The sequence below is a fragment of the Phacochoerus africanus genome, chromosome 1 (assembly GCF_016906955.1).
Source record: "Phacochoerus africanus isolate WHEZ1 chromosome 1, ROS_Pafr_v1, whole genome shotgun sequence".
NCBI classification, from domain to species: Eukaryota; Metazoa; Chordata; class Mammalia; order Artiodactyla; family Suidae; genus Phacochoerus; species Phacochoerus africanus.
The window spans coordinates 29,464,209-29,603,170 of NC_062544.1; the positions used below are offsets into that span (position 1 = coordinate 29,464,209).

The following is a 138,962-nucleotide window of genomic DNA, read 5'->3' on the forward strand; positions in this document are numbered from 1 at the left end:
TTACAGAGACAAGACTCATGTTAATTATACAAAGACAGACAAATAAAATCACTGATTAAGGTTTCAAACAGTTGTTCTACATGAAAGTATGGGAGGATTGAGAAACTGAGGCAGCAGAAGTTGGAGCCATTGAGGAAAGGCTATGGAAATGAAATGGAAATCACCTTTGTTCATGTGATCCTGCTTAAAAGTCTTGATCTCTCCCTCCACCCCCCACCCCACTCTTGCCATAGTTATTTGTAGCTCTAGTCTGATTTCTTCTTTTCATTTTTTACTACTCATTTCCTACTAAAGGAAAACACTCATTCAGCATATTTAGAACCTGCACTGAGAGCAATGCATTATTACCCTAGGTCCTGAGGGTGGTCATAGCCATGGGAATGCACAAATATGAACAAGACATGGAATCCTTGTGCAGCAAATAACCTAAATGTTGAAAGTTTGAGAGATGTGAGGTCCAAAACAAATGGCCTAAACAATGAAATAATTCAGACTTGGAAAGGGGACTGCCATTCAGGAAAGATTTCATTGTGGTTAGTTTTTCCGCTAGTTTCTTCAGCATTCATTCACTCATGACTCCTGTCTACAAGGTGCCCTCCTCAAAGAGGCCACAGTAGTTGACCACAGGCCCAAGAGACATAAGCAACCATTAAAATAGGGGATAAACAAGCATGAGACATACACAGGGCCATGGATGTTGATGAGAGGGAATTTAGAAGACAGAGTTGGTAGCTTTTGAGCCGATTCCTAAAACTAAATAGGAGCTTACCAGGTGGAGAAGAAAGGAAAAGGAAGGTTTAAAAGGCACTGAGAAGAGTTAGAGCAGCTTGGTGTGGGGCGTTTGGAGATGAGGTGTTAAGATATACTGCTCACAGAGTGGAAAATCTTTGACTACTAGGCTAAGAAGTTTGGTTTTTTCCAAGGAGGTAGTGGGCAGCTGAAGAGAGATCTGAGCAGGTGAGGTCCATAATAAAGATCTTCGTTTTGTAAATCTCCCTCTGGTACACCGGTAGGGTGAACTAGAGCCAGATGGGGATGAGGGCTCAGCCAAGGACGCCGACAGCGGCTGTATCTTTGTGCCTGAGACTGCACCAGACGGGAGCCTAAACCAAGCAAGAGGAGTGGGGATAGGGGAATGGAAGGTGAAGAAAGAGTCTATATTCAGGACAAGGACGTACGCAGTTCTAGGAACCTCATAGCCGCTGGGAAGACTCGCCTCCCCTTCCAGATCCCTCTGGGGCGGAGCTCCGACGTGATGCCTGGGGAACCACATTTATTCTGGGCAGTCCTCACGTTCGTCCGCAGTTTTATGGGTCGCCACTCGGATCTCCCACACCTGAACTCTTTCTCGTGGTGCTAGAGGAATCCGTTCTCTTCCGCGCGTCCTTATATGCCTCTCCAGCAGAGCATGGCTAGACGAGATAAACCGCTCAGGAGTCCTCTGCCCATACTAAAGATGGCGACCTGCTGCGCTCACTCTGCGTGGGGGACCCGGTTCCAGGAGCCCAGTCTCACTAGGCGAGGCGCAGACGGAAGGGGCGTCTCTCTAGGTAACTTTTCGACCTTCCTGGGAGGGGACCTGAGTCGGGGGCGTGGCCTTATCTGAATTCCAACAGCTGATTGGCCTTTCGTCAGGTGGGCGGGGGCGTATGCCCTAACCCACCCCTCCCTTTTCGAACCGGAAGTGTCTCTCGGTCTTTCCAGCTGGTTGTCATTTCGCTCGGCTCGGTCCTGAGGAGAAGGACTCAGCCGCGGCTGCGGGACCCGGGCACCGGGAGGCGGTGGCGGCGGCGGCGGTAGCGGCGGCAGCAGAGGAGGAAGAGGAGGAAGAAGGAGAGAAGAAGAGGAGCCAGGCGGAGTCCACAACAACGACAGCGGGGACTTCGGGACCGGGGTAAAGCGACCGCGGCGGCGACGACGACGGCCCACACAACCGTGAGGAGAAACAAAAGCCTTCTAAATTATAGTTTTTGAAAAAATCTGGGGGGAAAAAGAGCAAAGGGGGGGAGGTCCTTCTTTTTTAGAATAACTGCGCTAGTGGGTTTTTCCTTTTTTTCCCTGTCCCCCCCCACCCCCCCCTCGCTGCGGAGAATCGAACTGAGAGAACTGAACAAACCGCCCCTGGGTCCCATGAGGGAAAAAAAACCCGGAGCCGCAGAGAGGGGAAGAGGCCGAAACCGCAGGACCTTCCAGGTCGCCCCCTTGGTCGCCGCACCCCCGGGCCGCCAGCTCGTCCTCGTCGAGTCTCGCTAATCCCTCCTGATCGCGACACCCTCGAGTGGGAGAAACGGGTGTTTCCAGCCCATTTCATGGGGGAGAGGAGGCCAGGGGGAGCCCAGGAACAGCGCCCGCAGCAAGACCTGCACCCAGAGCTTCAGGAACAGCCCCAGAGGCCAAAACTGCACCCCGTGAAAGAGCAGAAACAGGACCAGGAACAGCAGAAACCTCCCTGCAATCATCTTTCCATTAGTCAATGCTGATTTCGCCTCCCACCCTAGATAACCTAATATAATCTATATATATAAAATATAATATATAATGTTCTTAAATTATTCCTGATTTTTTTAACTAAGCTGCCAAGAAAAAGAACGTATTCTCCCTTTAGCCCTATTCTAATTTTTAATGTGAGTGAATCTAAACTGCTGAAGAAGCCCATATGTGATTGTTAAATTATATATATATATATATTTTTACTCTGCGCAATGCTTATTCTTCTACATTCATAGATGCTTGAGAAGCTGTGTTTTTGTCATTCATGTACGTTTTCCTTTGGAAAAAGAAAGCGCCTATTTTACTAACCAAAGACTTGATTTTTTACCCTCTTCATTTTTATTCCCTCCTAGAAATAAGCCCAGCTGGATTCATGTCAATGTTTTAAGATTTTTCTTTAGGGTTTGTTTGTTTCAGAAACCAGAATTCCAAATCTGAACTATTTAGGGTGATAAGCTGCGATCTTTGAGCTAGCTAAAAATAAGGCATTTCAAACAAGCAACTTAAATTTGGCATAGAGGATACACATACAAAGACGTGAGACATCAGATTGTCTTTTTTATTATAAGATTCTGAGCCTAAAAATAATAAATGGGGGATTACGGGTTTGGAGTGCTAGTGCAAAGCAATACTGGGAATAAATCTGCTTTTCCAGTCAGATTCCATCCACATCTGCAGCCTCCACACCATCACCAAAATGCCACCCCCAGCCCTGCTGCTTTTATAAATAATAACACAGCTGCCAATGGCAGCAGCGCCGGGTCAGCTTGGCTCTTTCCTGCTCCGGCTACCCATAACATTCAGGATGAGATCTTGGGGTCAGAGAAAGCAAAAAGTCAGCAACAGGAGCAGCAAGACCCTTTAGAAAAGCAGCAGCTCTCCCCCAGTCCAGGTCAAGAAGCTGGAATACTGCCTGAAACCGAAAAGGCAAAATCTGAAGAAAATCAAGGGGACAATTCTTCAGAAAATGGCAACGGAAAGGAGAAAATAAGAATCGAATCACCTGTGTTGTCAGGGTTTGATTATCAAGAAGCCACAGGGCTAGGTACTTCCACCCAACCCTTGACATCCAGTGCATCGTCTCTTACTGGTTTCAGTAACTGGTCAGCAGCGATAGCGCCTTCTTCCTCTACAATCATCAATGAAGACGCAAGTTTCTTTCATCAGGGAGGGGTCCCAGCTGCTTCGGCTAATAACGGTGCTCTGTTGTTTCAAAATTTTCCCCATCATGTCAGCCCTGGCTTCGGAGGCAGCTTCTCTCCGCAGATTGGGCCTCTCTCACAGCACCATCCTCATCATGCTCATTTCCAACATCATCACAGCCAGCATCAGCAGCAAAGGAGGTCTCCTGCCAGTCCCCATCCCCCACCTTTCACACACAGAAATGCTGCTTTTAACCAGCTGCCTCATTTGGCAAATAATCTTAACAAGCCCCCCTCTCCGTGGAGCAGCTACCAGAGTCCCTCTCCTACACCATCTTCTTCCTGGAGCCCAGGAGGTGGTGGATATGGTGGTTGGGGAGGTTCCCAAGGCCGAGATCACCGCAGAGGGCTGAATGGAGGAATAACGCCCCTGAACTCCATTTCGCCTTTGAAGAAGAATTTTGCAAGCAATCATATCCAGCTTCAGAAGTATGCTCGCCCCAGCTCTGCCTTTGCTCCTAAATCCTGGATGGACGATAACTTGAACAGGGCTGACAACATTTTTCCTTTTCCGGTAAGATTATGTTCCATTAATAGATTAAGATAAATAAGGAAATGCATGGTGTAATATCTCTGTAACTGAGAGAGTTTGAATTGTCTGTATTCATATCAGAGCTCTTCTTAGAAAATGCGTTAATTACCAGACAGTATTTCTGCAGGAGAGGGGTGTAATTTGGAACAAAATATTCAGCTGGGCTTTTTCTTTTTGGGGGGGGATTTCTTATTGTTATCTTCCCATAGGTAATCGTAAAAATTGGCATGATTATGAATACCAGGTAACTAGTGATGTCATAATTATTAACTGTAATATCCTTCTAGCCTGACAAGAGAATCAGGGTTGGTTTTTCCCTACGTAAGTGAGAATAAATAAGGTATAGATATAAATATATTTCATCATTGTGGAAATTAATGGACATTTTCTGCCTATGTGCATAACCACATAACCTCCCAAAATTTTTTTCTCCACTGTAAAGTAGTGATTTACTGAAAACCAGCTATTGAATTATAGTTTTCTCACTGGTTATATTTTAACCCTGAAGCCTCTCTGAACCATGCAGTTTGAATAGTCTGAATTCATTAATTTGGCAATTCCTGTTAAACCTTTTTGCAAATTCTGGCCTGCCTTGTGTCAGTAAGGACTGCCAGAGAAATGATCTAAATGTTTTCTTCATCCCCATTTATTTTTGAATACTGTGAAACTGTTGATCTCAGAGTGACTCTTTTATGATGCCTTTCACCCATTTGTTTATTTTCCAGTGTTAACACTAGGGGTGTAGATAATTAAACCATTACTAAAAATAGATCCAGGCAAAGATCACTTGTCTTTCCTGCCACCAGTGTATCCTTATTCTGCAAGAGTCACATTGTTTGATGTCTTTGAATTAATGAGCAAACAGTCTAGTTGGTAGATATTAGATAAAAGGAATTTCATAATTCCCTTTCATAAACATCAGATGCTCCACTAAATTTGTATACTTTGGGAGTATAATCATTTAGATGTGTTTAAGAAATTTATATAGGTGATGAGCTAACATTGAGTCAGTCTTCACAGTGAACCCCACAAGGTAAGCTGTATTATTATCCCCATTTTAGAGATAAGAAAAATTGAGTATCAGGAAGATATAGTAACTTGCCCAAGAGCACACAGCTAATAAGAGTACAAACTCTAGGTTAAAAAAGCGAGGATTAACAAATATATCTGTATACACGTATACATGTGTGTGTACACATAAACATGTGCTACATCTAGAGGGTTATTTTAGAGGTCTTTCTGCAGAGGCTAAAACAGATTTCACAATAGTCCCAATGTCTCCAAATATGATGTTAGTCCAAGTAGAATTATCTGTTTTAATTAGTAATTGCTCAGAGGGAGGGGAAGTTTACTAAGAAAACCCCGAGTCAGTCCAAAGAATTAAATATCCCTTCTCTAAAGATTCAGGTGTAATGGTTAGGATGTATCCTAAAATATTTGGTTAAATTTAGTTTTAGATTTTTTGAAATAAATTTTTGCCCAGGTATAAAAAACGCTGTTGGCTTTTGTTTCTAGAAAGCTGTTTTTACTGAAACCAAATAGAGCAATAATCGGGCTTTAGTGGTTAGGTAAAAGGCTGTTTAAGACATTGGCAATCCCATGAAAGTCTGTTTTTTAAAACTTGGTTTTGATAATCCTTTGAACATAAATTTAAGGGAAATTTAATGCAAAGGTAACTTTTATCAATTATTCACATATTTCTAATTTAAACACCTAAGATGGCATTCTTGACATTTTAACTGGATTAAGATTGGCTCAAAATTGAAAATACTTTTCTGTTTTGTTTTGCTACTATAAACCAACAGAATGAATTTATGTTCCCTCAGAGTTTGTTTTCCATTCTCAATTTACTGACTTTTGATAGAAGTTTGCTTTAGGAAAAATTAAAATTTCAGAAAATAAATACATATATATGCACAATATTAATATTTTATGGAGTTAATGAGATGTATTTAACATGTGAAATTTTTTCAGATTGTTTCTTAGAGATTAAGCAGATTTATGAAATAATAAAACAGTCTAAGATTGATAACTAAAAAATGTTAGAAACTAACTCTTCCCTTAGAATTGTTGTCTATTATGCTGAGGATGAGGAAAGGGTGAGTCAGTATACCTGGCTCAAATATGGTAGGATTAGAAACTAAATTGTTGATTTCTGCTCGCCATACCTACTATTTCTAGAAGAGTGTGTGTATTTCTGTGTGTGAAAGAGAGAAGAGAGGGGGAGAAAGAGAGATTGGGAGGTGGGGAGCTGAGAGCAAGATTTGGGGTGATTTGAGTCACAATGAAAATAAGTAATTTGAAAAAAATCTTATGACAAGAAATTCCTAACTGGATAACTGAGTATTGTGGTGCTTACTTAAATGAAGGCAGTTTGTGTGTGTGTGTGTGTGTGTGTGTGTGTGTGTGTGTAGTTGTGTTTTAAAGAATTATTCTTTTGAATTAATTTTTTGGCACCAAAAATACTGTTTTGAGTTGATATTAATTACTTGGTTAAATTTGATATAGAAAATTTGAAGGAACATTTGACTAGGAGCCCAGGCACCTAGGTTGTGGTCTTGGCCCTATCAGTGTCATAGCATTTTGGGGCCTCAGTTTCTTCATAAAATTAGGGGGTGAAGAGGAGTGACCTAGGTGATTCCTAAGTTCCTTATGACCATAAAGCAAGCTACTGTGAAATTTAAACTGCTGCAATCACAGGCCACATTTTTTTCCTAAACACTCCTATCTTATTTAAATTTATTACCTTAGATACTATTAATTTTAGGAGAGACATTTATAGATATTAATTCAATTTCAGTTGTTATTAGATATAATTCCTTAGGTGTTATAGAGAGATCTTGAAATTTACCACAGAAATTACAGAATTTACATGGCTATGTTATAATATTGGTATTCAATCAAAGGCCAGCATGGGATTATTATAGTAAGAGGAAATAATTAACCTGAAATGTAACTAATACTGGGCATTGTTTATTTTCATTTCAAATGAATCAGAAGGGTTTTTACATTTGTTTAATACAGGTTTGGGTACATACAGTGAATTAAAGTTAATGATGACATTTTAAATTAATGTTTTGGCCAGTCTTAACCTTCTCTTTTATCCATGTTTATGGAGCAGGAGCAAAGATTCCAAATATGTGAATAATCCTCTAAGTAACTGATATTACAGGCATTAAATTTGGGGATTTTCTTTGTATTAAATTTGTTTCTAGTTATTTTTGCTTAAAGTTTTCATTATGTGAATTCAGATAACATGCCTTAAATCCAGTTTTCAGATACAACTAAACCAGTGTATATGGAGTCATACATAACTAACATACCAATGATAGTCTGAGGGTTTTTTATGTATTAACTCATTTAATTCATTCAACAATCTAATGAAGTAGAAACTACTGTTGTTGTTGTTGTTGTTACTGTTCGCACACAAGGTGAAGACGAGGATGCTTCCCAGAAACATGTAAGATGAGAAGAAAAATTTTACAGTGAATATTGAACTTAGATAATATTCAGATTAATACTTTGTTTTTGGTACATACCATATACTGGGCACTCAGCTAAGTGCTTTTGCATACATTGTTTCACTTCCTATGTTGGGTTTCTCAACCCTATGAGGTTTGGTTTTATTGTCTTTATTTCAAAATGAAGAAATGATGTGACTAAAGGCATGACTTGACCCTTACATTAAGGGGGAAGAAAATCTACCCATCCTGCCAAACATATCCTGGAATCCTAATGTCAAAACCAAATAATATATCGGGGCACCTGCCAATAATTGTATTTGAATATAGCACTTCTTTGGAGTGGTGCCTAGATCTTTCTGTCCTTAAAGGAAAATAAAGGAGAATTGTGTGCTATATATCCTTGTACTCTCTCATCTTCAGCTCAGTTACGTCCCCATCTCCATTAGCTAAGAACCAAGAAGTAGGTCAAAAAAAGAGAGAGAGCAGACAAAATCTGTCACAGAGACGATCCTAAAACTTGATTGATAGGGAGACATTGTAGGATTTAGAGCCCATTTGCTCTTACTTGGTCACCATGGATTTGTTAAGCTGTCTTAACCAAACAAATAATTCATGTCCTTTAATAAATCTCCTTGCGTTGTCAGTTTATTGATCCTTAAAATTATATACAGCATCTTATACTTGAAAACAGAAAGTTACTACATTGCTTCAGTTCTGAAAAGTCCTGGTGAATTATTAAAATTAGCTAAAGTGCAACCGTATTACATTTTTTGTTTGTTTTTACATGTAGTCCCAAGAGGGATCTTAGAAGTAAGAAAGATTGACTTTGTATTTATTTATATTAGAAGTGGGGACTACTTATATTAGGAAAACTTTGGGAAAAGCCTACCAGTTGCAATTTTACTCCTTTTTGTAGAAAGCCTTTGAACTCGGTTTAATTGCTTTTCTGAGGGAATCAAAACTTGGGTGGAGTAGAGTTTTTTTTTTTTTTTACTGTTTTTTGTTGTGTCTTCGGAGAAGACGTGGAATATGATCAACACTGTTCTAATGTCTTTCAGGAAAAACCTGTTTATTGCAAGCCTACTGAATGTGGTTGTTGCTAGTTGCAACTAGAAAGATGCTACGTAGTTCATGAGTTTATGCTTTTGAGAATAGTTTTTGTTTGTGTTCAGGAGAAAGAAATGGAAAAGTAGTCTTAAGGTTAACATATATCTGTTTGGAGTTTTACAGTCTAAATTTATTTTCCTTATGACTTTTCTCTCTCTTGTCATAAGGAAAATAAGCTTAAAGTTCCATTATCACATTTTTTTCAGCGCTGTATTGTACCTCAGTTTTTGGTCCCATCACAGATAAAATAATGTATATAATGCATTTCTCTTTAAGGCAGGGCATTTATAATGTGAGCATTCATTTAAACTTTTCCTGACAAAACTCATATTTAATTGTTCAAAGAAAATTATTCTTGTAGAAATTAAAGTATATCTTTACCATGATAAATTTATAGCCATATATAATTTCTTCAAATTTATTATAGATTCTCATCATATTTCATAATATTGAAACAGAAAGAGTTTCAGGTTTTCAGAAAATTCTTAGTAGGTAGAAAGATAAAGGTATAGATCTTATTTTTAATCGATTTCTGAAGCTGAAACTTAGAAAATTACTGAGAGAGGGTGTTGTGTGAGGCCAAAAATGTAGTAGACCGAAGCACAGGCCTTGGATCCAAACAGCCTTAAGTTTGACTCTGAACTCTAATTGCTATGTGATCTTGAGCAAATCACTTAAATTTGGGAATACAGTACTTCATCAACATATTAATATCTAGCAGTGAAGGGTTACTGTGAGGTATTTTGAGTATTAGGTAACCTAATTATTTTATTTTATTTTTTTGCTTTTTAGGGCCTTACCTTCGGCGTATGGAATTTCCCTGGTTAGAGGTTGAATTGGAGCTATATAGCTGCCAGCCTATACCACAGCCACAGCAACACTGGATCCCAGCCTTGTCTGCAATCTACACCACAGCTCATGGAAATGCCGGATCGCTAATCCACTGAGCCATATCAGGGATCAGAACCCACATCCTCTTGGCTATTAATAGGATTCGTTTACCCTAAGCCAACTCCAATTACTTTTTTTTTTAATTTAAAATATGTCTCTCTTGTTGCCACAGCTGCAGCATAGGTTGCAACTGTGGCTTGGATCTGATCCCTGGCCCAGGAACTCCATATGCTGTGGGGCAGCCAAAAAAGAAAAAAATAATAATTAAAAAAAATTCTTTAAATAAAATAAAATATGGCTCTCTAAAATTGAGTAAAATCATGAAATTAATTACAAAAACTTGAGTATCTATGAAAGATTTTGAGCACTCCATATTGCTTATCTTATATATGCTCCATTTGTCAGACTACTCCTTTTGAATAAGCTAGATGCTAGCCCAGAACAAATAAAACATTTAGCAGAATTATCAATTTTCTTGAAGAGAAGTTTTGTATTTGTATGTATACCTAAACTTTTATTGGCATTGTCAGCCTGCATCTTTCAGGAGCTTGAAAGATTTTGCCTATAGTTGTAAGAAATTTAGAACATTTGATTGTTTTTGTGTACATTAAAAGAGACTATACTTTAATGGAGAATTTAGAATTGTGTTGATAAGAGACAGGAAAGCGTGCCACAAATTTGAATTGGGTATATTTTAGCTTTTATCCTGGAATTAAGTTCTGCTTTTTATACTAATTAACTTATTTAGCACATACTTAATGAGCACCTGCTATATTTGAGCACCTCCTGTTATGGACTAGGCACAGGACTAGATATCTCATAAAAATTATTTTGACCCCTAGCCTGGGAACCTCCATATGCCGCGGGAGCAGCCCAAGAAATAGCAACAAAAACAACAACAACAACAAAAAAGACAAAAGACAAAAAAAAATTATTTTGATTTGATTCATAATGTATTACTGATCTGTGCTATCTTTGATCCTGAACATTCATTTTTTTCTCATTGTAAACAAATTAGCAACTAGCCTAATAGTTATATTTCATTTTAATCTATGAGCCGTTTAAATTTTAAGGCAAGCTAACAGGTTCAACTTTAGGTATAACAGGAACAGTGTACAAATAGCATTTCCAAATAGTTTATTAATGGTCATATTTATAAATATACACCTGTACACAACACGTGTCTTTTTAAGTTCTGTAACAAAATGGTACCACAAAAGGCAAACTTTAGCCTGTGGGTAGCAGGTCTCATCATATGCCAAGGAAAGAAACTCAGCCACTTACAGGTCCTCTCTCATGTTTGCAAATTGAATTTTTATTTATTTATTTATTTTTTTTTTGCAAACTGAATTTTTAAAATGTGAGCAAGGGCAGGGACCGAACCCGCAACCTCATGGTTCCTAGTCAGATTCGTTAACCACTGTGCCACGATGGGAACTCCTGAACAAGTAGTTTTCATATTGTAGAGAATTTAGATTGGGTAGTTTCAATTTGGTGAATATTTACCAGATGTATCCCAATTATTGTTTTCTTATAGATCTAAAATAAGTTATATTTAATTCCTCAGTATTATACATTTTAAAGCCATATTTATATTTAAATATTATGCAACATACTTTTTTTTTTGTCTTTTTGGCATTTTTTGGGCCACTCCTGCAGCTTATGGAGGTTCCCAGGCTAGGGGTTTAATCGGAGCTGTAGCCACCAGCCTATGCCAGAGCCACAGCAACACAGGATCCGAGCCGCGTCTGCAGCCTACACCACAGCTCACGGCAAGGCCGGATCATTAACCCACTGAGCAAGGGCAGGGACCGAACCCGTAACCTCATGGTTCCTAGTCGGATTCGTTAACCACTGCGCCACAACGGGAACTCCCCGCAACATACTTTTAATAACAGTTCTTCCAGGTGTTTTTGGAGGAATGCGTCTTGTGCTAGGCAGTAAAATAGCTATGGTAACCTTTCTGTCTGTAAAAACCTTAAAAAAATCAAACAAGAACAGTTAATATAAGAACATTGCTACTCAGAAAAATCTCCTAATTATGGTATAAACATCAGATCTGAGTTCCAACCATGGCTCTGCCACTGTCTAATTCTGTGACCTAAGGCAAGCTACTCAACTTTCCTGATCTTTTATTTTCTCATTTCTTTTGTCTGATCTTTTTGAGGATAAAATGAAACATGTCTAATATTTAGCTTTCAAAAGATTCTGTTGGTATGAGAACGTGTCATCACATAGAAATATCAATTCAAAATTTTGCAAATAGCGCAGATTCTTAAAATGTGAAAACCATTGTATAACTAGCGTGTGATAATTTGAGCTTGATTTTAAAGAAGAATTTTGTACGCTGAACCATAATTTTTTTAATAAAGTCACTGTACTTAATAGTAGGAATCAGCCTAAATGATGCTCTCATTTTCTTGAACATTGCTGAAAAATTTAGTGACCAACTGTTTTTTTGTTTGGGGAAGAACAAAACAAAAAGAGGTGTGTTTCCTCTTTAGATACAGTATTTCCCACCCCATCCCCCAAGTCTTTTCAATTTCTTATGATAGATAAATTTAACTATATTCAATACTAGACAGAACAGTATGGCAAACTCCCATTTACATGTCCCCTGGCTTCCAACAGTGGACAGTCCTCTTTCATCTATTTTCCTAACCCTCTCTTCCTGCTTTCATGTTGTTTTGAAGGCTTTCCCAGATATTGTATCACTTCATCTGTAAATGGTTTAGTATGTGTCTCTACAAGATAAAGAGGGGTTTTTTTTTTCCCTTTAAAAACATACAAAAAATATCCTCTAGTTATTTTTTACAGGAAGATAGAAAGAAACTGAAGCAAGTCCCACATTTCTGTTGTACCTGCTCAGCCTGTTTTCACCACTCAACCTGGCGTGCTAATCTCTAAAGAAACCACTATTGGCCACATCTCCCTTCTGGGCCTAGAAGGGTGCTGGTGGCCATCAAAAGAGAGAGAGATCGATCCAACAAAACACCAAAACATCAGCTGATGACCAAAAATTTGGGAGGAGATTGTCCAGTTTTCCTCTTTTCCATCTCAGCCTTCTCCCACTTTCAGGTTTCTGTGGGCTCAGGGGAAGGATCCCCAGAAGGAGAGAGAACAGGACAGGACCGAGAGCTTTTTGGTTGAATTGTTGTTTGTTAACCTGTTTTTGTTTTCTTAAGGGGAATTGAAAGGTTTTTGGGGTCTTTTGCAGGCCTTTGGATTATACACGCTTTTTCATCTCTTACTCTTTTTCAACCCACAAATGTTTGATACTTTCTGTGGCCTGTGTGCTGGAAGTACATGACCAAGGCAGACATGCTCCTCCTCTGAAGTGTGCAGTCCGGTGACCTCTTGGCTTTGTGCCTGTTGAGAAGTGCCTTCAGCTCAGGAGCCTCTGGAGAGCTAAGGACATAGAGGTGGGAGCTGTGAGGGCCCAGAGGCTGACACTGGGCTCAGGCTGTCTTTTGACATTGCTGTCAGGGCTCACGAAAGAGAAGAGACCTTATGGGTGTTATGGGTTACAGAATACAAGCCTCAGTTTAGGAATAAAGATTGTGTACATGGCGACCATTCTCTCTGCCAATCAGGCCAACCCTGATCAGGCCCAGCAGACAGGGAGCAGAGGAATGCTGACAGCCAGTAAACAGCCAAAGATAGGGGAATGGCCAGAAGGGTCTAAATGACTTCATTCCTTAGGGCCGAGTTTCAGTAGTATTTACCTCTTGCCCCGAATAGCTGATTAGGTAGGGAAAAATCTTTTTTTTTTTTTCCCCTATTTTTTTTTCCCTGTGAAAATAAGCTACAGGAAGTAGCAAAGAACAGCTGAATTATTCAGATACAAACAATGCCTAATGTAATATATTCATTTCAGGCTCTTTTGCCATTTCATCCGAAAGAGAAGGGGCGGGGCGGAATGTTTATTTAGCGGGTCTCTTAACTGGCAGCATTGTGCATGATCTGTCACAGACCATATCTCATTTTTCCTCACCCCAGTTTTATAAGGGAGGTACAATCCTTATTTTGCTGATGAAATCAAGGTTCAGAGATGCTGCAGTGTGTCAAGATCACTTGTCTAGTAAGTGATGATTTAAATGCAGGGCTTGAAATAGATTTTAATTATTTTTCTCTGCCAGGCAAGGTGAAAATGAACAAATAGTTAGCAAGAAAAAGGGATCTATTGATCCAGGAACTCACTAATCAAGTCTAGAATGCCAAGTTGTGTTTTTAATATAGTTAAGTGGTGACAAGAAATATTTACCACTTTAAGGATTTCTGATGCTGAAAACGAGTGTGGTTTATTTAGTGAAGGTGGAATAAAAGAAAAATTTTTTCAAAGGCTTTCTAGAGAGACTCAATTCATCAATTCACATGGGAGCAAATGGAGCCATTGATCCAATCGAGTAATACACTGAAGACATTGATTAATTTTGTTATAGTTTATTATTCTGTTAGGGAGCACTTGGTAGCTTAAGATCTGTAAGACTCCTTGCCTCATTATAAAGTGGTCATTATGAGAAAGCACTGACTGAAGAGGGACTTTGGTAAGAAATATGAGATACTACTAAATGTGGTTTTTTTCTACTTCAGATAATTACCTCTTTCACTTTAACCTCTGACGGTTGTTCTCTGCATTCAGACCTTGTATACCGTGAAGGATTTCATACCTTGCCGGTCTTAATAGATTGAAATTTCTGGGGTCATGACAAGGTTCATTTAAATGGACTACTTTTCTGAGCTTCTGCTCTGAACTCAGACTCCACCACTTTCTTGGTGACTTTGAAGGCAATTACTTAAAATTAGTTACACTGAAATGGGAGTGTAATTGTACCTACATTACATGATGGTTGTGAGGAGCATAACATCATTCATGTGTGACACAACACTGAGCCAGGAGGGACGTGTTAGCCAGTTTAGGAATGATGGTGACAATGTATGCTACACACTTACTGTATGCTACACACTTGCTACAGTCTGTGATTGTGGGGATAAGCGGAGCTCCCAGTCCAGTAGCGGGACAGGGAGAGGGGTAATGGTGGGGGGGGGCAGGTAGTCTTAACAGAGTTTGTCAATATCAGACGAGATGTCAGTGTGCCAGGGAGATACAGGGGGAAAAGGGACTTGTGCTGCACAGGGACAGAAGGGTCATCTGGGAGTAGAGTCTTGAAAGTTGACTATACTGTCAACTTTTGATGTCTGTGGGCTTAAATATTTAATCCAGAATATTTAAATCTTGGATTAAAATTCCCTTAGTTACTTTTGATTAGTTATGGGCGCTGCTGGCATCTCAAACTTCCTATTTCTTTGGGCAGCTTGATACACTGGCATAGACTTTCCTTTCAAACCAAAGTACTTTCCTTTTCTTTCATCACCAGGGAATGTTTAAGCCAGAAAGAGAACCCTCCATAAACTGATACAGATACATAGCAGTCTGAGAAGTAAAGCTCACAGTAATGTATGTCTCTATAGGAAGATAATGTGTAAAGGGAGTAGCTGAATTTTGACTTTGGTTTTTAATAGTGTTACGTTCGATTAAGTACACTTTGTGTTTTAGACCAAGTCTAGTAATGCTAACTTGCATTTAAGAAGACAAGAACCAATAATGGAGTGGTCATGGCAGTTGTTTTGTTGAAATTGAACTTGACTGTAATCTTTTCCCAAGTTATGCATCTTAGAGCTTAGAAGAGAGGGCTTTGTTTTGGGTTTTGAGAGCAAAGCTCTTCTCTTCATAAGGAAACCTTAAAATGGTTGATGTAGAATATTTAGGCTGGACTGCATCACAGCTGTCAACCAGCATATAAACTATAAATGACACCCCCAAGTATCTAATGAAGTTAACCTGTACAATGGAACTGCTTAACTCAGCAGTTCTCAAAGTATGGTTCCTGGCTTCACTTGGAAACTTGTTAGAAATGTGAATTCTTGGACCGTACCCAGACCTGCTGACTGAGAGACTGTGCTGGTTGACCCAGTAGTCTGTGTTTTGACAGGACCTCCACATGATTCCAGTATACTCTTAAGTATGAGAAACACTGACTTAAATTATCCATCTGGATGTTTTATTTTTAAAAAGCTACAAAATGATAATTTTGGTTTGTGGCATAGTTACAGTCCAGTTTTTCAAGTTGATAGTAATAGACCAACAGGTTCATGTGCTTCATGTGGCTCCTTCTGGGATGTTATAAAACGCCATGTCATCAGTTATTTGCTGATGTAGGTCTTCCTATTTTGCTATGGCAGTCAGGATTTTTCAGGTGTATATTAAAAGAACAGACCCTATTCTTTGAAATAGTAGTTTGTTTTGTCATAGGGTTATTTTTATCAGCTTTGATTTTCGCAGTGGGTTGTGTGGTTTTACCTTTAGAAATTGTCCGGTGAAGTAGAGATGACAGAAACCAAAACCAATGAGTTACTGACAGGCTACTCAAAGTATTAAATACAACAATTAAGATTAAAAAATAAAAAGAGGACTATGCATTGTAATAAAGTTTGCTTTGATGAGCCTTGAAAATAATGGATGGTCTTTTATTTTCATTCACGATTATTAAGCTCACATGTTCCAGAGTCAGAAAGCTTGGGTTTAAATTATACCTTCTCCACTTACCTGACATTGATAAAGTTACTCTAAGCTTCACTTTCTTCATTTGTGAAATTGGATAATCACTGAACACTTAATTGATTTAAGATTTTCATGAGGAATAAATGAGATTATGCCTGTAAAGCATTAGAGTTTGATAAATATTAGCTGCCATTATTATTATTATTATTACTATCACTACCCCTTCTGCTCCTCTGCTTGGCTGTAGTTGCATTTGTGTTAGGTCTCTAATTTGTGGACCACATCTGTCATTTCAACGGGAAAAAGGAAGATGAGGCTTCTATATCTCTACTTATGTTTTTAGTATCTCTGATATCATCCTACATACATTTTGTTCTTTCTCTTGTCTACTGAGTCATATTTGCCAGGTACTAGCCAGCACGTTCCTGCCCCCAGAACGATCCTTTCTTCTAATGTATATCTTAATTAGTATGATCTTTTGACCACCATGCCACGACCATTACTTTACCCAAGGCAGCAAAATCTGCTTTGGAGTAAAACTTGCACTTGAATCCTAAACTGATCAGCTATGCAGTAAGCTATCTGTGCAATAAGCTGGATTTTCCTCAGTCTTAGTTTTAATCACTAAAACAAGACTAATACAATCTAATGTATAATAACGAAGTTTGAAGATTAATTAAGACAGTATTTAAAAAGTACCTAGAATAATGTCACGTACTTAGTAGATACTCAGTAAAGGGTAGCTCTGTTCTTCTCCTTTTTCTCCCCATAGGCTGCCAAAAGAAACTGGCAATGGCGGGTTGAAGCAAATAGAGTTGTCAGTGCCTTTTGTTTTATAATAGATTCCTTGAACTCTTTTCTTCCTTTTTAGGGCCGCACATGTGCCATATAAAAGTTTGAGGCTGGGAGTCGAATCGGAGCTGCAGCTGCTGGCCTACACCACAGACACAGCCACAGCAACTCGGGATCTGAGCCGAGCCTGCGACCTACACCACAGCTCATGGCAATGCTAGATCCTTAACCCATTGATCGAGGCCAGGGATCAAACCCACATCCTCATGGATACTAGTCAGGCTCATTACCAATAAGCCACAATGGGAACTTCCTAAATTCCTTGAACTTTTGTGGGAAATCAGGACATCCTCCTTCAACAATTTGTTTTAAGTAATTTTTTGAAAAAGACTTTTGTTTTGCATTATGTGTAGCATAATGAAAATTCAGTGACTGTCCTTTTAAGACTCTAAGAGTTCTTTTTCTTATTAATCAGTCATTGTCCCCACCTTTTTGTGGGCAAGAAGCAAGAAACTTTGATCAGTCATTCCCCTTCACATTTTTGGTTCCTGCCATACTTATCATAAGTTAAGCTGCACATCTTTAAAGAGGGCAGATTATTTTAAGATATCAGAAAGCTAGAATACAAACGTATTTTGGAGCCAAAAAAGGAACATTAGCGATCTAATCAAACTCTTTCCTCTTTCAGATCAGGAAAGAGGTCTAGAGGATGCAAGTGTCCAACCTCACAGGACATGCCAGGCTCCCTACTATCTAAAGCTCGCTTCCACTGATTCAGGCTCATGTTCATGTATTGGTCATCAGCTCAAGCTCAGTCAAGAGCTGTCACTTAACAAGGTCTCTGTTTTTATAGTTAATTTACTTTCTGGGAAATGTATTCTAGAAAATAGATAAATGGTTATGATATTTGACCCAATAGGCAAGTCAAAAAGGTAAAATCGAAGAATGAGATATGGAAATTAAAACATTTTTGATTTGACACTTTGTTTGTCGGGCAGGAAAACCAGCATTGTTTGTGCTATTCTTATTTCTTGGGTTTATTTGTGTCTACCCCTCCACCTACGTCTTAATGATGTGGGCATTACATTTTAGTCCTTTTTAAAAAATTAGATATTTTAAATGGACAGAAAAGATCAGTGAGGGAGTCAACAAGAATGATAAACTTTGGACCCTCTCTAACAATAGAATGTTTGCTTGATAAAATATGTGGCTTTGAACTCTTTAAATTGCCCTAGCATCACCAGAAACAAAGTGTTATACAAATGTAGTTTATAATAATTTTAATTGGGGGAATAAGCTTGGATTGTGGGGAAGAGTGCATATCAGACCAAGGCTGGCAAAATGTGGTGCTTGTGCCATTGGGTCTTGTGTTTTGCATTCAGTGATCCTCAGCAATCTCTTGAGACACTGTTTTCTTCTAAATCCAGACAGAGCCTGAAAATTCTCCCTAAGACACTGCATCTGAGAGTCAGTACCAATTGATCAGAGTTTGTATATTGGTATTCTATTTACCGACCTTATATTAAATCGTTACAAATGAAAGGAAAGCAAGTATAAGTGTAAAAAGGATAGAGGATTTTTTTTTGTTTTTTAATCCCACAAAGCATTACTGAAAATTTAAAAATTCATTTAGGATTTTAGTGTTAATGTACTCTACCAGTTTTCTAATCAGTGGTTGTTATTTTAGCAAAAATCTTTATGTTCTAGGCAGAAGGCTGGGGGTGGGGGGTGGGGGTGAGTATGAATGGGCTTTGCTAAATTTCACTATCACATTTAGAAAATTATAGGTGAAAAGTCCAATTGGACCCCTAGCCTGGGAACCTCCATATGCCGTGGGTGTGGCTCTAAAAAGCAAAAAAAAAAAAAAGAGAGAGAGAGAAACATAGGTGAAAAGGAGGCTTCTTTACTTACTGAAAACAGCTGTCATTAGTCAAACCAAACAAAAATACTGTGTAATAATCCTTACCAACTGATTCTCTCCAGTGATTGGCAAAATGCAAGTTCTGGAAATTCGCAGGTTGCTTACTACTTTGGTTGCATTAAAAAAAAAAAAGTGGGCCGAGGTCTCCCCCTCTGCCTCCCCCCACTGCCATTACAGTTATTTTGACTGCTTCCCCAAACCCCTACAGCTCCATAGCCAGAAGGGGGATATATAAAAGCAAACCTCAAGATAAAGAAATAGGAGAAAAGAACTATTTTAAACATTTAAAAATTACTTGGAAGGAATTCGTTCATTCATTCTTTGAGCAAGCATACACATACTTCCTAACCTGCCAGGTCCTTCTGGGGTGAGGCACAGTGATACAGATACGTAGAACCAGGCTTCTCAACCTGTTTCACGTCATGGCACACGTACAACATGATAATACAGAAACAAATCATCTGCCAGGGTGTTCCTGGCACCTCAGGCCCTTTGGGCAGTCCAGTGTGTTGAGGACTTGAGTATCTCAGCACACCATGGAGTTCTATGCACTGACAAGGTTTAATGTAAGACATAGTTCCTACCCTTGGAAAACTGACAGTCAGAAGACATAGACAAGTGAACGGACAGTGAGAATTCATGCCCCCAAGACTGGTCTTGTGTTAGAGAAAGAGGTAGTGGCTGGCCTGATTATGAGTGTGGTTCTTAGATTGCTGAAGGGAGATCAAGTCCAGCTACTGCAGTATGAGATAGTGAAATTTTATTGTAACTTCTTTCTTAAGTTGTGCCTCAAATACACTGTTTCCAAAAGACTATGCAATACAATTTTTATTTAATTCAGTGCTTGAGATGAGGAAGGATAAAAATGGAAGAGTTTCTGCTTTTTGTGAACATAAAGCTTAAAAAACCAATTCAGTGAACATAGCCTAATGTCTATGTGGTGGGGTGGGGTTAGGATGAGTGGTCCCTGTTTTGAGGAAGAAGAATAATAGTACAGGGTGCACAGTATTGTGGAAAGACAAAGGAGAGATGGCAGAGTGATCAAAAGTTGCCTTTCAAGAGGTAGACGTGGGAGTTCCCATTGTGGTGCAGTGGTTAACGAATCCGACTAGGAACCATGAGGTTGCGGGTTTGATCCCTGCCCTTGCTCAGCGGGTTAAGGATCCGGCGTTGCCGTGAGCTGTGGGATAGGTTGCAGACGCGGCGTGGATCCCGCATTGCTGTGGTTCTGGCATAGGCCGGTGGCCACGGCTCCCATTCAACCCCTGCCCTGGGAACCTCCATATGCCACGGGAGCGGCCCAAGAAATAGCAAAAAGACAAAAAAAAAAAAAAAAAGAGGCGGACGTGTTCTATCAACCTTAAAGTTCTAGAAGTTAGCTAGGAAAGTAGAAAAGTGAGATCCCAACAAGTCTGAAAAAAAGGGGATAAAATTAGATGAATTCCTTTAAAAAGCCAAATCTTTAAGTTAAAAGGTAATGCGAGAGAAAATATAATTGAGGGAGTTAACTGTTGTGGCTCAGCGGTTCAATCCCTGGCCTCGCTCAGTGGGTTAAGGATCTGACATTGCCTCAAGCTGCAGCATAGGTCTCAGATGCGGCTCAGATCTGGCATTGCTTTGGCTGTGGTGTAGGCTGGCAACTACAGCCCCAATTTGACCCCTGGCCTGGGATCTTCCATATGGCACAGATGCAGCCCTAAAAAGAAAAAATAGTAATGATCATGAACCTATTGATTGTATGTATAATAGTATAAAATGTCACTAGGTTAGATGATACCTGGTAGAAGAAAAAAAAAGAAAATATAATTGAAGAGATGGTTATGAAATTGTACTCTTCAAATTTCTTTGGAAGCCCCCCCCCCTTTTTAATACCTTTGCTGTAGTCTTTGTATGTGTTTATTCTTAAGGTGGGTCAGAAACATGTATTACAGCTTCCCCTTCAGTATTTGAAAATATTTTCATCAACTTTTCACCGTCAAGCTAGGCTTTAATTTTAGTTATCTCCAGTACTTTTTATCCTGAAGAATACCACAGCAGTTGGGTAGTTGTATATTTTCAGATTCCTCACCCTCTCGTGAAATGTATTTTGTTCAGCCAGCAGTGTTCCCCACACCCTATCTTCCCTTTAATTTAACTGGCAGAAAAAAATCAAGCATACTTTGCCACTTAGTGGTCTTACAGACATTTGATGACTATTTTCAGGTCTTGGCTTATAAGTAAATATAGCTCTTCTGAATAGCACGTGTTGCTTGCCACCTTAGTAGATTACGGCTGGAACAAGTATGTGCAGAAATGGCCACATTACTGCAATCTTATGTGGCAGTGAAAGATTATGAATTTTATTTATATATTTCTTTAATGTTTTTAACCATATGAGAATTAGTTTGTTTTTGCTTTGTTCATAAAAGTAATGCTTTTATTGAAATGATACTAGAAACCAATCAAATCAGTCTTTGCTGAGCCTTAGGTATGTACTTTTGTGGTTTTGGTGTTTTGTAAGTGTTAAAAATAAAACATAGTAATACTGTGCTTTACATAGAGAGGGAGGAAATTTGTCACTGGGTGATCAGTGTCCCATCAAATGCAGCTTACTCTCCTCTTTTGTAATTTAATGCTATTTTAAAAGCTGTTTGTGGCTGTTTGTGTTTACAGGATCGCCCCAGGACATTTGACATGCATTCACTGGAGAGTTCACTCATCGACATAATGAGAGCCGAAAATGATTCGATTAAAGGTAATTTTCAAAATGTAATTTTTTTATTTTAGTAAATAGTTTAAAATTTGTATCATGTATGTAACATGATAAATATGGAAGATAATATAGATTCATATTTTGTATCCAGTCAGTTCCATCAACTTTATAAATGTACCTCTTTTTTGTTAAGAAAAAATCAAATGTATTTGATGGACATCCACTGTAGGCCCTTCACAATACCAATTAAGGGAACTACAATGGTACTAATGAGGGCAGTTCACTGGAAAGATAGGAACCACTCCTCATTTTTTTAAATCTCAGGCAAAACCTGCTTAGTGCTGCAAACCTGTATGTCTATTTGCCAATGCCAATGACTATACAATACGAAGAGTTCAAATATTGATAGATTTTTTTTTTTTGGCCTAGTTTCCCATTTTTAAAAATGGTCAATAGGAAGTCTGTCGTGGCTCAGTGGAAATGAGTCTGACCAGCATCCGTGAAGATGCAAGATCCAGGCATCCCTGGCCTCATTCAGTGGGTTTAAGGATCCATGAGCTGTGGAAATGCTTGGGCTCAGAAATGCAGTTGCTATGACTGTGACATAGGCCTGCAGCTACATCTTCAGTTCAACCGCTAGCCTGGGAAGCTCCAAATGCCTAGGGTGCAGCTCTGAAAAGACAGGAAAAAACAAACAAACAAAAAAAACAGGCCAGTGGTCTCAAAGTTAAAAATGAAGCTCTGTAGTTCTTAAAATACTTTTTAAGTATTATGTTAAAAAAAAAAGTGCTGTTCCCACTTGGATTCTGTCTTAATTATTTTACCTTAAATAAGATATTGCAGTTTGACTTGGCCTCAGGTTCTTCATCTTTATAAGGGACTTAGAATTAGAACTACTCTTTTAATAAGGGATTTAATAATGGGGAGCTTTAAAAATAAAACACAGATGCCTGAGCCCCTTTCCAGATGTGGTGTGGGGCTTATGTTTTTTTTTTTTTTTTTGCTTTTTAGGGGCAAACCCATGACATATGGAAGTTCCCAGGCTGGGGGTTGAATCAGAGCTCCAGCTGCCAGCCTACACCACAGCTACAGCAACTTGGGATCCAACCGTGTCTTCCATCTACACCACACATAGCTCACCGAAATGCCAGATCCTTAACCCTCTGAGTGAGGTCAGGGATCAGCCTGCATCTTCATGGATCCTAGTCGGGTTCCAAAACCTCTGAGCCACAAAGGGAACTCCTTATGATTTTTCTTTTTTTTTTTTTTACTGTTTCAGGTGATGCTCATGTGTAGCCAAAGTTGAGAATGACCAGATTAGATGTTCTGTAAGGGCCCTTTTAGCTCTGATTTTGTGAAAACTACTCCCTAAAATAAAACACCTTCTGGAAAAAAAGAAAATCTTATTTTACTATACAACAAAGTTTTATTGTTTTTTTAAAGACATTTGAGTTGTTTGATATTTAGTCCTCCCCCTTAAGTTATTCATTCATTTGTCTACTTGTTCATTCATTTATTCATTCATTCAGTGTTTATAAGCCACTACAGCTTTTCACTGGGATCAAAGTGGCAAGGAGCCTGTTGCATCAAGTGCCTAGTTTTCCTTCGAGTTTGGTTTTCCATAGTACTTATGCAATAAAATTATTTTTCAGCAGACCAATAAGAGTTAATTTTTTAAAGAGGAATTTTTTGTGGTCTGGAGAGATGAAAAACAATATGTGAAAAAATAGGTTTCAATCTGATGAACTAACATTGAAATGGGATTATTTTGAAGGTCTTTACTGAATTCCTCAGGGAATTCTGGTGGGCTCTAATCTGGTTACATACTTTGTTTATGAGGAAAGATGATCTGTCAGAATTGGTTTTATTTGTGCCACTTCTTAACACTCTGACCTTAGCTAGTCTTTTGGACTCTTTGACCCTTTGTTTTCCCATCAGAAAAATGAGGGGAGTCTCAGGCCCTTTCTAGCAGCAGAAAAACTGTACACTCTAAAATAAAGTAGCTAAAGGAGAAATCTGAATAAATCTTTGGCTTGTACCAGGGTCACTTTCCTGGTTTTATACTGCAGTTATTTAAGATGTTCCCAGATGGGGATACTGGATAAAGGGTACACAGGATCTCTCTGTACTACTTTTTATAACCTGCTATGAATCCATGATTGTTTCAAAATTCAAAGTCAAGTACAGAAGAAGTTTCTAAAGGACATTTTCTTAATGTATTTGATTTCTTCAGCAGAAAGAAAGCCTCTTTTTTTGACAGCCTCTTATGTACTAGATACTAGGAATAATAATTAGAACTCATTTTCATGAAAAGTGCTTATGTCTCTTATTAGAGAAAACAGTTTACAAATAACAAGTATGAACACTTTTTACTATGGATGCTTCAAAGAGGTAAGCATCTAACTAGTATTTAAGAGTTTACACACATTATTCTAATAGTATTAATATTTCCTTGATTTATCAAATACAGTCATGACAACTCTCTCAGGTTTATTTCTTCACTTCTAGTTTGCTAAATGGCTTATTGCATTAACTTCTGCCTTTATTCTATATCCCCTTTAAATTTCTTCTTACCAATTTTTACCTAAACTAGGTTTCTGTAGGCTGATTTTGTAGAGATAATAAAAAATTAAGTGTGACGACAGAAGGAAAAAAAACCTGATTGACCTAATGTGGGAACACAAAGCTTTTGTAAAATTGTGACTTATAAGAGGAAGTGTGGCAGAATGAAAAGACATGAGTTTTGAAGTCAGATAGACCTGGATTTAAATTGCCATTCTGCCACTACAGTTTGCAGTGGTTGTGAGGATTAACTGATATGATGTGTCAGTAAAATCCAGCATACTGCCTAGTTCCTTAAGAAGACACTTAATAAATGTTATCGATTATTGCTAAACATCTATTGAGTCTGTTTTCATGCTTATCAAATGAGAAAAGCATTTTCAACTTAAGTGTCAAGGTGACTTAAGCATATTAAATGAACTTTGTGTATTTTTTCCTTCCAAGAACAATAAAGAATTCACAGATGAGTTAATGGTCCTAAAATGCCAGACTGTGATTATACTTGATTTTTTTTTTTTTAAACCAAAATGATGAACTTTGTACCATTGTTGTCTGTTGCTACCAAAATGTAGTTTTGTTCAGGGGAATACTTTATTTCTTGTCAAACTCTCCTCTGGTTTAGGTAGCTGATTCAGGAAAACTATGTTTAAATTTTTTTTTTTTTTTTTTGGTCTTTTTGCTATTTCTCGGGCCGCTCCCAAGGCATATGAAGGTTCCCAGGCTAGGGGTCGAGTGGGAGCCGTAGCCACCGGCCTATGCCAGAGCCACAGCAACTCGGGATCCGAGCTGCGTCTGCAACCTACACCACAGCTCATGGCAACGCCGGATCCTTAACCCCCTGAGCAAGGGCAGGGATCGAACCTGCAACCTCGTGGTTCCTAGTCGGATTCATTAACCACTGCGCCACGATGGGAACTCCAAACTGTTTAACAGTGGTTCTATTATGAGATTTTGTTTAAAGGTGATAATAAAAGTTGAATATCTTTAAAAAATGCATTTTCCTGTTAAAATAAGAATATAAAACTTCCTATCCATTTTGAAAATAAATAGCCTCTTCATAATGTTCTGCTTCCTTAGAAACAGAGAAAACAGAAAATGGACATTATTTCCATGAGATTAGTAGAGAATAATATGCCTTTTAGAAAAAAAGAATAAAAATTCAATTAGAAGAATTAACTTGAAAATTGTTATTTTTTAAACTCTATCATATGGAGGCAGATTTTATATTTGGGTTGATTTTATCCTAAAAATAATTTTATGAAATATGTTATGAATTACCTCCTTTATTTTTATATTCATTTGCAGTTCCTCATAGATATGTGGTTTGTGGGTATATGATTAAATAATAAAGCCTAAAATTGATACAAAAACTATCAATTGAGTGAATTGGTAAGGGTATGTTATTTAAATTTTTTTTAATCCCCCAACTTTTTTTTCTTTTGGGGAAAAAAAAGATCTCCCTTTATGAAATGGGTTTAAAATTTTATTTTGCCCAGCAACATCTCTATGAATGTGCTACTGATTCTAATTGGCTTGTTTAGAAACCTTTTTCTTTTTTTAAAGAAATGTGCAAAAGGAATAGTTAGCTTTCATTTCATAATTTATATATATTTTTAGTTCATTTAAAAATAGTTTTTCTAAGAATTTTAAGGCTACTTTCATTTTCTCCATGTACAGATGTTTACCTCTTTGAGAGGAAAAAGGTCCTCCCTCTGCTTTATCTTCCTGTCCTTTCACTGATCAGCTGGCATGTCCATATGTTATTTTTATCCACGAAATTATGTATTGCCTTCTCCATAACCAACACTGGTGATGATCTGCAGCAGTTCCTCCCCAGAGACTGAGTTCATTTTCTTCACTGCATACCCAGTCTCATAAGCTAAGAGCCTGAGCTACAGACCGATTTTTGAATTTTGATCTCCGAGGTGGCAGCTTGCGTATCGCTATAATAATTATTAGGGTTACCAAGTATTTTCTTCACCCGCACCGAAAAAGCCTCACTAGTATAGATGCTGAGATGATGATTTGAGGAGTATTGTATCTTACTGTTATTTGTGTTTTTATTCTCGCCTGTGAAATTGGTACTTATTGTTTAGAAATGCAGCAGCATGAAACCACATGCAAGTGCATCTGCTTTCAGCCTTCTGAAGCATAGGCTGGACACAGTGAAATAAAGATTCATGAAGCAGTATTACATTCACAGTACATTAGGAGACACCTCTGAAAATTCGGTGTTTTTTTTTTTTCCTGTATGCAAAGGGAATAAAGGTATATGGATATAAACCAGAAAGCAGCAGTTTATGGAATGAAAACAGAGGGAGGCAGCACAGGAATAAAGAGCCAAAAACTACTATTTGAAAATTACTATGTCAGACAGAATAGAACAATCCAGTTTCATAATAGTTGAGTATTTTAAATCCTATATATGAAAACAATTTAATATCCAATTTGCTTCATTTCACTAGAAAGCCAAATGAGACAGCAAAATTATTGAGAGAACAAAGGCAATCTGTAAATTGTCAAAACAGTATAGAGTTGTTCTTCAGATATTAATTAACTAAATTATGAATCAGAACATCACCTTATTTTTCCTCAGAATGTCGTGAAATTGGAGTCTTTCACTCTTCGTATTGTTACAGAATGTATCTTGCTTCCAGTTTTTGGAAGGGAGAACTCAACACATCTACCCATACCCCTCTGAGTTTCAGACATTTTAAATACTTAATTTGCATGTGGGCAATGATTGAATTCAGAAATGCAAGTTGTTTAAAGTGCCAGTCTTTTACATATTCCCATGGTGCCCAAGAAACCTTAGTGCATATGTCGAGTAAGTAGTGGGAGTGTGTTATATAGTTAGACAGTATTGCCTCACTTGCTTCCTGCATTCATTTAATCAGAATTTAAGAGCAGGATCTGCTCCAGAAATGCTATGTATTTAATTCCTGACTGAAGTTATTGTAACTTTGCATTTTGAAATTTTTTTTGAGTTTTTTCCCCTTTATCTGCACATTAAATTAGGGGGCCCTTCCCCCACTATTTTTCATTGCTATGAATTTGTTTGAAACAAATGCTTAAATGAGTGGGCAAGTGATAATTCCATCTGTGCCTCTTTGTTGCTAAGCAAAAGAATTCATAATAATCTCTAGAAGAAAATCATGAAACAGTTGAAAATTTAGTGCACAAAGCCAGTTTCGTTAATTTTAGAGATTTTTTTATGTCACTGTGAGAGAGAGTGACTATTGGGATAATTATGTAAATTCTGTATCTTTACAGTAGGGGAAGGAATGAAGTTAGAGCTACTTAACAAAGATACCATGAATAATAACCAGAACACCCTAAATTTTCCTTTGATCTTACCATTCCTACACTCCAAATTGTAGTCACGTCGGTCTCTATTTTCAAGAACATGTGTTTACTGATACACATGTTTTCTAACAGATATTGGATACTGACTTTATGTATACCAAGATAGCTCTGGAAACCTTTCATGAAAGCTGTTGAAAGTAGGACTAAATTTAGTAGCATTCAGTAATAAATTTGAGTTTCAGAGTAAGTATAGTTTAAAAAGGGGGAAAGAAACTGACTTAAGTCCTGTTGGTGTAATATAAAAATGATTTATTTGAAGTAGTGGGGAGGGTTATAATTTCTTAAAGTATTTAGCCTTTTTCTATTTAAATCAGTTTGCCTGTGGCAAGTTGAGAAAAGACAACTATGTAGTACTCTGCAGCCAACTCCCCTGTCACCCTTTTAAAGGATTAGATAGACATTTTTCTTCAGGGGATATTTAATGGGACATGATCCGAAGTACCATAAAGAAGACATGGATCATGCAAAACAGCTAAATTTTACTTGGGTTCATAATCAAATTTCTCCTTCCTGGCAAATTACCATTCCATGGTATCCAGGGTCCTCTGGTGAATTGGGGGATCTTTATTACAAGTCTTCAAGATTCAGAGTCCTCCAAGCAGCTGCCCCGCAAACCTGGTGGGAGCCCTCCTGAATTCCGCTGGTCCTTTCTTGCTGTGTTTGGACGATACCAAGTAATTCAAAGCAGCATAGCAGGGGAGTGGCTGAGGTCTCTGGAGAGCAGAAAATCACCCTACTCCTAGAAGCCTCATGAGTAATGGAGTAAGGCACATAGCAAAGAATATGATTTAAACTTGGCTGCAATGAAGTAAGCGTGTGGCTATTTAGAATCGAAGTGGTTTCCTCTCCTTCTGCATTCTCCCTTGCCTGATGGCTGAAATGGAACATCCTAAACAGCCTTTCTCTTCTGCTTAGTTGTGCGATAGGATGGGACCTGGGCTTCTGTGCTGAGGTAACTTCCTTTGTGAGGAAGAAGAGGACAAAGTCGTGGGGCATGATTTCCATTGTATTACTTGTACAGGGTGTATTCTTAGTTTGGACCTGCTGTCTCCTTTCTGACTATTGGTCAGGGTTCGGTAGATTCCTCACAGCCCTGTGTAGGCAGAGCTTACAAAGGTGTGGCTTTCAAACTGTAGGACTGTACTTTTCCAGGTGGAGGATTGCTGTTGTTTTCGGGTTTGGTTTTTTGGTTTGTTTTATTTTTAAAGGGGAGGAAGGGAAAGGAAAATACCTGGGGGAAACAAAATGTGTTGTTTGTGAACACTGATGTGCTCATAGCCTCGAATGGAAGTCTGCCTTACTCTGGCCTCTGAACCGAAACCAACTGGTTAGTACTAAATGCTCCTTCTACCTTGGCCAGATGCTCATCTGCCTGATTTTTGTATATAATATGTATTGGTAAGTACAAAGTAGTGGTCCTCTGTCCTCTGCTCTCCATGTGTTTGTGATAGAATATTGACCCTTGTTCTTACTTGTTCTGAAAATCATATAAGCAGTTGTCACAAAGGGGGAATTTGTCTTATGTCATCCATGATGTGGGTCCATAATTAGTCAAGCAATCTCCTTATCCTAATCCTGAACATTGAGCACAAAGAATCTTATTTGAGTCCATGAAAATTGAGTAGGCATCTTAAAACATTGTTACAACTCTGATTTTACCTGGGTGAGAGATGAGGGTACAGGGCGGGCAGGGGGAAAGTGACAGTAAATTTTTTTATGTTACTAGAAGGTTAAAGAGCCTAAACAGTTATTTCAAAGATGCTTTTAACTCATTAACTTTTTTGTCTTTACGATTGTATTGAGGCTCACATATTTTATGGCTATTGTGACTTAATTTTGCTAGACTCACAATCAAGGCAGGGAGTGGTTAAGGAATAAACTGTATGTGACAGTTAACACTTCGAAATAACCAAATCAAAAAACAAACAGCAATCAGGTAACAAAAAGTGCGTCTTGGAGTTCCCGTCATGGCGCAGTGGTTAGCGAATCTGACTAGGAACCATGAGGTTGTGGGTTCGGTCCCTGGCCTTGCTCAGTGGGCTGACGATCCGGCGTTGCCGTGAGCTGTGGTGTAGGTTGCAGACGTGGCTCGGATCCCGCGTTGCTGTGGCTCTGGCGTAGGCCGGTGGCTACAGCTCCGATTCAACCCCTAGCCTGGGAACCTCCATATGCCGCGGGAGCGGCCCAAGAAATAGCAACAACAACAACAACAACAAAGACAAAAAAAAAAAAGTGCGTCTTCACATTAAGTATTGTGTACATTTAATAAGTACAGATATTACCATAATATTAGTTTCCATTTAGAAGTGAAATCTGAATAACATTTAAGTAGTAAGGTTTTCAGACTTTGTCAACAGTTTGTCAGTGTAAAATAGTAAGGCCTTCTCTGCAGTCTAAAAAAGTAAAAGGAGGTCCAGAACATTTATAGAAATCTATTTTTGTTCATGTACCATGTCCAAATTAATAATAGTATATTTTACCTTTTGATAATGTCACTTATTTTTGTTTCTTTCCTTCTATATTATAAAATTCTATAGAGGTGACTTGCTGTTTCATTTCCTGACAGCTACTAGAGCAGCACTATATGCTAATAATCTGCATTATGAAAGCCCTTTTGATTATGTAATAATACAATGGTGAGTTCTATGAAGGTCTTAAGATGTTCCTTGATCTCTTTATATAATCCTGGAATATGTTATTGCTGACTTTGAAGGAGGGGAACCAATGCCACCTGATTTGTAGCTGTCATAAAAATATCCAAAATTTTCTTTGCATTCAGTTTAGCAAGAGGAGGCACAGAACAGTTGCACAACTGAGCCACAAAATTATTTCTTCCTGGCATGCATGGGATTTCTACCTGAATATTGTATGCAGTTTACTTATCAGCTGTATATGCCTGATTTGTAATTTTTAAATTTTTGACTCCTTGTTTTTCCCCCTCATGCTACTACTATGCTCCCTCCCAAAGTTCAAAGAGGGAAAAGAGTGAATTTGTTGCTGTTCAACAGTAAAAATTTGCAAAAGGAATACTTTTTAACTAGCTTTAAACTAGTTACTACTTTTTGAATCTGATTTGGAGATGGCCAGGCTACCTCTGGGCTTCATTTTTTTGTCTAGTAGACTGATTCTGATTTCAGCCCCACACCAGTGCACTCCATTCTAAAAGCAAGGCATTGTTTTATTCTGGGTATTACCTGGTAACCAGTCAATTAAGAACATTAGTGGAACTCTGAAGGGAAAGCAGTTCCATAATCTCTTTGGAATCCAACTGGGCTGATGCCAGTTGCTGTACACTGGGAAAACGGAGAAATCAGCCACCCAGAAGACCCTTTTTAGTTCTTGAGAAACCAACAATAAAGTGGAGCTCTTAATTCTGAAGAGCAATCATGATTAATTGAATTATAAAGGAAAAAAATCTAACTTCTGCTAGCTATGATTTTCCAAATAATAAATGCTGGCGTGGTTAATTACATAGAGATATTTAAATCAGCCACTTGGTCTCTGTATTATAAAAGATCAGAAGTCGTTAGCTTATATTAGATTTTCCCAAATTGTAGGAAATAAAAAGAGAAGCATTTAGGATTATATTAAGACCTGGTATTATCTTAAGTCAACCACTTCCCTCTAGATTTTGATTTCCTCACCTGTAAATGGAGGACTTGAACTTAGTGGTCTTTGAATCACTCTCAGCAGTTCTGTACGGTTCTTCCTAAGTGACAAAATTGAAGGTTTTTATGATTTAATGACGAAAAGTAGTGTATGGGTTTCCTGTGAATTTGGGTGTGGCAGCATTTAATATTGAGTAGCATGTAAGAAGGAATATAATCAGAAATCAGATTTATTCAGCTGAGTGAAGGCTTTGTTTCTAGACTGCATCTTTTCGAGATAGGCCTAAAGATACTATGTTTAGGAAACACTTATTTAAACTTGGCCTTATGTAATGTTTCTGCTCTCAATTTGTAGACCTCTTCAACGATGGGGATTATTTGATGGGGTCTATGAACCTGTTAGAACAAAGCATTCTAGAGAGATGATAGATTTGTCATGTCTGTTTGCATGATAATCTTTCAAAAGCATGTGGATGCTGATGTAATACAATTAAAACACATCCAGAGGTGTTGCTGAATTCATCGTAGCCTTTTATTATTAAGAGTTTTTGTTGTGGTTGTTTTACTTGTAGTCAATCCACTGGAGTGAGGCTTGAGAGCTTGTTAGGCTTTTTAGGGTGGGGAGTCTCTCTGAGATATTTTGATCAAAGTAGGTCTTAATAGTTATGAAAGATTATGAAACACTGCTGTAGAGAGAACTTCTCTAAATTGTTCAGCTTTAAATTCCTGCTATTAAAATGTTCCACATTACCAAAAAGAACATTTAAAAAAGGAGTTTGGAGCTCCCGTTGTGACTCAGCGGGAAGGAATCCAACTAGGAACCATGAGGTTGTGGGTTCAATCCCTGGCCTTGCTCAGTGGGTTAAGGATCCGGTGTTGCTGTGAGCTGTGGTGTAGGTCGCAGACCTGGTGTTGTGGCTGTGGTGTAGGCCGGCAGCTGTAGCTCCAATTGGACCCCCTAGTTTGAGAACCTCCATATGCCTCAGGTGCAGCCCTAAAAAAAACAAAAATAAATAAATAAAGTTTAAGAAATAAAAATAAAAAAGGAGTTCAATAGAGGAAATGAAGAAGAGGACAGAGAATGAGGAAGTCAGTTACCCTATCCTAGTGCTAGATTATCTTCTCTACCAGTAGCATTTTGGAACTTTGTCTCTGGCATCTAAAGCCATCTTTCTGCCTTTTGAGGCACGCCAGGTGTGTGGACTGTTTAGGCTACATCTGGCACTTGGGGAGCCATGTGACAAGAGGGGTGCCCCCTGGAGTTGGGTAACATGGCAGCTCTTGTTAGGAGGGGAGAGGGCCTTCAAGCCACATGGTTTGGAAGTAACTTACGTTTTAGTTCCTGCTTATGTTCTAGTTCCACAAACATTTGAGCATATTCCATGTGCTGGGTAGTAGTGGACCACAGGACACATTTGATTGCTCGTCTGCATATTTCTTTTTTGAAGTAGACCTGGACATTCTGTATAGGAAGCAGGGTTAACAACCAGTTTCAAGGGAAAGGGCAGTTACCTCTGATACCATTTCTCTGAATTTTCTTCTTTGCCCCTTCTGAGAATTATCTCTAACTTAAATCGTTACAGTAATCTTTCATGTGAATTTTTTTTTTTTTTTTTTTGCTTTTTAGGGCCACTCCCACAGCATATGGAGGCTCCCAGGCCAGGGGTCTAATCAGAGCTACAGCTGTCGGTCTACGCCACAGCAACACAGGATCCAAGCTACATCTGCAACTTCCACCACAGCTCACGGCAACACTGGATCCTTAACCCACTGAGTGAGGGCAGGGATTGAACCCGCATCCTCATGGATCCTAGCTGGGTTCATTAACCACTGAGCCACGAAGGGAACTCCCTCATGTGATTTTTTTGTGTGTGTGATCTCCGCTTTATAGCTGAAGAAACTGCAGTTCAGAGAGATACAACAGCTTTTGTAAAGTCACTCAGCGAACTGGTACCTAGCGAATCAAGATAGGAACACATTGCATCTGGTTCCTGGTTCAGTAGCTTAGGTATTTATTGTGTAGTGTTTATGAGGGGAAACAAATGTTTAAAAAAAAAGTTTGTCTTAGTATACTTCGGACAGTAGGCATTCAGGTTTCTTAATTTTTGTGTAGGAGACTGGGGACAGAATTGAAAATGTGTATTTTATCATAATCTTCTGTAAAAGATCCATACCTCACACCTGCTGATTTCTTATCGAGAGTGCCTTTAGGGGGTGGAGGTCAAAATAGAATCACTGAGGGAGCTTTTCCAAGCTGGCTTGTTCTTTTTTGTTGATTCTGATTCACCAAGTCTGTCATGAGACTTAAGCATATGTGTATTCCAGCAGTGATTCAGATAGACTGCCCTCCCTCCTCACCCCCACCCTCACTCCACTTTGAGAACCACTTCGGGTAGATGTATAAAGTCTAAAGCTATGGGGGCTGCTCATAAAACAAATACATATCAAGCAAACACTAAGTGCCAGGCACTATTTTAGGCCTTTGGGATATATCAGGAAATAAAAACTTAGACTCTTGGCCTCATGCAGCTTATCCTCCAAATAATTTGCAGACATCTTCGAACAGTCTGTTTATTATTTTTAAGGCTAATGAATAAGAGGAAGACTCAGTGCCTTGAGTACTGATAAAGGAAAATAGGACCTGGGCCTTTTGAGAAATAACAAAGGTGAAATTAGATTAGATGTGAAATCCAAGCTCATTCTTCTTTAAGATTCAGTAAAGTCATCAGGATTTATGTTAAATTAGAGATTAGCGTTAATGATAGGTATGTATGCAGAAAGCCAACCACTGACTTAGCTCATTGCTTTTTGGGGTTTGAACTTCAATAACCAGTGTTAAGAGGGGCTCATCTCATCTCTAAAGTTCTCCATCATCCATATGTAATTTAGCTTAGAGTCCCAAGGGATTTCATGAATTTGTCTTGATCTTCTTCATGTTGGTACAGAGAACCACTTCTCAAAATCGTTTTTACTGGAGTTCCTACTGTGGCCGTGCGTCTCTGCAACACAAAAACGAAGGCTAAATCCCTGGCCTGGCACAGCAGGTTAAAGGATCTGGAGTTGCCCCAGCTGCGGTGGAGGTCACAACTATTGTGGCTCAGGTCTGATCCCTGGCCAAGGAACTCCATATGCCAAGGGGCCAAAAAAGAAAGAAAGAAAAAAAAAATCACCTTTACTTTTGGGGGAGTTCTACAATTATTTATTTTTATTCACTGGTTCTTTTAAAATATGTCTCTTATAACACATATTTCTTTTCATCAGCCTTTTTGCAAGGTAGGAGGATTTTAATGTACTGCCTTGGCTTTGTTTCTAGATTACTGAAAACTTTTCTAGTACCCATTGGTCTGTTTTTCCACTTTTCTTTCCGTTATATTATCTTCTTTATCTTCTTTTTTTTTTTTTTAACTGACTTTGGCTGGTTTATTTTGGATAAAAACTATGCCTAGTTTTTTAAAGCTTAAAAAATTGCCATTAATCACTGGTATCATAACATCCTCTTAAGGCAAGTTATCTTGTTGCTCTGTCCTCTAAATGTAGCATCCAGAGTCAGAAGGCCTCTGGTAGGGATAAAAATAGCCTTCCTGCTGGCTGGTTTGTTGTTAGGTTTACTGGCAGTAGGAAATCTTTTGAATTCCTTAATTGGATCAGCTCTTTGCTAGTGTCTCTCTAGACATTCCCTTCTGCCTGAAATTCGTAAATGTTTTAGATCTTCCAACTTTGTACCTGCCCTGAGTCAAAGCAATCCTTCTACGTGAAACCAACCTTAAGCTATAGAAACATAACCCATTGACTTATCTTAAAGATAAATGTTAAATTTTTTGCCACCGTGACAGTCTGTTTTTCAGCTATCATATCAGAATTGAAAGATTGAATCTGAGCTATTGGTACAAAAGGAAGATCCTCCTTGGCTTTTATTAAAAGTAGCATTTTTAAGCTGAATTTTCAAAGTTTTCATTTCCTAATATACTTCTGCTTCTGCCAGTTTGGCTATCATAAAAGTAAAGAGGTTTTTTTTCTCTTCTCTTCCCCGGAGAAGAATTATATCCCTGTTTGTAACTCAGAACATTAGCAAACTCGCTTCTCTGAAGCTGAAAAAAATCCCCCCATAATATGGCCACTCCCTTCTCCAAGGTTCCAGTTTGGGTCTTATGTGGCTTAGAGGAATTTTTCCTTTTTCTTTCTCTCACAAGTAGAAAATTATTGATTATCTCTGGCTTAGAGTTGATGAGGGAAAGGGAATGAATATTAATTGAGCACATAACTCTAAACTGGGGGGCTTTTCTGGGCATTCTGCAAAAATTATTTCTTGAATTTCTTACATGTAAATGGAAATCTCTGTTTCTCTGAGGTTCAGAGAAACAAAGTAATTTGATCTAGCTCACAAGATGGGCTTTGTCCAGCTCTACTCTTTTCACTGCGTGTTTCACTGCGTGGCAGAGACCACCAGTTGCTGGCTTTGTTTTTTTCATTCATTCAGCAGCTACTTATTGAGCACCTTCTCTTCTCTAAGCTCTGAGTTGCGAGACCCAAAATCTGTCCTTAAGGATTTTGTCACCCTAGAGGAAGAGAGTTTAGAAATAGATAATTTAAATATGGTATAATAAGTATAAGGGGTGTTGTATGGAGCCCATAGGCCTGTCTAAACCGGAGAGCAGGTGGCTTGGGGCAGGGATTTTCCGTAGGTTGCGAGACCTGTGAAAGAAGCTACCTGGACAAAATTGTGGAGGCTTGAGTGGTGAAACAACATCGGAGGCAGAGAGAAAGGAAGGCGTGCCAGAGGAAAGAACCAGAAGTAAAAGTTAATGCACCCTCCTGCCAAAAAAAGTTAGTGGGCCAGTACTTCTGAAAGTCCAGAATACCTATTGCGAGAAGGGAAATGGCAGTGTGAGAGATGAACCTAGAGAGATAGGCAAGAGAATTCAAATTTTTTATTTTTATTTTTTACAAGCTTTTAAACTGAACATCAGATCTTTCTTGGAGAGGGGTTTTGTTTACTGTAAACTCTGTATGTATACTTTAAATGGCTCTTTGGGAGGGGGTAAGACTCTCCATCCAGTTAATGTCAGGCCCAGCCAGTTTCTTCCTCGTAATTTTGTGTGGAAACATCTTTACTGGAAGCTGGTTGTATCATAGATACGTTAAGGGGTAGAATAATGTTACTGATTATGATTTGGGGACTTACTTTTAGGCCAATAGAATAAATTATTAAAAGTGATAATCTTTGTATCATTAAATGATAGAACATGTAGGACACATTTTTATTTGTTCATATTGATATGTGTTCGGCCTTTGTGTATGGATAAGGTTGGTATTCAAAACCTGATTTATTTATACATTTCTTGAACCTTGCTTTGCGTCGTCCAGGACCCCACAGCGCCATCTTGCGGCAAGTCTGAGGCAGTGCTGGTAAAAATAGCAGATAAAGAAAGGCAGGGGGAGTTCCCGTCGTGGCGCAGTGGTTAACGAATCCGACTGGGAACCATGAGGTTGCGGGTTCGGTCCCTGCCCTTGCTCAGTGGGTTAATGATCCGGCGTTGCCGTGAGCTGTGGTGTAGGGGCGTTGCCGTGAGCTGTGGTGTAGGTTGCAGACGCAGCTCGGATCCAGCGTTGCTGTGGCTCTGGCGTAGGCCGGTGGCTACAGCTCTGATTCAACCCCTAGCCTGGGAACCTCCATATGCCGCGGGAGCAGCCCAAGAAATAGCAACAACAACAACAAAGACAAAAGACAAAAAAAAAAAAGAAAGAAAAAGCAGGTACAGCACCTCCCTTAAAAAATTATGTAATAAAATTCATTAAGTAATAAAAAAATTTTTTTTAAATTTTTTAAAATTCAGGTTTCTGGTGTAGCATTTTAAAAAATAATTACTATAAACTATAAAAAATTTTATTTAGGGCAGTATAGCCTTGTCTTACTTAGATATGAACTAAACAAAAATAGCAGAAAGAGACCCAGGAGAAGCATCGCTGGTTAAACAACAGCAAATAATGTATACTTTTGTGTGTGTGTGTGAGTGTGGTATATCATATGCATAAAACTTTTCATCTGTTTTAGGAATGCACCTAAGTCCATGCTTATCCTTTTCCTATTAGAAATTTTTAACAATATCCACTGAAAACCTCTCCCTTTTCTTTGGAGTATCTAAGTTTGTATAGTGAGAGTCAGTAAAAATATATTCAGAATTTCAGAGTTCTCTTATGGCACAGTGGGTTCAGGATCTGGTGTGGTCACTGCAGTGGCATGGGTTCAATCCCTGGCCCGGGAACTTCCCTGTGGCACATCGTGGCCACAAAAAAAAAAAAAAAAAAAGGCATAATCTAAATCTAAATATATATGTGTGTGTGTTTGCGTATACATATACACACACACTCAGAATTTCATGCTTCTTGTCTGTCACTTTTTAGACTGCACAGCTTTATACTAGACAACCTTGCAGAGTTATCCCTGTGTCATGCCTTGGCCGATACCATGTCCCCAGCAATACTGGCACAACTCTGAAAAAGAAAAGGTCATAGCATGAAATCTAGTAGCACTGTAGAATGTTTGCTATTTTATGTTTATGTGTTGAAATGGTAGCATTCTATCATTTTCTGCTGAATCACCAGTAGCAATAATATGTGGGTTACTTTTTAGAAAATAATTTATTTTACCTAATTTTGAAATAATAGATATACTGCTAATATTTTAGCATATTTACTTCTAGTCTTTTCTCCTTTCATTAATTCAGTTACTTTTAGTTAGTATCTTAAAAGAATATGATAGTACACACCGTTCTTTTGAGCACCTCCTCCCCCCAGTAATTCTTAGTCATTCTAGTTGGTAAATATTGGTCCTTTCCAACTCACAAATGCCTAGCATAGAATTGCCTAGTTGGAGTCTGAATCTCTTCTAGGCTGTAGAATTTGGTAGTATAGTTCCCCAGAGTCACACTGTATCAGTTGCCTATATTTGGCTAGGTTGAGTCATGTCACCAAATATAGTCTATGCCTTCTGCATGATGTATGTCAGGCTTCTGGCTCCAAATGCCACAGCTGGCCTCCAGAGACTACTGTGTTTCCTGTCATAGTGTCCCTTGAGGTTAGGACTGCTGATCAGGCAGTATTTCTTTGCATTTATAATACAATCAATACAAAGTTCCTTCAAGGACTGAATTTTATCCACTAAATACATTCACTTGCCTAAAATCCTAATGCCTTCCTTCTCCCTTAAGGAATTCAATTCTAAATGTGCTAAAACCTGGGCTATGTTTATAGGTAGATGAATCATCAAAAACCCAATCAAAGTTCCCGTTGTGGCTCAGTGGGATAAGGACCCAGTGCTGACTCTCTGAGGATGAGTGTTCGATCCCTGGCCTTGCTCATTGGGTTAAGGATCTGGCATTGCCACAAGCCGCAGCATAGGTCGCAGATGTGGTTCAGATCAGGTGTTGCTGGGGCTGTGCCATAGGCCTCAGCAGCAACTCCAGTTCAGCCCCTGACCTGGGAACTTCCATATGCCACAGGTGCAGCTGTAAAAAGAAAAAAAAGAAAGGAAAGAAAAAAATGAAACAAACCACAAACACTGGATTATATTCTTTTATATCACTGATTGTTTTTAATTAAAAATTTTTAATTGCATAAAGAATTCTTAAAACCAATTTTTAAGTGGTTCAGGGGAAAATAATTTCTTTTCAAAGGGACTATTTTGTCATTTATTTTTCCACTAAAGGCAGTGTTGGTGGGATGATATGAGCCAAATAGAAGTCTTTCCTATTTAAAAAGGTAAAACAAAACAAAACTTTTTTTCAAAATCTGGAGAAGGAACGCATGTATATCACTGATTTTTATTTTACTTCAGTTTATTGATTTGTGAAATGCTGGTGTTTTAAGTTCAGTAAATGAACTCATCGATTGCTAACCTGGTACCCAAACAGATAACTCCAGATACCTAGCTTAAACAAACAAACAAACAAAAACACCTCTAGTTCCTAAAGGGGGCTATTACTTAAAAGAGATAAGACAATTAGCCAGTAGCTGAAATGATTACCTAAGAAGGTTGACTATTGCAACATAGAAATAAAATTTGGTGAGTGATCTGAAAGGGGGGTTTCCTTTTTGGTTTGAAAGGTGCTTTGGAAAGAGGTAAATCTGAAAAACAAAGATTGTAAAATATCTTCCCTCGGAAACAAAGAAAGGGGACCAGTGTCTCAGAGAGGGGGAGGGCATTGTCAGTAACCTAGCCATGAAATACAAAATGCAAAAAGGCTGGTGAAAATTGGTATCCATAGAGGAAAGAAGATACTAGAGCAAAAATGAAAGGGCTGCCAGGAGAATGTGAAAGGCTTGTAGAAGACTTTAAAGTCCCATGGCACTTGAATGGGAGCTTTAAGAGAATTTCCAGAAAGGAGACGATATGTGTTATCTATAATAGAAGTTGTGAATGGATGAGTCTCGATATTTTAATTATAGAAAGAATTTATAGGATAGGGCCAGGAGGGTAGGGAAGCATTATGAAAGGTCTTTTTAAAAAGGTGTTTGTTTTTTTTTTAAATGATACTGCTAATATTTTAAGTGAAGTAGAAAGCATTACCGATTGTTTAATAAAATATTACAGATATATTTACTACTCAGAGGTCAGAAGTGATTCCAACCTGACAGGACTCATAAGAACAGATCAAAAAATAAAAACAAGTATCACTTTCAGAGTTAAACTATGAATTTTGCCAGTGATTCTTCAGCCCCTGTTGTCTTAACTGAAGGGTAGAATTACTGTATTTAGAATCTAAAGAGTAGAAAAAGTCTCAAAGTTTACCTTCCTTAGGAGTGCAGGTAGCATCTCTTTAGGAAGTGTGTGTTGAGGCAGTCTCTCAGAACTGAGTTAAGGGATTTTCGTGCCTTAACTTAAGTTGAAATATTCTTATCTCTCTTTTTAAAAGCTACCTCCAAAGGTGACTTTCTGATCAGGTGGAACTCGATTTGTTAAACTGTGCCAGCTATTTTGGGAATTTGTCTTTTGGAGTTTCATTGCTAATTATCTTTCCTTGGTATTAAATAAGAGGCACTATAGTTCATATCGAACAGCCATGGTTTCCGTGGGAATGTTAGTGTTAAAAAAAATTAGACTATCTTAGAAATAATAAAACATTTTCATAACTTCAGTTAACACTGTTAAATATTTTTGTCTCTGTGTTGATGTGTGTCATCTTTGAAAAAATGTTTTGTGATTAATAAGAATGTATGAGCGATGGCTGTTAGTTTGTGGACTAGAGGGTTTTACAGCTATAAAATTAATGCAAATGTTCCATTACAGAAAGTCAGCTGCTACTTAAGTGATTCAGAAACAGTCCTCCCTCTCTCTCTCCCAGGTTTTTAACAGTTAAAGTCATGCTCTTGTTCCAGCATCTCAAGTCTGTGCTTCTATACTTGTGACAGGTCATGTGATCTGAGCTTGTAGTTAAAGCAGTTCAGCTGGAATTCACTGGATTTGGATACTTGGCTGTGTACATTAGCATTAAATAACTAAGCCAATTTTTAGGAAGAAACCGAAATATCAAATCTAATTTTTACCCCCACCTTGCCTACCTTCATCCCTATCTCTCCTCCCTAAATAGTAACAAGCTGAATTTTAAGCGGAGCATTTAACAATGTAATTTTAAAAATCCTTGTTGGTTTTAAGTTGTAGAAAAATTAAGTTCAGATTTTGTTTCACATTATACTCTAAGGTTTGCATGTGGATTAATTAAAGCTGTTCACAACAGAGAACAGTTTTTTTCATGGCACAAGTTGATTTCTGTGGAGAAAAGTAGGCTTTTGAGAAATCGAAGGATAGTTGTGGCCGAAAGTTCCTTTCTGATGAATTATAAATGTGTGGCCGGTAGATTGATAGGACCAAATATTAGCTCTGGTTCCCATAGTGACCACTGGAACTAGGTAGATTCTTCTTGGCACCTTGAAAGGCTTGCCCCAGCCTCCAGACATAGGAGAATCTCTGCCTTTTCACTGGAGATTCTGTTATGGTTTGGGGGATCAGAGTTTAGACTGCCATTTCCTAATAGAACGTTTGTAATTCTGAGTCCGTTTTAAATTCTCACACTACTGCTGATTTATAGAGTGCTGGACTGTGGTGGATAATCAACAGTCCAGTTCCTCTATCCATTCCTTCTATGAACAAGATTTGTTGAGGATTCCTCCCCATTCTTATGAAGGGCATGAGGAATATGGAGGCATAAAAATGTTGTCAAAATGATTTTTACAACTTAGAGCATAGAACGAGCTACATGGTATGTGGTCTTAGATGCCTTAACTTACATGTAGAAACTCTTCACAAACAGAAATGCATCTCCTCCCTTTATAGCTGCCAATTTGGAAGATGGCACATCCTCCAAAAATTTAGGTTTTCACAAACCCTTTTCTCATGAGTATCTTGGGTGCCCATTACATTATATCTTGAAACACTTCGAAATTTGGAAGAAATTAACCAAATTAATTGAATGTTACTGTTCCCTGGACATTGTACTACAAACTTTGATATTTTCTTCATGTGTAAGTACAATGAAATGTGTTTCTTTACCTCCTACTTAATCCCTAAAATGTGAAATTAAACCCATTACCTTGTCTGTACGTACAGACATAAAACTAGCACGTTTATTTCAAATCATAAAAAATACTACTGCTATTTATATACTTTTAAAAAGCAATGAAAAACTACACAGGAAAGAAAAATTGCACGTTTATGGGGAAAAAAAATGCAGATTGCTATTATGAGTTGTTGTTAGAACATAATGGTATAAAGAAAATTACTTTGGAGTGGGGATTTGGAAATTAGAATAACAGAATACTTAACTATAAGGGATATTTTATTTTCCCACTTTCAACCCTTTCCTTTTTGAATGTTTGTGAAGGTGCTATTTGATATGTCCTCTGACTCATTGTGATCATTATTATTAGCACAGCAAAGTTTTATTCCCATAATACAGCTTTTTAAATACCTATTAAGTGATTAAGTCAGCTTTGTTGTTGAATACGTTTAAACCATCTATGAAAAAAGTAAATTTAGTAACGGCCTTCTTTTACCCTCAGGTCGTCTAAACTATTCATATCCAGGATCCGATAGCTCTCTGCTTATTAATGGTAAGTGGTAATTGATTCACAGAACTGAAACAAGGTAGTACTAGGTAGAATACAGAAGTTATGCTTCAAGAAGTGGGGAGATGACATTAGTTTGCTCTGTAATGATAGCTGCAATTTGCTATTAATCTATCAGCTATTTTATGAATAATTATTATTCCTCCAAGTTACGGCAGGAACTTTTTTTAAACTTTGAGAGCCAACTGACTTGCTGTCTTGAAATTGGTGAGAATGAGAATAACTCCATAATGGCACATAAAGAATGGCTTAATCTAACATTAGCCTCTGTAGAGTGACCTTTGAAATATCAACATGAAAACCATTTCCATGTAGTTGGAAAAATGTTCCAGGAGAAAGGGAAGGTAATCAGAGATCTAAAATCAGAACAAAGCAGCCTAAGACCACTGGGCTTGATATTGCAAAGGACAAGGTCATTCACTGTTTGCTGTCTAATGAGAATAAGAAAAAAGAAGTTTGATTAACCTTTACAGTACCTTCAGTGAATTCTCCTTGCTTTTTCTAAATATTACCACTGTGCTGCTGAGTTCTTTTATTGTTGGTATTCTAAAGCAGACTAAATTTCACAGGGAAGGAGGGACTGTCTACTCATAGAAGGAATTAAAGAATTTTAAAAGTGTCTTTTTTTGTGTTACTATAGTTTGAAATAATTGGGTAGAATGAAGAAATCTTATTTATTTCTTTTCTTTTACTGCTAAATATGGATTTCAAATGCATGTCCATAATGGCTTCTATTTGCCAAAACTCATTCTTAAGTCCCACCACTTCTAAGTATTCTTGACTAAATAACTGTATTCTCCTCTTTCCCAAAACAAAACAAGACCAAAAATCCTACTTCCTGTCTATGATATATTATGAATGGGAAATTAAAAATTACTTTTATGACTGGTTTTCTCTTTCGTTAGTGTTTAAAATCAGTGTTCTGTAGGATTGTTGAGCCAGTGAGAGTGCTGGGTGCATTAAATTCTCTAGAGACTGTACAGTTTGTAAAAAAAACCTCATTTGTTCATCAGTCTTTGGTCTTTTCATGATATAGCTGCCAGAAATAATGCCAAAATATAACATTGCAGCATAAATGTGTGTAGGCCGAAAACCAAACACAGTGGTGACAGTGGCATCAGGATAAGGGGGTGTTTAATGTAAGGGTTGCCACTGTGGCATTATTTTATCTTTTCCTGTGGAACAAGTTCCAGAGTCAGGTGCTGGAGATTGCAGTGAACCAAGCTTTGAGATACTATTGTGTGATCTTAGGCAAAGTGAGCAACTCTTCTTTGTCCCAGTTTCTTCATGAAGTCACTAAATTAGATCAGTTGCCCCTGGGGTTCATCTTTGTTGAGATGAGAAAAAGAAACAATTGAGTTGAGCCAAACTCAATTTTTTTTTTAAGAGTCTATTATTACAAGATTGTCTTTCCTTTTAATCCCCCCTGTTAATGTCCTTTTTTTTTAAGAATAGATGATTTTTTAATGACACTTACTTAGCAAAGAAAAAATGAAGGTAACTTTCTCCCCTAAATATTTGTGTTTTGAAGTTTTACTGGTCCATAGACTCTAGAAGGAGACTAGATGGTTTTTACTGCTGTACCCATGGAAATGTTATTATAAAAGTATTCTGACTGAGGTCAACACTGTCTCAAACTGAAAGATAGGAAGATAAAGAACAAAGAGATGTCAAAAAGGGGAAACTTGCTAGCTCCTCAAGCAAGACCCAGAGTAGGGGGTTATGGCTGCCATGGTCTTAAATCTAGTATTCAGATTTGCAGGATCTCAAAACTTGATTTTCGTCAGATTTGATCAAGTGTTAGTTCTTAATAACCAGCCAACTAGGACCAGATGCCAATTTATTCATTTATGATGAATAGTACAACTTCTAGGTAGACGAGATGCTGCAGTTTCCTGATAGAGCTATTCTCTCTCTGATTGCAAAGTCCAAATTATAGAAAATCGCTTAAAAATCTTGAAGTGAAAGCACGGTGTAGGTAGAGGGATGTTAAGACAATTCTTTAGTCACCTTGATTTAGGCTTAGACGTTGCCTATTTTCTTCAAATTTATGAAACATCTTCTGTGGTGAATTGCTTCTGTAGATAAACTGATCTCATTCATATATTGATTCTTAGTAGCTTTGTTCTCACTGTAGCTCAGGGCCCCATATTGCAAATCTAGTCTAATTCATTAATTGTGTTTAATGAAGATAAACTCAAAAATCACAATTACCCATCTCATAGGATTGTGGTGAAGATCAAATGCATGTAAAATCATTTAGCATAGCCCCTGTCATACAGTCAAGTTAAAATAATTAGAATGTCATTTGTGGAGGATTAGGAATATATGTGCTAAAGATTTATGCGGAAAAAAAAAACACAAAACAAGGGATTATGACGAATTGTAAAAATTGCGATTGAACATTCTTTCATGTCTCTTATTAAGATAGAAAACAGGAAACTTTATTTACTTTTAAATGAAGTCCCTTTGCATCTTACATCCATTCATCCTTTTCTTAAAACTGAAAGTAAAAGCCTAATATATTGTGTTGCTTTATATTCATTATTCAATTTTAAAACTTTAAGGGCTTTAAAACCCTTAAAGGAGCTTTCCAGGAGCTTTCTTTCCTGTTCATTATCGATAGTCTATTCAAGCTTGTAAAAACCTTCAGAAAGGTGATTATTTAGCTACCCTATTTTGCTTCAACTATAATTTTCAGAGCTTTTTCTTCCAAGCCTCTGTCGAATTGAAAACCATTTTGTTTTGTTTGAATAAAAATATAAAAGAGCCGTTTCCTCTCTTTCTCGCGTGCACATTTGAATTTGATATGATTTTTATTATATAACCTGTTTTGAAATTTTCAAGCAATTTCAGAGCTTTCTGGAAAGAAGTGGGAATTTAAAATCCTAAATAAACAAAAAGAAGAAAGATTCAAAGTAGTTTCTCTAGCTTCAACAGTCTATAATATTGGAATTTGTATTTTATAAATATAAAAAGGGCTTATTTATCCAGTGGATCAGACTGCTTTCTTTCTTCCCCTTGTGTGTGCTCAGTCGTCAGTTTTCATACTATGCAGTTACTTTCATGTTCCACTCATGACTTTTAAAAGGCCTTGCCAGTATAATTCAATAAGTAACAATTGCTTATTCTAGGAAATTGTTGCTTTGTTATTAGTTGTAGAGATGTTTTGAGGGGCATTCTTGGGGAAAATCCTTGGATTTTAAAGGTTTTAAAAAAACAAACTTTCTAGCTACCTTAGGATACTGTATTAGCTTGCTAGGACTGCCATAACAAGTACCATCGACTGTGGCTTAAACAGAAATTTATTTCCAGTCTTGGAGGCTGAAATTCTGAGATCAAGGTGTCAGCAGGGTCAATTCCTTCTGAGGCCTCTCTCCTTGGCTTATAGATAGCTGTCTTTTCCCCTCTGTGCATGTCTGTGTTCTAATCTCTTATAACGACACAGTCATATTGGATTCAGGCCAACTCCAGTGACCTCGTTTAACTGTAATCACCTCTTTAAAGACCTTATTTCAAATAGTCACATTCTGAGGTTCTAGGGGTCAGGACTTCAGCTTATGAATTTTGCGGAAGGAACACTATTCGTCCCATAACAGTTACCTTTTCCTAGTTAATTTTATGTAGTAGGACTATAGTTAGAATATCTAGTTTATGCTTATGAAAAGCAAGCCTGCAACGCACTCAGTTTCTCAGCTAAGTCAGAAAGGAATGCTGAACATAGGCCAGGCTTACCTCATATTCCTCTGGTGTGTCTTGGTTTAGCTCTGAAACAGACATCAGATTAAATGATTAACTTTCCTTTTACCTGACTTGAAGCTTTGTTTTGCCCCAAAAAACTAACATTCAGCCACCACCACCTCTGTATAAAAAGTGCTTGTGCACGGTATTTTGTGCATGGTATTTTTTTCCCCAACCTCTCACTTCACTGCTTTAGCCCTTAGGATTAGCTGCTTCAAAAATAAACCTTGTGACAGGGAATGTTACATAACCGTAAAATATATTATGTTTTAACAGATGCATGTATGTATCTCCTATCCTGTACGGATGTCTTTCACTTAGAGGCATCAGCTAAAATATTTGCTGTCCCAGAAGAGGAGATTAGTAAGAGATCTTTTAAAGGGTAGCAGAGAGCAACATCTCTTAATTATAGTTCTTTGTAAAGAAAGAGAAGATTGTTTGCTTAAGGCGGGGTGGGGACAGATATCTATGAAAAGGAGGGTATAATTTACCCAAGAGAAATGTAGATTATAGTTTCTTACTGAAAATGTATGTAATATGGTTCTAGTTACTACAGTAAGGAACGATTTGAAAGATCCCTTCATGAAAAAGATAATATGCAGACATACTGTAAGTGGTAAAGTGCTCTACAGTCATTAGCTTTGGAATAGTAATGAAAAGCTGAAAGTAACTGTTGAAGACCAACCTAAGAATATACATATGAGTTCACTCTTGAGGAAGGGAGAAAATTATTATTTACTGAGCCTATGGCTGTCTAACCATCATACATACATGTAGTATCTTTTGTTTTGTTTTGTTTAGTTTGCTTTTTCGGGGAGGGGAGTTGGGCCGCACCTAAGGCATATGGGGGTTCCCAGGCCAGGGGTTGAATTGAAGCTGTAGCCTCTGGCCTACGCCACGGCCACAGCAATGCCAGATCCGAGCCCCCTCGTCTTTGACCTATAACCACAGCTCATGGCAACGCTGGATCAAACCCTCTGAGAAGGGGTCAGGGATCAAACCTGCGTCCTCATGGTTACTAGTCCGATTCGTTTTCCACTGAGCCACGACCAGAACTCCATACATGTAGTATCTTTTGTTATTCTCTCTTCATTTCTGTATTTTTATAAATAAGAAATGGGGGCTAGAGATATACAGAAATTAGAGTTAAATTCATTTTCTACCCTCCTGTAAGGTAGCTCTCATATATTTGTTATATCTTACCTACATTCTTTGAATGTTGTATCAACAAGCTAGTATAAACACAATGTGACATGAAGAATTCTGCTAAGCATACATCTAAAATAATTCCGTGACAATGACCCCATTAATAAATTAGAAGGTGATTTATAAAATCATTTAAAATGATTCTTTGCATCTTCGTTGAATTGTATGTCTTGGTCTTTGTGATGATTGTCTGCTTTTTGGTTATGCCACCTTTATTCTTTTGCTGACAGTTTAATTCCTTTTAGCTTCCAGCCTTTGATTCATGTCTTTTTAACTGACTTACTAATTTGACTGTGTATTTTGGGGAGTCCTACTGGAAAAATCAGTTATTAGATAACATCTTTTAGTTTGAACCCTCACCCCTCTCCCCTTTTTCAAGTAGTGTTGCTATCTGCCTTTTCCACATGGAGGCAATGAGATGGAGAGCCTGAGGTAGCATGAGCAGGATCAGTCTTTCATTGCCCACTAAAAGCTAGGCACAGTTTATTCCTCGTGGCCTAAATCCTATTCTTTACAGAATTGATTAAAGGCCCTCATGTAGGAAAGGTTGCTTTTCTTTCATGTATCATTTGTTTATTTTTAATATATAAATACCAAGAAGAAAAGGGTCCGTGAACAAATAAAGGAATATTGTGCACACAATAGTAATAAATGTAAATAGTACCAAAAAAATAAAACAAGCAGTGGGATCATTCTTTTTTCCCCAATCCCAGTTCCTGCACCCAAAGATTCTTATTTTGTTTCTAGAAAAAATATTCATGTATATTCCCACATAGTTATTTGTATTTTCTTTATTTTTTAATTCACTCAATAAGAACCATACAGTACACAGTTAGGTACCTCATGCAAACTACATTTTAGAGAGCTTTAGTAACAGCACATGAATATGTGCCATATTTTTTAAAGGCTGTGATTTTTCTTAGAAATATATCATGATTATGGATACTTTGTTTCTTTTGTGACTAACAAATGTTACAACAAATGAGAAAAGGATGCTTTTAAGAGATATGTAATAGTTTCATTTTAATAATGAAATGTATATATTACATATATATAAATATAATATATATTGAAAAAGATCTGTCTTTCTGTACCTTCTTCGCAAGTCTAGCACCCCAAACATGGGATGTTTTACCAGCAGGAACTGGATCAGAATATAGGGCATTTGTAAGCAATCTGGTAAAGACATTTTGGAAATAAAGTATTTATCAATCCATCAGTAACATGCCTCCAGAAGTTAGAAAAATTTATAGCCATACTGTTTCTAGCCCATTAAGAACACTCTTGAATCATTTTAGTAGTGAACATTAAATATTGAACACTTTGTAAATAATGAATATAAAAGATAAACATATAAATAGTATTCATTTCAACTCTGATGGCAACTAGAAGATTTTTATTTGGTAATAACATGCATTTTTTTAAGAACTTTTAACAGTATATACTCTTTGGTAATTAAAGGAAAATTCTGAGTAGAGTTTATTTTGGCTGACTTAGCCAGAAGTTTTCCAAAACGTAGATTTCTTTAAACATATCTTAAATGATTTTTTTTTTACTTGCCACTTCCTCAGGTGTTTGAAAAATATCAAATAGTATGCAGTGCTTGATAATCATGAGATTGGAAACCTGTCTGACATTTTACTCAGGAAAGTGATGAAGGTCTGTGTTATAAGTACTTCGGCATAATATGTTTATACCAAGTGTAATTGGAAATAGATGAGAGAAAGGTGCTTAGTACCTCTTTCATACATAGATGAAGTGGCACTACTTAACATTCTGTTAATATCCGAGTTCTGGTTACATAAGTGTGTTCACATTATGGAAAATTCATTGAACTGTACACTTATGATTTCTGTACTTTCCTGTGTGTATGTTATACGTCAAAATCTACATAAGGAGTTCCCATTGTGGCGCAGTGGAAATGAATCCAACTAGGAAACGTAAGATTTCGGGTTCAATCCCTGGCCTCGCCCAGTGGGTTAAGGATCTGGCGTTGCCGTGAGCTGTGGTGTAGGTGGTGTGGTGACATTGCTGTGGCTCTGGCGAAGGCCAGCAGCTGTAGCTCCAATTAGACCCCTGGCCTGGGAACCTCCACATGCCATGAGTATGGCCCTAAAAGACAAAAAAACAAAAACAAACAAAAAAACACTACATAAAATAGTGTATAGCATTAATAGCATTATAATAAGTGGAAATCAAAAACTTAAACATTCTCATTTTCTGTGCTCCAGAATGTCATTGTTATTTTGGGGTACTGATTTATATAATTTTCCTATTTGATTTGGCAGTTTTTGTAGTTATAAGCATTATACTCATAACATATTTTCCATAAATATGGGACACTATTTCTAAATAGTTTTTAGAATTTCATCTCAGAATTTAATCATGAATTCTTTTATATCAACCAACTTAATTTTGTGGTGCAGAATTGAAGTTTGAAAGTACATATTTGGAGACTTTGAGAGCACTGGATTTTTGCTTTTGATCCGTAGCCTTTGCTGTTCTTGAAACTGTAGATATTTTTGAAATAGTAGAAGCTATGAGAGTTTTAATTTGTAGCTCTTGAAAGCCTACTCTTTTCAAATATCTCTTTTCTCAGAAATCCAAGCAGCAGCCATATACTTTTTAAGATTGACAGAACCAAGATTTTCAAATCATTCAATCATACCATGCAGTCAAGGCCATGTGCTGTTTATCTATAGTACCTAGCAAGATCAGGCATTCAGGAAATGTTTTTGGAATAGAATTAGGGTATTTGGACAAATTGCACTTGTAAGTTCCAGTTTGTTTGAAGGAGGAAATTTTCTCAAAAGTTTCCTGACTTGAAGTTTATACTGCCATCTTCTGAGTATTCAAGTATATACCTATAATAATTACCTAAGATTATATAATGTTATATTATGTTATATCATATTATTATATTATTTTTCTTCTTTTCTTGGTTGCAACTTACTTGGTGATAGTATGCTAAACTTTTTACTTTTCAACATTTGGAACATGGTGGAGGATTTGATTAGGGACAAGAAACCGACTAAAAGGAAGTTTATAAATTGCCTAAAGTTTTCATTTGTTATGATTTTCTTTATTAGGGAATAATTGAGAAGTAGTATAACATTGCTGTTTATTCTGTAGTGAAAAGTAAATATTAAAATATCTACTGAATGGCTGGTTAGCAGGGAATTCTGGAAAAAATTAAGATCAATATGGTAGGCATTGGTTTAGATAAGGTTATAGACTCCCTTAGTTTCATTATAGTTTTGACCCTGAGTGACAGTTACAGCAGAAAGCATCCCTTAAAACATGTAAGGTTCAACACACTTTTACAGTGTCATTGAAGAACTTTAAAAAAAAAAAAAAGAATGCATTAATTTGACCTCTCACCATGCAGATTCTTTATTTTTTGATATATTTACCAGGAAATGAGGAATAAAGCCTTTTTTTTTTTTTTTTCAGTTTCTAAAGCTGGTAGGTGAAATCGCAGTTGATTCTTTTGACAATGTTTGAAAGGTTTTTTTTTTTTTTTTCTCATTTGACATGCAGCAAGGACATATGGGCGAAGGAGAGGTAACATTATTGTTTCTAACTTTTGAATGTGTCAGTTATATTTGGAGAGGACCCAAGTTTGTGCAGTTTCTAACCCTTGTGGGAAAACTGGGAGGGGGACTGGAACATAGCTTTGATCAACACATTCTCTGGTATTATAGTTAATATCGTGGACATTCTAATTTGAAGGAGTCACAATGGTAGGATTTGGATTTGAATTGAAATAATTTTAATCTCAACTTTATATCTGAAGATTTCTTTCCCTTTTTTCCTTTCTGAAAAGAATTTCTTAGAACGAAATTGAGAATCTTTAAAAGAGAAAATACAGTATGACTAGTCTCAATACCTGATTATGTTGGAGGTTCAATTATACTTGAATACCTTATGTCTACTTTTTAAATTTATTTATTTATTTGTTCGTAAATCTGCATAATATTATATTTGGTTTAAAATGTGATTAACTATATAAACAAGCAATCCTAAAAATTTCAAACATTGGCAGGGGGGAAGAGGGAGGAAACTCTAGACATTTTAGAGAATTTCGAACAATCATTTCCTTGAGGTGTCTGAATAAACTTTATTTTTGCCATCCTGTACTAGTTTTGTCTTTACAACAAAGTAAGTTTGTTAAGTAACTTAACTTTAAAATGTAAGTAACTTAAATATCCAGAAATAACCTCCAATTTTATAGTCATTTTTTAATCTTCATTATATAACTCACTTGAGCTGTGGTTTTATAGGGTAAATTCGTAGCAAATATAGTATGTGTTTAATAATGAAAGTTGAAAGGAATACAAGTGTGATGACAAAAGGACATGGGAATGTTTCAGTGAAGGAAGAGCATCTTAAGGTACATTTCTGTGAGATCCATTAACAAATTCCTTATGTAGTACCTGGAAGTGAATTGGCAGCCTGAAAAGTGACAAAACAGTGCTTGAGAGATTCTACAGTTATTTGTAGCTCTCTGTTGATGGTTTATAAGTTTGAATTTTGCTGGCAGGTAAATGTGAGAAGAGTATTAACCACATTAGCACCGCTTGTCTTTTTGCTGATAGGACTTTCTAACAGCAATAGTAATGATTTGTTTTCAGAATTAGATACCACCTATTCCAGCTAGTAATTACTTAGCTAAAAGAAAATGTATCTTTAGCATGCCTAAAAATCTTAAATTCTGTTAAGACTAGCCAATGAAGTTGGATAACAGCATTAAATGGGTTTTGATGATATCCCATTAGTTAAGGTAAACTAAAATGAGTGCTCACTTTAAAAATCAACTTGTTCCATTTAGGGACATTCTTAGAGGAAATTGGGCAGGCTATATTATATGATGTTTTAAATAAACTTAAGTGGTCTAGCGTCTGATGGTCCAGTTTAATACTTCCTGTGCATGTCTAGGTTGCCAGTGGCCATGGGGCCCTGCCAAGGCAGTGCAGTCTGCTGCCAACAGCTTTCAAAAGAATGCTCCCTCCTACTGTACTTCCATTTCACCTCGTTGAATTTTCTGGATCCCAGTAGGGTGGCTGAGCAGCGCTTCGTTTAACTGTGTACTTTCTCCCTGACTCAATTGGGACTTTAAGGGGATAGAAATTCTGGAGCATATTATATCTAAGTGATTTGTTGTTCAATAAGAAAAATAAAAGCAGCAGGTTTATTGGATCTGCCATTTTCTTTGTTTCTTGTGTAAGATAATCAAAGGCAAGGAACATTTTCTGTTAGCTTTTTTTTTTTTTTTTCCTGCTTTCTGTTCCAGGTCAGTCTTCACTGTTTCCAATGGAAGATGGATTCTTGGATGATGGCCGTGGGGATCAGCCTCTTCATAGTGGCCTGGGTTCACCCCACTGCTTCACTCACCAGAATGGAGAAAGAGTGGAACGATATTCTCGCAAGGTGTTCGTGGGCGGATTACCTCCTGACATCGATGAAGGTATATTTAGAAAGACCTGTATATAGCACGGTGCCCAGACTGACACATAGTAGGTAACACCTAAGTAATGGTTACTGTTAGCAGAATAGCAGTCCTTTCTGGCTCCAGGTCTTCAGCTTTGATTGCATTGTTCTCTTGTCCTGTTTTTCATAACACAGCATGTAAGATTAGCTCACAGAAGGAAAGGGAGCAGGACTTTGGGAACCAGCTGAAGGAGGTGATTGGACTAGATGAAAAAGAATAAACGTCCTTGGGGAAAGTTCTCAAGGATTCTGTCGTGGGCAAACACAGAGCCTAACTGCATTTTTGTCCATGTGTCCTGCCTTGGCCAAATTCAAGTATGCATTTTCCTATTTCCTAGCTTTTATGAGTGCTCTGTAAATGTATAGTTAATGGTTTAAAGATTAAAACCTTAGATTAAACATGAACTTTTGAAAAATATAGCCTAGAGTTGTAGGGAATCTTGAAAGTTATATCATTTTGTGAGTATTTTTGCACTTGTCAAGTATTTACATGCTTTCTGAATGCCATGCACTATTCTTAGGCTTGATCACAGCAGTAAACAAGATTGAAAGCCCCTGCTTGTGTAGAGTTTACATTCTGGTGGGAGAAGGAAGATAAAAATATGTGTAAACATGCAAGAAAATATTAGAGAATAAGTACTGAAAAGAAAACGGGTCAGCGTGATATAGCAGAATCTCAGAAGGGAGACTTCTGAGATTAGGTGGTTAAGGAAATCCTTTTTGAGGACATGGTATTTGCCTTTTGAGGTGAGACCTGAATAAGGAGCCAGTCATGCAAAAAGACGTGAGTTCTAGTTGTCCAGAAGCATTTTATTCATCTGTGGTTCTAAGTGACCCTGATAAAAATCAAAGTAAGCAGATCATATAGCAACCATATATCCCTTGTTTCTTTCTTTCTTTTTTTTTTTCTTTTCCTAATCTCTTTTGTCTTGGTTTTCTGAATGGAAATGGAAAGAAATGCTGTGGAGGATAGAAGAGTTTTCTCTTAAAATCAGTAAGGTCTAATAATAAGGTTTGATAACTTCTCACTTAGATTGAGATTACACATACTGAGACACTATATTTTCCTTCAGCTGATCAATCTTTTGGAAAGTTGAGACAAAAATGGTTTCAAATAGCCAAAGATCGAAATAAACATGGGTTTTAGGGGTTTTGTTTTTTTGTATTTGTCCATGATAAAATATCCTGCAGAAAGCTGTGCTGAAATTTCAGGCCAGATTGACTCAATCTCCATCCTCTCTTCAGAAGGCATAACTTCTGTTCAAAGTATTCATCCTGGGCTGAACATCTGGTCACAATGTCGTCCACTCTAGTAAGCTCTTGGAGGTGGCTGTCTCTTTTCTCTAGCTGGAATCCTCACTTTCCTTAGTATTATGAATTCTAGGTTTTATGACCCTTTGGAGGTCAGATCTTTAACACTCCTGAGCCCCAGATGGACTTTGACGAGTAAATTGTATGCTTATATACAAAAAGGGAAGAATGAATTTTATCTGACTTTGCTTGAGATAAATTCCTTCCCTGGCCTGGATAGTCTCTTATCTTTTCAGAAAATTACTGGGCAATCTTAAATGTATTATCCTAAAATTCTTAGAGGCACAGGTAAATTTGACCAATTTGGCAAAGGAGGTGGCTTAAACTGAGCAAAATGAATGGAAATAGTGTTTAGCCATCTCTCTTTATCCTTAAGACCAAGCATGTTAATAAGTCAGCAGCAATTTAGGTGGGCAGATCTTTCTACTAAACTGTGAAATATGTATTCCTGAAGGATTGTGTTCTGCAGAATCGTGCACTAAGAATTACAGAGTCTATGGGGAAAGTGGGGTTAGAGGCAGATCACTTAGAGCCTAATGAATTTTGTACCAGAAGCACTAACAAAAAAGAGAGTTAGTACCTTGGAAATAACTTGGACAGTTCAGGCAAGTAGCTCAGCATGTTAGAGGCTGCCTCAAGTAATATTGAAAATGCACAAAACCAATAGAGTGGAAATTCTGGCTGGCTACCGTGGAGGCAACCCAGATGGAAGTGGCCCTTTGAGCAGCTGAGGAAGTGCAAACACTCAGGAGATAAGAGCCCAGCAAGGCGGGAACACACCTCTCTGACGGGAGAAGCTCGGTTGCTGTGCTCATTTTTAATTTTCTTGTAATAGAACTGAGGGGGCTCCTGCCTACAAGTCATACAAGGTGGGGGCTTTTTCCTTTCCTGCTGAAGGTCATGATTCTCCCACTATATTAGTTCACCTCACCTAGAAAAAAATCATTTGTGGAGTTCCCGTCATGGCTCAGTGGTTAGCAAACCCAGTTGGCATCCATGAGGTTTCGGGTTCAATCCCTGGCCTCACTCAGCGGGTTAAGGATTCAGCGTTGCCATGAGCTGTGGTGTAGGTCGCAGACAAGGCTCGGATCCAGTGTTGCTGTGGCTCTGGTGTAGGCCGGCAGCGGCTACAGTTCCGATTGGACCTCTAGCCTGGGAACCTCCATATGCCGCGGCTGTGACCCTAAAAGAAAACACCAAAAAAAAAAAATCATTTGTGCACCAATATAATGTTCAAGTTACACTGACATCATTTCCCTGTTTGCTAATCTCACACCAGCTACATGTATCATAGAAACAGGTATCATAGCAGAACAGACTGCTGTTTTACAATCTGGAGGATATGAGAACGGTTCTACCAAACTAGAAATTGAACATATTTCTCATCTCTCTTTGCTGTTCCTCTGTCCTGTCGTATTCCCAAGTCTTATGTACACATGCTTACCTACTCTTTCCAGAACTTCCCTGGAAATTTATTTTCCTATTGTCTACTCATTGGCTGTCCCAATATGTAATACAGCATAACTAGTATCATTTCTATTAATAGTAAAATATGATCGGGTCATCCCTGTCTATCTCACATGCCCTTTCTTTTCCTTCCTCAAAAGGCTCAGAGATATTGGTGTCTGAGGAAGTGGGTTGGTATGGGGGAAGAGGGTGCCAAGGGAGGGTGTATGGAAAGGACCTGCGCAAAGGCCTCGGCAGCATTTACATGGTGTCCAATAAAACAAGGCAGCAAAGGCTCGGGTGCAGAGGTGAAAGGTAGAGGAGACTGCCAGGGCAGCTAGCTGAAAGATGGGTTACCCTGAGCAAGAAAGCAGTCCTATTGAGGATAATGGGAGCTCGGTTTCTCACAGTGAAATTGGAATTGACAAGCATGGGAAGGGGGAAGGCTAGAACAAAACATGAGATGTTGCATGGACTTGCAGGTATCCATATGAACTCATTTTTATAAAGATACACACAGATATACATGTGTGTATACTTAAACACAGAAATATATATATATATATATATAATAAATGTGTGTCTGTGTATATTCATGTTTCCTAGCTTTGTCCTCAGAGAAAACTTAGAAATAATAAATACCCACTAGCAATGAGTATAGGAAATACTCAAATCTTAGTTTCTAAATATCTTTTGTCACTGAACAGATCCGGGACTTCTTAGGGCAGGGAAGGACTAATTCTAGGGCTAAGGCAGAGAAAGAACAAGATGGAAGCCTGGAGTATCTCCTTGGGTCAGAAAATATGGAAGCATTTGAAGAATGATAGGAGGATAGGAACCCCTGCTAGGCAAGTCGGGGACAATGTAGGGGACAAATTGAGAGAATCAGATTACAACCCATTGAATAAAGTATGTCCTTACTGATACAAATAAACTCATGACTAAATAAGTGAAAAAGGAAAAACTCTTCTTTACTGTATAATACTAACTAGTAAATGTAGAAAGATTGATAGAACTAGATAATCAGCATTTGGCAGTTATCATTGTGGTAGTTGATATAGGCAGGAGTCTTCAGTGGACACCAAGTCTAATGAGGGAACAGCATATTGATGGGTAACACAATATTCCCCCACAAAATATTAATCAAATTCAAAGGGGAAAATGCTTTCTCTTTTGATGGAGAAGACAGGCAGATATCAACGGGACTAGCAGATCAAGATTAACATATCCAGTGAAAGGACAAGATGACATAGCGGTCTTCCTGTTTAGAACGCATAGGTCATGAGGAAACAGTGCAGACCCAGGATGAGAGCCAACCTACTGAATGAATGACCTATATATTTTAAGGCTTCCCAGTATGTAAAAGACAGGGAAGAATGAGGAACTCTTTAAACTAGCTATTGTAAAAAGACTGATGCCTAGGGATATGACATCTAAATGTAGCATTGGTTCTAGATAGGACTGTGGGTCAGAAAAGAAAAAAGAGATATTATTGTGATAGTTTAAAATTTGAATGGAGTCTGTGAATTGGGTAAGAATGTGGTATCAGTGATGATTTCCTGATTGGAAGGAGGTTGTATGGTGGTAAATAAGGGAGTGACCTTGCTTTGAGCAGGTACCAACAGTTGTATTTTGGGGTTATAGAGCATCATGTTAAAAAAGATAATAGGTTGGTAGGTAGATAGATAAAATAGACAGACCAACAGACATACAGGCAGATAGGCAGATAGATAGATAGATAGGTAGGTAGGTAGATTTGTGCATGCATACATATAGAAGGAGAAAAAGGAAGAGGGGAAGATAAATGTGCAAAATGTTACTAAGGATGAATCTGAAATGAGATGCAGGAGTTCTTGGCGTACTGTTCTTATAAATAGTAGATTTGAAACTGTCTTTCTAAACGATTTCCCAAAAATGATCATAAAAATATTTAAATCTACTTTTTTGGTTTGTTGTTCATTAGATGAGATCACAGCTAGTTTTCGTCGCTTTGGCCCTTTGATTGTGGATTGGCCGCATAAAGCAGAGAGCAAATCCTATTTTCCTCCTAAAGGTAATTCTCAAGACTCAATATACATGTATAGTTTATCCTTTTATTCTTTTCATAAATGTTTACCTTCACGATACAATCTTTCATTGTTAAACTTGCATTTTCCCAAATGTGTCTTTAAAATTTCTACTTAGTATGCTTTCAGTTCAAATTTAATTTTACTCTAAAAGAGGCTTCAGAATAATACCAAATTGGAAGTTCCCTCTGTGGCTCAGTGGTTAACGAACCCGACTAGCATCCATGAGGATGCGGGTTTGATCCCTGACCTCACTCAGTGGGTTAAGGCTCTGGTGTTGCCGGGAGCTGTGGTGTAGGTCGCAGATGCAGATTAGATCTCGGATGGCTGTGGCTGTGGCTGAGGGGTAGGCCGGACAGCTGCAGCCCCCCGATTGGATGCCTAGCCTAGAACCTGCACATGCCGCAGGTGCGGCCCTAAAAAGACAAAAAATAAATAAGTAAAGAAGTAACTGAACTTGATGTTATCAGACTTTTGGGTGAGGTTAAGTTTTAGTTTAGTTGTTTGTTCCTTTTCCTTTTCCCTCCCTTAGTTGTATACTTCCTTTTCCTTGAAGAATTACCAAGAAAAAAAGAAAACTATGTCTTTAAAAAAATTTTTTTACTAGGCTATGCATTTCTGCTATTTCAAGATGAAAGCTCTGTTCAGGCTCTCATCGATGCATGTATTGAAGAAGATGGAAAACTCTACCTGTGTGTATCAAGTCCTACCATCAAAGACAAGCCAGTAAGTGGAGTCTAGCATGAAAATAGCTTCTTAACTCTTACTCATTAGCTCTGAAAAACCCATAGACATCCTGATGTATCTGTGAATTGACATGGTTGTAAGCAGAATCAAAATGAAAAAGTTTTGTTGCTGTCAAGTTCCTAACATTGACATTCTGTATATTTGTGCACATTATTTTGGCATTGACTTTTTGGTTAATTAAAAGTTAGAAAATCTTTCTATTAAAAGACTTCAGCTGGTAATGCATTTGATAAGTAGCTGAGTTTCCTCTGAATAATAGAACTCAAAGCACAAATATATCTACCTGTCTTTCTCCTTCCTCTCTTTGATCAAGATTTTGCCCAGGATTTCCCATTGTGGCTCAGCAGGTTAAAGACCTGACATTGTCTCTAGGAGGAGTGGGTTTGATCCCTGGCCTCACTCAGTGGGTTCAGGATCTGGCATTGCCATAAGCTACAGCATAGGTTCCAGATGCGGCTTGGATCTGGTGTTGCTGTGGCATAGGTCTCAGCTGCAGCCCCAATTTGACCCCTAGCCCAGAAACTTCCATATACAGCAAGTACGGCCTTAAAAAAAAAATTGTTTTTACCCAAGGCTATCCTTAACTTTTTGCATGTGGTACTCTCACAAGTCACATGAATGATGTATATACGTAAAGGTACATTGTGTATTGTTTCTTTTGAAAAAGTTTTTGTTACAAAATTTAGCCTTAAGGAGTGGTAGCAACTAGCTTGTTTTGACACATCTGGCTAATAGTTTATCCCTCAGCCAGCACCCAGTGATGGAGTATAGCACAGGATGGAGGTGTCAGTGGACTCAGCTCTAGCAGTAACTTGTGGAGCTCTTCTTGGTGTCTTGGGGTTGTCCCAGAGTTCCTGTGTGGCCTAGACCCTCTCTGCTTGACGTGTTTGTTCCCTGCCAGTCCCCATAGGTATTTAAATTGGGGGCCTTCTGGCCTTGGGACTTGGTTGGTGTGCATGTTGGGAATACCCCACTATGAACCCCTTAGCCTTTGGTGCAAGCATTTTTAACGATTGATGATGCAAACAGTTAAATTGAGGTGCATGATTCTTGGTTGAGGTAATGGACACACTGAAGTGTTTTATCATAAAACATTTACTGTAAATATCATCAATATTTTTATTTTGAAATGCTTTTTGAAGCAATGCAACAGATTTGCTAGTATCAGAAGTAGTTTGCATTTCCTGGACATGGGGTCGAGCACACAATCCTAGTTTACTTAGCACTGTATACTAATCAACATCAAATCCCATGCCAAATTTAAATTACATAGATCCTGGGTGATTGGGAAGGATAGAGGCCCAAATAAGCTGAGATAGTTAATCAACTTACAGATAATTAAGGCCATGTTAAGTGATTTGACTTATAATAAGCAATTCAATTGAACTGTCCACCTTGGTTTAGTTTACTCTTAAAAAGGAAATGAAGGGTTGGGATATGCTCCTTTTAGGTCTTTTCTACTTTTACAGTTTTATTGATTTGTAATGATATAGATTATTGCTTTTGAAAGTAAAATGCTATGCAATAATTTTAAACTTCTTTCCCTCATAAATTATCTGTATCAAGAATTAGACATTTTGGTTTGCACACTCCCTAGGTCCAGATTCGACCTTGGAATCTCAGTGACAGTGACTTTGTGATGGATGGTTCACAGCCTCTTGACCCACGAAAAACTATATTTGTTGGTGGTGTTCCTCGACCGTTGCGAGCTGGTATGACCAAACAAAGAAACCAAAAAACAAAAAAAACATCCTTTAGCATAAGAAACATCTTATACACATTTTCCAGGATAAATTCTCCATAAGCATTTGCGTTTATGTCTAAGAGTGAGAGTTCTAGAATCAGTGTCTGGCTTTGAATTCATGTGTTCAGCTAAAAAAAAAATTAAAAATTAAAAAGTTACTCAAAAGCCAGGTAACTTTAGACAAATTAATTTCTCTAAATCTCAGTCTCCTCATCTGTCCAATAGATGGATAAGTATGTACTTTATGTGGAGTTGTTTTGAGGGTTTAATGATATCACAGATCCACAGTTCTTGGAGCAGCACACATAATGCTTTTGCTCGTCACTCTCATCGTCGTCTGAGAGAGAAGGGCTTCAGGAATGAGTCATTTGTCGAGATGGTCATTGTTGCCCATGTCCCCGTGTGCTCGGGAGCCATTAACTGAGCTCTGAATCAGCAGTGCATCTGTGCCTAGAACAGTCCTTACAAAAGACATTTCATCCCCAACTTGAAATAATTTGAGGGTTAATAGTATAAGTGAGATAAAGAACATAAAGTGTGGGGGTTTCCTTCATGGTGCAGCGGAAACAAATCCGACTAGGAACCATGAGGTTGAGGGTTCGATCCTTGGCCTCGCTCAGTGGGTTAAGGATCCATAGGTCACAGATGTGACTCGGATCTGGCGTTGCTGTGGCTCTGGTGTAGGTCAGCAGCTACAGCTCTGAATAGACTCCCTAGCCTGGGAACCTCCATATGCCGCAGGCACGCCCCTATACGAGACAGAGACACACACACACACTGAGCATAAAGTGGGTAAGAATGCAGCTTCAAAACTGTAACTCTTCATGGAGAAGATACATTTATTATCTCAAGTTTCTATGTGGGAAACTGGCACATAGCTAGACTGTAAGGAAAGGTAAAATGGGTTTTGATGGAAATACACTCGAAGGACCCCCAAAGAGGCTACCTATCCGATTTGTAGTGTCCAAAAGACTATTTATATTAAGCAATACACTGTTAACTGGTAAATATGTGGCGGTGCCATGGTATAGAGCAGACAGACGAGGGCACACTCTTTTCACTTCCCATGACCTTGCACAGACTGATCGTCCTCTCTCTCCCACTTTCCTCAGGAAGTTACTACTTCCCTACTCATAGTGTTGTTGTGAAGATCGAGAGCGAATATCTGTGAGACACCCAGCAGAGTCCCTGGCCTTAGTTACATTAGATTAAAGATAAATGCAATAGACAGCTGGTTGTAGAAACTAGTGTCATTTTAATAATATTATAATGATGGACAGAGGAACTGCTTTTGCTGAAATCTTTGCTGAGCCAGATGAATTTTCCTGACTCCAAATGTCATGTCTGCTCCCTCCTCTGTATGCAGTGGAACTTGCCATGATAATGGACCGGCTGTACGGAGGTGTGTGCTATGCCGGGATTGATACCGACCCTGAGCTGAAGTACCCAAAAGGAGCTGGGCGCGTCGCTTTCTCTAATCAACAGAGTTACATAGCTGCTATCAGTGCCCGCTTCGTGCAGCTGCAGCATGGAGAGATAGATAAACGGGTAAGTCCTGGACTACATTCTGGAAAGTTCTCAAAATGACCCTCTGTGTCATCACCAAGCTTGGAATGGGGGGGGGGGGGGGGGGGGGGGGGGATTTAAATCGACAGCGGGTGGTTATGCCTATAGGACCCATTAGACAGATGCGTGCTGTAGGATACATCTAAGAGTTTCCTGTGAATCTCCTCTCTCGTCGTTTTCTGAGTAGCCTGACCAGAACACTATAATTGACTTTCACCTCATCCATTCGTTTGTTCAATCGGTCATTCAATAAGTATTAACCAAATCCTTTGTACTGTGTTATAAGTATACAAATGTGAATGCCCTTGAGATCTCCTCGCCTTCTTTTTTAAACCTGGGGTATCGAGAATACCTCAGCGAGCCCTGTTTTCCTATGCGCTGTATAACAAATGACTGAAGAAATTCACCTCAAGGGCTGCATGTGTAAGAAATATTTCATTGTAACAGATTAAGTAAAAGAAATCATAATCTTTTCATTTGCAATCTGTCTTCCCACCTGAAATCAGGGAGTGGTTCATTACTTTAAGTTCCTCTTTGTTGGCTCTGAATCAAAAGGCTGGATAAAACCTCAAAGATAACTCTTTCTTCTGTTTTCCAGGCTATTATATTTGAGACTCTGTGTTCCATTATTTGTCTTCTTTCTTTACATTTACAGATGAGTTTTTTGGTTTTTCTTTTTTTAATCTTTTTATTAAAGTAGAGTAGATTTACAGTGTTGTATGAGTTTCTGCTATGCAGGAAATGAGCCAGTCATACATACACACATTCTTCTCGTGTTCTCTTCCATCCTCTTCTATCCAAGAGATTGGCTCTAGTTCCCTGTACTGTATGGTAGGACCTCCTTGCTTATCCATTCAAAATAAAAGTTTGCAGCACTAACCCCAAACTCCCTGTCTGTCAACTCCCTCTCCCTCCCCCTTGGCGACCACAAGCCTATTCTCCATGTCTGTGCTGTGAGTCTGTTTCTGTTCCATAGACAGGTTCGTGTGCGCCACATTTCAGATTCCACACATAAGTGATATCACGTGGCATTTGTCTTTCTCTTTCTGACTGACTTCACTTAGTATGAGACTCTCTAGTTGCATCCATATTGCTGCCACAGATTTCTTATCTTTGTGTTTCATGCACTCAGCAAATATTTTAGTGCCTAGGACAAGAGGTCCCTGTCCTCAGGGGACCTCTTTATGTTCTGGTGGGTAGAAATCTGTCCTAGCAGTACTACTCCAAGTGTGGCCTGTGAACCAACCGCCAGTTGATATGGTTTGTTGCTCGTTTGCAGTGAGATCCGGATTTACACCAGAATGTGAATCCACCACATTAGTAAGCATCGTATTTTAGTTCCGTTGAGATTTTTTTTCATAGAAAGACCTTCTTGATGAAGTAAGCAATATACTGATTGACATTCTGGTGTCCGCTCCTTATTTCATGGCAGACTAGCGCTTTCCTTAGGGCCAACGTAGACATCCAACACTCCAAGGCATTGTGCTCAAAAAAGTCTTTATTGGTTTGACTGTATTGTGCCTTTCTCGGTTCAGTACATAGAAACTATCAAGTCAATAGTGGTCTTCATTTACTGCTTCTATTCCGTTTCATGTTTATTCCACTTCGGGTGGCAGCTGAAATTTTACCATTCTGGTGGTCATCATGCTCTACGGGGGATATAGTAAGGAGAAGGGTGTGGATTCTGTTGTAAGCTTGGATGAAGGGGGCAGGAGGAGCTCCTTTTTATTCACACTGAAAAATACACACATCCTGAGTGCACAGTCTCTCCTGCCTTGCTGCTTCATTGCTACATGGGTTTCAGAGTCGTTAAGATTCGCCCTTAGAAATTCAGACTTCATTTGTATTCCTCTGTGATCCAGTTCTTTGACCTGTGTCCCTGTCACTGTGAGTGTTCTGGAATGGCCTCAGGGCCAGGAGCTCAATCCTCTGGTTTATTCTGCTCGTTCTGCCTTCCCTGTCACTTTTCTTTTGCTCACGGCTAACCTTTGTCAGGATTTCTTGTCAGAGGTGGATGGCGCCAGTGGTAGTAATAGCCTGGTTTAAGGGAGTTTCAATTGTGAGTTGCTCCAAGACTAAAAATAACCAACCCTCTTCTCACTGGGGAATTAAGATAAGAGCCAGCTTATTTTTAATGCTTGAGAGGCTCAAATGGCAGCTTGGCCTGTCGGACGCTGGAGCAGACCTCATTTTATGAGACTCTCCGACTGAAGTAGACCATTCTTCCTGACAAAGAATAAAGCGAGGTTTTGGATTATGAGTCCTGGGGCTGTATCTTGTTTTGCTGGAGTTAGAAGTTCATGACTGTAACCCAAGATGTGTTCGCCGTGAATAGAAACCATGACTCGGGCCTTATTACAGCTCAAGAGCATGTGATGCAGAACGCAAGCAGCTTCGCTCTGATTTGTACATTGAGGTGCTCTGTTGTGGCACTAGGACTCTCTTAGTTGGTCTGGTGCAGATTATAATTCCGCATCTGACAGCGACCCGGATCCACTGATTAAAGTGGCGGTTCGTGTCCATGAAAACTCTCCTGTGGGTCAAACCTCCTTCTGATGTTCCCAAACATGAACTTGGCTTCACTTTTCAATTTCTGCTGGAACCTTTTTTTCATTTGAAAAGTATTTATTTAATAAGACAAAAATGTAAAAGGATGGGTATAAAAGCCTTCCCAGGTGCTTAAAAGATGAACTGTCTGAATTTCAATGACAGCGTTACCGGCCCTTCCTTTTGGGCACTTGGCACAGACTCCTTCAGACAGTGGCTGCAAGCATCCACCCGCGGTCAGAGTTGCCAGGTCCGTTCACTGAGCAATGCCAACTCCTTTCTTTGCTCTTTGATTGCAGGTGGAAGTTAAGCCATATGTCTTGGATGATCAGCTGTGTGATGAATGTCAGGGGGCCCGTTGTGGGGGGAAATTCGCTCCATTTTTCTGTGCTAATGTTACCTGTCTGCAGTATTACTGTGAATATTGCTGGGCTGCTATTCATTCTCGAGCTGGCAGGGAATTCCACAAGCCCCTGGTGAAGGAAGGCGGTGACCGTCCCCGACATATCTCCTTCCGCTGGAACTAAAGGATAACTGCAGTGCTCATTTTCAGGCCTCCGAATAAGTGCACTCTTCTGTTCATTCTGCCCCCTTCCTCAACCTCTTCATGCTGGCATGTCCTTTTGTGCAGTCTGTAAGCTAACAATAGTCTAACGGAAAGAATGACCTATAATATAGGTGTTTTGTAGATTCTTGTGTCACTGAAAACAATATGTACGAACTCCTTTTTCGTATTGCCATCATGTTGCAGGGGAGTTTTCTTCTCTTGTTTTGCTGGAGATACCAAGAGGGCCCAAACTTCCTGCAATATTTTCTTAGAGGAGAGAGAGAAATATTAAAAGAGAAATGAAACAATAGAGTATTTTGGGGTTTTAATTAAATGATTGTTAATATAACAGGTAAGAATACTTTTATTAAAGTAACCACGTAACAATAACACTATCAATCTCTCCTGACTCGGGGTTTCCCCCAGGGAAGTGCTTTTGCCTTTCTCTTTCTTTTCTTTCATTTTTTTGCTTCTCTCACTTCTTCCATCCCCTTTTTATTCTTTTAACAGCAATGGAGGAAGTTAACAATTATTAACAGGAAAGAGCATGTTAAAGCAAACATAAATGCACAAGCGAGATTGAAGCAGCATTATAACAAACTTCAAAGGTTTAGAGGCGGAACATAATTTCATTATGCCTCGAAGTTACCACCACATCAGAAAAAAAAAATGGTAAAGTAGGCAGAGCTAGGTTTATTTTCTTTTAAACAGGTTTTAAAATTTAGACTGTAAAAATTGGATACATTTACTTCTGAGGGGAGTGCACTTACTTATTTTTAAACTTATCTGGTCAGAGCCCCAGCAGACCTACCAAAGCTAGAATGAATGACAGCTGGTGGGAAAACTAGCATTTCCTCTCCTAAAGAACAAATATATAAATTTTATTTTTGATGTTATGTATAAACTCTATATCCTAATTTACTAACACTCATCGGGTGTCAGCCTTTGCTCTCCATTTTGACATTAAAAAACAAAACAAAACAGATCTAGAGATACCTCAAGGCTATGGTTTTTGATTTTGTGTTAGACTACATATGTAGCCAAAACTGGAAGACAAAACCAATATTTAAATTGGCTGCTGATTGGCTTACTCTTAGATTTAAAGTTACTTTGGGTATCCTGTAATTTAGTTGTAACATAGAAGATGAAAAAAAAAAGTTAAAAAAATGTTAAGTAGTTGCCAAGTGTTTTGCACTGTCGAACTAAGTAACTGTGTAAATCTGTGCAAAGGTACGTATGTTTATCTTACTCTTCCTATAAAATAACATTACAGTTTCAGAACTTAGCATGGGACATAGTCAGTGTTTGAAGTGCCAACTCCATCAAGTAATGCATGCTTTATTATAAATAAAATTCTAGCTTTTGAAAGGCGTTATTATGTGTTGAACAGTATGCTTCAGGAGTAAACTGAAATTAAGTCTCTTGAAGCCCTGGTCATGGAAGTAACTTTTATTTTTTTACATTCTCGTACGAAATGCCCTATCCACCATGGAAAGGATTGTCACCAGTGTGCAAAACATTAAAAAACAAAACAAAAAAACCTAATGGCAATCTTGCTGGTTGTGCTACCTAGCAGTACCATCTTGGATCCTTCCAAACCAAAGACTTGCCCCAGCACTACGGTGGAACCACCTGGCTGATGACCCCTACTGATCATCTTTAGGAAACTCGGTCCTTTATTTTGAACACAGGCTTTAATGGACTATTTACCTGTTAAGTTCCAAAGGTCAAAATGGAGGCATTTGCTGTCTAATAATCAGACGTAGAAAGGGAGCTGCTTTTAAAGACCCCCTGCAAATATCGAAAGCAGTCATGCGAACAGAGGGTGCTCTGGTGAAGCTGGTCAGGGACTTTTTTTTTCTTTTCTCCTGAACTACATAATTCTAATTGGAATGTTCATTGGCCTCTTTTTAATTCTTTTCAGTGCTCGTAGGTGGCTTGGGGTGTGCTATCGTGCTGTTCCCACTCAGTAAACAGGTGTGATGAGTTAACAAGAAATAACACTGTTTGAGAACTAGCTTTGAATAATAATTTTTCCCTTTGTACATGACCTGCTGAATTTCGGTACAGTGTTTTTGTAGCTAACTTATTTTGTCACGCACATAATGTATATTTGTTATGCACTACTTTTGTATATCTTGTTTTTCCAACAGTGAACATTTTTAGGCACACTTTTCACTGACGGGATATCTCTTTATGCAATACCTCAATTTTTCATATTGCAAAGAGTAGCTTTTTGTACTTTTATTACCGAGAGATCTTCATATACTTCATTTTTTAATATAAATAATTTTAATAAATTTTATTTTCTTATATTCTGCTTTTTATACATTTCAGTGCTCTGCATACATTTTAAATTATGAATGTCGTGCACTGGCAATGCTATTTTAGAGTCTGCAGAGAAGAGAAAGCATGTTGCTTAAACATCCTTCCCCAGCACCAGCTATTGGTGTACCTATAATTTAAGAAATAGTCTATGTGAAGTCACAAATTAATGAAAAAAAAATTCGCATGAAAATGACAAGATAACACTGTAGTTCCTTAAAAAAAATTAAATTCATAAGCATAGGGTAGAAATTTAAAATAACAAAATTGTCTACAGCTTCTTACTAAGTTTTTAAAATGAATTCGTAACGCAGACATTTTTGGTGAATGTTTAGCCATTTTTAATATTAATAAATTGATGTTACGTGTTTGATTCAGAGATGTCTGCTCTTTTAAATTATACATAAAGAAAAAAAAATAGCCTGCCGTGAGACAGGTGTGTAATGTTAGTATGCATGACTAATGTAAGAAATTGTTATTCTACTAATATTTACTTGTGATTGTGTGACAAGCGTGTTTACAGATTATTTGGTTACACTTCAATTTACAGGGCATAAACAATTATTATCTATTACTCTGAACTTTATTGATTACATGTCCTTCAGATTACATGGGATTGTAGTTGGGAGTTACCATGTAACTCAAAACATAATTAACATGTAATTAGTTTACAGATTTTAGGGTCTCACTTCAATTTACCAAGCATGTAGTTCTAGCGCACTAGCATGGCACCCGCCATGTACTTACAATGTAGTTACAGAGTAATTACATGGTTATTTTTGCAATGTAAAATAAAGTGTTTCTGATTATTTTCTATGTAAAGGAACCCTCTTCCTTCCCCTTCTGGTCCCCACGCTTTGGTATAATATATATACTTCTCCATACACAGACCTCTGCAGAATGCAAAATAAAACTTGCAGTGAATGAATTGAGCATTTTATGAGAGTGCTGTTGGAAAGACTTGATAATTCACCCTTTTTGTTTTGAAGAGTTGAATCTTCTGTTAAAAGGTGATTTAAAACTTGAATGTGATGAATTGTGGCAAGTTAACTTCAAGTTATGTGCAATACTTATTTCAAACTTTTGAAAGATCTTTGCAGTGTAATTCTTTGTTTTTAATTGCAGACATTTAAAATGTCATTTTCTACTGTTAAGAGTAATCCTCTTTCTTGCTGGTGTTTCTAAAGAAAAGAATCAGAAATCAATCTTTCTACTAATGTAAATTTGAGATTATTTTTAAAAATGGAATAAAAGAGGTTTTGGTCATTTGCTTTATTTTATTATCTTATTTTAAAGCTACTGTGATTGATAGCATTGTAAGAATTGGGACAATATTGTATTCAACTGTTTTATTTTTTATATTTTTAAAATTTAAAGTATAATTAGTTTTTATAATTTTCATCAGATTTTTGTTATATTTTTTGGAAAGTGAAACTTTTAGCAAGTGGGTGTCTAGTTTTTACTAATCCCTAATTTTTTTTTTCCAGTGTATTGCTCATATTATCAGAAGGAAAAGTTATTTAAGTATGTCAGTTAATTGTACTACTTGGCTGAATTTCCATATAGTTTTTACTGTGTATGGGGAGGTTGTAGTATTTATTATAGCATTTTAAATAAGGGTAATTCATTTTTTATTAAAGTCATTTTCACGTTAAGTTCCTATTTTTGTATGTTCTACTCCTAAGTTATATAACACAGTTCCTTTTTTAAAAAGAGTTCATTTGTTGAAGTGCTAGTGGAAAAAATTAATGTTATTAAATAGTTTGCAAATGACTATTTATACCAGTATGCATATAATTTTTAAATATTTGTAATGTGAGATGTTGAATGAATAAAACTTTTAACTCAGTTTTCTTTTAATATACTTATTTTCAACATAAGTAGATGATGATGCTTCTATGGTTGGGAATAAAATATTTTTTAAATATTAGGACTCTATTTTTTGGCCAAAGCAGAACAAACCAAAATGAAAAGCCGTCCAGGCATATACATACTCATGGCAAGTGTGCATTGCTTCTGTAAACCCTTACGTGTCAGTGGCTTGTTGGTTTTGGCCTGCGCTGTTAGTTCACATGCTGCATAGCAGAGGTCTTATTTGTAGCCTTCATGATGCCTGTGAGGCCTGAGCCTGGTATGTGGGTGTTCAGTCATCTGCTGAAGGCCAAATGTCCAATGAAAAGAAGAGAACACGTGTTTATTTAATAGCCAGGGTCAGGAGTTTCTGTTGTGTTTCAGCGGATTAAGGACCAGCAGAGTGTCGGTGAGGATGCAGGTTCAGTCCTTGCCCTCACTCGGTAGGTTAAGGATCCGGCCTTACCGCAAAGCTGCAGTTTGGGTCCAGTGTTGGGATGACTGTGGTGTAAACCTGCAGCTGCGGTTCCGATTTGCCGATTCCGTATGCATGGGTGAGGCCTTTAAAAAAAAAAATAGAGACCATCAGTTTATATTTAGAGAGGTTTAGTTTTGGGTCTTTGTCGGCGAAGAGCCTTGATTTCTGGCCACTCTATGAGAGGATCTGGGTTAGCAAACCTCTCTTGAATTTTAACCTCCAGTTCCCCCTTAGATCCTAACACCACAGGATACGGCCTCTGGGATTATAATCTCTCTAGCCTGTGAACTGAAAGTATTACCTTTGGATTGTCCATAAATCTGTGGACTACTGGGTACTATGATGTTTTAGTGATCTGTATCTTAAACTGCATTTTTAAGCGTATAAGGATTTATTATAACATAAAATGTAACACTGAGAATATCCCATGTTGTCAAATTTAATTTCTGCTCTTTCTTACCTTGAGCATAGTATTCTGAAGGTTAAAAGAAGCAGTTCGTGTCCTGAGACAAATAGATTCTGGGGGTCTTTTGCTTCTAAATTGTCTTAATAATCCCAGTAGGCACCTCTCCCAGCTGTCGGGGCTTCTGAGAGTATGGGCTGAACCACCACTGCACAGGATCTCCCAGGAGTACTACTAGGTCACAGAAGCTTTGGCTGGCAGTAGCCGAAACTTATGTTCAGAGTTCAGTGAAGGGCCCCTGAGAAAGCCCTAGGGATACTGGAGATGTGGGTGACATTTGGTTGTCATCTCTGCAATATCCATGGGTACTCTGGCATGGTTTCAGCACTGTAGGAGGGAGGGGAAGAAAAAAAAAAAAACATGAGAAGCTTTAGATTATTTCAGGAAATATTTATTTTAGGGAAGTGATGTATCATCTTATAAGTGCTGTAATAACTGTATCTTGAAATAATATGTAGGTGCAGTACTTCTGGTGCCTTAAGCATGGAATGGTGAATCTAGGAAGGGTGTGAGAGGTTACATGGGCTGCTTTTCCTAATTCTATTCACTGGTAGCCCACCTAAACCTACCCAACAAGGAAAGCTCTCTACTCCATTCTTTTTTCTTTTCTTTTTCCTTTTTGGTTGCAGCGCTCGTGGCACGTAGAAATTCCCTGGCCAGGGATGGAATCTGAGCTGCAGCTATGACCTATACCAAAGCTGTAGCAATGCCAGATCCTTAGGCTGCTGTGCCATAGTGGGAACTCCTCTGCTCCATTCTTAACTGTCCCCGAGCTGTATTTGTATTCAAACCCAGTTAAGAAGGAAAGTAATTTTTTTAATTTTTTTTAAGTTTGAAAAATAAAGTCTGATCAAAAATCATGAGGAGTTCCCATCGTGGCTCAGCGGTAACGAACCTGGCTAGTATCCACAAGGATGCGGGTTCAGTCCCTGGCCTCGCTCAGTGGGTTAAGCATCAGGCATTGCCATGAGCTGTGGTATAGGTTGCAGATGAGGCTCAGATACCACATTGCTGTGGCTGTGGGGTACGCCGGCAGCTACAGCTTCAATTCCACCCTTAGCCTGGGAACTTTATGCTGCATGTGTGGCCCTAATGAAAAAAAATTCATGGGGAGAGTAAATTCCTGTTTTTAAAAATTAAGGAATATTGGAGATTTCAATGAAATGAGTTAAACACATTTAAAATGTAGTTCTTTTTCTGAAATGTATAATGCTGGAATGATAAACAAAAAACTCTTAATGGTTATTTCCAAAATTATGATCTCCAGTGCACTAAAGTAATCTTTACCAAGAGAAAAGGGCAAAAAGAAAAAGAAAAAATTCTATCATTAAATTAGCTTAGAAGGTAAAGCAGTATGTTTCTTGGAAAATCAAGAGAGGCAATTAGCTTATTAAGGCTTTGAAAAATTCTACAATGAAGAAATGTATTTGCTTTGTTTCAAGTGCTTTCCCCCTAAATTTCTTTGTAGATTTTGTTTACAGGTAAGGCAGGATCCCGTGGCACAGCCTTTGGGGTACACTGTTCTGCATGTTAGCACACTGGCTGCTGTCAGCCTTAGAACCACATTTTAGTTTCTGCAACGGCTCCTTGTCGTGCCCTGCCTCAGTCATATCCAGGGCTATTGCCATTGTCTGCACTGAGCTCAACTAGGCTTCTACTTACTTGCCTAGCTTCTAACCCCTGTTGCATTTCCAATTCAGCTCCTTCCTTCCCTCCTCCCAGAAAAAAACAGAAGAGTTTACTCTGCAGCATGAACTATCATCTTGCAGGCTACTTTGATTACATTCCTCACTGGCTCAAATCAGCCCTTGTTTCTCAAGGTGCCACAAATACCATGTTACACAAGCAACCTGTGCTCTGAATCTGCCATTGTGTGCTATGCTTGTACACCTTCCTGATAATGTATATCATTTCCCTCCTTAAAAAATTTCCCTTGCCAACTTCCCCCAGCACACCCTCGCCACTCCATGTCCTGAGAATAGGGACCGCAGGCTTTGAACAAAACTAAGAATTCAGAAAACAAACGTTGGTGCTCTGCTATGAAGTCTGTATCTAGCAGTACCAATTCAGTCTCTCATATTAGAGAACAGTTTGTTTTGGCATGCCTGAGTCTCACCTGTGTATTCTGACTTCAGATCTTCCTCTGGTTAAATTGAGTGTCATTGTTGGCTGGCTGGAAAAAAGTATTGTATTGTGATTCATTGTGGTGACCAGAGTTGGAAAAGTACAATTTGTCTCAAGGAAGTTAAAAATGAACAGCAGTGTCGAAATCCAGTGTATACCCAGCTCTGGTGTTGCTGTGGCAAAGGCCACAGGAACAGACCTAAAAAGACAAAAAAAAAGGAAGAGGAAAAGTTAAAAAATTGTTACCCAGGAAGAAACCTTGTGGTCATTTAAGTCTGTGAAACAATAAAAGATTTTAGACAGAATCCAGGAGAGACCTGGGCCTCCTCACATGAATGAATGGAGGCATGATTCACCTCTTATATTGGAGGAAAAAGCCAAGCAGCCCATGTGTCTAACCTTGGGGAACAGTGGAATGGCCTCTTGACTCAGCTCTCCTGACTCTTCAGTGACCATGGTTTGGTTCTGGAAGAGGATGGAATTGCTGATCACCTGCGGCGTGTCAGGCACTTACTTTGACAGGTATCCACTCCCAACAGGAGGTACTGAACAGAATATAGAACTGTGTCCCAGAGCTATCAGGTGACCTGGAAGCCTATACAGCTAGTAGGTGGTGAAGCCTGGGTTCCAGTCCCTACCTACCACATCCCCAGTTCCCCCACAAACCTCACTGCTCCTGGAATAGCAATGGGCCAGATGGTTTTTTTTAAGTTGGGTTTGTTATTAAAAGTTTCATTCCTAAACCAAATTCGGGAGCAAGCTATCTTGTTTGAAAGTATAGAGATAGGATGATGAAGCAATTCACTAGAGAGAAGGTGGGATTTGACTGAGGTTTTTGGGGGGGGGCATTTTTTCTTTTGTTTGTTTGCTTTAGGGCCTCACCCATGGCATATGGAGGCTCCCAGGCTAGGGATCCAATCGGAGCTACAGCTGCCAACCTACACCACAGCCACAGCAATGCAGGATCTGAGCCATGTCTTTGGCCTACACCACAGTTCACAGTAAAGCTGGATCCTTAATCTGCTGAGCACGGCCAGGGATCAAACTCGCACCCTCCTGGTTACTAGTCAGATTTGTTTCCGCTGTGCTACAACAGGAACTCCTTGACTGTGGTTCTTAATTAAAGGATTTGCTCAAGGTCCTCTAGATGGGTAGCAGAGGCCACAATGGAAGCACTTAAGTCTGTGAAGCTCTGAAAGCTCTACAATTCTTGTCTGCCTCACTAGCCCCCCTTAAATGTGAGTCTGTGATTCCATGGCCAAAATGGGGTATACATTTCCAAGAGTAGGGACAAGGGAGTTAAAATGCCATTCCTATTCTCTTCAAGGATCTACAGACTTCATAGTGCATATCCTTTCTCTATGACTTCACCACCAGGAAAAAAAGGGGTATCAGTTTGGGACAGGAAACAAAGGAAAAGCCTTTTTCCCTAGCACTGAGACCACCCCTCCCACCCCCCCCAAAAAAAATCTCAGAAACACAAGCAGTTCTGGGACTGAAAATAGTAATAATTTATATAATAATGATAACAGCAACTACTAGCAAAGGACAGGGTGCTTACCGTGCTAGCAAAGGCATCATGCTTCCCTGCCTCCTCCTACAGCCCCATGACACAGATACTACGTGCACACTCACTTTAAAGGTGCTGAAGATTCAGAAAGCTTAACCAGTTTGTAAAGTCAGGGTTCAAACACAGGTGCACAGACTCCAGGTCCTGTTTCACTTTACCCCTTGTAAGTTTCCAACAAAAAAGAGAAATTTCATTACAATCCCCCATCCCGACCCTCCCATTGACTAAGAAATCACCAAGAGGTTATACTGAAAGCATACATACCACTTTACAGACCCATCCAAAAATCATTTTCCTTTATTTTGTTTGGCAAGGATGTCTTTAATAAGGTGATAGCTATTCTTTGTGGTTGTTATGTTGTCCCCTAAATCATTAAGTGACTAAGAAGAGGCCCAACCAACCATAATCACGTGGGTGCCAAGGAAGGATATCTAGTTAGCCAGATGGATGGATGGATGGATGGATGGATGGATAGGTATGTAGGCAGATGGATAGATACAGATAAGAGACACATGTATACATCTTTACATCAGTTTTCTTTAGATTCAAGGAAAATCCCACCAAAGAGAAAGGATTTTCCTTCTTTCAATAGAACTGAAATTGAATAACACATTCTGTATAGAAATCAGGGCTCCTCACAAATCTCATCCTTTGAGACTCTGCACCATCTCTGTAACCAGAACAAAAATAGTCCTGAAATCCAAAGGCACGGGGGAGAGATTTTCTTACTGGTGTGTCCTGTCGAATTTTAAAACAGCCCTGGCATATTTGCTTCTGGACTGAGATGTCAGAATCACTAAAATAGATGTCTACAGAGAATTTATGTTCTTCACAGAGAGAGAGAGAGAGAAAAGAGAAGAGGTGTTTGCCATTATTAGAGCACTAAGCTCTGGAATGCACGGCTTTGATCATTACTATGGCCTGAACAGCTGTCCTGAACAGATATGATGCTGTGGAGCCTGGAAGAACCAACTTAGAATTCTGAAGCATAAATTTACAGTAATTCCTCCTTCTATGGGAGACATTAAGGCCATAGCCAAGTATAGTCATCGACAATTTCCTTTTTATTTGCCACCCAAAGAATTCAAATCTAACAAAGGCCAAACACAAAATTCTAAAGTTGGAAGGGGTGCAAAAGGGGACTCAGAGGTATCTGACTTAAAACCAGGATCACTAGCCCTCCTTGAGGGGTATCAGAAGGTGGCAGGAAGGAGGGTGGGTAAAGGGGGGGGGGCATGGAGGGAAGGACAGGGAGAGAAGGGCAGTGGAATCTGTCAAGTGCACTTCAGTGTCCAAAAGCCAGTGGCACCTCCCTCCACACACACACCCCATAACCAGAACACAACCTCCCACAGCCCTGATCATAATCTCATCTCTCTCCCAGGCAGAGGCAATTTTGCAGTGATGCAGCCGTCACCCATAATGGGGGGGGAACTAGAATCCTCTTGGCTGCCTTTATACTTGTTTTATATAATAGTATTTTCTTTTGGGAATTACACATGAAGCGAGGAGCTCCACTGTCTTTGGGAGTTGGGGTCTATACATATCTGCTTCTGATAGGAGTTTTTGCCGTGTTTAGCACTGAATTAAGTACTCAATACATTTACTTGTTGTGAGTAGCATCATGATGATGCTGTTGCTAGTATCATCTATGCACTTACCAAGCATTAACCCCTGTGCCGGACTGGGGGCAGATGGGGGCGGCAGGGCATGGCAGCAGGCAGGAACCCTCTGATGCTGTTTTCCCACCTCCTGCCTGTTCTCACCGTTCCTCCATCCAGCCTACAGGAGTTGCCACGGTGATAGCATCAGAGCTGAGACTCCAGACCAGGGGCACGCTGCCTCAGCACCCAGCTCAGCTTTCTTTCTTCCCATCTTAGGAACACGGCTTCTCCCACATGGTTGCTGGGGACCACACACTGCAGCAGAGGGTCTTGTCTGTGCTACCAACCTAAGCATGAACTCCAAGGGGTTAGTTTTCTGGGATCCTTCTCTGCAGGGAAAGAAGCAGGAAAGGGGAGCGGGAGCTGGGAATAAGGCCTTGTGTCTCCCAGCTGACAGCTCTATTATATTGCCTTTGAAGACAGACGATTTTCAGTTCCTTAGTAATTTCCCCTTTGCCCTTGTGAAGGGTGAATTTGACCCAGGCACGGTGTGGGATGGTAGAAGCTACTGGGGTTTCAGAGTCAGGCAATGTTGGGCTTCCTGACTAAAGGCAGAGATCACTGGGTTTAGGGGCATGGCTCCAGGGTGGAGCCCTGGGTTTATGTTCTTTTGCCATCTCTGGTTGAGTGGGGTCATATCATCAGAAGGGGCAAAAACTGATGGAATTAAGATGGCGGAATAGAAGGACTGGAGCTCAACTTCTCTCCTAAAAACAACAAAATTCACAACTAAAGGCTGAGCAATCTTCAACCAAATGGACCAGAAACCTTAAAAAAGATATCCTACTCCAGAAGACAAAGAGGAGGCCACATTAAGAGGTAGGAGGGGTGATTACGTGATATAAACAACCCCATACCTCCTGGGTGGGAAGCCCCACAGACTGGAAACTAACTGGTTCACAGAGACTCACCTACAGGAGTGAGAGTTCTGAGCCCCACATCTAACTCCCATGTGTGGGGATCTGGCACTGGGAGAAAGAGCTCCTGGAGCATCTGGCATTGAAGGCCAGTGGGGCTTGCGTGCAGGAGCTCCACGGGACTGGGGAAAATGGAGACCCCTTTCTTAAAAGGCGCACAGACTTTCACATGCACTGGGTCCCAGGGCAGAGTGAGGTCTCCACAGGAATCTGGGTCAAAGCTGACTGCAATTCTTAGAGGACATCCTGGGAAAACAGGGGTGAATGTGGCTTGTTGTGAGGGAAGGACATTGGAAGCAAAGCTCTCGGGAATATTCATCAATGTGCCTTTCTCTGGAGGTGGCCATTTTGGGAAAATCTGGCCCCACCCAGATTTGAAGCCCCAGGGCAAACAACAATCCAGGTGGGATCATAGCCCTGCCCCTCAGTAAACGGGCTGCCTAAAGACCCCAAAGGCACATAGCCGCCTCTAATCCCATCCAGAGACTAAGCCCCACCCACCAGAGGGATAGGAATCAGCTTCACCTACCAGTGGGTGGGCCTCAGCCCCTCCCATCAGGAAGCCTACAGCAGGCCCCCCATACCAACTTCAGCCACAAGGGGAGCAGACACCAGAAGTAAGAGAGGCTACAGCTCTATTATCTATAAAATGGTCACCACACCAAAAACCTATAAAAGTGAAAAGACAGAGAACTATAACTCAGATGAGGGAGAAAGGAAAAACCCCAGAAAATCAGCTAAATGATGAGGGAGAAAGGAAAAACCCCAGAAAATCAGCTAAGTGATGAAGAAGTTCTCAGCCTCCATGAAAAAGACTTTAGACTGTTGATGCTGAAGATGATGCAAGACATTGGGAATAAACTGGAGGCAAAGATGGATAACTTACAGGAAACACTGAGAAAAGAGATACAAGATATAAAACTTAAGAAGAGATGCAAAATACAATAACTGAAGTAAAATATTCACTAGAAGCAGCTAACAGCAGAATACAGGCTGCAAAAGAATGAATAAGCAAGATGGTGGACAGATTAGTAGAAATTACGAATGCAGAACAGAAAAGAGAAAAAAGATTGAAAACAAATGAAGAGAGTCTCAGAGCACTCTGAGACAATGTTAAATGCACCAACATCCGTATTATAGGGGTGCCAGAAGGAGAAGAGAGAGAGAAGGGTCAGAAAAAATATTCCAAGAAATAATGGCTTAAAACTTCCCTAACGTGGAGTTCCCGTTGTGGTGCAGTGGTTAACGAATCCGACTAGGAACCATGAGGTTGCGGGTTCGGTCCCTGCCCTTGCTCAGTGGGTTAATGATCCGGCGTTGGCGTGAGCTGTGGTGTAGGTTGCAGACGTGGCTCGGATCCCGTGTTGCTGTGGCTCTGGCGTAGGCCGGTGGCTACAGCTCCGATTCAACCCCTAGCCTGGGAACCTCCATATGCCACGGGAGCAGCCCAAGAAATGGCAAAAAGACCAAAAAAAAAAAAAGAGAAAATCTTGAAAGCAGCTAGGAAAAAAAAAAACAAATAACTTACAAGGGAACCCTGATATAGTTACCAGCAGATTTTTTAGCAGGAAACTCTGCAGGCCAGAAGGGAGTGGCATGATATACTTAACATGATGAAAGAAAAAAAAAACCTCAAACCAAGATTACTTTACCCAGCAAGGCTTTCATTCAGATTTGAAGAAAAAATCAAAACCTTCACAGATAAGCAAAAGCTGAGAGAATTCAGCAACACTAAACCAGCCTTACAACAAATACTAAAGGAACTTCTCTAGGCAGAAAAGAAAAGACAGCAACAGGAAGCAAAAATATCACAAATGACAAGGCTCACCAGTAAAGGTATATATACAGTAAAGATATGAAATCATCCATGCACAATTATACCACCAAAATCAGAAATCATGAGATGAGGTAAGTACAAATGCAGGACACTGGAGATGAACTTGCAATTAGGAGAACAACAACTTAAAACAATTTCATATACATATAGACTCTTATATCAAAACTTCAGAATAACTGCAAACCAAAAATCTACAATTGATACACCAACAAAGAAAAATCAACTCAAATACAACACTAAAGATAGTCATCAAACCAGAAGAGAACAAGAAAAGGGAAGAAAAAAGAGCAATGAAAAAAATCCAAAGCAATTAATAAAATGGCAATAAGAACATACATATCAATAATTACCTTAAATGTTAATGGACTAAACGCCCCAAGCAAAAGACATACACTGGCTGAATGGATACAAAAACAAGACCCATATATATGCTGTCTTCAAGAGACCCACTTCACTTCTAGGGACACATACAAATGGAAAGTGAGAGGATGGAAGAAAATATTTCATGCAAATGGGGATCAAAAGAATGCTGGAGTAGCAATACTCATAAAAGACAAAATAGACTTTAAAATGAATATTTTAAGGCACAAAGAAGGTCATTACATAATGATCAAAGGATCAATCCAAGAAGAAGATATAACAATTTTAAATATCTACACAGCCAACATAGGTTCACCACAATATATAAGGGAACTGCTGACAACCTTGAAAGGACAAATCGACAATAACACAATAATAGTGGGGGATTTTAACACCCCACTTACAGCAATGGACAGATCATCCAGACAGAAAATAAGAAAATACAGGCCCTGAATGATGCATTAAACCAGATGGACTTAATAGATATTTATAGGACATTCCGTCCAAAAGCAACAGAATACATATTCTTCTCAAGTGCACATGGAACACTCTCCAAGATTGATCACATCCTGGGCTACAAATCCAACCTCGGTAACTAAGAAAATTGAAATCATATCAAGCATCTTTTCTGACCACAACGCTGTATGACTGGAAATCAACAACAAGAAAAAAACTGTAAAAAACACAAAACACATGGAGACTAAATAACATGCTACTAAACAACCAATGGATCACTGAAGAAATCAAAAAATACCTAGAAGCAAATGACAACAAAGATAACGACAGTCCAAAACCTATGGGATGCAGCAAAAGCTGTTCTAAGAGGAAAGTTTAGAGCAATACAAGCCCACCACAGGAAACAAGAAAAAGCTCAAATAAACAAGCTAACTTTACATCTAAAGCAGCTTGAGAGAGAACAGACAAGACCTAAAGTTAGTAGAAGGAAGGAAAGCATAAAGATTAGAGCAGAAATCAATGAAATAGAAGCAAAGAAAACCATAGAAAGGATCAATGAAACAAAAAGCTTGTTCTTTGAAAAGATCAACAAAATTGATAAACCCTTAGCCAGACTTATCAAGAAAAAAAGAGAGAGGACTCAAATCAATAAAATTAGAAATAAGGAGTTCCCATCATGGCTCAGTGGTTAACGAATCCAACTAGGAACCATAAGGTTGCAGGTTCAATCCCTGGCCTTGCTCAGTGGGTTAAGGATCTGTGGTATGGGTCACAGACGCAGCTCGGATCCCACATTGCTGTGGCTCTGGTGTAAACTGGTGGCTACAGCACCGATTAGACCCCTAGCCTGGGAACCTCCATATGCTGTGGGAGCGGCCCTAGAAAAGGCAAAAAGACAAAAAAAAAATAAAATAAAATTAGAAATGAAAAAGGAGAAGTAACAATGGACATCACAGAAGTACAAAGGATCATAAGAGACTACTATATGCAACTATATGCCAATAAAACAGAAAACCTAGAAGAAATGGACAAAGTCTTAGAAAAATAAAATCTTCCAAGACTAAACCAAGAGGAAATAGAAGAGATGAATGGACAAATCATAAGAACTGAAACTGAAACTGTGATTTAAAAACTTCCAACAAACAGAAGTCCAGGACCAGATGGCCTCACAGGCGAAGTCTATCAAACATCTAGAGAAGAGCTAACACCTCTCCTCCTGAAACTATTTCAAAAAATTGCAGAGGAAGGGATACTCCCAAACTCATTTTATGAGGCCACCATCACCCTGACACCAAAACCAGACAAAGATACCGCAAAAAAAAAAGAAAACTACAGGCCAATTTCACTGATGAACATAGATGCAAAAATCCTCAACAAAATACTAGCAAACCACATCCAACAATACATTAAAAGGATTGTACATCATGATCAAGTGGGATTTATCCCAGGGATGCAAGGGTTCTTCAATATCCGCAAATCCATCAGTGTGATACACCACATTAACAAACTGAAGAATAAAAACCATATGATCCTCTCAATAGACATGGAAAAAGCCTTTGACAAAATCCAACACTCATTTCTGATAAAAACCCTTCAGAAAGTGGGCATAGCGGGAACCTACCTCAACATGATAAAGGCCATATATGACAGACCCACAGCAAACATCATTCTCAATGGTAAAAAGCTGAAAGAATTCCTGCTGAGATCAGAAACAAGACAAGGATGTCCGCTCTTGCCACTCCTCTTCAACATAGTTTTGGAAGTCCTAGCCACAGCAATCAGAGAAGTAAAAGAAATAAAAGGAATCCAAATTGGAAAGGAAGACGTAAAACTATCTCTATTTGCAGATGACATGATACTATACCTAGAGAATCCTAAAGACACTACCAGAAAACTGTTAGAGCTCATCCATGAATTTGGCAAAGTCACAGGATAGAAAATTAATACACAGAAATCGATGGCATTTCTATACACTAACAGTGAAAGATCAGAAAGAGAATTATGGAAGCAATCCTGTTTACATTCACATCCAAAAGAATAAAATACCTAGGAGTAAACCTACCTAAAGAGACAAAAGACCTGTACTCTGAAAACTATAAGACACTGATGAAAGAAATCAAAGATGACACAAATAGTTGGAAAGATATACCATGCTTGTGGATTGGAAGAGTTAATATTATCAAAATGACTATACTACCTAAGGCAATCTACAGATTCAATGCAATCCCTATTAAATTACCAAGGACATTTTTCACAGAACTCGAACAAAATGTTCTAAAGTTTGTTTGGAAGCACAAAAGACCCAGAATAGCCAAAGACATCCTGAAAAAGAAAAATGGAGCTGGAGGAATCAGGCTCCCGGACTTCAGGCTATACTACAAAGCAACAATCATCAAAACCATATGGTACTGGCACGAAGACAGAAATATAGATCAGTGGAACAGCATAGAAAGCCCAGAATTAAAATCACACACCTACAGCCAACTAATCTATGACAAAGGAGGCAAGACTATACAATGGAGAAAGCACAGCTTGTTCAATAAGTGGTGCTGGGAAAACTGGACAGCCACATGGAAAAGAATGAAATTAGAACACTTCCTAACACCAGGCACAAAAATAAACTCCGGGAGAGTTCCCATCGTGGCACAGTGGTTAACGAATCCGACTAGGAACCATGAGGTTGTGGGTTTGATCCCTGCCCTTGCTCAGTGGGTTAATGATTCGGCGTTGCCGTGAGCTGTGGTGTAGGTCGCAGACACAGCTCGGATCCTGCGTTGCTGTGGCTCTGGCATAGGCTGGCAGCTACAGCTCCGATTAGACCCCTAGCCTGGGAACCTCCATATGCCGCAGGAGTGGCCCAAGAAATGGCAAAAAGACAAAAAATAAAATAAAATAAAATAACTCCAAATGGATCAAAGACCTAGATATAAGACCAGATACTATCAAACTCTTAGAGGAAAACATAGGCCAAACACTCTCTGACATAAACAACAGCAACATCTTCTCAGATCCACCTCCTAGAGTATTGACAATAAAAACAAAAATAAACAAATGGGACCTAATCAAACTTAAAAGTTTCTGCACAGCAAAGGAAACCCTAAATAAAACCAAAAGACAACCCACAGAATGGGAGAAAATCTTTGCAAATGCATCAACTGACAAGGGATTCATCTCCAAAATTTATAAACACCTTCTGCAGCTCCATACCAAAAAAAACAAACAACCCCATCCAAAAATGGGCAGAAGATCTAAACAGACAGTTCTCCAAAGAAGACATACAAATGGCCAAAAAACACATGAAAAGATGTTCAACATAACTCATTATCAGAGAAATGCAAATCAAAACCACGATGAGGTACCACCTTACACCAGCCAGAATGGCCATCATCAAAAAGTCTATGAACAATAAATGCTGGAGAGGTTGTGGAGAAAAAGAGAGGTTGTGGTTCAGGTAAGCATTAAATGAGGCAAAAGTTAAAACAAACAATAACTACAAAAATGGAGTTACCACTGTGGCTCAGCGGAAACCCAACTAGTATCCATGAAGATTCAGGTCCGATCTTAGCCTCACTCAGGGGGTTTAGGATTCATCATTGCCAGGAGCTGTGGTGTAGGTCACAGACTTGGCTTGGATCTGGCGTTGCTGGGGCTGTGGCTGTGGCCGGCAGCTGCAGCTGATTCCACCCCAAGCCCGGGAACTTCCATTTGCCACAGGTTCTGCCCTAAAAAAACAAGCAGAAATACCCCAAACTATAAACATTAGAGACCCTCATTAGCAAGACCATTATTATCCCAGATCTGGCCATTGCTGGAAGCAGCTACCTTGGGAAAGTCCCTCTCTCTTCTGTGGGGTTACATACACCACCCAACGGCACTCATCTCTGTTCAGAGGGGACCATGATCCTCAGCTCCCAGGACTGGCATGAGGATCCAGTGATGTGAATCCTAGTGCCCCACAGGCTACAACCTCCTCGCTGCCGCCCTCACCCTGCTGCAATTCTTCCCCTGCAGCTAAGGTGGAACAGCAAGCTGACTTTGCCAAGCCTTGCTGCTAAAACCTTACAGCAGCTTCCCATGGCCTTGAAGATAATAAAATCACATGTTTTCCCAGGCGCCAGCTCCACCCCCCACCCTAACCTCCTCTTCTACTTTTTTTTTTTTTTTTTGCTTTTTAGGGCTGCACCCTCAGCACAGGTAAGTTCCCAGGCCAGGGGCCAAATCTGAGCCAGAGCTCACAGAAACACCATATCCCTGATCCACTAAGCAAGGCCAGGGATCCAACCCTCATCTTCATGGATACTAGTTGGACTGGTTCCCGTTGCGCCAAGACAGAGAATTCCATCTTTTTTGTCTCTCCCTCTTCATTGTGCCCTCAAGCCACAAGCACCTCTCTCCTTCGTCCAGTGCAAGTCCTCTTTCCTGGGGCTAGGTCTACATACTTGTGTTTTTCCTCAGGTGAAAAATCATTTGCTCACCCTGCCCCACCCTCTCCTCCACTTCAACGCAATGCAGAACAGAGATGGCTCCTCATTCCACCTCTGGGACTTAGAAGAAACACCAACTCCTCTGCGAGAACTTCCTGAATCACTCTTTCTAAACACCCGCATCCCTATTCAACATCATCACACTTTGTTATCAGAAGTGCTCTTTCTGACTAGCATTTATTATCACCCTATGGAGTCTGTGTCTCTGCTTTTTTCGGCAGGGGAGATATACACTGTGTTAATCATGTTTGTGTCCTCAGGACCTGTCATGGGCCTTGCACATCATAAGTGCTTAATAAATGTTTGCCAAGTGGGTGACTCACAGGATCCTGACGTTGGTTCTCTTTCCAAAGCCAGCTCTCAAAACCGCCAGTAAGAGATTGCAGTGCTTCAGGAGGACCAGTAGGCTGATGGGGCCCCAAGGCCCAGGTAGTTCCCCAGCAAAATAGAAATCAGAATGCTTGATAAAGGCAGCTCAGAGCCCTCAAATGCTAATGGGACCCCAGGACAGTGCTCAAATGTGGCTTCTGGTTCGGCCCCACTGGGAGCTGAGACTCTGCAAGTTTCTAACAGGTTTCTGACACCAAGCTGAAGAAGCCGGAACTTAGTCCCTGCGAAGCCTTGGCGGAAGCTGGGAGAAGAGTCTGCCTGGGCTGAGGGTGCAGCTCCTGGACTAGAGGCTGGGGGACCCAGGCTCCAGGGAAGGGGTTGGGGGGAGGGGAAAAGGAGCAAAGCACTGGCCTCTCCTGATGCCAGAACAGACAAGCCAGAGAGGGCAAGAGGCTAGAAGCTGCTATGTTTTAGAATTTGTCCTAGTCCCAGAAAGAGAATTGTATCCAGGAGTTTCTTCAGTTATTTCTTCAACAAATATATGCATATTATTTATCCAGAGTATACTGGGGGATAAGACACAGAAGGCATGTGTCCTCTTGGCATATATATTCTGGAGACAAAGACCTTGATTTTAGGCCTCAGGGGTAGGGGTGTGTGTGTGGTGTCTATGTGATTTTGGTGAGTCATTTCTGCAATCTGAGCCCTAGTGACATATGAGGCCCACACCCAGCATTGGGAGTTGCTAAGGCCAATCTCATGAGATACTGCCTTACAAAGAAACGGCACAATTATTATTCACAGGACCTCTAATCTGAATTTTGAACTCACTCTCTGTTAGCCAAAGGTGGTAATCTGCAAAGGAGAATTATACCCAGGAGTTTTCTTATTCATTCTATCATTCATCCAAGTGTTCGTCCTGTTCTAGACTCTAGGGATGTTGTAGTGGCAAAGCCAGCAAATTCCTTGTCTTATCAGCATTTACATTCAGAAGATGAAAGCAGACAATCAGACAAGTATACGCAATTCTTTCAGAACACTTCACAAAGGAAAAATCTTCATGAAAGCAGAAGAAAACAAGACCTGCCTAATACTACATAGACCAAGAAGATTCAGAACGAGAGTATCAACTACAAATGTTCATTTTTACACAAGACCCCTTCCTACCCCAAAATTCTCATGAAATTCTTGGCCTGTTTGGAAGGGTATGAAAGACCTTGTTATAACAAGTAATGAACTCATTGGAGGCATTGAACCAACTCTAATACTGCTTAAGTGTTACTCTGATTAAGGTAGAGTACATTTCAAATATTCATTACTATAGGTTTTTGAATATCTCCTTAAATTGATCTCAAAGTATTTTGGATCTTCCACGCTGCTGCAAATGGGGTTTCCTACTCCTGAGAGGCTCCAAATGTTCCTAGAGTATAGAAAGTCTCTACGGATCCCGCGTTGGCTGTGGCTCTGGCATAGGCCAGTGGCTACAGCTCCGATTCAACCCCTGGCCTGGGAACCTCCATATGCCTTGGGAGCGGCCCAAAGAAATAGCAAAGACAAAAAAAAAAAAAAAAAAAAAAAAAAAGGCGTTCCCGTCGTGGTGCAGTGGTTAACAAATCCGACTAGGAACCATGAGGTTGCGGGTTCGGTCCCTGCCCCTTGCTCAGTGGGTTAACGATCCGGCGTTGCTGTGAGCTGTGGTGTAGGTTGCAGATGCGGCTCAGATCCCACGTTGTTGCTGTGGCTCTGGCGTAGGCCGGTGGCTACAGTTCCGATTCGACCCCTAGCCTGGGAGCCTCCATATGCCACAGGAAAGGCCCAAGAAATGGCAAAAAGACACACACAAAAAAAAAAGAAAGAAAGAAAAAGGAATGAATTTGACAGCTTGGGCTCCAAAACCGGAGGGGGGGGGGGCGGATGTTGTTGAGTGATAGTGAGGCAGCAGGGCAGGGGGGATGTGCTCAGTTTCCTTACTGCCTATCTAGGGGATACTCTCTCAGCTCCCCAGACGATGGGGTCCTACCATCCATGAGGTCCCTAGGAAATCAGCGGCCCCAGATCCTCTCATTTACAAAGGGCCCCTCAAGTGGAGAGAGTCTACACTACCTAGAGTTTAAACAAAAGCCACAGACATCCAGTGACAGGAATGAGAACAAAGCGGAAAGATCCAACACCTCTAAGCTCGGGTGCCATTCTCACATGCTCTGCTTCTAACACAATTCGGTCATTACTAGCCACCTGACAACCAAACAACAAACCAACCAACCACCCTACAAAGGAAGAGAAACTAAACAACCAAACAAATAGAAAAACTCCTGGAACTCTTGGAGAAGAGCCTAAATCTGTTACCTTATAGAGGGAAGAGGGGGTAACATATTGGTTGGATGGAAGCATTTTATTAAACACTTTTCTTAAACACTAGGCTTTCTTCACCTCTAACACAATCCCCTTCCTCTGGCCTCTTTCCCAGGGTCAAGGAATGGGCCTCGAAATCTTTCCTGTGTTTGGGGAAAAGGGCAGATAGAGCAAGAAGATACAAAACGACAATTCAGAGGCATTTCACTGGAAGGAAGAGACTGACCAACTGGAGGAAGCCTGTGGCAGAGGAAGGAAAGAAAAGAGGAAGAGAATCTGAGGAATGGAATAGGAGCAGGGATTCCGGGTGAAAAGCACTAATGGTAAAGCCTTCAGGGGAACATAACCTGATATGATAATTGCAGAGTCAATAACATTTGAGACTAGGAGTAGATACCATTTTGGGTTACTTCCCCAACTGTGGATCAAGGCACAGAAGGCTATGGGTAGGTAGGGAGGGTTAGCAGTAAACGCACAAGCAAGCTCAGGCAGCATCACTTAGGGCAGGTGGAGGCCGCTGTGGGTGGGTGGCTTGAGGCAAGAGAGAGCATTGCGAGGTGTGAGAGTGTGGGTGAGGGTTGCGGGGGGCGCGTGGGAGCGCGTGTGTGAGTGGGGGTGCGGGGCGCGGGGTGTCGGGGGTGCGGGGCGCGGGAGGTGGGCTCGGGAGAGGCAGGCGAAGCCAGCGGGCGAGCCGGGGCAAAAGGCGAGGCGAAAGGGCCCGGGGCGGGCCGGGGAGGCGAGCGGGAGCGCAAAACAAGTGGCCGCACCTGCGGCATATGGAGGTTCCCAGGCTAGGGGTCGAGCCACAGCCACTGTAGAAGCAACACTGACTAGTCATATTGTAAGCCAAACATGAATGTCGCACCGCCCCCCACACACACACACAACTCACTCAACCACACAGGGGCAATGACAGAGAGCTCTGTGATTGTGCCGTGAGGCCTGGTGGATGAAGGCCTCCCTACTCGAGAGACTCAGAGCCAAGAAACCTACACGGGGCAACCCACACAAAGATTGAAGCAGGGCTCCAAACACCTCCATTTTAACAGGACCAAACTTTCACTGAAGAAGATACAGTCACCCCTATGTCTATCACAGCACTATTCATCAGAGCCAAGATCTGGAAACAGCCTAAAGGTCCACTGAGAGATGGATGCATTTCAAAACCCCGGGGACATCTGTGCACCGGCATAGTACACAGCAAGGAAAAAGCATCAAATGAATTCCATCTGCTGCAGCAAGGCTGGAACAAAAGACTCTCATACTAAGTGAAGTAAGCAGGAAAGAAAAAGACAAATACCTAAGGAGATCACCTATTGGTGGACTCTAAACGGCAGAACAGGATGATGCTATCCAAAATCCCACCTACCGAACAATCAACCAACCAACCAACCCCCAGAAATCAGAAACAGGTGGTGGGCAAGGAGCACACACTTGGGCTTGGCGGGTGAGGGTAGGGGAAAGGGGCTGCCCTGGGATGGATGGGGATGGGCCTCTGGGCTGCTCTGTGGATGCCACCTGTGCTGTGTGGAATGGATGGGCAACGAACGGGAGCTGGCGGTACAACACAGGGAAATGTCTGCGAGTGGTTCCCTTGGCGGACAAAGACCACTCGAAGAAACACTGTACCTCAGCTATACTTTAAGCACAAGAATCGAACTCAAACTCAAACCGAAACCACTCCATTTCTGACCGCTTGAGGATGAACGCCCAGCCCCTCACCTGTGGGCTCCAAACCCAAGTCAGTTCCCTGTGGAGAAAGAGGCTATCCTGACATCCTTCAAATCAGCGCCACAGTTTGAACTGCACGGTCTCTGGCATGGGGTGCAACAGGTCCCCATCCCGCCAGCATTTCAAAAAAACCCCCGCCGCCCCCAAACCCCGCCCCCCGGCTCCAAATCCCTGCAGCAGAATCCTGCAGCACCTTGTTCAGTTGATCCCCTCCGAGGTGATCTTTCGGCTCCTGTGTGGGCTTCAGGGACCTGGTGGGCCATGAGAGAAGGGCCGATGGTGAGGGTGGAGAGCACAGATAGGCAGCAGGCCCTCCAGGGGAGCGGGCCTGGCGGGGAAGACAGGGGGCTCGGACCTGGAGGGTGAGGGCGGCGATGGTGGTGGTGGTGGTGGTGGTGGTGGTGGTGTTTAGGGCAGGTGGAGGCAGTTGTTGGCCAGGTGGTTTGAGGAAAGAGCACTGGTGAGGTCAGAGTGTGGGTTAGTGTTGGCGCGGGGAGATGAGGGGGTTCCAAGGAGGGCGTGCAGGGGTTGGGGAGCGTTGTCCGGGGCGTGGGCGAGGGGTGTCGGGGGTGCCGGTGCGGGTGCAGGAGCGGGTGCAGGAGGTGTGCTCCTGAGAGGCAGGGAAAAGAAAGCGGGCAAGCCAGGCCAAAGGACCAGAGCAGGGCCGGGGAGAAGAGCGAGAGCGCAAAGAAAGTGGCCACACCTGCGGCATATGGAGGTTACCGAGCCAGGGGCTGAGCCAAAGCCACTGTAGAAGCAACGCCAAGTAGTTATGTTGGGAGCCACACGGGAAGCCCGGTTTCTCAGTTGCGAGAGGCATTCAAATGGAGTCTAGCAGGGTGACCTCACGCCTCTGTGCGGTGGCGGCGGGAGCGGAGGAGGCAAGCGCAACCTGGTGGGCTGCCAGGGGAATGGGAGCGCCTCGCGCTAATGCAGCGAAACAGGCGGCCGGCCAATGAGCGCCCCACCTCCGCCCCGGGGCCTCTGTTGGCGCTCAGGCTGCGGGCCAGGGGACCGAACCTCCGGACATGCGGTCACGGGAGGAGCGGCCGAACCGCCGTATCCTTCATCCATTCCAGCAGACAGTGTGGAGCAGGGCCCCGTAAGGCCGCATTCTGGGTTCGCCCCCTGACGCGGGACATCACTGCCCTAGACCTCTCTGGCATGGCCCTTGGTCTCCAGGCTCCCGGCTCCCGGGCCTCCCCTTCCGCCCCTGTGCAGGGGCACTCGTGTCCTGGAGGGACGGCGACCAACGGCTGTCCTGCCTGCCCAGGCATCGGACGTACTCAGCCCACGGCGGGCTCCTGTAGGGCCCTGGAGCCGGGCCCCCCTCGGTGATGCCAGGGAGGAAAACAAGGGCTGGGCTGCAGGCGCATTCGTCAGAGGCTGGCGACCACAAACACGGGGGTGGGGGGTGGGGGGTGGAGGGGGGAGGGCGTGGAGGGGGGTGGGGGTGGAGGGGGGTGGGGTGGGAACCTCACGGCATGGGGTGGGGCGGGCCCGGTGGCTGTCTGGGGCGGGAGAGCCGGGGCCCCGAGCACAGCAAGGAGCCGCACCGCCAGCCCAATGGACCCGGTCCCCTGCCGCCCACCCGGGGTCTAGAGGGAGGGTCAGACCGGGCCCGAAGCCTGCTGGACGCTGCTCTGTCCGCCGCTGGACGCCCAGGACGGTCCCCCTCGCGGGCCATGCCGTCGCAGCAGCCCCCAGCCGAGTAGCGCCCCAGGCTCGCGAGAAGGAGCGCCCCGGGGAAGCCGAGGCGCTCCAAGCAGGATGAGGCTACTGGGGGCCGGCTGAGGCCAGGGAGGGCCCGGTTCCCGCAGTTCCCTGGGCTGCTGGCCGGGCCTCCCGGGCGCAAGCCCACCCAAGGCCCCGGAGGAAGTCCCTGGGCTCGGCTGGGCCCGGAGGCCAAGGGGCAGCCGAGGGGAGGGTGCAGAGGCAGGCAGGGGCCGGCTCCCTCAACCCCCACCGGGCCTCCCAGGCCCAGGCAGGCACCGGCCTCGGGTCCTCAGAGCCATGGGGGGCCACGGAGGACAGGACGCAGGGAGAGCAGCACCCCACCCCCACCCCCACCCCCACCCCCGCGGAGAAGGACCTGGCCTAGGGTGGCCCTGCGGCCAGGGCCCCGGGTCCAGGGCGGGTGGGCTGTGTGAGCGGCAGGCCCCACCAGCTGGCCCTCCCCGCCTCCGTCTGGGATCAGACGACCAGTGTCCACGGCAGCCCGCGGAGCTGAGCCCCGGAAGCTGGTGCCATGGCCCTCGGCCCCAGGCTTCACCGCAGGGCCGGCGGCTGGGCTTCGGCGGCCAGAGGGTGACAGGCCTGAGCCCCAAGCACGCGAACGCAGGCGAGGCAAGACCCGGCCGGCTCTGTCCCTGCCCCCCAAGGCCGCCTTGGACCTGGCGGCGGCGGCGGCCGGACACGAGCCGGGTGGTCTCCTGGGGCAAGACAGACCTTCTCAGGCTGAGGGCCCAAGCAAGGCCCAGCACCCCCCCCCCCCCCGCGTCAGGAAGGACGGAGCCGACGAAGGCAGGCCCACCGCCTGCCTGGCGGGCACCGAAGGCTTCGCTGGGGTTTCCCGGACACAGGAAGGGAGGGCCGCGGGCCCGGGGAGGGCCAGGGGTTCGGAGCCCACAGCTGAGGTCCCGCCCGCAGAGAGCCGCCGGGAGGCCCAAGGGCTGCGAGGGTGGGCCTGGGAGGCGGCCGGAGGAGTCGGCCCAGGCGGAAACAGGCTCTGGGCCGAGGTCTTGCCTGCAAGCCAGCCTCCCACCCGCCTTGCCCTTGGATCCCTGTTGGCCGCCAGTGCCCTTGGGCACTGGGGGATCCGCGTTGCCCGGCACGTGGCCTCAAGGCCGTTCACAGAGAGGGGTCGCTGGGCCGCTGGGCCGCTGGGTGGGTGCTGGTGTGCGTGTGCGTGAAGTTCTGGGGCAACCCTGCATCGGACAAGCCCTCTCTGCACCATTTGCCCACCGGCCTCGGCTCATCTCCTGTCTCTGCCTCTGTCTCTGTCTCTCGGTCAGCTTCTCGCCATATGTCCAAGGGCAAGCCCGGTGGGGGTGGGAGGTGGAGAGGGTGGTACGCAAGAGACAAGGAACCCACTGGAGAAGAAAGATGATCTCGGGCCGTGGTGGAGACGACGTCTGAGGGAGGGACCAGGGACCCCTATGGGTTGCTCGCAGGAGGGGCCCCTGGGTGGAGAACTGAAAGGTGAGCGGGTTGTGGCTCTGCCAAGCGCGGTCACCCCACCAGGCAGCCTCTCTGTCACCCTGCTGGTCCTCACGTCAGCATCCACGCGTGCTGATCTCTAGCGGAGGGCTGGCCAGGCCCCGGGACCCCAATGCCCGCCCCCCACCCCACCCCACCCCACCCCACCCCATCTCCCCCCCACGCCCCCACCCCCAACACGCCCCTTCCCTCACCCCCACAAGGGGCAGTGACGGGAGAGCTCTGTGATGGTGCCGCACGGGTAGGCCCCGTGAGGCCTCGGTGGCTGAAGGCCTCCCTCCTCGACAGAGTCTCAGCCAAGCAGCCCTACACGGGCCCGCCCACACAAAGACCGAAGCCGGCCTCCAAACAGCTCCATTTCACCAGGACCAAACTTTCCCGGAAGCAGACCCAGGCACCCTCTGTCTGTCTGTCGCCGCACTACTCACCAGAGCCAAGATCTGGAAGCCACCTAAAGGTCCACTGACAGGGGAGTGCATTTCGAAGGCCCGGGGACATCTATGCGATGGCATCGCACACAGCCAGGAAAAAGCGGCGGAACGAATGCCATCTGCCGCCGCGGGGCTGGAACGAGAGACCCTCATGCTAAGCGAAGGAAGCCAGAAAGGAAGAGACAAGTGCCCTAGGACATCACCTGTTGGGGGACTCTAAACGACGCAGCGGATGGCGCTATCTAAACACCCACCCGCAGACACCAGAGACAGATGGTGGGCAAGGAGCACACACTTGGGCTGGGCGGGTGCGGGTGCGGGTGCGGGTGCGGGTGGGGGTGGGGGTGGGGGTGGGGTGGGGGAAAGGGGCTGCCCTGGGATGGATGGGGATGGGCCTCTGGGCTGCTCTGTGGAGGCCACCTGCGCTGTGTGGAATGGATGGGCCACGGGAGCCGCCGGGACAGCGCGGGGAAATGTCTGCGAGTGGGTCCCTTGGCGGACCAAGACCACTGGAAGAAACCTTGGACATCAACTCGACTTTAATCCTAAGAATCGACCTCCGACGCAAAGCAGACGAAGCCACTGCATTGCTGACCGCAGGAGGATTGAGGACGCACGCCCAGCGCCCTCACCTGCGGGCTCCAAACCCGAGTCAGTTCCCTGTGGAGAAAGAGGCTATCCTCCCAGGCTTCAAGTCAGCGCCAGCGACCTGACGGGACCGTCTCGGGCATGGGGTGCCACCGTCCGCCCCCCCAGCCCGCCAGCCTTTGCAAACAAGGAAACCCAAACGATCCTCCCCGCGGGTTTTTCCAAGCTCTGGTTCAGGGGATCCCGAGGCAGCCTTTGTTTGTTTGTTTGTTTGTTTGTTTGTTTGTTTGTTTGTTTTTGGACCTGGGCTGCTGGGGCCAATGGGGGTCTTGGGTGGGCTTCAAGGACCTGTCGGGCCACGAGGGATGTGCGGGTGTGGTGTGGGTGGAGAGCACAGGTGGGCAGCAGGCCCTGCGGGGGAGCGGGCGTGGCGGGGAGGGCAGGAGGCTCGGACCGGCCGGTGAGGGACGCGGCGGCGGCGGCGGCGGCGGCGGCGGCGGCGGGGGGCCGCTGCGGGGGCGGCGCTCAGGGCAGGTGGAGGCCGCTGTGGGTGGGTGGCTTGAGGCAAGAGAGAGCATTGCGAGGTGCGAGAGTGTGGGTGAGGGTTGCGGGGGGCGCGTGGGAGCGCGTGTGTGAGTGGGGGTGCGGGGCGCGGGGTGTCGGGGGTGCGGGGCGCGGGAGGTGGGCTCGGGAGAGGCAGGCGAAGCCAGCGGGCGAGCCGGGGCAAAAGGCGAGGCGAAAGGGCCCGGGGCGGGCCGGGGAGGCGAGCGGGAGCGCAAAACAAGTGGCCGCACCTGCGGCATATGGAAGTTCCCAGGCCAGGGGTCGAGCCACAGCCACTGTAGAAGCAACGCCGAGTAGTTATGTTGTGAGCCACACGGGAAGTCCGAGTTCTCGGCTGCCGAGAGGCGCTCAAATGGAGCCGGGCGGCTGACGTCACGGGCGCCTGCGGGGGGGGGCAGCGAGCGCCACCTGGTGGGCTGCCGGGGGATGGGAGCGCCGCGCGTTGCTGGAGGGGAGGGGAGTGTGGGGGGTGTGTCCCGGCGGTCGGGGGTGCGGGGGGTGGGATGGGGTGAGGTGGGGGTGTGTGTCCCCGGGGTCGGGGGGCGAGTGTGTGTGTGTGTGTGTGTGGGGGGGGGGTGTCCCGGGGGCCTGGGCTGGCGCTCGGGGGCTTCGGGACAGTGTGGAGCGGTGTGGGGACAGTGCCTCAGGGCCGCACGCTGGGATCGCCCCGCCCTGCCCTGGGGCCTGGCCGGCCTGGCCCTTGGCCTCCGCGGCTCCCCGGCTCCCGGGCCTCCCCTTCCGCCCCTGTGCAGGGGCACTCGTGTCCTGGAGGGACGGCGACCAACGGCTGCCCTGCCTGCCCAGCCCTCGGCCGTACTCAGCCCACGGCGGGCTCCTGCAGAGCCCTGGGCCGGGCCCCCCTCGGTGGTGCCAGGGAGGAAAACGGGGGCTGGGCTGCAGGGGCATTGGCCAGAGGCTGGCGACCAGAACCACGAGGGGGTGGGGTGGGGGGTGGAGTGGGGTGGAGTGGGGCGGCGCGGGGTGGGGTGGGGTGGGGTGCGGTGGGGTGGGGTGGGGTTGGGGGGGAACTTCACGGCATGGGGGGGGGCGGGCGGGCCCGGTGGCTGTCTGGGGCGGGAGAGCCGGGGCCCCGAGCACAGCAAGGAGCCGCACCGCCAGCCCAATGGACCCGGTCCCCTGCCGCCCACCCGGGGTCTAGAGGGAGGGTCAGACCGGGCCCGAAGCCTGCTGGACGCTGCCCTGTCCGCCGCTGGACGCCCAGGACGGTCCCCCTCGCGGGCCATGCCATCGCAGCAGCCCCCAGCCGAGTAGCGCCCCAGGCCCGCGAGAAGGAGCGCCCCGGGGAAGCCGAGGCGCTCCAAGCAGGATGAGGCTACTGGGGGCCGGCTGAGGCCAGGGAGGGCCCGGTTCCCGCAGTCCCCTGGGCTGCTGGCCGGGGCTCCCGGGCGCAAGCCCACCCAAGGCCCTGGAGGAAGTCCCAGGGCTCGGCTGGGCCCGGAGGCCAAGGGGCAGCCGAGGGGAGGCTGCAGAGGCAGGCAGGGGCCGGCTCCCTCCACCCCCACCGGGCCTCCCAGGCCCAGGCAGGCGCCGGCCTTGGGTCCTCAGAGCCATGGGGGCCCATGGAGGACAGGACGCAGGGAGAGCAGCACCCCACCCCCACCCCCGCGGAGAAGGACCTCGCCTAGGGTGGGCCTGCGGCCAGGGCCCCGGGTCCAGGGCGGCTGGGCTGTGTGAGCGGCAGGCCCCACCAGCTGGCCCTCCCCGCCTCCGTCTGGGATCACACGACCAGTGTCCACGGCAGCCCGCGGAGCCGAGCCCCGGAAGCTGGTGCCATGGCCCTCGGCCCCAGGCTTCACCGCAGGGCCGGCGGCTGGGCTTCGGCGGCCAGAGGGTGACAGGCCTGAGCCCCAAGCACGCGAACGCAGGCGAGGCAAGACCCGGCCGGCTCTGTCCCTGCCCCCCAAGGCCGCCTTGGACCTGGCGGCGGCGGCGGCGGCGGCGGCGGCCGGACTCGAGCCGGGTGGTCTCTTGGGGCAAGACAGACCTTCTCAGGCTGAGGGCCCAAGCAAGGCCCAGCACCACCCGCCTCCGCGTCAGGAAGGACGGAGCCGACGAAGGCAGGCCCACCGCCTGCCTGGCGGGCACCGAAGGCTTCGCTGGGGTTTCCCGGACACAGGAAGGGAGGGCCGCGGGCCCGGGGAGGGCCAGGGGTTCGGAGCCCACAGCTGAGGTCCCGCCCGCAGAGAGCCGCCGGGAGGCCCAAGGGCTGCCTGGGAGGGTGGGCCTGGGAGGCGGCCAGAGGAGTCGGCCCAGGCGGAAACAGGCTCTGGGCAGAGGTCTTGCCTGCAAGCCATGCTTCTCGTGGCACGTGGACCCTGCCAGCCTCCCACCCGCCTTGCCCTTGGATCCCTGTTGGCCGCCAGTGCCCTTGGGCACTGGGGGATCCGCGTTGCCCGGCACGTGGCCTCAAGGCCTTTCACAGAGAGGGGCCGCTGGGCCGCTGGGCCGCTGGGTGGGTGCTGGTGTGCGTGTGTGTGGGCGTGTGTCTGCGCGTGTGTGTCCGTGTGTGCGCGCGTGTGTGTGAAGTTCTGGGGCAACCCTGCGTCGGACAAGCCCTCTCTGCACCATTTGCCCACGGGCCTCGGCTCATCTCCTCTCTCTGTCTCTGTCTCTGTCTCTGTCTCTCGGTCAGCTTCTCGCTGTATTTCCAAGGGCAAGCCGGGTGGGGGTGGGGGTGGGGGTGGGGGTGGGGGGGTGGAGAGGGTGGTACGCAAGAGACAAGGAACCCACTGGAGAAGAAAGATGATCTCGGGCCGTGGTGGAGACGACGTCTGAGGGAGCGACCAGGGACCCCTATGGGTTGCTCGCAGGAGGGGCCCCTGGGTGGAGAACTGAAAGGTGAGCGGGTTGTGGCTCTGCCAAGCGCGGTCACCCACCAGGCAGCCTCTCTTGTCACCCTGCTGGTCCTCACGTCAGCATCCACGCGTGCTGATCTCTAGCGGAGGGCTGGCCAGGCCCCGGGACCCCAACGCCCGCCAGCGTGCGTGCGTGCACGCGTGCGCGCACACACACACACACACCCCACCCCCCCCCACCCCATCCCCCCCCCCACGCCCCCCCCCAACACGCCCCTTCCCTCACCCCCACAGGGGCAGTGACGGGAGAGCTGTGTGATTGTTTTCCATGTGTTGGCCCCTTCAGTCCCGGTGGCTGCAGGCTTCCCTAGGTTGTGTCCTTCGTTATTCTGGCCTTGGTTAGCTCCTTGATTTTTCGGTCTCTTTCCTTTTCCATCAAGGTAAATAAAATAGAGGATAGAAAAAAATAAAAGGGATCAAATACCAGAGGCACATACTGCTGGAATGTGGAGGTTGTGTGCACGACGTTTTTAGCTTTAGAAATTGTCTGCTAAATAGAACTGGAGGGCCACTACTTTCGTCAATTTGCCAGGAAGTGGAACATCACGGGGTGACTCCTCTGACTCTGTAATCGGTTCAGCAGCACCCACCCCCTCCTCGCAGTCGTTTCTGAGTGGAGTCCTGTTTTTGGAGAAATAGTCTAGAATCATGGGCGGCCTCTAGGAATCAAATTCCTTTTCAATGTTTACCCCCAGGCAACAGCCCACCCTCTTGTTGTCTTTCCTTTCCTACAGTCCCACCCCTGTGTTTAGAGCGAAGGTTAAACCTGTAAGTGGCTGATCATATTTTGTCACTCATCACCATGGAAGTTAGGTCCTTATGAATCATAAAATGCAGAATGCTCCTAATGGCTTGGATGTGAAAACAATATGCTCATCTATAATCCATAAGTGTAATAAAAATTCCAATGCATATATTTTCAATTTATGATAAGGTAACTATGAAATGCAATTCTTGTATGAGGTAGCTAAATGTGTTCCTAGGAGAACGAACAGCTTTCTATGCTTCCCTTAGAAAAGAGGAAAGGTTTGGAGTTCCCGTCATGGTTCAGTGGTTAACGAATCTGACTAGGAACCATGAGGTTGCGGGTTTGGTCCCTGGCCTTGCTCAGTGGGTTAACAATCCGGCGTTGCCGTGAGCTGTGGTGTAGGTCGCAGGCGCGGCTCGGATCCCGCGTTGCTGTGGCTCTGGCATAGGCTGGTGGCTACAGCTCTGATTGGACCCCTAGCCTGGGAACCTCCATATGCTGTGGGAGCGGCCCTAGTAAAGGAAAAAAAAAAAAAAAAAAAAAAAAAAGACAAAAAGAAAAGAAGAAAGGTTTACCATCATTGATCGAAGTAGCCATCCAGGGTGGCCTGACAGGATTGGAAACCATAGAGGAATCAACAAAGTCACAATAGACTCTTTGAAATGATTAATAAAATTGATACCTTACTGTTGAGCCCAAGTCAGCTGAAAATTGTGCCTCAATCACCCTCGGATGCAACAACAACAAAAAAAAGCAAGAAAAAGGCAAACCCAAGGAGTTCCTTCCTTGGCTCCGCATTAAGGAGCCTGACTAATATCCATGAGGACACGGGTTCGATCCCTGGCCTCACTCACTGGGTTAAGGATCTGTTGCTGCCATGAGTTGTGGTGTAGGTTGCGGACACAACTTCGATGTAGTTCATCGGCTACAGCTCCGATTCAAGTCCTAGCTTGCGAACCTCCATATTCCGAGGGTGCAGCCCTAAAAGACAAAAAATAAAAAATTAAAAAATTAAAAAAATAAATCACCCATAGGATGAATGAACAGGGGGATGTCACAATGCTTCCAAAGACATTCAGGATATTCACTCATTAGATGATGACTAAAGCAGAGCTGAATATTTTTCTGGCCATCAAGTTCTAGAGTACAGAGGAATAAACAAATTTGTACAAGAACACAATTTATGGAAATTCACCCCCAGTGAAGTCAGACATGTGATTAATCCTTTCATTACTTAAGACTTCTCACAAAGAAAACTCTAGGCCTAGATGTCTTCAAAGTTGCATTGAACCAAAGGTCTATGAAAGAAGCCATTCTTGCCTAGGAACAGAAAGGGGAAAAAATCCAAACCAAACATGAGCATATCAAATGTAGAGGTCACTCATATTTATCAAGCGATGGTTTGTCACACATAAGCAGGATTTATTCCAAACCTCAGGGTTGGCTTAACATTAGAAATCACTCGATATACTTCCTCCTGTTTCTGGAATAAAGGCATTAAAGCATAGGAACATGTGAACAGATTACTGCCAAAGCATTGGAGAAAATTTCAACCCATTTATTATCCAAAATTCTTGGCAAGGAGTTCTCTTCTGTCATAGTGTATTAAGGATCTGGTCTTGTCATTGAAGGAGTTTGGGTTGCTTCTGTGGTGTGTTTGATCACTGGCCTGGGAACTTCCACATGGTCTGGGTGAAGCCACAACCCCCCCAAAAAACTCTTGAATTTAAAAATTGAAGGGAACTTCCTTAATGTGTTAAGTGATATGACAAAAGACACCTATAGCAAATATACTAAACAGTGAGACATTGAAAATTTCTTCTGAGATCAGAATGATGACAAGGATGTTCACTGTTGTCCTTTGTGTTCAACAGTACATTGGATATTTTAGCCAGAGAAAATCAGATCTACCTATGGGGGACAAATAATTCATCTTAATTCTCCATCTCATTCTAGCCATAAAAATCAATCCCAGGTGGACAATCAAATGTGCAGATAAAACTATAAAACTTCTAGAAGATAACAGAGGAGGAGATCTTGGAATACACAAATACTGATTTCAGCACACACAAAAAAGGATAAGCCCCAAGGAAGCTATTGGTATATTGGACTCTGACAGAGTTAAACTTTTGAATTTATTAAAGGGCCATAAAGAGAAGAAAAAGGTGAAGCACAGATGAGGAAAACATTTGCACTACATACAAACAGCAAACCACTAATAGAGAGAAGATGTAAAGAACTCTCAATGAATGAGAATCCCATGTAGTAATATTCAAGAGATTCAAACCCCAAAGATAATATCCAAATGGCCAATGAGGTCAACTTCATATGTCCTCAGAAAAATGTAGATTACCACAAAGCCACTCTACTGTGACTGCTAGTTTGATGTGTCCAGCTGAGTAGTTTTAGGACTCAGTTATTTGGTCAAACATTCTAGATGTGTCCTTGACGTTATTTTCTATATGAGGTTAGCATTTAAAACTTTAAGTCCTTGACAAAACAAATTATTCTCTGAAACAGATCCATCTTCTTATGAATGGACCTCATTCAATCAGCAAAAAGGCCTTAGCAGAAAAATAGAAGAATGACCTCCCTTGAGGAAGAGGGAATTGCGCAGGCCAATGGTCTTCAAACTTGAACTGCAGCATCCACTCTTCCCTGAGTCTCCAGACTGATGACATGTCCTGAAGATTTTGGACTTGTTGACAGACATGTGCAGGCATGCACACGTGTGTGCGTGTGCGCACACACACACAGTTCTTTTTCAGCACAGTGCTAATGTACACATACATTAGACTGGTTAAAATGAAAAAGACTTACATAACCAAGTGGTGGTGAACATGTGGAGCAATTGAAATTCTCATACTTTGCTGGTGGGAATGAAAATTGTCACAAACACTTCAGATTCCTGTTTGCCAGTAGTTGCTAAAGCTGACTAAATGAATACCCTAAGCAATTCCACTCTAAGTTTTATACCCTATAATACATGGTCGATTATCTCTCTCTCTCTATATATATTCATACATATATACATGAATGTTGCCAACAGTAGTATTAATAATGTACCAAAATGAAATTGGAAACAACCAAATGTTCATCAGCAGTGGAGTGAATGCATGGTAGTATATGCAAATGATGTATAAACTTATGCAATTATTTACATCTCATAAACATAACTTGAGTGAAAAAAGTCAAACATAATGGGCAAACCTAAGTGATGCTGTTTGGTATCAGGAAAGAAGGATGAGGGATTGGGACTGGACAAGGACATGCTGTGCTTCTTCAGTACACCACTTCTTAACCTCAGTGGATATTGCATAGGTGTATTCACTGTGTGAAAATTCATCCACAGGCATACTGATAATTGGTGTACTTTGCTGCACATATATGTAACTCATTTTTTTAAAAGTTTAAGAGAGTATGTCTCCGTCACTGTCTGTTATGTTTGCAGAAGTTACTCCATGTTTTGGAACCCCAGTTCCTCGGCTGTAAAATGCTGCACAGATTTAAAGAGATGGTCCTTGGGAAAGCTATTGGTAAAGTTTGAATGTAATGATTTGTTTTGATGTGCACTTCACAAGTAGACTCAATAAAGTGAAATGAAAATTAACTCTAAAGAAGCTACATCCTACTATGTGCCAGATACTTAATATGCCTTATTTTGGTTTATCTTTACTGGATTATCCTGAGTTTACATCTGAGGGAACTGCAATCTCAGAGGGAAAGCGGCTTGCCCAAATAACCCAGCTGAACCAGGATGGGCCTCAGGACTGCCTAAATAAGACGCTGGCCTCAGGCCCATGATGTCTCTGCATAGGGTCTCTTGAGGCCCATGGGCCAGTGCCAACCAACCTATGCCGGACCAAGGGCCCACTGGAACCCTTTGGTACAAAGGCATTGTCTCCTGCCCTACTTTTCCTCAAGGCCCCCAACTTCTGGCTGACACACCAGATTAGTCAAGTCCAGGCTTGGCTGCTCACTCTGAAATCTTCCCCACCCCCAGCCACACCAGGAGGGATGCCCCATTGACCTGATTCCTTTCCCCCACCCTGTTCTTGTTTCAGGTCATTTCCTCAGAGAGGTTTGCCCCTCTTGGTCTGCTTCTCACCCCCGGTGATCTTTTTTTTCAGATGAGTGGCCCACCATCCGTCAACCAAACACCTTCCTGCTGCCTCATCTTCTGCAGAGTGGTCCGGGCTCCCCTCTTCCCTCTGCTCACAGAGCGGCAGGGCTCTCGAGCTTCTCTCACTCTACTTTTTCCTTCATCACTCATCCTTCCCCAACCCACTTGCCCACAGAGTCCTGTTCCACAGCTCATCCCCTATACAGTGCAGAGTGGTCTGGCCCCTACACAGAGCCCCCCCCCCCTGTCCGGCACAATGGTTCGGCCCCTCAGTTCTATCTGTCCCTCCACAGACTCACAGTGGTCTATTCCCTCAGGCTAGGGGGTTGCCAAACACAGTGGTCCTTGCTTCGGGGGTTGCCAAATACAGTGGTTCTTTCCCTCAGCTCTAACCCCGCCCCTGCGTCCCCCCCACCATCCCGGTGCAGTGGTCCATTCTGTCAGCTCTGCCACCCCTCCTCACACACAGTGGTCCCGCCCCCAGGTCTCCCTTCTCCTCCCCTCGCTTTCTGCCCCTCAGACCCCTAGTCGCCCTCTGCTGGCTTCCGAGGGCACCGAGTGGCGGTTGCACGACGGCTGCATCGATGGCGGCGAAAGGCCGGGAGCAGGAGGGGAACCGGTCGCGCTTCGTCTACGTGACTCGCTTCGGCTCGCACCAGTGCGGCGGCGTTCTGCAGCTGGGCGGCCGCCGGGCTCTGGGCCTTTGGAGTCCCGGGTTCCGGGCTGGCCGCCGTCAGGCAGGGGCTCGGGCGGTGGCGGCAGGGACCCCGGGCGGCACGGAGCCGCCCGCCGGCTCCCGGCCCAGGGCTCCTGAGGCCTCCTCCCCGGCGCGGGCGTCGAACGTGCGGAGCGGATCCCGGCCCACGGCCGGTGGAGGTGCCACAAAGGGTTGGTCAGGGACTTGGGTGGGGTCCCCTAGTCTTTCCGTCCTTCTGGGTAGCCGTCCTGCCAGGACTACTGGTCTCAGGGAGGTGGGCTTCTCAGCCTGTGGCCTCCCTATCAGCACTCGGTCAACCTCCCATGCCGCCTGGCTGCCTGGGGTTCGAGGCTCGTGGAGTCGGGTGGGTCTCAGCAGCTGCAGTGGCCCCGCCCCCGCCCGGTCGCGGTCCACAGTGGGCCGGCCCCTGGGTGGGGCTGGGCGGTGGGCCGCCTTCCTATTTGTTCCGGGCGGTGCCGGAGAGACGGGTCCGGTCCTGCGCTTCGGAGCTTTGCCGCGAGAGGGCGCCAAAGTGAATGATTGGGGGCCTTGGGTTGGTCCCCTTTCCCTGTAGGAAACGTTGAATTTCTAAGTCGGCCTAAGGAGAACCGACGTCTTAAAAATGATGCCGCTGCCTCTTTGAAAAGAGAGGAGAGCCTGTCTTTGCATTGTTCACACTCCTTGGGTGTATTTCAGGAAGGCTTTCTATTGCACAAGTTCCTTTCTGTAGGTTTTTCCGATATCTTGTTAAATTGATCCCAAGGTATTTTGAATCTTTGTTGCTGTTGCAAGTAGAGTTTCCTCTCCCATGAGAGGCTCCACATGTTTGTTGTTTATGTATGTAAAGCCTCTTGATTTAGACAAACAAGCCAACAAAAAAAGCCCAAAAAGTTTGGGAAGCTTTGACAAAGTTATACACCTGGTAGTATATCACTACAAATAGGATCTGGAACATTTCCCTCACCTCAAAAAGTCCTTCCTCTCTTTTGAGAACCCATTCCTCTACCTGTTTCTTGTTTGTTTGTTTATTGTTTTTTATTTAAAGAATTTAGTCGTTTCTTGAGATATTCACAATCCAGTCAAGTGTGACATTCAATGGTTTTTTTCAGTGTTGTGCTACCGTCATCACGATCAATTTAGAACATTTTTATTACCCATTCCCCCTCACTACCATTTCCAACCTGCAAGTCCAGTCCTAAACAAGCGTTAAACTACTTTCTGTCTCCATAGATTTGCCTATTCTGGGCATTTCAAATAAATGGAATTCGACAATCTGTGGACTTTTGTTATTGGCTTCTTATACCTAGTCTCTTGACGATTTTCTTTTTTCTTTCGGTTTAGGGCCGCACTTGAGACATATGGAGGTTTCCAGGCTAGGGGTCTAATCAGAGCTATAGCTGCCCAACTAAGCCACAGCTCACAGCAGTGCCAGATTCCTTAACCCACTGAGCCAGGCCAGGGATTGAAGCCGAAACCTCATGTTTCCTAGTCAGATTGGTTTCCACTGCCACAACGGGGAACTCCCTAGCCTTTAGATTTTTGTATGTTAATTTTTTTTGCTTTTTTTTTTTTTTTTTTTTTTTTAAGGCTGCGCTTACGACATATGGAAGTTCCCAGGCTAGGGGTGGAATTGGAGCTGCCTTCAACCTACACCACAGCTCACAGCAACCTAGGATCCTTAACCCACTGAGCGAGGCCAGGAATTGAACCTGCATCCTCATGGATTCGTTACCTCTGAGCCACGACAGGAAGTCCCTGTGTGTTAATTTTTGATCCTAGTGCTTCACTGAATTACTGTTTAAGTTAGTTTTATCATTGCTACTCAAGATTTTCTAGTTATACTATTATATTATTTGTACTTTTTTTATTTTTATTTTTAGGGCCACACCTGTGGCATATGGAAGTTCCCAGGCTAGAGGTTTAATTGGAGCTGCAGCTGCCAGCCTATGCCACAGCCACAACAATGTCAGATGCCAGCTGCGTCTGCTGCCTATACCGCAGCTTGCAGCAGAGAGGGAGCTGGCCAGGGATTGAAAAATTTTTTTTTTTACTATGAATGAGTGTTGAATTTTGTTAAAGGCTTTCTTAGATCTACAGAGATAATATTTTTTTCCTTAGATTTATTTAATGGCATATGATATACACTGATTTCTTAAGACTGAACCAACTTTGCATTCCTGAAATAAATCCCACTTGGTTATGATGTACCATTTTCTTTCTTTCTTTTTTTTTTTTTTTTTTTTTGTCTTTCTGCTATTTCTTTGGGCCGCTCCCGCGGCATATGGAGGTTCCCAGGCTAGGGGTCCAATCAGAGCTGTAGCCACCGGCCTATGCCATAGCCACAGCAATGCGGGATCCGAGCCGCGTCTGCAACCTACACCACAGCTCACGGCAACGCCGGATCGTTAACCTACTGAGCAAGGGCAGGGACCGAACCCACAACCTCATGGTTCCTAGTCGGATTCGTTAACCACTGCGCCATGATGGGAACTCCATGATGTACTATTTTCTTAACATAGTGTTAGACTATGTTTGCTAATAATTTGTTTAGGAGTTTTGCATTGGTATTTGAGGCAGATAGTGATTTGTAATTTTTCGTTCTTTGTACTTCATCTGGCTTAAGTATCATGATTACACTTAGTTCATAAAAGGAATTAAGAACATTTCCTTCCTTTTTAATGCTCTAGAATAATTTATAGAACATTGAGACTACCTGGTGTTTGAAGTTTTGGTAGAATTCTGTGAAATTGTCTAGGTCTAGTGCTCTTTATGGGATAATTTCTTAACAACTTTCTCTGCATATTCTATGGAAATTAGTCTCTTTACACTTTCTAGCTGGGTCAGTTTTGGTTATCTGTATTTTCCTAGGAAATTATTTGTTTCATCTAGGTTTCCAAATTTATTTGCATAGAGGTCTGCAAAGAAATGTCTTAGGATTTTAAAAAATTCCTTGTATTTCAATGGTTATTTCCCCTTTTCATTTTTTTAAATGTATGTGCCTTCTTCCCTTTCCTTGATCAAGTTGCCAGTATTTTGTTTATTTCGTTAATTTTTTTAACACAGCATTTTTTTAATTTAATGATTTTTATTTTTTTCCATTATAGCTGGTTTACAGTGTTCTGTCAACTTTCTACTGTACAGCAAGGTGAACCAGTCACAATACACATATACATTCCTTTTTCTCACATTATCATGCTCCATCTTAAGTGACTAGATATAGTTCCCAGTGCTATAGAGCAGGATCTCATTGCTTGTTCATTCCAAAAGCAATTGTTTGCATCTATTAACTCCAAATTCCAGTCCATCCCAGTCCTTCCCCCTCCCCCTTCACAACCACAAGTCTGTTCTCCATGTCCATGATTTTCTTTTCTGTAACATAGCATTTTGATTTGTGAATTAGTATTTAGTTTTCCTAGTCTCTTCCTCAGTAGTAAATATATATAATAAAGATAAATTTAATTTTTTTCTTATGTGTGTTTTTTTGTTTGCTTTGTTCTTTTTACGCTTTTATTTTGAGAAAGAAATTTAATTCATTTATTTTTTCCTTCCTATTTGTTTATTTATTTATCTTTTTAGGACCACACCCTGGCATATGAAAGTTCCCTAGGGGTTGAATCAGAGCTGTAGCTGCTGGCTTACACTACAGCCACAGCAACACCAGATTTCAGATTTGCCTGTGACCTACACCATAGCTCACAGCAATGCTGGATCCTTAACCCACTGAGCAAGGCCAGATATTGAACCCGTATCCACATGGATGCTAGTCAGATTCCTTTTGCTGCACCACAATGGGAACTCCCATTCCTTCCTCCCTCCTGCCTTCCTGCCTTCTGCCTTCTTCTTCTTCTTCCTTTCCCTAGTAAACTCTAGTTTTATTTCATTATGATCAGAGTGTTCTTTGTAATGTCTCCATTTTATGGATGTTACTTGTGTTTTCTTTGGGATCTAATTTATGATCTTTCCTTTTTTGTTCTTTTTCTTCTTCCAAAGCTGTGAGATTGGAAGATTGTCCCTTTGAGTCATGTTTATCCCTTTAAATCATGTTTGCCCCTGTAACTAAATCAGCCTATTAAATTGTATGCTTTTGGTACTTTATGTGGTGTCTGGCCCTTTCAGTTCCACATTGAAATCCTTCCTTGTAGTCTGTGCTGGGATCTGCCTGGTTATCTTTTAGAATTTTCAGATTTAGGGTGGATATCATCTTTCTACTGGTTGCTCAGCTCTCCTTCAGGTACCTCCTTTTCTAGTGTCCCTCCTTTCTCTGCCTTGTTGGCCACAGAGCCTTGCTTAGCATGAAGTTGGAACAAATGGGATCATAGTGCCACAGTTTAATGCTTTTTCCCATTTACTTATATTTATTTAGCAGTGTCAGCATTCTTTGTCATCAAGCAATGCTGAGGATGTGGTTGCGTGTAGACGTTTTGTAATGTAAAGTTGGGGAGAAATTTTGGGAAGTCGATTACTCTGCCTCCCCACCCCTGCCCCTCCCACTTCCACAACATTGTCCCCAGCTACCCAGAAGGTCTACATTGAAAAGTTTAGAACAAGAGAAATGATAGGCTCAGATTTACTTTTCGTGCTATGTAGAGAAGATTGATTTAGAGTCAGGCAAGACTAAAAGCCCAAGTTGGAAAATATATTTTATTGGCATCCTTAATTTTACTTTGATAATTTAACTTACTTAAATTTACTTTGATAATTTAGCAGTATAGCACTCTACTCTGTGCAATTTGATTGACTTCTGAGAATGAGCCAGGGTGGGAAACCTTCAGAGATACTTCATCAGGGGCACTATTTTAGAATTCGTGCCCCTCCAAAGGTCCCATTGTTAAAAGGTGCTCAGGATTTTTATTTGTTTGTTTCTGGCCTCTGTGCTGGTGATAAAAAATTTAGGGATAGTATAAGATACGTTAGCACTGGGTTTCCAGCTAACTATTTTTTTAAAGTCAATGAATTTTATTATGTTTGTAGTTGTATAATGATCATCACAACTCAATTTTATAGCGTTTCCATCCCAGACCCCCTCCCATCCCCTCCACACCCCCTGTCTCCTTTGGAAACTAACCTCTCTCCTTTGGAAAATTTTTCACAGTCTTCAGGCCAGTATCTGTTCTTCAAAGAAGTTCATTGTATCCTTTTTTTAAATTCCACATATAGGCGATAGCATATATTTGTGTCTCACGGTCTAATTTCACTTAGCATGATAATTTCTAGGTTCATCCATGTTGCTGCAAATGCCATTATTTCTTTCATTTTTATGGCTGAGTAATATTCCATTGTATATATGTACCACATCTTCCTTATCCACTCCTCTGTTGATGGACATTTAGGTTGCTTCCATGTCTTAGCTATTGCATATAGTGCTGCAATGAACATTGGAGTACATGTGTCTTTTTGATTCATGGTTTTCTCTGGATAGATGCCCAGGAGTAGGACTGCTAGATCAAATGGTAATTCTATTTTTAGGTTTTTTTTTTTTTTTTTTTTTTTTTTTTTTAGGAATCTCCATACTGTCTTCCATAGCGGTTGCACCAGTTTACATTCCCACCAACAGTGTAATAGGGTTCCCTTTTCTTCACACCCTTTCCAGCATTTAATGTTTGTAGACTTTTGGATGATGGCCATTCTGGCTGGTGTAGGGTGGTACCTCATAGTAGTTTTGATTTGCTTTCATCTAATAATGAGTGATGTTGAACATCTTTTCTTGTGTTTTTTGTATGTCTTCTTTGGAGAACTGTCCCTTTAGATCTTCCGCCCATTTTTTGATGAGTTTTTTTTTTTTTTTGATATTGAGTTGTAGGAGGTGTTTATAAGTTTTGGAGATTAATCCCTTGTCAGTTGCTTCATTTGCAAATATTTTCTTCCACTCTGTGGGTTGTCTTTTAGTTTTGTTTAGGGTTTCCTTTGCCGTGCAGAAACTTTTCAGTTTAATTAGGTCCCATTAGTTTATTTTTCCAGCCCCTTTGAAAAATAAAAACAGGTAAAAGATTTATTTTAGGAATTAGAAATTGGTGGTGGTGATGGTGCTGAGTTCTTCACCTTTTTGGGGGAGAGGGAGAGCAGGAAGTGGGGAATCAAATGAATCCCCTGGAGAAGAACCTTTTTTGCATTAGAACCAACAGATCTCAAATAGACAAATAATAGTGGAGTCTAAGATAGTGAATTGGAAATGAAGAATGCTGAAAAGTAGATGAAGAAGCTTATGAGGGAAGGAAGGGATGTTTGAATTAGTGCTGGAGATGCCCCCAGAAGTCAAGTAGAAATAACAGCAGCAAAGAGCTGAGATTGCAAAACCAGCTTTCTCTTCTTGTAACTGGTTTGTGTTGACCTAGAATAGATTTCCTCTGGTTGGCTGCTCTGCTGGGGTGGGAAATGACCATAACGCAGTTTGTTTTGAAGTTTGGCTGTGAAATTTTGGACATTTTTGTTGTTTCTTTGTGGTAGGGGTAACATGATTAGACCTGGAGGAAGGATAACTGGGAGGGAGTGGAGTGGGAGAGATGCCAGAGACCAGTTCTGAGGCAGTAATCCAGTGGAAAGATCAAAGTCTTGAACTGAGACGATGCTAGTAGAGGCAGAGTGGACAGGATTGAGGACTGGCTGGAAGAGGGGGAAGGATGGGTTGCTTCTCACAGATTGGGACATGCCCTTTTAGAGCATACTCTAATTCACTCAACGAATGGATTATTGACTATGTATCTAATTTCTCCAGTGTTAGATGCTGGACCTCTGATAAAGAATAAAACACTTCTCAAGTAAAAATGTGAGAAATCATATGGTAAGTGAGTATAGGGTGCTTTGTGAAGTCAGATTTAAATTATCAATTAAATTAGGTCCCCCTCCCTGGGAAAAATAAAAATTGGATGAGTAGAAGAAAGCCAGGTATAGAATGGTGGTAGGGCAGGAATGAGTTGGGGAAGGTTGGAGTACTTTGGGGTGTTTCAGACAACAGGAGAACAAATATAAAGGGTTTCAGGGGAGACACGCTCATTGTTTTACAATTTTGTCTTTGAATAGACAAGTTCTTAGGTTTTCTTCTAACAGTTAATATTTGGGAAGGCAGCATGGTTTAGTAAGAGTCAGGAAGCTTAGCACTCTGACAAGCTTTCATTAGTATCTACTGTGTGTGTGGTAGTGTGGATAGAAAGATGAATAAAGTACACATGGACACTACCCCTCTGGGAGGTCACAGCCTAGCGGCAGAAACACTATATAAACACATGCTATAAAAGTGTGTTAAGTGCTGTGATCAAAGTGTTCCTGGATCAGTGCTGTTTGTGGGACTGCGGGTGTTTGAGGGAAGGCTGTAAAGAGGAGGTGACATATGAGCTGAGTCTTGAAGAGCAGGTAGAAATTTGCCTGGCAGTTGTGTGTGTGTGTGTGTGTGTGTGTGTGTGTGTGTGTGTGTGTGTGTAGGGGCATGCATGCACACAGTGCAGAACAGAATAGCATGTGCAAAGGCAGGGAGGGGTAAGAACACCACATATTTGGGGAATCACAAGGTGCTTTGTGCACTTGGAAGCGTGATGTATACCCTGAATTGAGCAGAGAAGAAAGGAGACTCTGGAGGTAGCCTGACACAAGATGTAGCTTCTGGTGTTTGTTTACTCTGTTGCTGACCTTCTGGGGACTCACCTTTCAAATCAGAAAGGGGAGGTTTCGTCTGCCCCCATTTTCTAGTATGGTATTAGCTAATTTGTGAACTGGTATTATCTAGTGATCAGCAATATATCAATTAGAAAAATCCCCAGAGAGAGCTCAATAGACATTTACAAAATTGTCTATTCTCAGGATAATGAATCTTTAAAGTATGTACTGACCTTGATATTTTACCTTGCCACTCTTTTTTTTTTTTTTAAATTAGGTTTAACTCAGAAGAATTTAACTAAAAAATTTGACTTCCCTGTACCTTTGAACGAAGCTTCCAAAATAATGAAGAAAAAGAAAAAGGTATATTATTGTAAAGGGGAATGAACAATATTTTGAATTTTAGATTAACCTGTATAAATACAAATGTGTCAAGACAGTAAAAAAGTGCCATTTTAAAAACATTTAATTTACTGAAATGAGAAAATAGAATTAATTTAGCAGAAATGGAACTGGGTTTGGCAATATTTATTAACCTAAAGAGTAGTCCTTCCAATGTTTGAAGACATAAAACATGTCTTCATCAAAATGTAACCCATTGGGAGCTTTTTCAAAGCATGAAAATATATGTTCCATAGATATAACAAGCTCTGATAGGTAGTGTAACATAAGAAAATCATGGATTTCATGGAAAAGAATAAGGTGTCTATGTTGGTGTTATATTGCTCTTTTAAAAACAAGGGATGTACATTAAGTTCCTAGCAGGAAAGCTGACAAGCGTGAAGCTTTATGCTCAAACATTTTCATCTCTGGTTGTCCAGATGTCATGGTAACTAAAGGTTTGAAACATATTCAAGATCAATTGTTCTACGAATCTTTTTTCCTCTCCATATATTTTACACTTCAGTTTAAAGAAATTGTTGGTTGATAATGACCCACGAAATTATATTATTTCTGAGATTTGAGTTTGATTTCTAATCCATGCATAATATAAAATAACATTCAAAATGACTAACCCTTGCAGCAGGTGCATTTTCAATGAGTATTTAATCTTCCCACTATACTAAGAAATATTTTTTCCTCAGAATTCCCATTGTGGCTCAGCAGAAACAAATCTGACTAGAATCCATGAGGATGCAGGTTTGATCCCTGGCCCTAATCAGTGGGTTAAGGATCTGGCATTGCCATGAACTGTGGTGTAGGTCACAGACATGCCTTAGACCCTGTGTTGCTGTGTCTGTGGTGCAGGCCTGCAGCTGCAGCTCTGATTTGAACCCTAGCCTAGGAACTTCCATGAGCCACAGATGCAGCCATGAAAAGAAAAAAAATTAATCCTGTGAAATTAGATTGTTATGATCATTATACAACTACAGATGTGATAAATTCACGTGAGTAATAAAAAAAGAAAAAAAAAGACATATCGTAATAAAAATTCTGAAAACTAAAGACAGAAAATAAAACTGAAAAGTAACCAGTGGGGGAGAAAATAATTAAATCATTGTCCAGTGGTTTAGACATATGAAGAAAAACTCACTATTTTTATTACCTTTCAAAACAAAATTGAATATATTGAAGCAGTGGGACTTAATAGACATTGCTTTGGAAAGGAAAATTCATCCAGGACAGTTATTTCACATACTACGGAGAGAAAATGCTAGGACGTTGGAAAAAGATACAGAGAAATCAGTAATCATAGGAAAACAATTATGTTTAACGTTTAGGTCTCTAAGTGTAATATTGCTTTATAACGATAATATCAAATTGGCACGTATCACAGTTGAGTCACTCCCAATTGCCTACATCTAAATGTATTCCTGATTCTCTGCTCGATGTTCCTTAACTGTGCTTATCTTTTTAAGGTTTCAGTATGGAATGGAGTGTACAAAGTGATTTCTAAAATGCTTGAAGAAAATGAAAAATACAGACTCAGGCTGAAATGCCAGCAATTATCTAGGGAAAGTAAGTAACACAATTTTTATTGTATTAAAGAAGACTGGCTTCTCTAATAGTTTAGTCACCCTTGGATCGCATTAGACCAGTAGTTTTCCTAATTGTCACCTTCAATGTATAGAACTATGTGCCGTATTATCACCTGTTCATCATAATTAAAAATATAAAGCCTTGTAAAGCTCTGAGTGTAGAGTAGACTGCACGTGTAGGTATGAGTGGAGGAGCGCAGAAGGTGAGTATTGACCGGAATTTACTGAGCAAAGGTGATATGCTTGTCTGTTAAATTTGAATTTTAAAGCCAATTTTTTTTTTTTTTGTCGTTTTGCATTTTCTAGGGCCGCACCCGTGGCATATGGAGGTTCCCAGGCTAGGGGTCTAATTGGAGCTGTAGCCGCCGGCCTACGCCAGAGCCACAGCAACTCGGGATCAGAGCTGCATCTGCGACCTACACCACAGCTCACGGCAACGCCGGGTCCTTAACCCACTGAGCAAGGGCAGGGATTGAACCTGAAACCTCATGGTTCCTAGTCGGATTTGTTAACTACTGAGCCATGACAGGAACTCCAATGCCAACTTTTTAATACAGACTGCAACCTCATTACTGATGAAGAAAAACGTTTTAACTGAGTTATAGAAGTATATATTCTGTGTTGCTTCATATAGTTACTTCTGCTTCGTGATGGTTCAGTCCAATTTTATGGATTTAACAAAATCTGCACTTGAGTTATGGCCTTGATGTCATTATTTTGTTCTTGGAAAACAACTCATAAATTAAACCCTGTTCTAAAGCTGCATCAATATTGAGTTGATATTGTGGCCAGAACAAAATTAGATGTAATCTAGCAGATTTATTAAAGTGAGTGGAACTTCTGGATTCTCAAATGATTAAGTGAGGTAAAATTTACATGACTAATAATGCCACATGAATTAATAAATCATGTTATTTTCTTTTCTTCACATGCATATCTTAGCACATATGTTACCATGATGAATGTTCTATACGTTTTCAGTAAGTCACTCAATGACAACTTTTTTTTTCTTTGTCTTTTTTTGCTATTTCTTGGGCGGCTCCCGCGGCACATGGAGGTTCCCAGGCTAGGGGTCGAATCGGAGCTGTAGCCACTAGCCTACGCCAGAGCCACAGCAACGCGGGATCCGAGCCGCATCTGCAACCTACACCACAGCTCACGGCAACGCCGGATCATTAACCCACTGAGCAAGGGCAGGAACCCGCAACCTCATGGTTCCTAGTCAGATTCGTTAACCACTGCGCCACGACGGGAACTCCAATGACAACTTTTATTTTGACAGTAAATCTTCAGAATTTGATTTTGTGAAGACTATTTTTATAAGATAATAATTAGAGCAGAAGATTGCTTTGTAAGCAAGGTAACACTGGAATCTCATTACTGTAATATTACATCAATAATTGCACAGATTGTTTGCAATAATGGCATATAAACTAATGTTTATACCCTGTTTTACTTTTCTTATCCAGTTAAGGAGAATGAGTCAGGAGAGTGAATTAGGAGGAAAAAAGTAGTCTGTGGTTTCTTAGGCGACAAGGATGTTTGAATAGGCAGCGAAATGTGCAAAAATCCTGGACATTGTTCTGAGTGCTAATCCAGATCCAATTACTTTAATAATCATACTAGATTAAATCTAATATTGCCCTGGTCATAACCTTGAACTTGTCAGGTTCTCTTGTGGGTCAGCAATAGGCCTTCTGCTAAACATCAAATGATCTTCTAAGGAATATTTAGCGACTCAAAATGATACACTATATTTTTTAGAAATAGGCTTTTATAAACAAAAGGTATCCTTGTAATTACTTTTTATTACACTTAGAACCAGATTATAAAAACTAGTAATTATATTGAAAAAATGTATTATAACTTGTTAATGGGAAAACTAGTGCCAGAGACCAGTTTGAATTTTTCCTATATTTTATGTTGTTCCTAGATTCAAATTGTACAAGATGATTCTTCTTTTCATCTTCTGCTAAGAATCCACTTAGACAACAAGTAAAAGGTATAGATTTTTTCTTTCCCCTTACATCCTACCATCTCCATCCTTTAGTGTATACCCCTTGCCAATTCCAGCCTATTTTCTTCCTTAAATCCAGTGTTTGGTACATAGACGTCACTAGTTAAATATTTGTTGAAATTTAGTAAACTTCATTTGGGCCCCATCTTCACAATACTATTGAATTGAAACTACTTTCTCCATGGTCTCTTTTTGGTCCTATCTCGGCTTAGTACTCTTTTTTGAACATGCTGTCACATTTAATATTATTTTACTACTTTTCTAACTGTATTTTCTGTGTATTTTTTATTTGTCCTTTTTTTTTTTTTTTTTTTTTTAGAGCTTCCATGGCATATGGAAGTTCCCAGGCTAGGGGTCGAATCAGAGCTGCAGCTGTCAGCCACAGCCACAGCCACACGGGATACCAGCCGACACTGGATCCTTGATCCACTGAGCAAGGCCAGAGATCAAACCCATGTCCTCATGGATACTAGTTGGGTTTATTAGTACTAAGTCACAATGGGAACTCCCTATTTGTCCCTTTTACTACAATCTCATAACAAATACTGTCCTAGGAGTAACTGTAGGTCCTACTCTCTCTTTACATATTTATTCTTAGATAACTTACCCATTTTATAGCTTCAGTTACTCTTTCCGGGTTTATGAGCCTTAAATCTCTATTCTACTTCTGACCTCTTGTCTTGTACCTCTGAATTTCTTTAGGCTATTTTCCAGTTAATTTTAAATGCCATGTGTTTTAAATTGAGCCAATGTAATTCCCCTACCCTCTTTTTAAAAAATTTTTAATTTTTTTAATTTTTATTTATTTATTTAGTTGTTGTTGCTATTTCTTGGGCCGCTCCCGCAGCATATGGAGGTTCCCAGGCTAGGGGTTGAATCGGAGCTGTAGCCTCTGGCCTACGCCAGAGCCACAGCAACGTGGGATCCGAGCCGCATCTGCAACCTACACCACAGCTCACGGCAATGCCAGATCATTAACCCACTGAGCAAGGGCAGGGACCGAACCCACAACCTCATGGTTCCTAGTCGGATTCGTTAACCACTGTGCCACGACGGGAACTCCTAATTTTTTTTATTATACCCTGGTTTACTAATCATCTGGGCTTATTCAATTCTAGGGATAGGTTACACCTAGTTTTGGGGGGATTTGAAAAGTAGTAGAAAAGTTAAGTAAAATGGGCCTTGGAACAGAGAAATTAGACTTTTATAAGTAGGAATGTGGGGGAAGGGAGTATGCTTTAGACATGAACATAAGCAAATTCATAGGGTCCAAGAAAATGTTTAGGAATATACATATGGAGGTTCCCAGGCTAGGGGTCGAATAGGAGCTGCAGCTGCCGGCCTACACCACAGCCACAGCAACGCAGGATCTGAGCTGCATCTGCGATCTACACCACAGCTCATGGCAATGCTGGATCCTTAACCCACTGAGTGAGGCCAGGGATCGAACCTACATCCTCATGGTTCCTAGTCAAATTGTTTCCTGCTGCACCTTGACGGGAACTCCTAGGAATGTACAGTTTGATTAAAGCTTGTTTAAGGTAGCCGTGGTGAAGAAAGGTATGCAATATACTGAGACCGTATTTCAAATGATCTCACATAAATACTTGGACAAGAATTTGTACTCAGTTCAGTAGGCGATGAAGAAACATGGAACATTTTCTTAGCCCTTTATTCCAAGTGATTTTAAATATACATAAAAATACCAAGAATAATACAAGGACCTCCAGGATATCCTTTAACTAGTTTCACTGATTTTTACATATTGCCACATGTACTTTATCATTCTCCTACTCCTGCTCTTTCTTTCTGTGTGTGTATGTGTGCAAAATATTGCCCCTCAATACTTTAGTATGTATATCCTAAGAACAAGGATATCTTTTTTAATAGCCATACTATAGTTACCAAATTCAGGAAGTTTAACTTTAGTAGAAAACTTTTATAATAATTTACAGCCTATTAACCGGTTTTAACCATGACTATTAACCATGTCAATAATGTCCTTAATGGGATTTGTTCTTTTGATATCAGGTCTGGTCCAGGGTCATGTATTGCATTTAACTGTCATGTTCTTTAGGCTTCTTTAATCTGTAACTGGTCTTCAGCCTTTCTTTGTCTTTTATGATATTGACATTTTTGAAGAATGTGGGCCAATTATTTTTCAAACTATCCCTCTTGACTTGCTGATACTGTCTCATGATTTGATTAGTATTTTATGTTTTTGGCTGGAACTTGTAATGTTATGTCCTTCTGAGAATATCAGAATATCTAGAATCATGGGATCTTCATTTATCCCTTATTAATAATGTTAACTTTGATCTGTGGTTAAGATGTCTGTTTCTCCACTATATATTTTGTAATTGATAAGTATTACGGGAAGATAATAAGAAACTATGCAAATATCTTGTACATCAACAGTATAGAACATTTTAAAGCAGTGAGTTGATCTGATTTGCATTTTAGAGTCTGATGTCATTTTGTGAAAAGTTTTGGAATAGAGGCAAGACAGGATGTGAAAAAGAAAATTCAGGGATTGTAATAGTAGTCCGAAGGAAAAGTGAAATGCACTTAACCACAGTGGAGAGGAGAAAAAAGACTAGATGTAGGGAAATATAAGAGATGATACTAAAGTTTGAGAACAAATAGAAATAAGGAAGCCAAGAGAAAGAACGGGTTTTGTGTTTTTATTTATTTATTTATTTATTTATTTATTTATTTATTTATTTATTTATTTATTTTAGGGCTGCACCTGTGGCCTAGGGAGGTTCCCAGGCTAGGGGTCGAATCAGAGTTGCAGCTGCTGGCCTACACTACAGGCATAGCAATGCCAGATCCGAGCCACCTCTGTGACCTACACCAGAGCACATGGCAATGCTGGATGGATCCTTAACCCAGTGAACGAGGCCGGGGATCGAGTCTGCATCCTCATGGATGCTAGTCAGATTCATTTCCACTGAGCCATGATGGGAACTCCAGAACTGTGGGTGTTTTTTTTTTTTTTTGTCTTTTTAGGGCTGCACCCCCTGCATGTGAATGTTCCCAGGCTAGGGGTCAAATTGGAGCTGTAGCTGCTGGCCTACGCCAGAGCCACATCTGTGACCTACACTATAGCTCATGGCAATGCCGGATCCCTAACCCACTGAGTGAGGCCAGGGATCAAACTCGTGTCCTCGTGTATCCTAACTGGTTTTTTGAAGCAAATGACTTTTATTTTGGCATGTAGAATTTTAGGTGATAAGTACTCAGGTAAAAACTCTAAGCAATTTTAAGCATTGTGTCAGAGCCAGCGTGATATCTTTTCTGCCTACAAGTCATATGCAGTGCTAGCAGTTGATGCAGATGAAAGCCTTGGTGTAAGGATGGAGGGAGAGGAGAGGACTGAGAAGGGGATGTCAGGCAATGACTAGGATGAAGAGGAAGTCTCAGTCCCTCAAACAGGAAATTATGGGCTCGATTAGGAGTAATGAGAGGAATGATTGTGGTCTGAAGAGGGATACAAATGAAGCCTAGGAGATCAAGGGATTGGCAGTTGAAAGGAGGGCAATGACCTTGTTCAGTGAGAGTATAAGGGTACAAAAAGTGAAAGTATAGAAATATATCAGCTGGGAACATTTGAAGAGTTTCAGCACTTAGAAGTAAAGCAGAAGTTCCAAGGATGAGGGTCCCTTTGTTTGGACAGTCCCAAGGTCCAAACAGTGACCTTGCTTTGTGACTGAAATGGCCTGGAGATAAAGGCCTGCAATAATAGTTTTTTTTGTTGACACAGTTCTTATAATTGGACTGTTGAAGTCACCAAGGATATTTGTAAGAGTTGCAGTAGAGAGGAAAAATATGAGTTATACGCTGAATCTATCAAAAATATTTTATGTCAACTTGAGAAAGTAAAAGTTATCAAAACAGTAAATTCAGGGAAAGGCTAATGGTTGCTTTGCAGTTTTAGACATATTAAAACTTTTCAGTGACTACTGATTGCAACATTTTATATTAACAAGATTCAATTTTGTCATCTTTTACTTAGGATTAACCTATCTTTGGATCTGTTTACCAAAGAAGATTATGAAGAGTTTAAAGATGGAACTTTAAATTGAATCATTATGGGTTAATTTTGTTGTGTTTTGTTGGAATTGGGACTTAATAATCGAATAGAAAAAACTATGTTCTTTATATATTAGTAGTATTGTTTTGTAAACTAATAAAACATTTAGTTAAATATTGTTATAATATGCATGCAAGTGTTATTTTTAGAGTTAATACTTATTCCATACTCATTCAAATCAATATTTTATATAAAATTTAAATTAGCATGTCAGTATAATTGCATGCATTTAAAATTGACAACTTTTCCCTTTTGTTAATGTCTACAACTGCCACTTTATTCACCCCTTCATATAGATTTAACTTAAACAGCTAGGGTTTGTGGTAACATGTTCTTCTTAGGACCTGTTTCCTATTGAGGGACACATTGCTTGGGTGAATGGGCCCTTCCTACCATGCAGTGTCCAAAGGTCCCCTGACAAAGAGGGTCATGCAACTTCTTTGGGGGTGCACTGGGCAAATTTCAGGCTCCTAAATTTTTGCTAGGTTCCTGGACACATGTTCTGAGTTTACCGTCACAGGTTCTGGAGCCCCAAGGCATCTCGAGGCACTCCAGTTACAGTGGGGGTGTCTTAGGACCCTGTTTAAAATCTGGCTTATAATAAGCCCACTGGATTTACAAACTACTCAGTGGTCATTTCCACAGTTCCCAGGTATATAGTTGATATACTTGGTAGTTGGAATACTCTCCCCATTGGATACTTGTCTTTTGGGGTAAGGGTTCTTATAGTGGGGAAGGGCAAGTGGACTTGTCTGGATGCCGCCCTTTCTCAGTCAAGATATTAAGTTAAAAAATAAGATCACATTCTTATTTGTGGGATGGGGGGAGAGTGGCAGAGATTAGTGCTACCATTAAAGATCTAAAGGATTCCAAGGCGGTGATTCCTATCATACCTCTTAAATTTACCAGTCTTATTCTTGAAGAAACTAGATGGATTCTGGAGAGTGACTGTAGACTACCATACACTTAACCACATAGTAGCCCTGTTTGCAGCTGCTGTGCTAGATAGGTTTTGTTTTGGTAGAACAAAAACATGATATATAATCATTGATGTGGCAAATGCATGCTTTCCCTTTCCAATAAGAAAAAGTCAGAAACAGTTGTACTCATGCAGGGCAGACAGTATTCATTTAGTTTTGCCTTAAAGCTATGTTAAATCTCCTTCATTTCATCATAATATAGTCCAAAGAGATATGATGATTCCATTCTGTGGATGCTTGATCATTCCACAGAACATCGCAGTAATCCATTATGTTAATAATGCTGATCAGGCAAGTCAAATAAGAGGTGGCTAGTGCTTTGAAAGCCTTGATAATTCATGTGTGCTCCAGAGGGTGTGAGAAGACTCTACAGTGTTTCAAGGGCCTGCTTGAATTTCTAGTGAATATTTTAGGATTCCAATGAAGAAAACTTCAGTAATGTTTTTAGGGTCCAGTGGTAGGACCCAATGCCAGGATATTCCCTCCAAAGTAAACAAAAACATGCATCCTGAATCCCTTACCACAGAAACTGAACCACATGCATTGATTCTACATGAAATGCATTCCTCCTCTAGGACTTTTTTTTTTTTTTTTTTGTCTTTTCTAGGGCCGCATCCATGGCATATGGAGGTTCCTAGGCCAGGGGTCTAATTGGAGGTGTAGCTGCCAGCCTTCGCCAGGGCCACAGCAACATGGGATGCAAGCCACATCTGCAGCCTACACCACAGCTCACGGCAATGCCAGATCCTTAACCCATTGAGCGAGGCCAGGGATCGAACCTGCAACCTCATGGTTCCTAGTTAGATTTGTTAACCACTGAGCCACGACGGGATCTCCTTATCTAGGACTATTGACCTGGTCAATATATTAGGTGACATAGAAAGTTGCTAGCTTTGAGTGGGACCTAGTGCAGGAAAGAGCTCTTCAGTAGGTCCAGGCTGTGGTGTAAACAGTCTTGCTGCTTGAATTGGTCATAATATTTGGAAGACCCTACAGCGTTGAAAATATCAGTAGTGGGAAAAGACATAGCATGAAGCTTATGAAAACTCAACACAGGGCCCATAATAGAATTATAAATCATAATATATAAATCTTATATCTATAGAATAAAATAACATCCTTTTTGAGAAGCAGTTCCAACATGTTTTGGGGCTCCGGAAGAGACATATTGCTTGGTCATGAAGTACCAAGTGACTGAATCTAAAACTTCACCTTATGAAAATAATTCTGTTGGCTCCAACTAGTAAAAAAATTGGAGTACCTGCAGCAGACTCTCATAAAATGGAAATAGCTCTTCTGGATAGGAAGACTAAGCAGGACTGAAGAACACAAGCAAGCTGCATAAGGAGGTATGTCACCTGCATCATTTATACTAGCTCCCCTACCCCTGCTTGCACCTGTGGCCATATAGCCTGTCTCATACAACAAGTTGAAAGAGTGGGAAAAAATCTGAGCTTTGATTTTTGGATGAATTGGTTTTATCATGGGTGCAAGTCAATATATATATGGTAGCAGCATGACAGCCATCTTCCAGAGTGGCCCTGAAAGATACTGGAAAGGGAAAAGGGCAGAGTTGAAAGCAGCACACCTGATCGTCCACTGTGTGAAAGAAGTGACAAATGATGAGAATCTTTACAGATTCCTGGCCTGTAGGAAAAAGCCTGGCCACCTGATTTGGGGCTTGGCAGGAAAGATTGGAAGATTGGAGACAAGAAGGTCTGGGATAGAGGCTTATGGATGGATGTATGGGAAGGGGCACAGAGTGTGACAATTTTTGTATCACATGCTAAGACTCATCAGAAAGTATTCACTGCTCAATAGACGCTGAATAAATAAGTAGACAGAAATGATGGGCAGTTGAGCTTAGCCACTATTCATTATTGGCCACTCAGGAACTTGATTGTTTTTCTGTTTTTAATCTCTTTAATTTCAGTTACTATTTTCTTCTCTATGCCTATTTTGGGTTTATTTTACTCTTGTGTAGGTTCAAAGTGGAAGCTTAGAGTACTGACTTGAAACTTTTCCTCTTTTTAATGTATGCATTTAGTGCTATAAATTTTCTTCTCAGCACTGTTTTAACTATGATCTCTGGGTTTTGACATGTTGTGTTTTCAGTTTTGATTTAGTTATGAATTTGCCTATATATTCTCTAAGTTCTATCATTTTTTTTTCTTTTTTGGTCACAGTCATGGCATATGGAAGTTCCTAGGCCAGGGATAGAATCTGAGCCACAGCTGCCACTTAAGCCACAGTTGTGGCAATGCTGGATCCTTAACTCCTAAGTTCTACCAATTTTTACTTCACATGTTTTGTAGATCTGTTGTTTGGTGCATACATATATAGTATTGCTATGTGTTCCTGGTAGATTGACCCTTTTTCATAATGTACTGTGTCTCTCTCTGTCTCTAGTAATTTTATTTGCTATGGATTGAGTCTATTTTATATGCTAATAATATAATTATTCTTGCTTTCTTTTATTTATTTATTTATTATTATTATTTTTTGTCTTTTTGCTATTTCTTGGGCCGCTCCCGCGGCATATGGAGGTTCCCGGGCTAGGGGTCTAATCGGAGCTGCAGCCACTGGCCTACGCCAGAGCCACAGCAACGCGGGATCCGAGCCGCGTCTGCAACCTACACCACAGCTCACAGCAACGCCGGATCCTTAACCCACTGAGCAAGGGCAGGGATCAAACCCGCAACCTCATGGTTCCTAGTCGGATTCGTTAACCACTGCGCCACGACGGGAACTCCTCTTGCTTTCTTTTAAAGACATCTTTTCCCATCCTTTGACTTTCAACTTGCTTTTTCATTATATATGAAATATTGCTTGTATACAACATATTGTTGGGTTATGTTTTTTAATACATTGTGCCAATCTCTGTCTTTTAACTGATAGATTTATACCATTTACATTTAATGTATTTCTTGATACATTATCATTTAAATCTTCAATTTTATTTTTTGTTTTGTTTGTTATTTGTTTCTCTATTTTCTTTTTTCTGCCTTCCTGCTCCTCATATGATATCCACTGACACTGAGTCAGTGATGGAAGTGGGGGCAGGGGAGTACGGAGGGAAAGAGAAGGCTCATTACTTGCCAATGGGATTGAAAATCCTGGCTCTCTACTTGGCATTTTCTGACATCATCCCATTGAGGGTATTGAGGCACCCCAACATAGGGAGACATTATCTATTTCATTTTCCTGGAAGCATAAGCCTTGACTGATATCTTACAAAGGAAATGTGCAGTGGCAGATCAGTGAAGAAAAGGTAGTCTCCTCAATGAACGATGTTGAAACAATTGGCTATCCGTGTGCAAAAATGTGAACCTCTACCTAAACCTCACATCTTATATAAAAGAATAACTCAAAATGAATCATAGATCTAAATGTGAGGTATAAAACTATAAAATGTTTAGAAGAAAATATAGAAAAAAGTCTTCAAGATTGAGGATTAAGCAAAGAGTTCAAAGTGGGTAAGTTTTATTTCATCAAATTAGAAAAAAACTGTACGTGAATAGTTTATTCATAATAGCCAAAAACTGAAAATAACCTAAATGTCCTTCAATGGATGCATAAACAAACCGTGGAATGCTACTCAGCAATACAAACAAAACAAAACAAAACAATACAAAACTGTTGATGTAATAACCTCTATGAACCTTCAGAGAATTATGCTAAATGAAAAAACCAATCCCGAAGTTATGTATTTATTACTCCATTTATATAGCATTCTTGAAATGGAAAAATTATAGAAATGGAGAATAGGTGAGTGCCTTCCAGGGTTTAAGGACAGGGTGGGAGCTTTAGAGAAGTGTGTACAGCTATAAGAAGGTGAGTTCCATTGATTTATTTTCAAATGTTGAATAAACCTTTCATTCCTGAGGTAAATTCTGCTTGTGTATCATGTAATATCCTTTTCTATATACTATTGTAATTGATTTGCTATTATTCTGCTGAGGATTTTTGCCTTTATATCATGATGGATATTGGTCTATAGTTTTCTTTTATTGGAATGAATGTCTTTTCTGGTTTTGGTATCAGGGTAATGCTATTCCCATATAATGTTATTAGGTGCATACACATTTAGAACTATAATGACCTATGATAAAGATTGATTGATAACTTTATCATTAGGTAATGTTGTCATTTATTCCTGGTAATGTTTCTTATTCTGAAGTTCACTTTGATATTAACAACTACATCAGCCTTCTTTTGATTAGCACTTCATGGAATATCTTTTTCCACACTGTTACTTTTAATATGTCCATGTTATATTTAAAGTGTATTTCTTGTAGAAAGCCCATAATTGTTTTTCTAATCCAGTTTGATAAATTTGGTGTGTTTAGACCATTTAGAATAAATACAACTATTGATATGATTGGATTAAAGCCTACCATCTAGGTAGCTATCTTATTTATTTATTTTTGGCTTTTAACTCAATGAATTTTATTATATTTGTTTTTGTACAATGATCATCACAACCCAGTTTTACAGCATTTCTACCCCCAATCCCCAGCCCATCCCTCCCCTCACTATTTCCTTTGATAACCATAAGTTTTTCAAAGTTTGTGAGTCAGTATCTGTTATGCAAAGATCACTGTGTCCTTTTTTAGATTCCATGTATAAGTAATAGCATATGATGTTCATGTCTCTCTGACTAACTTCACTCAGCATGATAATTTCTAGGCCCATCCACGTTACTGCAAAAGCCATTGTTTCATTTCTTTTTATAACTGAGTAATATTCCATTGTGTATATGTACCACATCTTCCTTATCCACTCCTCTGTTGATGGACATTTAGGTTGCTTCCATGTCTTAGCTATTGTATATAGTGCTGCAATGAACAGTGGAGTACATGTATCTTTTCGAGTCATGGTTTTCTCTGGATAGATGCCCAGGAGTGGGATTGCTGGATCAAATGGTAATTCTATTTTTAGTTTTGTTTTTGTTTTTGTATTGAGGAATATCTATACTCTTTTCCATAGTGGTTGCACAAATTTACATTCCCACCAACAGTGTAAGAACAGTTTTGAGGGAGAGACCAGGAATTCAGTTTTGGACATGTTGACATTCAGGTGTCTGTGCACCATTCAAATGGAAATGTCAAGGAAACAGTTGTATGTAGGGGTCTGGAGTCTAGAAGAAATCTACCTGCTGGATATACAAATTTATTAGTTACCAATATATGAGTGGTATTTGAAGCCTCAGGGTGTGATTGTCAAGTGAGAGTATGATATAAGGACAGCCTAGACAGAGCCTATGGTTGGTGCTGTGCTCCCAGGTAGATACCCCATCAGGATGGAAAGTCTTCTGTCCCTAGTTGCCTTAGTTATTAACCCTCTCCAGGAATTGCCCTTGGTTATAGAGCTCCACTTTGTATGAGGTCTTGCCCTCTTCCTGAAGGGCACTTATCTGCATCTCAGCTCAGGGAAACTGAAGGGTCATCCCAGCTTTATAAGTACTTGTGATTGGCTGAGGGCTTTGTTGGGACTGTATCACCCTTCAAGTTCTCCCTCTAACTAATTGTGCTTTCTCCCCTTCCTTTCTTTATCCCAAGAACACTCTTGAATAAAATTTCTGTTTTCAAAGCTCTCAAAATTGGCTTTTGGAAGAACCTGCCCCACAACAAAACTGTCTTCTCAATTGGGACTTATTTTACAACACAGACTGGGAAGCTTTTTGTTAGAAGAGTCAGATGAGTGGATTGATCATTTAACAGGAAAAGAGTGCCTTGGAATGACTTTTAAAGACATACATTTCTAGGCAAATTTCAAAAGACTTCCTCAAAAAGCCTTTATTCTTATCAACCTACTTCTTTCTAAGTGGATCTTCTTAATTGGAATGGTTCTTTATAAGTCATCCTGCCTGTACTAAGATGATGTCAATTTTCACCCCAGGGCTTGCCTCCAGTATTTAGAGTGTCTCTTTCTTCATCTATTTCTAGCCAATCAGAGGAGAAATTTGGGCTGATCTTTCTGCCATTTACCTTTCTGCCTCTCTGTTGTCCTTTTTTCCTTTAAATCAAAAGTAGGCAATGTCCCCTTCCCTTTTTAAGAAGAAAGAGAAAGCTTCTCATAGCTTTCTGACTGCTGTTATTTGAAATTTAAATATAGAGCTCCTAGCAATAATATGTGCATGGCTTCCTTTTATGCTTGCCTCTGGGAGATTCTTAGGACAGATTTCTATAAAGCTTATATTCCTATCATGCCATTAAATTTTGAATCACATTCTTACACTGACAATTTAATGAGATTTATAATGAGACATATACAGTGCTTCTATCATCACTTTCATTGGAGGTATATCTATACATGGAAACAAAACAAAGTCTTAAATGCTAAAATATAATGGAAACCGATCTCAGAAGCATTACAGATCCTTTGAAATGTATGTATGTAAAATAATTATTTTCAGATAAACCATCGTTGAACCCTTTGGAAAAAGACTTACATTGTATTCACTTTTCCCCACTTCCAATTCTTTTTTTTTTTTGGTCTTTTTGCCATTTCTTGGGCCGCTCCCGCGGCATATGGACATTCCCAGGCTAGGGGTCGAATCGGAGCTGTAGCTGCCAGCCTACGCCAGAGCCACAGCAACGCAGGATCCGAGCCGCATCTGTGACCTACACCACAGCTCATGGCAACGCTGGATCCTTAACCCACTGAGCAAGGGCAGGGATCGAACCCGCAACCTCATGGTTCCTAGTCAGATTTGTTACCACTGAGCCACAACGGGAACTCCCACTTCCAATTCTGACTCAATAAATGGAAACAAAATGGGAAAATGAGCATTAGTGAAAATAATAATTTGGCTTGTTTTTAGGGCCACACCCATGGCATATGGAAGTTCCCAGGCTAGGGGTCAAATGGGAGCTGCAGCTGCCAGCCTACGCCACAGCACCGCAGGATCTGAGCAGCATCTGTGACCTATGTGACCTGAACCACAGCTCACAGCAACTCTGAATCCTTAAGCCACTGAGCAGGGCCAGGGATCGAACCCACGTCTTCATGGATACTAGTTGGGTTCGTCACCACTGAGCCACAACGGAAACTCCAAAATTTGGCTTGAACATCTGATTAAATATGGGAGAAATGAGAAGCAGGAAAGGGGATGAAATATATGTGAGCTAATCATCTCATATAACATGTAACGAGGATCAAAATAATTTGTTTTATTCTTAAGACAGATGAATGTCTGTTCAAATGTGTTTTTTGACATATTAAAAATAACAAGACATAATTTTAAAACATTATTTGTGTCTTCTAAATTACTACGGGGAAAAGTTCATGTAAGGTTAATGTAGGAAAAAGGTTATTGTAGGAAGACAATGAAGGAAATGGCAAGGAACCATATAACAAGTATAAGATAATGCATGTCATGGTAAGAGTTAATTATAAGGAGTTAAATTCTCATATTAAAAAGGTTACTTAAAGTGACCTAGTGAAGAAATAAAGTCCAGTTTTTATAAAAGGCTAGGATGAGCAAATACAAACTATAGAAGGAAGGGCTTGCTATTATATTTTAGAGAGGAATTCAAATCATGAAACATTGATTAGGACTAATAGATCATTTTATATCTATAAGCAAAACTCCTAAGATGTGACATCATGAAACTATGTGCCAAATAATGTAGCTTTAATGCAAGGAGAAATATCACAACATTAATGGAAAATAGCAACACCTCTCTCTCAATTCTTGACAGATCAAGCATGTAAAAAAATCAGTGAAGGCAAAGAAGATTTAAATAACTTATGGAACAGACTGGATTTAATAGTTATGTATAAAAATCAGTATTTGTGTAGAATATGACTTATTTCCTTATGCTAACAGTATCCTTATGCATACTTTCCTAACAGTATGTATAGTTCATATGTGAGGCTACAGATAAAATTTAGTACATTCCTCAAAGCAGAAAATATACAGAAAACACTCTTGGATTATATGCAATAAAACCAGAAACTTGTCTCAAGAGCTATAAATTAGCAACAATGAAAACCAATCATTTAAAAATAAAAGTGAAATAAAATTATTTTACTGAATGACAAAGTCAGAGAAGCAAATCCTCAGTTATACAATATTTGAGGGAAGATAGTAAAAAGCAGCACTAATCAAAGATATAGTAGTGTAATTAATTTCTTTCACTGTCAAATAAGAAGAAAGCAAATCAGTAAACTAGATATTTGTCCCAGGAACTTCAAAAGAGAAAAATGGGATAAAAATAAGGGAGTGAAGAATAAGAAAATAATTTTAAAAATAAGTTAATAAATTATAAAACTAAAAAAAACCTCTGACAGCTAGTTATAAAAATATTTATCTAGGAGTTCCCTGGTGGCACAGTGGGTTAAGGATCCAGCATTGTCACTGCTGTGGCTCGGGTCACTACTGTGGTGTGGGTTCAATTCCTGGCCTATGAACTCTCTAATGTTGTGGGCATGGCCAAAAATACTTATCTAATAATTGAATAATAAGAATAAATACTTGTTTTTCACCTATAGGTGTTGTTCTAAGCAATTTATTTTTATTTCATTTTTGTCTTTTTGCCTTTTCTAGGGCTGCTTCCCGTGGCATGTGGAGGTTCCCAGGCTAGGGGTCTAATCAGAGCTGTAGCCGCCGGCCTACACCACAGCCACAGCAATGTGGGATCCAACCCGTGTCTGCAACCTACACCACAGCTCACGGCAACACCGGATCCTTAACCCACTGAGCAAGGCCAGGGATTGAACCTGCAACCTCATGGTTCCTAGTCGGATTCGTTAACCACTGCGCCACGACGGGAACTCCACTAAGCAATTTATATATATGAACTCATCTAATCCTTAAAATTATTCTATGAAATATTACTAGCATCCTCAATTTACAATGAAGATATTCAAGCACAGAGAGGTTAAGTAACTTTTAACCCAAATCAGAAATCTAGCAAGTGATAGAGCTGGGATTTGATCCCAGACAGTCTGGATCCTAAGACTGTGTCCTTAAATCTCACGCTATTCTTACAATTATGAAGGAAAATGGTCACTAACTCATAAAAAAATAAGTAGCAATTTAAAAATTTATAAGTAGAAACAAGCCATAAGATATACAAAAAAAGGTGTGATTTAAAATTATAGGAGTTCCTGTTGTGTCTCAGTGGTAACAAAACTGACTAGTATCCATGGAGGATGCAGGTTCGATCCCTGGCCTCAATCAGTGGGTTAAGAATCTGGCGTTGCCATGAACTGTGGCATAGGTTGCAGACATGGCTTGAATCTGGTGTCACTGTGGCTGTAATGTAGGCCAGCACTGACCCAAACCCTAGCCTGGGAACTTCCAAATGCGGCCCTTAAAAAAATAAAATAAAATAAATAAATAAAAAGAAAATTCTTTACAAATAATGTAAAGAATTACAGCCACCTAAAATTATCAGGTAATGCTCAGAAGAATAACTATTTGTTTCATCAAGGTCATTGTCAACATTCTGCCTTAAGTGTGCATTATTAAATTAAAAGTTAAGTTGATAAACTACTCAGCACAGGATTGTGGTATACAGACATTTGTTGTTTGGAGGGCTCAATATGCCTTCCCACTTCTTGAAAATACTTTCTTCCTTTCCTCCAAGAAATAGTTTTGTCCACTTCAACCATGTGGTTTGAGTAGGGACTGCCATCTTCAAATCTCATTTCCCTTGTCAGAAATGCACTGGATTCTACTTGGGCCTATTAAGCTACTTCCTTGGGAGTTTTGAACTTGGAACCTGAGAGAAGTCTCATGCTGTTCATTTGCATGAGCGAAAATCTTGTCTTAGCAATATTTCTGCTGAGAACAAATAAATTTTGGTTAAAAAAAAGCTGTTTGAAACAGCAATGAGATATCACTACATATCTATTAGATTGGTTAAAATCCCAAACACTGACAGCACCAAATGCTGGTGAGAATATGGAGCAACAAGAACTCTCATCCATTGCTTTTGGGAATGAAAAAAAGTTCAAACACTTTGGAAGACAATTTGGCAATTTCTTTCAAAATGAAGCATACTCTTCCCTACTCTCCAGTAGTACTCTCCTTGGTATTTAATACCTAAATTAATCAAAAATTATGTTTATGTAAAAACTTGCACACACATGTTTAAAGTAGCTTTGTTCATAATTGCCAAAACTTGGAAGCAATGAAGATGTCTTTTAACAGGTGACTGGATAAATAAACTGTGGAACATCCAGATAATGGAATATTATTTAGTGGTTAAAAAAAAAAAGATCAATCAAGTCATGAAAAGACAGGAGGAAATTCAAATGCATATTGCTAAGTGAAAGGAGCCAATCTGAAATGGCACTGTATTATAAGATGCCAACTATTTGACATTTTGAAACAGGAAAATTTATAATCGGTGGTTGTAGGGGGTTTGGAGGGAGCGAGGAATGAATAGGTAGAGCACAAGGGATTTTTAGGGCAGTGGAACTCTCTTGCATGATATTGTAATAATGGATATATCACAAACATGTAATGGCGGATAGCTATGTATTTGTCAAAACTCCTAGAATGTACAACACGAAGTAAACCCTATTTAGTTAAAATAATGTATCAATATTGGCTCATCAGTTGTAACAAATATATCACACTAATGTCAGATGTTGTTAATAGGAGAAATTGTGTATGTGTTTTGCTGTGGGGTGGTGGTGGCAAGAGAAAAGGTATATGGGAACTCTGCACTTTCTTCTTTTTTTTCTTTTTTCTGGCTACACTTGTGGCATATGGAAGTTCCCAGGCACTAGGGGTCAAATTGGAGCTGCAGCTTTAGACCTCCGCCACAGCAGTGGCAACACCAGATCCAAGCCACATCTGCGACCTCTGCTTCAGCTTGTAGTAACATGGAATATTTAACTCCCTAAGTGAGGCCAGAGATTGAACCCACATCCTCATGGACACTATGTTGGGTTCTTAACCCACTGAGCCACAGAGGGAACTCTGGAACTCTGTACTTTCAACTCAATTTTTCTGTAAATCTAAAACTGCTCTAAAAAATAAAAAATAACTGCTCTAGTATCCATGAGGATGCGGGCTTGATCGCTGCCCTTGCTCAGTGCATTTAAGTATCATGGCATTGTGGTGAGCTGTGGTGGAGGTTGCAGAGGCGGCTAGGATCCCGAGTTGCTGTGGCTCTGGCGTAGGCCGGTGGCTACAGCTCTGATTTGACCCTGAGCCTGGGAACCTCCATATGCCGAGGGAGCGGCCCTAGAAAAGGCAAAAAGACAAAACAAAACAAAACAAAGAAACAACAACAACCCCAAAACCTGTTAATTACAAACAATACAAAAACAAAACAGCTATTTGAAGGAGAGGGACAAATTAAGCAAGGACTTGAAGAATTAAGGCTCTGGAAAGAGGTTAATAATGGATTGGTGCAAGCCTCAAGTTCTCTACTGCTTTCCTCCTTCACACTACCCGTTCTTAATGGAAGGCCTAGAAGCTGAGAAGAAAGCAGCGGCCCAGAGCTTTCGGCAGTCTTGTGGCTAAGAGTCAAACATTGGAGTTCATTGCTACCAAGCTAAATGGAGCTAAAAGAGGTTAGTTTCCAGACAAAAGGGAACTCCTGAGAAGTGAGCCCAATCTTCCCTACCATTTTTTCCCTCAAGATGTTTGCTGATTCCTAATCTGTACTTAGGACTGATGGCCCAAATGTAACGTGGATGTGAAGATGCTAAGAAATTTAAACAGAATATTTGAAGCCTCCTGGTGCCACAGAGAGACAACAATTGAAGTTCAATGTGTGCTTTGGCAGAAGTCTTGGGAATGCCCTAAGGCTTCTGTTTGAAACCCCCAAGAGACTGTTCAAACCCCAAATAAACCAGACCGTACAAGAACCAGAACTTGGCCTATAATTATGTCAATCTGCAATTGAACCAAGGTGAATTGCCTCTATTTAACTTCCTGTGAGAATGAAAGTAAACTATATTTGTTGGAAGACAATAATATTTAGAGCCTGTATATTTTTTCATATACAGTGTAAAGACATTCAATAAAAAATTAGGCATGTCAGAGTCTAATTACTATAAGCAGGAGAGGGAAAAAAGATAGTAAACTGAGAGTCACATGAGATACAGGCAGTAAAGTTATCAAACATGGTTTTTAAAATATATGTGAGTATATGGAGTTCCTGTTCTAGCTCAGTGGGTTATGAACCCAACATAGTGTCCATGAGGATGTGAGTTCAGTCCCTGGCCTTGCTCAGTGGGTTAAGGATCTGGCATTGCTGTGAGCTGTGTTGTAGGTTGCAGATGCAGCTTGCTGTGGCTGTGGCATAGGCTGGCAGCTGCAGCTCTGTTTCAGCCCCTAGCCTGGGAACTTCCACATACTGCAGGTGCAGCCCTAAAAAGCAATGTGTGTGTGTGTATGTGTGTGTAAGTATTATCATCAAAAAATGAGAAGATGCAGTGTCACCAAATACCTGAAACTGGTAAAAAGAACTATAAAGACTATTTAGAAAAAAAAATTAATAACTAAGATCAAGAACTCAATAAAGTTTAATAGCAAATTGGATAAATTAAACAGAAAAAAAACCCCATAAAGATTACACAGATGAGCAGATTAGTGAAGTGGAAGACAGATCAAATTAGAAAAATATTTATATTAAAGTATGGAGAGGAAAAATAAAAACAGATGGACAGTGCAGAAAAGGCTAAAAGAGATGCTGAACAAGGTCTGAAACACATGAAATTTGCAAACCAGAAAAGAAGAGAGAGGAAGTGGGGCCAATAAATATCTGAAGAAAGAAAGTAGCAGGAAATCAATAGAAAATCAATGAAGCCAAAAGATGATTCTTCAAAAAGATTAGTAAAATTAATAAGCCTCTCACCAAGATAACAAAAAAGAGGGAAGAAACAAATCACTAATATCAGAAATAAAGGAGAGTATATCACTGCTTCTCCCACAGATAATAAATGCATAATAAAGGAATACTAAGAACAACTCTATGCCACATATTTGATAACCCATTCCTTCCTTCCTTCTTTCCTCCCTTCCTTTCTCTTTCCTTCCTTCCTTCCTCCCTTCCTTTCTCTCTTTTTATTTTTTTTGTCTTTTTGCTGTTTCTAGGGCCGCACCCGTGGCATATGGAGGTTCCCAGGCTAGGGATCCAATCGGAGCTGCAGCCACCGGCCTACACCATAGCCACAGCAACATGGGATCTGAGCTGCATCTGCAACCTACACCACAGCTCACGGCAACGCCGGATCCTTAACCCACTGAGCAAGGTCAGGGATCGAACCCGCAACCTCATGTTTCCTAGTCGGATTTTTTAACCACTGCGCCATGACAGGAGCTCCGTTTCTCTCTTTCTTGCCACTTCATAGCATATGCAGTTTCTGGGCCAAGGATAAGATCCAAGCCATAGTTGCAATAGTTGTGGCAACGCTGGATCCTTAACCCACTATCCTGCGCCAGGGATCAAACCTGCAAACCAGTGCCCACGAGATTCCACTGATCCCATTGCACCACAGCAGGAACTCCTGGACCAGTTTTTTGAGAGACACAACCTATTGAAACTCACATAGAAAAAAATGGATAATCTAATAGGCTTATATTTATTAAAGGAATTGAATCAATAATTAATAACCTTCCAAAACAGAAAAAATTTAAAAAGTTTTTGTTTGTAGACGATATGATAGTATAGGTAAAAAAAATACAAAAAATAAACGAGAAAATTCCTGGAATTAATAAGCAATTATAACTACGTTGCAGGAAACAAGTTTAATATGCAAAAGTGAATTGCTTTCCTATATACCAGCAATGAACAAGTAGAATTTGAAATTAAAAACACAATACCATTTACGGTATCACCCGAAAATGAAATGCCTAAATGTAACAAAATAGGTACAAGATCTATATGAGGAAAACAACAAAAATCTGATGAAAGAAATCAAAGAACTAAATAAATGGAGAGATATTCTGTGTTCATGGATATAACATCAATTTAACAAGATGTGGGTTCTTCTCAACTCAATATAGATTCAATGAAATCTTAATAAAAATCCCAACAAAAAATTGTTTTATGGATATCAGCAAACTGATTCTAAAGTTTATGTGGAGAGGCAAAAGACCTAGAATAGCAAATACAATATAGAAGGAGAAGAACAAAGTTGTAGGACTAAAACTACCTGGCTTTAAGACTTACTATAAAGCTGCAGTAATCAAGACAGTGTGGTATTGGTAAAAGAATAAGCAAATAGAATGATGGAATAGAATAGAGAACCCAGAAATAGACCTACATAAAGGTTGTCAACTGATCTTTGAGAAAGGAGCAAAAGCTAAACAATGGAGAAAAGCACTCTTTTCTGAACTGAATATCCATAGGCAAAACAACAACAACAACAACAACAACAACAACAACAACAAAACACCTAGACACAGACCTTACACTCTTCACAAAAATTAACTCAAGGAGTTCTCGTTGTGGCTCAGTGGTTAACGAATCCGACTAGGAACCATGAGGTTGCAGGTTCGATCCCTGGCCTTGCTCATTGGGTTAAGGATCCGGCGTTGCTGTGAACTGCGGTGTTGCTGTGAACTGCGGTGCATCACAGATGCGGTTCAGATCCTGCATCGCTGTGGCTGTGGTGTAGGCCAGCAGCTACAGCTCTGATTTGACCCCTAGCCTGGGAACCTCCATATGCCATGGGTGTGACCCTAGAAAAGACAGAAAAAAAAAAATTAACTCAAATTGAATCACCAGACCCAAATGTGAAATGCCAAACTCTAAAACTCCTAGACGATAACACAGGAGACCTTGAGTTGGATGATGACATTTTATGTTAAAACACCAAGGCGTGGCTCGTAGAAGAAAGAAACAATAAGCTGGACTACATCAAAATTAAAATTTCTACTTTGCAACAGACACTTTCAAGAGAATGAAGAAACATGCCATAGACTAGCAGTAAATATTTGCAAAATTCTTATCTAATAAAGATCTGCTAAACAAAATACACAATGAATTCTTAAAATTAAACAATAAAGAAACAGACCAATTTTTAATGGACCAAAGACTTTCACAGACACCTTCAAAAAAGATTTATGGATGGCAAATTAGCATAAGACAACACCACATTTTCACCAACATTTGGTGCTGTCAAATGCAAAACGGTACAGCCACTTTAGAATAAGTTTCTCACAAAACTAAACATGCTTTTATCATTCGATTTGGCAATTGAACTCCTTGGTATTTACCCAAAGGAACTGAAAACTTATGTCTACACAGAAACCTGCAAACAGATTTTTTTATAGCAGTTTTATTCATAATTGTCAAAACTTGAAAGCAACCAAGATGTTCTTCAGTAGGTGAATGGATGAGTGAACCAGACAATGGAATATTATTTAGCACTAAAACCAGATGAGCTATCAAGCCATGAAAAGACATGAAGGAAACTTAAAGGCATATTACTAAGTGAAAGAAGCCAATCTGAAGAGACTGTATACTGTATGATTCCAACCGTTGGTTATTATGGAAAAGTCAAAACTATGGACAGAGTAAAAAGATCAATTGTTGCCAAGGATTGGGGGGAGGGGTGAATAGGTGGAATACAAAGAATTTTTATGGCAATAGAACTACTCTGTATGATAATCTAATGATAGATGCATATCACCAGCATTTCATAGTTTTCATCATAGAGATTTGGTACATATTTGCTAGACTTATACCAAGCTATTTCATTTGGGGATACCATTGTAAATGTTATCCTAAAAACATTTTGGTTTCCAATTGTTTATTGCTAATATATAGAAATATAATAATTTTTGCATATACATGTTTTTTTTGTATACAATAATTTTTGCATATTCCTGTCTTTCTTATACTCTTTACCAGGTTGGGAAACTTGGCTAGACTAGGAATTTAAACTTAAATTTAGTTCTAGGAATTTAAAAAATAGATTTTTTTGGGATTTTTTTCATGTAAATAATCATATTGTCTAGAAATAATGATAATTTTTTTTCTTCGTTTCAAATACGTTTACCTCTTCTTTTCTTTCTTTCTTTCTTTCTTTTTTTTTGTCTTTTTGCCATTTCTTGGGCTGCTTTCGCGGCATATGGAGGTTCCCAGGCTAGGGGTCGAATTGGAGCCATAGCTGCCGGCCTACGCCAGAGCCACAGCAACTCGGGATCTGAGCCGTCTGAGACCTACACCGAAGCTCACGGCAACGCCGGATCCTTAACTCACTGAGCAAGGCCAGGGATCAAACCCACAACCTCATGGTTCCTAGTCAGATTCGTTAACCACTGAGCCAACGATGGGAACTCCCCTTCTTATTTTTCTTGCCTTATTGTTCTGGCTCATACTTCCAGGTATGATGTTGACTAGGAGTGGTGAGAGTGGACATTCTTGACTGTTAAAGATCTTGAGAAATGGCATTCAGCCTTTCACCATTATTACATTAGCTTTTCTTTTCTTTTTCCTTCCTCCCTCCCTTCCTTCCTCCTTCCTTCCTTCCTTCCTTCTTTCCTTCCTTCCTTCCTTTTTCTTCTTTCTTTCTTTCTTTCTTTCTTTCTTTCTTTCTTTCTTTCTTTCTTTTTCTTTCTTTCTTTTCCTTCTTTCTCTCTTCCTCTCCCTACCTCTCTTTCTTTTCCTTTCTTCTTTATTCCCTCCCTTCCTTCCTCCCTCCCTTCCTTCCTGCCTTCCTGTCTTTCTTATACTCTTTACCAGGTTGGGAAACTTCTTTTTTATTTGCAATTTTATGGCATTTGTTTAAATGAATGAATGTTAAATTTTATCAAATTCATTTTCTCTTTCAATTGCTTCCACATGATAAAAACCCGCTTATTCATGGTGTATCATTATTTTTGTCTGCTGATAGATTCAATTTTCTAATATTTTATTGAAGATTTTTGCACCTTAATGAAGTATATTGACTTGTAATTTTCTTGTCTTGTACTTCTCATCTGGTTTGGTATCACGGTAATGCAGGATTCATAGAATGAGTTAGGAATTGTTTCCCCCCTCTTCTATTTTCTGGAAGAGATAATATAGAACTAGTGTTATTCTCTTAAAAATATTTGGTTGCATTCACCTGTGAAACCATTTAGGGCTGGAAGACTTTATACTACAAATTCAATTTCTTTAATAATTATAAAAACCTTGAGTGAGTTTGGGTAATTTGTGGTTTTTAAGGAATTGGTCCATGTAAACTAGTTCATGATGGAGTTCCCATTGTGGCTCAGTGGAAACAAATCTGACTAGTATCCATGAGGACGCAGGTTCAATCCCTGGTCTCACTCAGTGGGTTAAGGATCCAGCATTGCTGCGAGCTGTGGTGTAGGTCGAAGACAAGGCTTGGATCTGGTGTTACTGTGCCTTCGGTGTCAGCCAGCGGCTCTTCAGCTCCTATTCGACCCCTAGCCTGTGTACCTCCATATGACACGGGTGTGGCCCTAAAAAGACAGGCAGACAGACAGACAGAAAGAAAGAAGGAAAACAAAACTAATTCACGAAACTCATGTACATAGAGTTGTTTGTATTAGTCCCTTATTATCCTTTTAATGTCTGCATGCTCTGTAGTGTCATTCTCTCTTTCATTCATAATATTGGTTATTTGTGTATTCTCTTTCCTTTGCTAGTCTTTCTACAGGTTTATATGATTTATTGATCTTTCCAAAGAACCAGCTTGTGGTCTCATTGATTTGATCTATTGTTTTTGTTTTGTTTTGTTTTTTTTTCAGTTTTATTGATTTTTGCTCTTTATTATCCCTTTCCTTCTGCTTGCTTTGGGTTTTTTTTTTTTTGCTCTTCTTTTTTCTGAGTGATGGCTTAGATTATTGATATGACACGTTTCTTCTCTTATACACATTTAATGCTGTAAATTCTCTAAGCACTGTTTTAGCTGCACTCCAAAATTTTTGATATCTGTATTTTGATTTTTATTCAGTTCAAAATATTTTTAAATTTCCCTTGAGACCTTCTCTTTAATACGTGGGTTATTTCAAAGTATGTTGTTTAATTTCTAAGTGTTTGGAGACTTGCCTGTTATCATCCTGTCGTTGATTTCAAGTCTAATTCTATTATGGTCAGAGAACGTTCTTTATAAAATTTTCAATTAAAAAAAACTGTTCGGACTTGTTTTACAGTCTATTTTGGTAACTCAGGATATAGTGTATCCTAGTAAGTGTTTCCAGTTCATTTAAAATAATTCATTTTCTTCTGTTATTGGGTGGATTTTTTCTGTAAATGTCAATTAGATCCAGTTGGTTGATGAGGCTGTTCAGTTCTTCTATAACAGTGGTTCTCATCTGGGAGTGGTTTTGCCCCTCTGTCCCAGGGGACAAATGTCAATCTCTGGAGATATTTTTGATAGTCACAACTTGGGGGGAGATGCTGCTGGCATCTAGTAGTAAAGACCAGAAATGCTGATAAACATCCTACAGTGCACAGGGCATCCCCCATCCCTTCCAAAAAATAATTGTTCAGTTCAAAATATTTTTGTCTTTTTCCTTTCTTGTCTTTTGTCTTTTTAGGGCCGCACCTGCGGCATATGGAGATTCCCAGGCTAGGGGTCCAGTCGGAGCTGTAGCCTCTGGTCTACACCACAGCCACAGCAATGCAGGGTCTGAGCTGTGTCTGTGACCTATACCACAACTCATGGCAATGCTGGATCCTTAACCCACTGAGAAATGCCAGGGATCGAACCCACAACCTCATGGTTCCTAGTCAGATTCATTAACCACTGAGCCACAACAGGAACTCCTCAAAATATTTTTGAAATTAAGAAACCCTATTCTATAGGGTTTTTAAAAATTTGTTCTTTTAATTAATGAGATAGGAGTGTTTGGGAGTCCAATTTTATTTTATTTTATTATTTATTTATTTATTTATTTATTTATTTATTTATTTTTTGGGTCTTTTTGCTATTTCTTTGGGCCGCTCCTGCGGCATATGGAGGTTCCCAGGCTAGGGGTCGAATCGGAGCTGTAGCTGCCAGCCTACACCGGAGCCACAGCAACGCGGGATCCGAGCCGCGTCTGCAACCTACACCACAGCTCACGGCAACGCCGGATCGTTAACCCACTGAGCAAGGGCAGGGACCGAACCCACAACCTCATGGTTCCTAGTCGGATTCGTTAACCACTGCGCCACGACGGGAACTCCTGGGACTCCAATTTTAATTGTGGACTTTTCTATTTCTCTTTTCAGTTCTGTCAATTTTTGGTTCATGTATTTTTGAAGCTTTATTATTAGGTTCTGACACACTTAGGATTGTTATGTCTTCTAAGTCAAATGACACTTTTAAGTAGATAGAGGGATATGTAATGTTCCTCTATTTCTGGTCATTTTCTTTGCTCTGAAGTCTATTTTGTTGATAATAATACAACTACTCCATCTTTCCTTTGATTAGTGTTATCATGTTTCTTCCATCTTGTTACCTTTTTTTTTTTTTTGGTTGTCAAATAATCCCTTATTGAAATATTTTCTCCTTCATAGTTTTTAACTAGCTGGGTATTCTATTGTACCACTGTTGATGTCATGAGGATGATGGCCATCAAGTTTCAGCTCACTGACTAGGCAGTCCCTAGGATCACTTTAATGTTTTTAGAGAGTTCTCTAGCTAAAGACCAGTGCTGCATCTGTCAAGCCATATTGACCACCTCATCAAAAGTGATATTCCCACTGTGCTTCCCGTTTGTCTGCTTCTTTCTGTCTCTGGGTGGTTCCTTGAGGACTTTGGTTATCAGATTGGAGGCAGAATATATCACTTCAGTCTGGGCCTGTCTGTTCTGAATGGTCAGTTTCTCTGTGATCTGTAGACTTCCAGTAACCAGTTTTCTTGGTCATGTCATCACTATTTTTTTTTTTTTGAGACAGACCCAGAGGTGCCGAATCTTGGGGCCCAGGGAAGATGTGGCATTAACTTCCTCACTGGTGTACCTCAGGCATATGACTTTGATCTCACTGGGGTCAAACTTGGGTGGCATGACAGAGGCAGCTGGTGTCAGATGAACCTTTATGTGGGAGGACAGAGAAAAGCTGCACTTTGGTGTCCTCTGAGCTGAAAACAAAAAGCCTGACCCAGTACTTTTATGCTATCTGTATCATTTTCTTTGAAGTGGGTTTCTTAATGATGTCATATATTTTGTTCATGTTTTTCCTTTATTTTGACAAATTCTGCTTTTTATTTTGTTTGTTTAGACCATTTATGCTTAATGTAATTGTTGATATGTTTGAATTTTGTTCTATTTCATTATTTGTTTTCTGCTGTTCCTTTTTTTTGGTCTTGTTTCTCTGTTTTCCAGTTCCTGCCTTCTTTGAGCTGTTTGAACTTTTTTAGTACTCCATTTAAATTTATATGTATCACATTTTTAGCTTTATCTCTGTATATTTTTGGTTATTCTAGGAATTACAATAAGCACAATTAAGTTTTCACAGTTTAGTTGGAATCACTACTTTACCATTTCAAGTGGAATATAAAAACATTACCCCCAGATTGGTCCCTCTATCCTTCACTTATCATTTTGCAGTTGTCTTATATATTGCATTTACATTTACATATATGGAAAACCTCATCACAAAATGTCATGCTTTCTATTTTCAGTTGTCAAACATCTTGTCCAGAGCTCTACAGGAGAATAATAGTCTATTATATTAAGCACCTCTCAATATCATTCTCCAACAAGGGGCTTCTCTACATCACTTCAGTCCCATTTCTTTCTGCACCCCCTCTCCCAGACTCAAATATAAGGAAGCCTGGATTTTCTATTGCCATGAGACATGCCCTTCTCCTGGACTTTCGTAAACTCTCAGCATCTGTGGCTTAGAGTTGTTAAAGGTGTAATTTCTGCTTGTGAATCAAATATAAACTATTTGAAGGGACTTCCCTCTTCCTTGTGAGGATAGGATAAAATACAAGTAGTTACAATTGCTTCCATGTATCTGTCTACATTTTGTTGTCCTTAAACAATGCCTGCACCTGAACATCATCCAGGTCTTTGGAAAATCAGGGAGTGGGGGGCTAACATTTATTGGAATACCTCCCTCTCATATATATGCATACTTCTATTAATAGTGTCCTGGGTAACTCTGCTGTAACTTAGACTGTCTTGTCTCAGAAACATCTCTTTCTCTATACACACGCACACACGCACATGCATATACATACACACATACACACACACAAGCACCATTCTTAAGTAGCACAGTAATAGATATGTTTTCTCCTGGCCTTTTAGCTAGTAGAGTGTATGCTCAGTATGTGATCATCAAGGTGACCAAACAATTTATTGCGCAAGTGAGGAAGTTCCCAGGCTAGGGGTGGAATTGGAGCTACAGCTGCTGGCCTATGCCACAGCCATAGCAATGCCAGATCCACGTCTCATCTGTGAACTACACCACAGCCTGCAGCAATGCTGGATCCTTAACCCACTGAGTGGGGCCAGGGTTCAAAT

General features: G+C 41.0%; 3 protein-coding genes, 1 long non-coding RNA gene and 1 pseudogene across 13 annotated transcripts; 2 read left to right on the forward strand and 3 right to left on the reverse strand.

Moving 5' to 3' along the window:
- The first annotated feature begins 294 nt into the window (after positions 1 to 294).
- Positions 295 to 68,894, forward strand: CPEB4 (cytoplasmic polyadenylation element binding protein 4). 7 transcript variants are annotated; one of them, XM_047791466.1, is made up of 12 exons: positions 295 to 1,550; positions 1,705 to 1,935; positions 2,091 to 4,206; positions 21,614 to 21,695; positions 42,245 to 42,295; positions 50,798 to 50,821; positions 52,551 to 52,724; positions 57,468 to 57,557; positions 58,178 to 58,296; positions 59,915 to 60,029; positions 61,428 to 61,609; positions 64,474 to 68,894. In XM_047791466.1, exons 3-12 carry the CDS (start codon positions 3,082 to 3,084, stop codon positions 64,699 to 64,701), a joined length of 2,190 nt encoding a protein of 729 aa, XP_047647422.1. In that variant the 5' UTR covers positions 295 to 1,550; positions 1,705 to 1,935; positions 2,091 to 3,081; the 3' UTR covers positions 64,702 to 68,894. The 7 variants fall into 7 exon arrangements, with proteins under 7 accessions (XP_047647422.1, XP_047647468.1, XP_047647302.1 ...); XM_047791512.1 differs by lacking the exon at positions 50,798 to 50,821 and adding an exon at positions 50,711 to 50,722 and having other exon boundaries at positions 1,705 to 4,206; XM_047791346.1 differs by having other exon boundaries at positions 1,705 to 4,206.
- Positions 68,895 to 69,040: 146 nt separating this feature from the next.
- LOC125133566 (uncharacterized) lies at positions 69,041 to 89,020 on the reverse strand. 4 transcript variants are annotated; one of them, XR_007136478.1, is made up of 6 exons: positions 88,684 to 89,020; positions 87,857 to 87,914; positions 72,362 to 72,427; positions 71,955 to 72,161; positions 69,836 to 70,165; positions 69,041 to 69,458 (listed from the first exon to the last, which is right to left on the reverse strand). It is a non-coding gene; the product is annotated as an uncharacterized LOC125133566 (long non-coding RNA). The 4 variants fall into 4 exon arrangements; XR_007136482.1 differs by lacking the exon at positions 72,362 to 72,427; XR_007136486.1 differs by lacking the exons at positions 87,857 to 87,914; positions 88,684 to 89,020 and having other exon boundaries at positions 69,041 to 69,197; positions 69,364 to 69,458; positions 72,362 to 72,869.
- A 3,221-nt stretch (positions 89,021 to 92,241) lies between these two features.
- Positions 92,242 to 95,991, reverse strand: LOC125138009 (basic proline-rich protein-like). Its single transcript, XM_047799228.1, has 8 exons — positions 95,857 to 95,991; positions 94,826 to 95,383; positions 94,513 to 94,710; positions 94,087 to 94,453; positions 93,614 to 94,026; positions 93,074 to 93,359; positions 92,779 to 92,910; positions 92,242 to 92,459 (listed from the first exon to the last, which is right to left on the reverse strand). Exons 1-8 carry the CDS (start codon positions 95,989 to 95,991, stop codon positions 92,242 to 92,244), a joined length of 2,307 nt encoding a protein of 768 aa, XP_047655184.1.
- A 4,713-nt stretch (positions 95,992 to 100,704) lies between these two features.
- Positions 100,705 to 110,463, forward strand: C1H5orf47 (chromosome 1 C5orf47 homolog). The gene is made up of 3 exons (XM_047799239.1): positions 100,705 to 101,088; positions 108,774 to 108,859; positions 110,356 to 110,463. Exons 1-3 carry the CDS (start codon positions 100,797 to 100,799, stop codon positions 110,461 to 110,463), a joined length of 486 nt encoding a protein of 161 aa, XP_047655195.1. The 5' UTR covers positions 100,705 to 100,796.
- A 26,544-nt stretch (positions 110,464 to 137,007) lies between these two features.
- LOC125111695 (60S ribosomal protein L12-like) lies at positions 137,008 to 137,567 on the reverse strand (annotated as a pseudogene).
- Positions 137,568 to 138,962: the final 1,395 nt, after the last annotated feature.

Bases quoted from the DNA above. Each gene is read 5' to 3' on its own strand.
- CPEB4 (XM_047791346.1), top strand. From the start codon at position 3,082: ATGGGGGATTACGGGTTTGGAGTGCTAGTGCAAAGCAATACTGGGAAT. The intron at 4,207-21,613 runs GTAAGATTATGT...TTGTGTTTACAG, and splicing joins ACAACATTTTTCCTTTTCCG to GATCGCCCCAGGACATTTGA. The intron at 60,030-61,427 runs GTATGACCAAAC...CTCTGTATGCAG, and splicing joins TCCTCGACCGTTGCGAGCTG to TGGAACTTGCCATGATAATG.
- LOC125138009 (XM_047799228.1), bottom strand. From the start codon at position 95,991: ATGATTCTAGACTATTTCTCCAAAAACAGGACTCCACTCAGAAACGAC. The intron at 95,384-95,856 runs GTAGTGGCCCTC...GAGGACCAGCAG, and splicing joins TTCCTGGCAAATTGACGAAA to GGTGACAAGAGAGGCTGCCT. The intron at 93,360-93,613 runs GTGGGCGGCAGG...ATGCCCCTGCAG, and splicing joins ACCCTCCCTCTAGACCCCGG to CCCAGCCCCCGTTTTCCTCC.
- C1H5orf47 (XM_047799239.1), top strand. From the start codon at position 100,797: ATGGCGGCGAAAGGCCGGGAGCAGGAGGGGAACCGGTCGCGCTTCGTC. The intron at 101,089-108,773 runs GTGCCACAAAGG...TTTTTAAATTAG, and splicing joins CCGGCCCACGGCCGGTGGAG to GTTTAACTCAGAAGAATTTA. The intron at 108,860-110,355 runs GTATATTATTGT...TATCTTTTTAAG, and splicing joins TAATGAAGAAAAAGAAAAAG to GTTTCAGTATGGAATGGAGT.